Source organism: Coffea eugenioides, chromosome 8, assembly GCF_003713205.1.
Source record: "Coffea eugenioides isolate CCC68of chromosome 8, Ceug_1.0, whole genome shotgun sequence".
NCBI lineage: Eukaryota > Viridiplantae > Streptophyta > Magnoliopsida > Gentianales > Rubiaceae > Coffea > Coffea eugenioides.
Window position 1 is genome coordinate 4311117 of NC_040042.1, and position 106824 is coordinate 4417940.

General features: G+C 36.3%; 10 protein-coding genes and 1 pseudogene across 21 annotated transcripts; 6 read left to right on the plus strand and 5 right to left on the minus strand.

Annotated features, from left to right (window-relative positions):
* The first annotated feature begins 1985 nt into the window (after window positions 1-1985).
* LOC113779750 (protein TOO MANY MOUTHS-like) lies at window positions 1986-3734 on the plus strand. Its single transcript, XM_027325458.1, has one exon. It carries the CDS (start codon window positions 1996-1998, stop codon window positions 3520-3522), a length of 1527 nt encoding a protein of 508 aa, XP_027181259.1. The 5' UTR covers window positions 1986-1995; the 3' UTR covers window positions 3523-3734.
* Window positions 3735-9341: 5607 nt separating this feature from the next.
* LOC113781438 (transcription factor bHLH71) lies at window positions 9342-12185 on the minus strand. Of its 2 annotated transcripts, XM_027327377.1 has the most exons (4): window positions 11421-12185; window positions 10181-10633; window positions 10070-10103; window positions 9342-9593 (listed from the first exon to the last, which is right to left on the minus strand). In XM_027327377.1, exons 1-4 carry the CDS (start codon window positions 11844-11846, stop codon window positions 9559-9561), a joined length of 948 nt encoding a protein of 315 aa, XP_027183178.1. In that variant the 5' UTR covers window positions 11847-12185; the 3' UTR covers window positions 9342-9558. The 2 variants fall into 2 exon arrangements, with proteins under 2 accessions (XP_027183178.1, XP_027183177.1); XM_027327376.1 differs by lacking the exon at window positions 10070-10103 and having other exon boundaries at window positions 11421-12184.
* A 4395-nt stretch (window positions 12186-16580) lies between these two features.
* Window positions 16581-24944, minus strand: LOC113779975 (uncharacterized protein At4g17910). 2 transcript variants are annotated; one of them, XM_027325789.1, is made up of 16 exons: window positions 24830-24944; window positions 24660-24723; window positions 24505-24550; window positions 23776-23906; window positions 23168-23241; window positions 22920-22995; window positions 22717-22806; window positions 22541-22614; window positions 21961-22048; window positions 21419-21545; window positions 21215-21319; window positions 20116-20245; window positions 19963-20014; window positions 19772-19816; window positions 17845-17943; window positions 16581-17738 (listed from the first exon to the last, which is right to left on the minus strand). In XM_027325789.1, exons 1-16 carry the CDS (start codon window positions 24877-24879, stop codon window positions 17586-17588), a joined length of 1404 nt encoding a protein of 467 aa, XP_027181590.1. In that variant the 5' UTR covers window positions 24880-24944; the 3' UTR covers window positions 16581-17585. The 2 variants fall into 2 exon arrangements, with proteins under 2 accessions (XP_027181590.1, XP_027181591.1); XM_027325790.1 differs by lacking the exon at window positions 19772-19816.
* Window positions 24945-26510: 1566 nt separating this feature from the next.
* Window positions 26511-27404, minus strand: LOC113780016 (RING-H2 finger protein ATL29). The gene has a single exon (XM_027325837.1). It carries the CDS (start codon window positions 27402-27404, stop codon window positions 26511-26513), a length of 894 nt encoding a protein of 297 aa, XP_027181638.1.
* A 1938-nt stretch (window positions 27405-29342) lies between these two features.
* Window positions 29343-34818, minus strand: LOC113781231 (zinc finger CCCH domain-containing protein 12). Of its 2 annotated transcripts, XM_027327133.1 has the most exons (3): window positions 34627-34818; window positions 33301-34223; window positions 29343-29902 (listed from the first exon to the last, which is right to left on the minus strand). In XM_027327133.1, exons 2-3 carry the CDS (start codon window positions 34082-34084, stop codon window positions 29631-29633), a joined length of 1056 nt encoding a protein of 351 aa, XP_027182934.1. In that variant the 5' UTR covers window positions 34085-34223; window positions 34627-34818; the 3' UTR covers window positions 29343-29630. The 2 variants fall into 2 exon arrangements, with proteins under 2 accessions (XP_027182934.1, XP_027182933.1); XM_027327132.1 differs by lacking the exon at window positions 34627-34818 and having other exon boundaries at window positions 33301-34425.
* A 4829-nt stretch (window positions 34819-39647) lies between these two features.
* On the plus strand, window positions 39648-50921 carry LOC113780017 (annotated as a pseudogene).
* LOC113779797 (cinnamoyl-CoA reductase-like SNL6) lies at window positions 50569-54310 on the minus strand. The gene is made up of 5 exons (XM_027325520.1): window positions 54079-54310; window positions 53748-53905; window positions 51920-52114; window positions 51348-51679; window positions 50569-51081 (listed from the first exon to the last, which is right to left on the minus strand). The coding sequence occupies exons 1-5, from the start codon at window positions 54188-54190 to the stop codon at window positions 50973-50975; spliced, it is 906 nt and encodes a 301-aa protein (XP_027181321.1). The 5' UTR covers window positions 54191-54310; the 3' UTR covers window positions 50569-50972.
* A 7963-nt stretch (window positions 54311-62273) lies between these two features.
* On the plus strand, window positions 62274-73536 carry LOC113781215. 9 transcript variants are annotated; one of them, XR_003469560.1, is made up of 9 exons: window positions 63547-63770; window positions 63880-64046; window positions 66735-66846; window positions 67571-67888; window positions 67998-68136; window positions 69581-69666; window positions 69816-69959; window positions 72688-72859; window positions 73515-73536. XR_003469560.1 is itself a non-coding variant. In XM_027327098.1 (9 exons), the coding sequence occupies exons 5-8, from the start codon at window positions 67571-67573 to the stop codon at window positions 69942-69944; spliced, it is 672 nt and encodes a 223-aa protein (XP_027182899.1). In that variant the 5' UTR covers window positions 63547-63770; window positions 63880-64046; window positions 65883-65927; window positions 66730-66846; the 3' UTR covers window positions 69945-69959; window positions 70057-70594. The 9 variants fall into 9 exon arrangements, 8 of the variants coding, with proteins under 8 accessions (XP_027182902.1, XP_027182899.1, XP_027182898.1 ...); XM_027327098.1 differs by lacking the exons at window positions 72688-72859; window positions 73515-73536 and adding exons at window positions 65883-65927; window positions 70057-70594 and having other exon boundaries at window positions 66730-66846; XM_027327097.1 differs by lacking the exons at window positions 72688-72859; window positions 73515-73536 and adding exons at window positions 65883-65927; window positions 70057-70594.
* A 2132-nt stretch (window positions 73537-75668) lies between these two features.
* Window positions 75669-77145, plus strand: LOC113779564. The gene is made up of 2 exons (XM_027325173.1): window positions 75669-76295; window positions 76401-77145. The coding sequence occupies exons 1-2, from the start codon at window positions 75729-75731 to the stop codon at window positions 76692-76694; spliced, it is 861 nt and encodes a 286-aa protein (XP_027180974.1). The 5' UTR covers window positions 75669-75728; the 3' UTR covers window positions 76695-77145.
* A 4549-nt stretch (window positions 77146-81694) lies between these two features.
* On the plus strand, window positions 81695-82979 carry LOC113780018 (putative F-box protein At1g67623). The gene is made up of 3 exons (XM_027325838.1): window positions 81695-81819; window positions 81921-82083; window positions 82572-82979. Exons 1-3 carry the CDS (start codon window positions 81695-81697, stop codon window positions 82977-82979), a joined length of 696 nt encoding a protein of 231 aa, XP_027181639.1.
* An 11151-nt stretch (window positions 82980-94130) lies between these two features.
* Window positions 94131-104000, plus strand: LOC113779605 (ABC transporter B family member 10-like). The gene is made up of 12 exons (XM_027325249.1): window positions 94131-94612; window positions 95028-95082; window positions 95204-95379; window positions 97306-97506; window positions 97975-98234; window positions 99054-99594; window positions 100027-100406; window positions 100975-101414; window positions 101863-102104; window positions 102187-102434; window positions 102633-103045; window positions 103349-104000. The coding sequence occupies exons 1-12, from the start codon at window positions 94334-94336 to the stop codon at window positions 103897-103899; spliced, it is 3786 nt and encodes a 1261-aa protein (XP_027181050.1). The 5' UTR covers window positions 94131-94333; the 3' UTR covers window positions 103900-104000.
* The last annotated feature ends 2824 nt before the right edge of the window (window positions 104001-106824 follow it).

Sequence of the window (106824 nt, forward strand, 5' to 3'; positions counted from 1 at the left end):
AAACCAGTTAAATCGTCCGATTCAACCACTGAATCATTGACTCGAAACGGTTTTGTGAGAACCGATCGGTTCAATATCGAACCTTGATTAAGCCAACAATTTTAAATTTGGTTAACTAATCTTATTAATGATATTCCAAATTTAATATTTTACCAATTATTCATGCATAATTATCTCCAATTAATTAGACAATAATAATTATTGCCTTATTCTACTCATTTCTCTCTCTCCTCCATAATTGCATATTAACTCTTGTTTAACATTTATAACATTTAATTGACTATATTAGTTTTTTTCTCGAGATAACTCCGATGCCTATGTTAGACCATAGGGAGTTCAGGAGTTGAAGGCAAGTATATAAGTTGACAAGTGGATGATTTTTTTGGGGTGTTTGGAAGAGAGATATTTATACCCGCAAACCGTAGTATGAATCTCGAAAAATGAAAAATGATGTGATAGTAATAAGGGTATTGTAGCTCAAACCCTAAATGTGTAATATCTGTAAGATATCAGATTAGGTGTCAGATGCGAGTGTCAGCCACGTGTCAGCGAGAGACAGCTCAGCAAATCCAAGATTGTGTGAGGCTTCGATAGCTGCTTCAAGAGACGAAGAAGGTAACCAAGTGGTCCCACAATATTATTTCTAAACAATTCAACATTCTCCAAAAAAAGTTATATTTAAAAGGGAAGAAGGTATTGTTTCTAAAAGTTTTAACTGAACTTCTCAAGTTCACCACAGTAAATTAGAGGGAAGAGTTCCATTTAGTAACTTATGCATGGAGCCCAAAATTTGTTTTTTTTTTTTATAAAGGCTACCTTGTTTGGATTATGATTTTTCACAAAAAAAATTTTACATTTTCTATTAATACATCTCCTAATCACATTTTTATCTCCCATATATTCGTTTTTCTATAAAAAAAAATATCCAAAAGTAGCAATCGAAACAGGAATAGCAATCGTTAAATTCATGACAACCAATTTGAATTTCAATTTGAATTTCAAATTCTGCATATGTGTTATGCACCTTATTGAGATACTATATACACTGTAAGTAAATGTAAGATCAATTCAAAAAATAAGTACTTTATTTTTAAGATTTTTTTTTTTTTTTGCACATTGACGGTGCATAAAGTAACGGGTGTTGATGGCTTGAAGAATATCATATATGTAAAGAAATTAAAATTAAAATTTAATTTATAATTAAGTGATATACATTCAAACCTGTCGATGTATATCCTCACTATATACAAGATTTACCTTTGTCTTTATATCAATAGTTTAGCTCATAACATAAAAGGCAATAATTTTGAAGATAATGCCAGTTTCAGTGGTTTTGGTTCTGACTTCTTGTTTCCAATGCAGATTGATCATCTGGTTTTTCTACTGTACTATGCTCTAACAACATAATAAGGCTTAATTTTAAATCTCTGTTTCCACAACTAAACTTGTACAAACTGGTTGAGACATTCATCAACTGTGGTACATTTCACATCAGCAAAAAGCTTCCATCCTTAGACCGCAGAGCCAGTCATACTTGTCATTTTTCTTTTCCCTTTTTTTTTTCTGATCATCCGGTTAATATCTTTTTTACCAACTGAGTTGGGTTTGGGAACACAAATTTCTTCCATTATAGGAGATTTTTGTTTGGCATCTAGAGGTGGTGGATTCATCTGGACATTAGCTTTCTGAAATGGCCTAATTTGGTGCTAAGTCAATGAGCTCAAACTAGACGTTATAGTCTAGGTCCCCCTAAGATTCTTGTTGGATAAACTTTAAATTGTAGAAAGGAAAACCCCGTGAAGGCCATTAATGCCAAAAAATTTGCATTCATTCCACTATGTTTCATTCCCCGTGATCCCATAAATTAGCTTTCTTCAATAATCCACCAACCCATCTTTGATTCTGCCATCATATTCAGTATTCACCAACTTCATTTCGTGCACCATAAATATGATATCCCAGTGTTACAAAAAGCCCACATTTTCTCCCTAGCAAATGATCAATTCCTCCGGAAAATCTGTCCATCTATGCAACATGGATAAGTTTTCCTCGCTCATGGAAACTCATCTGCTGCTCATCTTAGTATGCATTCCTCTGGGCAGGTCCTTGACGGTGACCGTGCCCGATTCCAGCTCGCCATCAGCCCTAGTCGACGGCCCACAAACTGCATTCACCGTGAACAACAATGGTGCTCGGACAGATATCCGCGAACAAGAAGCAGTTTACGACATCATGCGAGCCACCGGGAATGATTGGGCCACCGATATACCGGACATTTGTCGCGGCCGGTGGCACGGGATCGAGTGCATGCCGGACAAAGACAATGTGTATCATGTAGTGTCCCTTTCCTTCGGTGCGTTGTCTGATGATACTGCATTTCCAACTTGTGACATAGCCAAATCCTTCATTTCACCTTCCATCACAAAACTCCCACACCTGAGGACTTTGTTCTTCTATCGCTGTCTTACTAACAATCCTCAGCCCATCCCATCATTTTTGGGCCGGTTGGGAAAAAGCCTACAGACTTTGGTCCTAAGGGAGAATGGCCTTGTTGGGCCCATCCCAAATGAGTTGGGAAATCTCACCCGTTTGAAAGTGCTTGATCTTCACAAGAATGAGTTAAACGGTTCGATACCCGGTTCACTTGGCCGGATCACCGGTCTAAGGTCGTTGGATTTGAGTGGAAACCAACTCAGCGGTCTGATTCCTGACCTAAGCTTCCCTCAATTGAATGTGCTAGACCTCAACCAAAATCATCTTGTCGGTTCAATTCCCACCACTCTCATGAATTGTCCTTCACTGATAAAATTGGACATGAGCCGTAATTGCCTATCCGGTCCAATCCCCGAGTCAATTAGCGGTCTAGAGAACCTAATTCTCGTAGACTTGAGCTACAATAGTATCGCCGGTCCACTTCCAGCGTCTCTGAAAGAATTGAATTTCCTTCAAGCTTTGATACTCAACGGCAACCCGACCATGTCCACCACAATCCCAAGCTCCATATTTGATGGTCTGAAGGACTTAATGGTTCTAATATTATCCGAAAACAATTTGCAGGGAATAATACCCGAGTCACTCGGCCGGTTGAGAAAGATTCGAGTTATCCATCTTGATGGGAATAAGTTGAATGGTTCAATTCCAGCGAGTTTTGGGGACCTGAATGACCTCAGTGAGCTAAGGCTAGACAATAATTTGTTAATGGGACCTGTCCCATTTAATAGAGACATGGTTTGGAGGATGAGAAGAAAATTGAGGCTCAACAATAACTCTGGTCTATGTTATGATACGAAAAGTGGGCTTGGAGATGATCTTGCTGCACAATCTGATTCGGTCATTGGAATTTGTGAGGCATCCAAATATGGAATGGTAACAAAAACCGTCCGACATATTTCTACTATTGATGGAACAGAGTTGGGGCTGTTAGGTACCAAATCAGCTGGTAGAGTTCAGAAGCCTGCAGTCGCTTGTTTCATGCTGCTACAACTTGCGAATTTTCTTCTGTTTGCTGTTTATGTAATGTGACACTTTGGAGGGGAAAGCTAGGGAGGTGTATAAAGTTAATACCAGCGTTATTAATCTAAATGGTAAGTATATATCTAAATGTTTCTAGAAAATAGGTTTCCACACATTGTAGATTCCAAATTTGATCCCGTAAATATATTGTGATCTTGCATGTAAGCAATTTTCCTCGAGGACTTATATTTGAACAGTGCGAACTGGGAATTTGAAGCCAACAACGCCCTAACGTTTCATATCAGTTTAACAGGAAAAAGAATTATTCTGGACATAGACTAATATTGCTAACTTTACTCTCTACAATATTTGTTTTACCACCGGATTATGGTCTCTTTCCTGATACCTTAGGACTGTTGAAAGGTTTTGCAACGACCCAGAGCCAAATTTTGGCGAAAAGGCAGCAAAAATGTATAATCCCACGAGTTCAATTAAGGGGGGAAGAGAGCTATAATTGCGGTGTTTATTTTTTCAGCATCTGTATTAATCAAAGTACTGTATATTTGCACTTTCAAGACACTCTAAGTAGTACTGTATATGTTTTCACTTTTATCCTTCCCACACCCTTCGTACCTCTAACTATCAGGTTTAAGATTTGAATTCTGAACCTGAGTTTGGAGAGAACCTTAAAAGTTACAAATCACTGGACCGACTCTAATAATTCTCTATGTATATTTCGTCATTCCAAAAGTTAAATATAATGTAAAACACGAGCTTAGCTATCTACTATAATAAACTATCTTCTGCAGGCCGTGTCAGGCGCTCATTCTAGAAGGCCTAAACGATGAACTGTTAATAATCGATTAGCACAAATCTGTAATTACCTTTTCCTTTCGCATGGAAGCTGCCATGAATTTTATGGTCATATCATTTACGCCTTACTCTTTTAGGGTGATTTCTTAAAAAGATGTAGCTCAAGAACAAAATCTTTCAAAGGGCTCCGGAGTTACATTGGGCCGGATTGGATCTCGTCACTCCCAGACCCGCTAGCCCACCATGGACAGGGTAAGCACTTTCAACCTAGGTTGGATGGTGTGTCGGGGTGAAAATGGTATGGACTCCGGATCTTGGATTGCTCCTGGATCTTGATGGGCAGACGGTTCTTAACCATCCAATGTTTCACACGGTGGCTCCATCCATCAAACAACTACTTTTTAGACTTTTCCCCCATTTGATTGAAGATTTTTTACTTTTATTAGTGTACAGTAGAGGTGTGATTCGGACGGATTTGAACGGGTTATAACTGGATATTGGGTATAATCAAATCAACTCATTTATACCTATTGGGTCAAAATGATTATACTCATTTAAGAAATGGGTATGGATATATCCAATTACGCATTTATGACTCACTTAAAATTCTACTTATTTTTTCAAATTTTTTTCACATGTTGTTTGAGAAAAAATAATGACATTTCATTGTTATTACATTGATAAGAAATTCAAATTTATGTGCTGAACACCCAATAAAAGTTGCTAATTTTTATATAACTTACTATTTCAGACGAAAAACTTACCAACGAATTTTTAGTCATTATCCTATATAGGTGGATGAGTCCAACAAATAATGAAAATGGTCACTAAAAATGTGATGACCTATAATATCGGGTAAAAATCGTCTCGTTACTCTGACGATCCTTACCGAAGCATTTTCCCCTAGCTGTCGTCTAGTTAACATCAAAATAGATCATTTAGCCAAATTTAGATTGAGATGAATTTGTTTATATACGTACATCAATTTGTATGAACTTTGTTGAAAATAACATCCAAATCATATTTCTTCATGTTATTAAATTAATTGTACTTTCCGTAAGGTTATTATATTTCAAGGGTTTTTGTTCTATTTTATCCCTCTCAAAATATTTGAACCACGAGGGTCAGTAAATCTGGTGAGTTTTGTTCGGCAAGTCCTGTTAAGGTATGCACCACATTTGTACCAAGTGCAAGTAGTTATTTTAATTACCACACAAAGTTAAAAAAACAAACCATTGCAACAACAACAAGAAGAACCTCATCTTGAATCGTGTGGAGGAGAAATGTTCACCTAGTCATCCACTTCGACTGGTTGTGCCAATAGGAACTTACTAACTAGTTACACAATGGATCATGCAGAGTTGCACAAACATGCGATGTGTAGGCTGTAGCCAGCTACATCCAAATGATACTTCATTAACTAAGAAACTTGTAGTTGTACTGCATGGTATATAATTAATGTAGTAATTTAATTAGTGGGATTTGATCAGTTTCTTCGTCCCTCTCTCTCCCTTTCCTTCTGCAATCCTTTGCATGCAAAGGGGTCCATCAACGTCTCTTTCTGCTTCCACAAGATGACATGAACCTTAATGAGGTTACAGAATAATCCCACACTAACCAACAAAACTGAAAGCTAGAGAATCAACGCATTTGCCACTCTCATCGATCCCATAAATTTCTCCGTACCATTTTGCTCTTGCCCTCCATTTTCATCTTTTGTTTTATTTTGAATGAGAGCCGCACCCGGCGCCACCACCGGATGCCGTAATATAACATGCATGGCCGGTGATTGAAACATGTCACAATTTACTTGAACAGAGACAGCGAAATATCACCATTGACAGAAACATGGACAGATGCTGATCTATTATGGTCACGAAAAATTGAATAGATTTACACGAATTAACTTAAGGTGTACAAACAATAGAGAGCTATATATATATGCTATTCTCTCTTCTTCTTCTTCTTTTTTTATAATAAAGAGGATTAACAGTAAAACTCTACCTACCTTCTGGTGATTTGAACCCAGAATTGGTTATCAACAAAGTTACACTATTGTAGTCACATATACTATATGCTATATGTTCATGTTACCTGTAGATCACTATGTAAATAGAATAGGTACATTTTTTGCGTAATTTATCAAAAGATTCTGAGAAAATGTGATGCACACGTAAAATGAAATAAGTGTACAATGGGCAGTATAGAGGTTTACTAGATTGTGCTTAGGCCGTCAAACAAGCTTCTAAGGCTGCATAAGCAAACGCATCCACAATGGCGGGCACAGCTCACAAACAAAAAGCAGACCGAAGAGAGAGAGAGAGATAGAGAAAGATGGTTACCGGCCGCAATGGCTAAGTCTAGTTCCGATGACTACAGAAATGGACCACACAAACTCACACTCACATATATAGTAGTATATATACCATCAGCGGCTGTAGATTTATCATCTTTTTGCTGTAATGATACAGGCTAGACACCTTTTAGGCTGGTGTCTCTTGGCCTTTGTTTGCAATAATTCACAGAAAATAGTTGCTGAGAAATTTTTTTGGTTGAAACTGAATTTGACCTATCATATGTATATATATGCATGATAGCTACTCCCTAGGCACACTGGCTAGATGGAATCATGTGTTTTTTGGTGAAAATCTTGGGCAAAAGCTGTTAGTTAACATGGACTTCACAATCCCTATACTTGGTAATTTTGCAGTGGAAATTCTCTCTTTTCCATATATATATATATATATGTGTGTAGGCGCGCGCATTTTAGGCTAAAGCTTTGTGTTACGAGTAGGGGTGTACTCGAGCCGAGTCGAGCTTGAGTATTGCCATACTCTTTGACTCAGCCTATAATATAATTATACTCGAGCTCGATCGAGTCGGAGAATCTCAACTCGAGCTTGACTCGAGGAAATCTATAAAAGCTCGAGATTCGACTCGATAAGGCTCGACTTTGAGTCAAGCTTATCGAGTTGAGTAAACTGATCAATCGAGTTTTTTGATTAATCTTGTAAATTCAGTATAAATTATACCCATAACGGTCATTTTATAATTATAATACATATATTATTTAAATTATATATATATTGTTTAAATTATACTACTCAACGAGTAGCTCGTCAAACCATGAACTGTAAAAATCCGGGTTCGAACTCGACTTGAATGTATACTCGAGTAACTCGAGACTCAGCTCGAACTCGGTCGCCAAGTCATTGACTGAGTTGCAAGCGAGCCGAGCTAGTTACGAGATAACATGGCGCTTCAGAAGTTCTTTTACTTGGATTCATGCACAATATAAGTATTTTTTTTTCCGATTTAGATCACAAGGGAAGGATGCATTGAGGATAAAATGTTACATTTAGACGCAATGATAAAAGGATGCAAATGATAGCTTAACCAATTATTCGAGTTCTAGAGATAAAATCTTGTTCAAATTACTTAAAAAGAAAAGATTTTTCTAAAATTAGTTGTTAAATCAAGACTTTATAAAATTTAGTACGTGTTACCTTTTTAGTCTCACTCAATCTTATAGTGATAAGTACAAAATCTAAGTCATAAAAGCACCAACCTACTCAAATTTGGCTTAATAATGTTCATCTTAAAGCCTCTGCATCTAACTAAGCCACAAACTTAAACATTCATTTCAAAATTATTTAAAATTAGAACTAAACTTCAACATAAATAGGATTTTTTCCCTAATGGTAGCAATATTAGCGCATCACTTTTGTTACTGACGCTCCACAATTTTTTACATGTTAAAAAATGGTCAAGAATGACCCTTTATGTCATTCTTATATGTCATCATTTGAGAACTGACTTATACATATTTTCTTAAAATTAAAGGAATTTGAAAAATATAATAATGTATGTATCACTAGGATTCCATTTGGTGTTGCAGTACTTTTGCCGAAAAGATGGCGGTCATTATTTGTTAGATTTAGGAGTAGAATTTTTTTATCTTTAAAGCACTTCTAACATAAATTCAAAATTAGTGCTTTTAGAATACATTTTATGTTTTTACAAATAAAAATAACTTTCAACCATTTTATCATAACTTTGAATTGAATAAAGAGATAAGTATATTTCAAACACTTAAAACTAAACATTGTGAAACACAAACTACACTCTTGTAAGTATGTATCCAAAATATAATTAAGCTAATGATACCTAATTAATCAAATGCTACAAACAAGTGAATCTAACGTCCCCCAAATAACAATAGCTGAATCTTGTTCCATGAATTCTTTTGGGTTGAAAAGTAAAAGAAAAACAAATTGTCTACAAATTCTTATCTCTCAAAGATTTTGAGGGTTATTATAAACATATTGTATCGTCTGGCATATGCAAAAAAATATCAACAAATTAAGAAGCCATGAATTAAAAATTACAAGTCTTTTGATGTATGATCAGATACATACAAGAAATAAATATTTCGATAAAATTTTCTTTTTAAAGTGAATTAGCATTGTGTAGTTGCAAATTTTTTACTGCAGTGGCATGTCAACTTCTCATTACAAAAGATGAAAGGCCTACGGACAGCCCTTTTTGCCTATTGTGAACTGAGCTACAGGCTGCAACAAGGACACCGAAAGTTTTTAGAAAGAATGGAACCTTTAAGTTTTGGTGATCGGTCAGGGAAACTTTTTATTTTTTTATTTTTTGCCACAACACAGAATGTAAATATTTAGCCAAATTAATTTCGCTGTTAAATCAAGACAAAGCAAAACAGCCTTAGCCTAATTCACTAAATAACTATTCTATGATGCCGTGGTCTTTTTTTTTTTTTTCATATCTATCTCATAGTCATAGTCTTGCCAAATGTGTATTTTGGTAAATCAGAACGAAAAAGAATACAACAAAATTATCTTAGTGGAGATAATAATCTGTATATCCTTTGGGATCTTGCTGAAATTTCTGTTTACTAGAACCCGGTTGAAAATCGAAAAGACCAAAATTAAAAAAAAAAAAAAAATTTGGTCATGGAAACCTAGAATGACAAAGGAAGAAAAAGAAATGAAAGAAGAAAAGAATTTAGTTCACTTATTGCAGTTGAGAAACCAAACCAAACCAAAAAAGAAAAAGAAAAGAAAACCCACTGTTGAATTGTACTAACGGTAGCCATAGCAAAATTATAAGCTTTGATACATACAAAGGCCATAGAAAACTATGCACTAAAATATTCATGATTCAGCTACAACTAAAAGATGTACCGATTCCCCTAGCTAGGCTTGACAACACAGTGCAGCTTCCTCCTCAATAATTCTAAGTATGTGATGAACTGCACCAGCTATGTCATCTGCTGAATTTAGTAAACAGCCTTCTTCCACCTGTAACATGACAAATCCCAAAATTTAGCCCCCCAAAAAACCCTCTCATTATTTTGCCTAAATTGTAAAAATACAAAAGTAAGTCACTCAGAAGTGTAAAAATTTGAGGATACCATTTCTTATGATCATCAATGACCCCTAACATATCCCTTCTAAATAGGCTAGAATAAGAGTAGGGGCAGGTGTAGAGTAGACAAATGTCAATCGACCCAAAAAAAAAAAAAAAAAAAGACCCCAGCCTAACATATACCGTTGGATAAAAGACCACTGGAATGCCCAATATACCCATTGCACTAAGTTTAACCTGTCTATTCTATAGAACCCAATGGTCCATGATTTCTTCGAATAGTAACTGCAGCATGTGTAAACTTTAAAGTGGCAGCTAGCATTCTCTAGTCATTTTCTGCAAGAAATGTTTGTCAATATCCATCAATGTAACATATCTGAAATAGATGCAATTTTATTTCAGGACTCACTCTTCTGAATTAGGTAAGGGTCGATAACGGTGTCCTGGACAGCAACACTAGCACGTTACCAACCATTGCCTCAAATGCATAAGAATAGACAAGTACTAGATGTTAAGGTACCTTAGCACTGATGGAGTATAGGACCAAAGGGTCCAAAGTTGTGATATTTAGGTGAAGGATGGTGAGGTACAGCGTCTGTAGGCCAGTAACCATTTTGGAGAGCGGTCTAACTCTTCTTCTTGAAAGGATTCTAACGTTTGCATGAGTTTCAATCAAAGTGACTTCAATATCTGCAATTGCTGCCTTGCTCTTGGATGTGTACTTGTTTGGCAATTGGGCTGAGCATGTGTATTGAGGGTAAGCGAAAAATTGAGCAAATGGGGTTGGAGCTGGAGGAAAACACTTGTTCCCGGTGGCCGTGGCAATGGCTGCGGCCATGGTGGTGGTGGTCTTGTCATTTGCTCCTCCATGTTGCTGTAATAGCAAGAACCTTTGTGCTTCAAGGGATTGCAAGTGATGCTCAAGCTCCTTCACAAATTCTATAGCACCACCAACTATAGAGGCCTGGTCACCCTGCAAAAACCAATCTTTTCTTATATTTAATCTCGTGATTATTAAAGTGAATAAATTGAATCTTTTAAAGTAGCATGAACAGCCATAAAAAAAAAAAAAAAAAAAAAGGTGGCATGCACAAAACAGTGAAAATTCTTATTTCGAGATTTGAAAGAAGCTTACATCCATCATTTTTATTGTGTACCATCTTAACTTTTACCTGGACAAGAAAAGTACATACAAGAATGGACAAAATTTTTTTTTTAAAAAAAAAAAAATCTAATGACAACCAAACGACCATAGCTGCCAGGATTGCCATTTTCAAATCATTGAAAATCAGCCACAAAATTTGGCTTCTTCAAGTATCAGAGACACCTGCTTAAGAACCTGTCTTATTCTACATTGCAAATACATGAATGTTGAACCCCGTGCTGGAACGGGAATCTTCACAGACACAAAAACAAGAACGAGAAAGAATATTTTGTTTTGTAGCAATCATGTTGGTAATGAGAACGGGCTAGTACTGAGAAGGTCAACAGAAAAAAGCATAACCTGTCAAGAAACAATAAATGCATGCCTCAATTAGAAATTGCAAATTAAAATTAAACCTCACCAATTAATTGACTACTATTCAAATGGCAAAAAAAAAAAAAAAAAACAGACTAAGGGAATCTCATCTCATCTTAAATTTGATTAATAAAATCAATTGCCTCGTCAAAAGAGATTCCAATTCCCAATTTATAAACCTTACAAACCCTAAAAAAAAAAATTATTTAGAGAAGAACGAAGAAGAAAAAAAAATTTATACCCTTTGAACATAGGAATCTGGCATGAGTGCACGCAAGACAGCAAGATGTTCATTCATTTGTTTACGACGGTTTCTTTCAACAGCAATGTGAGTCATCCTTTGGGTCTCAGCTTCCTCTTTATTCTTGCAAACTCTTTGCCTTCTCCTCCTCTTCTTCCTGCCTTGCACCGCCAAACTATTCTGCTGCCTTTGCGACTGCACGGGAGGCGGCGGAGGCGGCATGCAAGAACAATTTTCTAAACCCCCACCAGCTTCGGCACCGCCACAATTATCAGTTTTCAGCCCTCCATTGTCCAGCAAGAAGTTGGTAGAATTCTCATGACAAGAATTATTGCTGTCATTGCTACTGAAAGGGGTGGCGGAAATGGTATCATAGATGATGAAATTCAGGAGTTCATTGGAGGAAAGAGCTTCTAGAGCCATCATCCCTCTTCTGCACTCGACCCAACTGTTGCTTTTGTGGGCAGATGATGAAAAGATTACTCGAACCCTCGAGTCTCCCAATACTTCTCCTACTGTTAATACTACTATTTTGACTACTGGAGTTGTTGTTATTATTAAAAAGACATCATATCATTCCATTTTATAGCAAAAGCAAAAACCCTCTATTATGTTACTATGACTTATGACTTGTACTGTTGAGAGTTGAGAGAGAGATTCAGAGGAGACTTCCTTTTTCCTTTACACTAACTTTTTGGGATGCAGAGAAAAGCTCAAAAAGCACACACAAGACTTGAGCAGTAACCTCTCACGTGCATGTATGAGACTATTTGTAATGGATGAATCCTTCCTTGCTTTATCATTCTACTCTTTTTTTTTTTTCCTTTGGTTACTGTTTATTTACTTGGTTTTTGTTTTATAACTCTAGAAGGATAGATAGAAAAGTTAGGAGACAAACACAATTAGACACGTATACAATACGATCATACGCCACTTATAAAATTTAATCGCACAGATTGTTCACTGATACAGTTGTTACATCAATAGCAGAATTCAGAAATACACTTCAAACTTTTTTATTTGTCGAAAAAAAAAACAAATTACACAATAGTTGAGGAAAATGGTTTTTTGTTTTGGTTTCCAATTTTTTCATGGATGCTGTCAAAACATACTGCCAAGGTGTCTGCAAGTGAGGAGTGTGAGCGTGGGGGGACCCAAATCTATGTAGAAATATGCATAAAAACAAGAGAACAAGCTGTGCAAAAGCTACCCTTCACGTTCAACATTTTTTATTTCGGTTTGGGTTGGGATTTGCAAGAAACGACTGGTGCACCGCTCGCGCCACACTCAGACACTCTAGAAAATTGAGTATTATGTGATTCCGTCTGTGAAGAACTGGCTAATTGCAGTTCTAGTCCACTCTCCTTTTGTTTTGTGTTTCAGCCTAGTCCCATTTTTATTCGGTATTATTGGATTTAGTCCCCTATTTCTTTTTTATTTGTTTTAATTAATGAGTCCTAGTATGAGCACTTGAAAAGTGGTTAACCAAAGAGTGTTGATATTAGGTTGATATTAAATGAAACTCTACTAGAAAGAAATTCAGATTAACAATGAGATACTAGCATTTTACCTACATTTTGTGTATGGGCATAGTAGCTTTAACATGTAAGGTAAAGACTCAATATCACTAGCAACTTTTTTTTTTTTTTTTCTGACGGAGTGGGTATCCGGGTCAATTCTTACGGAGCCTGACTAATCCCACTCCGGTCCGGAGAGGAGGCCCCACTCCACTCGAGCACGGTGACAAGGGGACTTGAACCCTGGTTGCCCAGGTAAGTCCGCCATACCCTAAAGAGGGGGAGCGGGACCGCTCAAGCTAACCCTTGGAGGCCAATATCACTAGCAACTAGAGAGAAGGAAAAGTGGTACGATATATTACATTATTAAAGCATTGATCAGTCAAGAACAACATTTGCCCAAAAAAAATGGATTGACTCTGATGTCCGATCATTAAGAGCTTTTTGAAGTTAAAAAAAAAAGTTAAGTTGAAATCTTAACGGTTACAGCAGTAAAAACAATAATTTACATTTTTTTGATGTATAATAAAAATTCATAAGTACACACTTTAAACAAAGAATAATTGCATCGAGCACTATCACGAGTCAGTTATTCCAAGCAATTGCCACTTAATATATACTTGTTTGTTCCTCAAATATAAAGAGCTAGATTACCACTTGTGCCTCAACTTTAGCTAAAATTGTAGAGGATTAAATGTAAAAGACCAAATGCTCAGGGACTCAAGTGAGATTGAGTGCAAATATAATGATTAAAGATGTAATTTTCCGGATACTACAAAAAGTACTGCAAAGTATGTGTCTAAAAAAATGTTTGGGCAGATTACATTCACCACCGATCGATAGTCAACAAAGTAATGCTTAAACAATTCAACCTTATCATTGAGAGCCATTTCTATGCTTCATATATATTATCAGATTCAGATGGTGAATGTTATCTACTTTGAAGAAGAGGGGATTGCAACATAATGGATAACACACAAAGCCTATCACTCCATCAATATCCCTTTTGAAGGGAGGTGCCCCTCCACACCCATTTCCACCGTTTTGTTCTTTTGGGAGGTTCTTGGAAAGGGCTTTAGCTCTTGACTCGAAACGTGGACATCAACACAGGAAGGGCAATGTTACGTCCATTCTTTGACCTGTTACTAACAAACATGGGAAAGGAACAAGTGGAAGTACTGCAATAGAGAAAACTTCAACGATTATAGGGAAGTTAGATTTTTTTTTTTCTTTTTATCTTTTTGGTTGCCAATAATTTGTTGATAGAGGATATGAAAACAAAATTTAACCCACTGGGTAATAAAGTGAAGAAGATCATTAATGACATTAAGAACTACACCGGGCACACATTCGATTTTACCATCATTTCTGCCAAGAATCTTCCAGTCTGCACCATACAACAAACTTCCAAACTATGCATGATTACTGATTTGAAGTTTCGTGCTTGATGATTGATGTACAAGGAGAGGCATTTATGGTCGATTCTGTGCGCCTTATCTTCAATAACATCGCCTTAAAAAGAAATTCGTGAAGGCTTGTTTCAATTACAAAGAAACAAAAGTCATAATTTACGAGGATAAAATTAGCTACAAACAGATGATACGTGAAGTACTACTACTTCGTAGCGGATTCTAAAGGGTTAAATTCTTGCAAAAAGTTGAAGGGTCAAATTTTATAACTGAACGTGTTCTCTAGAGAGACGAGAAACATTGCCATTGTTTTGGTTCCCTCTAACAAGATGCTTTCGTCGACCTATGGAGATGTGCAGTCCTCAGTTTGGTCCCAAACATGCAAATTGACGAGCCTACATACGTATATATTTATTTGGTTGGAGAGAAATTTCAAACCCTACAAGAGCCAAAGGAAAAGATGGAATTTTGAAATCGAAACATAAACCTCGCGGTCACCTGACTAATGTGTCAATCAACGGAACTGGATCTTGAGATAACTGCGATTTATTTGCATGAATATCATGTGGGTTATGGTGCCAAGTACTTTGCTAGGGTAATACTAAAGCGACCAGCACACTATGCACATAGCATTAAACGAGAACAAGAATTGTCATAACAAGAAAAACTAGTTAACCATTAACCTGATGTCCAGATCCTAGAACGCAATCATAGGCTCTTAGCTATTGATACTGGCGGACTATTGTATCTACTCAATCATTTAAGAATGCTCAAGAAAATGTTGGGTTTTGGGTACCCAACCATCTGAACAAGCTTGGTTCAAGCTGCTGAGCTTTCTCTTTTACGTTTAATTTTCCTTTTCGGACCAATCACGAAGCATGACACACTGGAAGTCCGCTGTTTTGGTTGCCCAGTTTGGGTTGCATTTTCTGTAGAAAGAAGGACACTATAACTTTTTTTTTTTTTTTGGAGATATGATGTATATTAGGTAAAAAAATGATTGAGAATTATGTTGGAAAAAAATATTTCCAAAAAACTCCGTCAAAGATTCTTTTTTTCTTTCACAAAACATGCAATCCAATCTATTGTGGATGAAGAAAGTAAATGTCCATCCAAATGCAGCAATATTTTTCCCGAGTCTGGTTAAACCGTCATGTGTTTTATTAAGGATGATAGAATTTTCACCCATCAAAGCAACCCCAACAGGGTTCTCAAATCCAAATTCGAAAAGTAGGCCTTTGAATTTATCTATTTTAGTTGCCTTTTAACAGTTAGATCCCAATCTTTTTTTTTTCCAGCAACGATAAATTTTATATTGATGGACAAAAGATATACACTTATACGAGCAAAGGCTCAAGTGATTCTATACAAAAAAGTGTTAGCCACACTGAGAATTGATCCAAACCTCATCTTGAAATATGCCTAAGGCATAATCACTAATCACAAAAAGTGTTAGATCCCAATGTCAGTGGCGTTTACCTTTCACTTCTTATTTTAATCAATCCATATGTTTTCCTACAAACAATATGTAGATGTCATTTTACAAAATTTGAGAGATAAAAAATATTCCCGAAATTCTCATACAAGTTTCTTTAGGGATCATTTTGTTAAGCAAACTCAAAAAAACAGGTGGGATATGTACATTTTAATTAAAAGAGATCTACAATCAAAATCAGTTTATATGCATTTTGACAACGTGGTTTCTGCATCTTTCAAATGTTGATAACTTTGTAACCAACTGCACCTACCAACTGCTCCTAGACTAGTTGGCCACCAATGAAGTCTTAAGGTTCCACTTGAATGTAGGTTAAGAGATGCATTCTAAATTCAAGATTTTCTGAAAAATTTTCGCCCAGATTCCTCCCTCGATCCCTTTGAATCCCCTCTCTCCCTAATATAGAGTAGTAATAGGTATAAATCCAAGATTTACTAGAAAAATTTCACCAACAAATGCGTAAGCACGCGTCTAGACTGGTGGTGGTTCAATCTTTCTGGATTTTTCCTTGACCTCTTTGGATCCCCACACCCCCTAGTATAGAGTAGGAATAGATATATATTAGAATTTATCGTGTCCGGCAAAACAAAAAAAGAGTTGATAACTTCATAGTTCCAAATAAAATGGATCTAATGTATGCCCATAAACATTCACGCAAAGGATAAAAAAAGTAATTAGACAGCTCCAAGTCAGGACTAGATCTCCACATGCAAGAAAGATTTTTATAATTCCGGTGAAATCACATCATATTACCAAATTAAGTAGAATTCCAACCAGTGAATTGTACAAGAAACGAACACAAGAACATAAAGCAAATTTGCAGCAATCAACCCAAAAAGTTCTTAGTTACATCTCATCAGACCTGATCAAAAAGTTAATCAAAGCCGAAGTTGCCCAAATGGACTCAACCGGACAGAGCAAATAAACAATGTTGTCAGTATGAGAAGGGAAACAAAGCAGAAACACTGGGAACTGTAGCCTTATCTGGAGATGAGGGCTGATGAGTGATGAGAGAGAGAGAGAGGTTTGTGAGGACCACGGTCCAACCTGTCAGAGGCTCTGCAGGGGAATCCATGTGACGACCAGCCACCTCTTGGCTCTTGGAAAGTACATATTTACCAATCATCCACAAACATATATTCACATTGAAGTTAAAACTCTCTTTAAAATTTGCTTTTGACCCAAGAATGGAAGGGAAGGAATACATATTGGCCAATGCCTTTTTAGGCTTCAGCTCAGCCTTTAGTGTCCTTTTACTTTTTACTCTACTACTGTCTAGTAGTAGTACACTGTAGTACTGCTTAATGGCTTTGTGGGTACGGATAAAATGCAATCTAGCATAGTAGCCATGCACAAACAATAATGTTAGGAGAGAAAAGAACGTACAACCCTAACTCTATGAGTTGTACGTGTACACAAACTCCTTATAGGCAAATGATACTTGAGCTTATGCAATAGGCAATTCAACAAGCAGAGATGCATGTGAACTTCATTGTGTGGGCAACTTCGTTGATGGGTTGGACACAATTGTCTCAACCAGGTACTGAAACCCCCAACGATTTGAAGTCCATTCAAGTCAAAGGGAACTCCTTGAGAAGCAAATTTTTGTAGAACATAATTGTGACTGCCTCATGGATATGAAAGTTACATGGTAGAGATAAAATAAGCAAACTACAAGTTTAAAAGTTCAATTGTGGCCCAAAAAGCAGTTACGATTCAATTGGCAAAGCGGAAGCAAGGTCCGCTACCAAAATTTCAACTTGACGCCAAAGAAGTATGCACATCCAACGAAAGCACATAAAGTAAATTGATAAAGAAGCAGGATGGCAAGGGCAGTGGCTGGTGAAACAAAGAGCGTGTCAATGGACAAGTTCACTAACCCCGTCAGCACATTAGCCTGCACCATAAAGGCAAATTTCATTCCCTTGCGTCCAGTGGAACTGTAGAAACGCACCAGATATCTATTATCAAAAGAAAATTGAAATTAGGAAGCTTTTGCTCACCAGAAGAAAAGATGCCAATAGGTTTCGGTTAAATGCTTCTTCCAGAATGGAAATTCTATTTCCAGGTATATAATCAGAAAGTGTTAATATGGCTAGTACCTGAAAGTTTGTAACAAACATCATTAAAATATATCTTGTTCAAGGAGAGATGCAATAAGGAGCCTTTAAGATGCCAAACAAGATATAAAAATTTGAAAGCAGAAGTACAGCAACAGACATATCTGTACACGTGTGTATGGGCACACACACACACACACAAAACGTGGAAAATGTCTACAACAAACAAGTGATTCTAACCATTTCCAATTCCCTTCCGCTACCCCCACACTTCTTCCGTCCTACACTTCTAAGAACAAAAAATGCTCATGCAGTCCTCAAAAATAACAAAAATGTCTATCTAAAGAACGTTATGGCCAAATAAAAACAACCTGCAAGCTCCACAGAAATCAATAGCATGTCATTCTAACGTGATTCATTATAAGGAAAAATCGATTGTCCAGATTATGTAAGTATAGTGAATTCGGAGTTGAGGTGGTCCAAATCAAAGGATTCCAACATGTATACAAGAAAAAGAAGCTACTCCACATCGAGCAATTGCCCATCAATTGGCTTAATTAATCTAATGAGATTATCAAATAATGATGAAACAAAACCTAATTTGACTTGAAGGTCAATAACACAGTTTCCAGTTTGACAACCTCGACTTGTCATGACTCAACAGAAATATATATTCCAGGCCCTCATTTGCTCACTACAAGTATCCCTCCAGCTCGCCATACTGTAACTTACTACCTCAGCAAAATACTATTCAAATAGTCAACCAATATCTCCAAACCTAATTCAGTCACAGCATTGATTGCTCTTATATATCAAATAGCCATGAGAACACTACAATTAACTTATTTTAATATTTTATTACATGTTTAGCTGAAAGTACCTTGCCTATTAGTTTTGCTGCAGTACATATCCAATCTGAACACAATTTAATGTTGTTTATTACTAAGGGCAAATGGATATACATCCAATGTCTAGGTGATCCAACTCAAGCATCACATAATCAATGTTTGAGGTTGCAAGCATATCATGGCTTGACAGACCAAAATGGCAAGCGCAGAGCAGGAACACGGTATTGAAGGAAGTGGAGCCTCTTTGAAGGATCACAGGAAGCGATAGGTTTTTGAAAAGTTCAGGATGTCGGATTGACTAATAGCACAGGCAAACTTGAGGAGCTCAAATAAAAGAAAATGAGTACCTTCAACAATTATCTCAAAGCACCTTCCACACTCTCATGATTTTGCATATAGAACTTCTATGTTCCATTTGCAACTCATATATGAACCCTATTATCTCCAGAACAATCTCACATTTGCAAAGCAAGGGCATCTCACTCCTGTATCCTCACACAACACAATCATGATTTCCTCTCTCCATACAGTCTTCACCCTTTCCTTACCCTTGCCAACTCTTTACAACACCGAGGAATGCAACAGATGAAAGCATTACTTACCACTGGTAGGAACATTCACTCCAGGTTTGCTGTGGTTCTTCTCATAAATTTTCCTTTTACAGTTTAGAGTTTTACAGCATAATCCACGTAGAATTTATAAGTAATTAACAATGGTTAAGTCCCTAAGCCTTTTCCAGAGCCACTAACATATTCTGAAACTTTACATTTTATAACCTTGAGGCTACCTGTACGATCTTTTGTATCAAAGATAAAAACTATGCTGTGAATTACCATAAACTTATATTGACCAAAAACTTTGGGCACATGACAAATATCAGCAATTCAACTGGCTGAAACAGCAGACCCTATGGTTGATCATGCATATGACAGGCCAATAAAAATTGGTCATCTAAGTATTTAAACAAACTGGCTACTCATGACTCATCTATCGTTTGAAAAGATCATGAAAATGAAATTTACCTGTAGATTTAGAGCCAATACCAAAGTGACATATGCCAGGTTGCACTGCAGAAAATTCTCATCATTTTCTTAAAAATGAATGCACAAAGCAAGTTCCATTTTCAAAAATTACTGAATATAAATCAACTTAAATTGCTATTAGTTAAAGAGCTCTTAAAATCTTAGATAATAACAGCAGCAAGATGTCTTACCATTCTGCGAGATACTCTCTCCACATGCCAATCTAGATATAAAGTCAACAACCTACAATTTCAAGAGGGATAGAAACTGCCTAGTTATCGAAACAACCATAGCATGGGTTGATGGATTTTATGAGACAACTAGGTTCAGAAATCGAAGTATACCAGAAGAAAATACAAAGCACCCAAACTGTAATGCTTCCCCCCTTATCGGCACTTCTCATAACCTCGCCATGATTCCCAAATAAAAGAAGGCTGCCCAATTGTACACCAACAAGATATATGCCCCAATATCCTGACAAGCAAACCAATCAATTCAGTAAAATATGAATATGCATGAGTGCATGTTGCAAGTACTAGTGCTCATTAAAAAGTAATGATAATAGACTTCATATAGCCATTGAACTTGCTCTATGCAATTAAATGATTACTTCAAATCATGTTATATAATTTATTGTCATCTTGAATCAAACTATTCAGCAACAAAGCATTATTGGCTGCAGATAAAAAGATTGACATCAAAGTTTCCAGTTAATAATGTAGATAAATTCCCGTTGCTGCCTCAAGTGGCACAAAGTCATTGTTTAATTTATTTTAATCTGCATCAAATATTGCCACCTTCCTAATTTATCATCCACTCACTGTTTCAAAATTATCACATCAATTTACCTTTCATAGCTTGGTATCTTATCCATAAATGTACTTCAACAAGTGAATGTTACATGCAAACTATATTTATCAGTCCTCATTTAGTTGCAATAAATTCTGTAATTTGCCATTAGATGCAATGACATTCTTCACAATGCTGCTTAAGAACTTGCTGCCATGCATCAAATATTGATGATAACAGATTTGATTGTTATATTTAACAGATCAGGATCAACTACAAAATATGCATAGGAATGGTACTATATTTGCCTGGTAGAATGCATTATCCATTCAGTTTAGAACTGGGGATATAGAACATGTATAAACATGTCATTTCTTCCTCCATCATACTTTTTGCTACATATTCGAAGAGAAAACTCTGAATAAAAGCAATTTGAGAATGATTCTCCTCACTCCCAGTTTGTATTCCGATGATTTACAAATGTCAGTACTTTAGGTATTCCTTCTTTATTTCTTACAGTGATTGTGCAATCAAATGTAATAAACAGAAGTTAAGAAAAATGGCAAGCCCAATGGTCAAAAACAGAGATAATAAGGAATAACACACATAAAGATGGTAGAAAATATATACAGCATAAGTTTCACAGTTTCTCACCAATCATGCTGAATATCCCTTCCTTGTTTTGACTAATAATGTCTGCCCCTCTTTTATCAGAGAGCAAGTAATCGTTTAGCCCATGTGACAGAAAGAATTGATATCCTACAATAACATAATAATTCAGCTCAATGTCAACAAAAAAGCCAATAATCTTCTTGAGTAAAATGTAAAAGAACTGCAAGTGAGAAATATGAATCTTACCCACTAAAACAAAGAAACCCAGAAGCCCACAGTATCTTGAAGGAACATTTATCACCGATGTCAGGATTGACACACCAGCAAGCGTAAAAAAGAAATTCCAGTGCACTCCATATTCCCCGACATGAACCTGCAAGGAGAAAGATAAAAATGTTCTTCTACATCATCCATATTAGATATCAATCATGGATAGAAAACCTCAGAATACAAGGATAAAGTAGAGCTAATAATATGACAATGAGCAACTATAACTATCCCACTCAAAGTAAAAAGGGGATGTCAAATACAAGCTGACAATGAGCACTCTCTAACCCAGTTCCAGACCCCCCTATCCCAGTTGCCACAGCAATTAGACATTCAAAAATAACTACACAACCAAAACCAGCTAAAGGCCACAAAGTTGCATCAGAGCTCAGAAGCCACCAAAAATTTTCAATTCTTTGATTACTAATTTGCTGCTTTTGTGGGTAACATACCCTGAAATACAGTTAGACAAGCATTTAAATGTACCATAGAGGATAGATTTAAAGAACAAAGCATTCAACCTGATAATCAACGCCAGAGGTAAAAAACAGTCGGGCAAATCCAAGAAGAATTAGAGGACTACATGAGCGGATTGTACTTCTGAGTGTCCTGAAATCAAATATCAGCTCTAATTAACAGCACAAAACAAAAGGGAAAACATGGATTTTTTTCTCTGAAACAAAAAAAAAACAAAATTTCAACCGCATTTGAGCTGAAAGAAGCATGATTTTCAGTGTGTTGAAACAGTAATTACAAACATTTGACAGTAAGCTGTAAGTTGCACAAACACGACAGAACAACAACAGCAAATAGAGAACACAATCAATCATGGACTGAAATAAGCTTGCAGAATTCATGCATATGCACGATTCAATTCTGTTAAATACTAAGCATGCAAGGTATGACACTATCATACAGCCATTTCAAAAAAATAGCTAAAGTGAGCATATATTACTGGTCAATTTTGAAACCCTTGCCATGCAAAACCAAAGAACATAGTATTTCAAATGTATTGTAAGTAGATAGTCCAAAATCAATGGCTAGTCTCCGTCTAAAAGAAAATTAAGCATTTAGACAATGAAAGCACAAACAACCACTTACACTATTGAATTGCCTCGTGCCTGTTGTGAAACCAGGGAATTGACTAAAACAAATGAGCCCACCCCAAGATCCATCTAATAGACAGGAAAAAGAAAAGAAAAGAGGAATTTTAGTCAGGCACTTATCTTTAAAGATATCTATCAAAGAGAAGAGTGTAGGTAGCTCAAGAATCTTACCAAACCAGTGCCATAGGTCTCTGTTTTAGCATATTTTCTAGGAAATATTTTGAAGTCAACAGCCAAAATACACAAGCACGTGGCAAGCATCTGCAGCAATTACCCTTGTAGCCAAAATTGGAAATTTCAAGGAAAAATAATGCAACCTTAACAGACAAAAGGAAAAAACCACAATGTATTTAATCATAAGACAAGGTGCATACCATAGCAACCCGGTAAGATGAGATGTTTGCCCTAAAAGAAAAGACACCACTTTCCTGAAAAGAAGAAGATCTAAATCTGTATGGAGGATTAATACGTTTCTAATGTAATAATTTGCATAGACTAAATTATTCCAAATGAACTGTAAAGTACATGTATCCAGATATTTTGGTGTTATGCAGGTAAATAACGCATAACCAAATTCACAAACGTAGATAAAACACAAAAAATTCTATGGATATGCATTCACCTTCTAGCTGAAAAAGAGATAAGCAGCAACAAGATCAGCGAAGTTGCAATCAAATATATCCATTCAGACAAAACCTATAACAAACAGATGTCAGCAACAATTACAATAACTTTGTGTGCAAAAGCCATGGAAAGAAAGATAAAGGATCTACATATGCTGGAAAAGAAATTTGAAGTCCAGGCAATTAAGCTGCCTATTTAATACTAGTTGACAACCAACCATCCATCAGTCAACAACCTCATTGAGTAAACCATTTTCAAAAATATCTCAAGACAAAACCTTCACTCAAGTACCTGAGGACCTCAAACTTGTTGCAACTCTAAAAGAATTAACAAAGAATGAACCCATCTTTCCAAAGGATTGACATGTATAGTGTGGCATTTAAGGCCCCTACCCAAAATGCTGCCCCGCGAAAGCAGCACATAAGGACGTGTATTCCTTATGTGTATGTGGAGAAGAAAGTGAGGGTTTCAATACAGCTAGTTGTTCCTAATGAATCCCCTGGTTCCACATCCACCATTATTTGCAAATACATTACATTCAAACAAAACGGCTAAAAAATAAACTAGAATTAACATATTTCCATATAGCCAGGACAAAGCACTTACAGTAAGAAATAAAGTAAATGGGGCAAGGATGAAGAAGAAATCTACAACCATCACAGCAACAAAAGCCCTCAGGCTCTTATATCCAACAACTTCATCATTTTTCTTCATAGAGGCTTCTGTGGCATTATGACCTAAATAAACAAGAGATCCTGATCAATAAACAGATAGCATGCTAATAATAGCGCCCTGCATCCCTGAGATCATCAAGCAAAAGTTCCATTCTATATGCATAAAATTAAAATGCAACAAAACAAACACACAACACGAATGAGAAACTAAAATTAATAATTGCTATTCGACATAATGCATCCCGATCCCATAGCCAAATAACCCATTAAACATGCTTCTTTTAAAATTCATAATCAATCAAAGCAAAAATTTTATAAACTAAGGCCTCAAGAATTGTTCTTCCCTCCAAGTCATAAGATGCAATGCATATAGACTTCTCAAAGGATTTGGAAGCTGTAATCCACTTTAATTTTAAACACCCAACCAAATGGAACCTGCCAACCTTAGTTTCTTCTCCAACTACACTTAAAACATCATCTAAAGCAGAATGACAAATAAACTCTGCGCACCAGCACGTAATCCATTTTTGTTCAGACATACAGACAATTGCTGCAATAATTTCACTTCATGAAATCAAGGCAATGGAACTAACTGAACAAACTGCTGCAAAAGTTCGGATGTTATTTTTTTTACAAATTCAACAATGCGTATAATACTTACCAACCATGATATCACAGCCAAAGGTTCGTCTTAGAAGTACCAAACACTGAAATCACAAACGCAAAATTTTTTTTTTTAAAACAAAGGAAAGAGCAGAAATTTACAGCTTTGAAAAAGAAAAATTCAAAATGAAGAGAAGAATAGGGGTTTCTCACGGAGAATGTTGTAATAACAACGAAGAGCTCGAGCATAGACGAGCCAGTCAAATTGCTCACAAATCTGTCCACATTTTTTTTTTTCAATTAGTCTCAAATAATTGGTAATCATTTACAAATTTTTAACCCCAATTCAAAGAGAAAATATAGTGAAGGAGGGAGAAAACTACTGTTCTTTCAGCTGCTTGTTAGGGTTGAAGGATCTGAGATTGGAATCCATTTTTCTGACAATCGACGAATCAAATGCCGTAAGCTTTTTAATTAGGATTATTTGCAAATTACCCAATGAAACGATGTGTTGTTTGGAGAGAAGGTAGGAACCAAGTACTTGTCATTTGTCCCATTTCCAAGGCGTGGTTAGAGAATGACGCCTTTATATGCAATCTCATTTCGAAGCTACCTCGCCGAGCCCGGTCGCGTGGGCTCCTAGTCCTAGCCAAGCGGGGCACTCTCAGGACGCGGTGCACGGGAGGGTTTCCCGGGTTCGCCCTCTTAACTCCTCTGCTCCTGCCCCACTGTGGGCTTTTTTGCCCGTATTTATTGTTTGGATTGTGATTTTTCGCAGAAAATTTGTTACTTTTTTGTAAGTATATTTTTTAATTATTTTTTATGTTATATAGATTAAATTGTTATAGTATATCTTTTCTATAAAAATTTTGAAAAATAACAATCCGAACCCAAGTTTTTGGGCAAGTTTGTCTGCTATAAGTTTTTTAAAAACTCTAACTACAGTGATCTTAAAAAACTTTTCAAAGTTTTTAAACTAATATACACTTCAAAATATTCAAAAATTTACACTTTGAATATTTGGTTCTTACTTTGAATAACAGATTTAGAGGTTGTTTGAGTTACACTTTTGGAAGAGTTTTTGAAGAAAAATTAAACTTTTTAACATGTCATCTATGTGCAGTAAAAAAAAGTAAATGAAAAATGTGTAAAAAATAATATTCATAAAAAACGTAAAATTTTTCTCCGAATATTAGCTATCCTTCTTTAGTTACTTATTTTTTGGAATTCTTATTTCAAGCATTAATTATATGTTAACCTTATAATAGTTGGCACATACTTAAATTGAAGCACAAAGTGAAATGTTTGGTATTTTTGTTAGAAATAACCTATTCTTTAAATACAATAACACTTAAATTCTGAAAATATATAAGTACCCTCTGAACTTTGGGAATTCAAACTTCACCATATAGCCAATTTTGTACTATAAAAGTGTTCATGTGGATTGTTAAAGCGTTTAAGAAATACTAACCATGATACCTTTGGGGGCACATTCCAAGTTGTGGTAGAGTGTAACTATTCCCAAAACTCATGGGAGCAATGTGTGATTAACCCTTTAGTTTTTCTAAAATCAAGTAATTTGATAAAGAGTCCTTGTACTCTTTCTAAAATCAAGTAATGAAAAATTGTCAAGATTTTCTTCAGAGAAGAGATGAAGAATACCAATTTCTGTGGCTTGTCATACTTCTTTAAGATGTCATCCAAAAAACAAAATGCAGGTTCAAAGTTCAAACTCGTTACCAGTTATCAATATGACCGAAGATCATAAATAAAAATGTCTTCCGATGGAAAGAACATGAAGAATTATTGGACAACGCTGTCATATTTTGTTCTTCACTTATTCTCCCTATATAAATATTCAAGAAATTGCAATATTAGCTTTCAAGAATTTTTATAGAGCAGAATTTGCAATCAACGAAATATATCTATATATATATACTACTCTCTGTATGAATCTTTAAGCATCTCAATGATGGACGCGTATTCGATAAAACCAAAATTAAAAAAAAGAAGGGAGGGAGGAAAAGAGATTAGCTCAAGAGGAGGAGGACAAAAACAATTCAGTCAATCTTTGTTGATGTCTGCACCAGATAGCCCTGAAACTTCACCAAAACCACCATTTCTTGTGGTTTCTTGGCTTCTATATTCTCCAAAAACTGTGCAACTTCTGCTTGTATTATGTCCCTTAATAATTTTTTCTTGAACTTGCTCTGGCAATCTCAAAGTAAACCTATCCTGATCTTCTGATCCTTTAGTCCTAACTATTGAATGTCCTGTTGAATGTGATCTTGAAAATCTCTCCAGCTCAGTATTATTGTTCCGCCTTTCAACTAGAACGTGATCAGCAGCCGTAGCAGAAGTCCTCCTTTCGCCGCGATCGCTGCCTCCTCTTTCATCTTCAGTTTCATCCTTTACTGTGATGGAAACACTTTCAGGCAATGACTCATTTTCGTTTATGAGACGCATGGTATTCGTGAATGATATCGGGGACTTCTCGGGCGATTCATCGAGCCTTCTTCGACATACGGGACAAGTTTTGTGTTTCTCAAGCCATAGATCAATGCATTCTTGATGAAAAACGTGACAACATGTTGTCAAAAGTCGAAGAAGATCATCATCTCCAAACTCAACTAAACAGATGGCACATTCTAGCCCATATTTTTCCTTCCTATAATCTTTAACACTGGAATAGGTGAATGCAGGGAAAGATTGTATGATTTTGGGATCAATCCCAGGGTTGTCTTGTGGATGTGTTGGAACGATAGGCGTGGCTGCAGGACTATGACGAAGGTGCCAAGAGAGGATTAGATTCTGCATGAAACATCTACAAAAGTATAATGCGAAAAATCCCACAAAGAAAAACACAAGAAGAATGATTGTTATGACTATGGTAATTGGTGGAGTGCTGTATGATTCTGGTGTTGGAACTGATTGCCGGAGAGAGCCATCATTTGACATTGCCTGAAAAAAAAAAAGAACGAAAAAAGAGGGCAAGGCAAGTTGCAGAAAAGCTTAATGCTTTTTTTGGGGGGGGGGGGGGGTGTTGGCCGGATATTGACTATTCCGGCCTTGACGGCCTTTTTTTTTGCTCTGTACGGACGAAAGAAAACCCCAAGAAAATGAAGTGACTCAATCACCCGTAAGAGAGAAAGATCCAAGGAGATTAGTTTGATTACACTGTGAATTTGGTGCGGTAGATTTTTCATGTTTGGTGAGTTGCATGTTTGCTTGAGAAGGAGAGAATGAAGGAGGGGCATGCATTTGTTTCATTTGCAAAGAACATCACACATTTGAGTTTCAATATGGTTCAGCAACGTGGCAAGTTGGTTTTTCATCTTTGGTTAGAATCAGAGGAATTGAGCGAGTCGTCTGAGGATGGATGATGAGGAGTGTTGTCTTTGCTCTTAGCATTATTGTCTTGCAACCACCAATAGGGACATATCTTGAGTTTTTTGCCAAAATAACACTCTTACTAAAAAATATTCCCAATGTGATTCACTTTCAAATTTTATTACCATAATGATATTATTGTTCCCATCTAGTTATCCTGATTGCCACGTAGGATAACAAGAAAGGAAAGTTCTAATCCAATTTATAGTTTCCAACATTAACTAAAATTTTAATTTTTTTTATTATAGAGGCACAAGAAGATTGCATAACTTTTATAATTTCCTTATAATTATCTAAAATAAATTTTACCATTATTGACTTTACTATTATTGGTCTCCGAATTTTTTTAAATGTATCAAACCTATTGCATATATATTTTTTCAAAAAATAATTTTAAAAATACAAAAATTGCACCAAAAATTGCAACGAAAATTGTAATCAATTACAAAAATTTCAAGGTTATCATATTTGTTTATGTTATCCTTCCTACTCTTTGAAAAGACGAAAATAATCTTCATCTACCTTAAGATTATCGACTTGCGAAACATATTTTTTAGATGCTGTTAATATAAAGATTGGCTTCTTAGATTATGTTTGACAAGGGAAAGATAACGAAAGAAAAAAATGTGCGAAGCTTTATAGAGAAAATTGAAGAAAATATTAGATAAGAAAGAGAAATGGAGGACGTCTTTATCTCTATCCTGACACATATGCAGCCTAAGTAGCAAAAAATGATCACAAAGGTAATAAGTTTTAAAATTAAGTTACTTTGAGTATACATTCTAGAAGAAGAGTTATTTTGGCAATAAACTCGACATATCTTCACATTGCCAATTTACTTCTAGAAGAATTAAAGATATTTGCCATCAAGGGAGAGAGAATTTCTTAGGAAAGACAGCAATGTTGCATCAAAACTTCTTTCAAGGATACAAGGGTAAAATTGAACTCAACTTCTCCCTTCTGGCAAGAGTTGTTTACGCGGAAACTTGAGCGTTTAAAATCTAAGAATGGCAGCATAAAGTTGACTTCATTGATTGCTTTCACGAATGCGAGACAAGAATTGTAACGTGCTAAATCAAAATTAAGAGCTTCCCTTTGCACGTTGTGAATCAACCTTTTTTTTCGGACAACGATAATAATTGTATAATCTATTCTATTCTAGTCTACAGAGGAGGGGAACCTAAAGAGATTTGTGTTAGAGACTAACAGGTAAACAGATCTGACTAAATCAAAAGAGTGATTTGGCACCACCCTTGAATTTTTTTCATTGCAGGTAAAATTTGAACCCCCACCTATAGCTCAAAGAGGGATTTAGCCACTGAGCTTGCATGTTGTGAATCAACTAGGGATGGTATGTTGGAAGGCATGCTAAAGAGATGGTTTCCATACTTGATAAACTCAAAAATCACGGATTCTGATTGGTTCATGGTTCTAGCATTTTGCGCTTTCTTGGGCGGAGGGTGGGGAGAGGCAAGCAGTTTTTGATTTGTTATGGAGACAGCAAAGCAGAAAAGCAAAAGGAACACATTTGACAAACAAGAGTGCTTTCAACTAAAGTTACAGCTACTGCATGCTAGAATACATGCTCAACCAAAAAGCTTATAAGCTGACCAAAGGAACAAACCAAAACGCAGCTTATTCATAACTGAAGCCACAACACAAGAACTTTCAGGATAAAGCTTGGCTTGCGGTACCCTACAACCATCACACAATGGCTCAAGTTCAAGCTTCCAGCACAAACCTAACACTCAAGGTATATCCAGCCTCTCCAGGGCATTTGACAAAATCTACCAGCTACTCGAGATCATCAATCCAGTCGCCGTATATTTTACTGATTTTGTCTGGACCCTTCCACTTTAGATGGGGTTTCTGCCCAGTCTTCTGTATCACATTAGACAACTTTTGAGCTGGAACTCCAACATGATAACTATCTGAATGAGGTACAGGAGTTACAGATCCAACAACAGCATCAGCCACAACTTTTGAAGGCACTGCTACTTGCTTTGTGTCCGAGGGTGTTGTAGGCACTTCTGATTCTACAGGCCCCCCACCAAACTGATGCAGCTCTGTCAAAGGATATTAAAATTCAAGTTACGGTGTACAAAACAAATGTCATTTCTTCCCAGGTAGAAATCACCAAGTCATTTTACAAGGAGAGGGAGATGTGCAACCTGCATACCTAAAGGGACCAACTACATGTGGAAACTAAATAAGACACAGACATATATATATATATATATATATATATAAAAGTAGTGCAACCAGACAATGCAAGAAGGACAAAAAAAACCTTCTCTAACCACTATACATTCAACAGGAGATGTCATTTAACATATCACGTATTGATCAGGCTTGCGCCAGATACAAACTAAACAAGCTCAGTTCTTAGATAACGTTAAAACCAATAACAGCGGACGGGAAAACTATGAACAGGATGACATTTTGACCAAGTAATGACTATAGGAAATTTGAGTAATAGAAAGCAATCGCATGGTTTGCAATCATTTCAAGATCACAGCTGTCCGCATTCGCCCCTGACAATTTTCAATCAACAGCTTGAATGCTCAACCAACACTACCCCAGCACTTCATGAAAGGGTGGAGGGCCAAATTAGCATATAGAGCTCACAGAAATCCACGAAAAAAGTCATCTCTCTCAAGTTGCATTAATACCATCAAGACGCTTCATATAATGTTTGAAGTTTCTCAAATCTTGATGCCATAACAAATTCTTGTCCTTGTTCCACTCCTCTCCAAATAATGTAAAGCCAGCACCATGAGATGCAATAATTGTTCATTTGTTCTCAACTGGATCTTCCTTGCCTCCAATGCTAACTCAGTATCAGTTGCATATATAAATTAGCTCATTCGGTCTCTTACATCTTTTTCTTTACCTTAGGCTGTCATAACCTTTAAATTCAAACACTGTAGTTCAAAATGAGTGCATTTAAGCACAACATGCAAGCGCTCTGGTTATTCACATGCAATGCACCATAGATTACGTAAAGCGCACCAAAAGCAGCACTCAATCAAGAAGGATAAAAGCAAAAGTAAACAGAAACATACAAGGACATCTTGAAATTTTGAACACTTTGTGCTCTCTTAGTTTATCAAGCATTGAATACCACTTGCTTTCTTGATCCTCCTCCTTGCTCATAAAGTCCTACCATTTGCCCAGTCACAGATGATTTTTTGTCATTTATACTCAAAAGAAATCTACCAGATTTCTTTTGATGGGAAAACAACCATTGACCATAAGATCTCAATGGCATGCTGACAATAGAAATCTAGAAGAAAACAAACAAACTAAATTATATACAGGAAAGCTAGAGACCAAGCCTCAGAACTTGAGATTAAGACAATAGAATGCATAGATAATCTATAAGAAAAAGCACTGGTATCTATTGATGGGTAAACAACCATCGACCATAAGATCTCAATTTTATCAGATTCCTGCCCTTGAGGTTGCTTGTTTCTCTACCTAATCAAATGCGAGAACCAGGCAAGACCAAAATCCGTTCATTCTCCAAAAACAGCTTCATCTGCAATTACATTCCCAAAATACATATTAATTTGTTTCTTGTCTAGTGTGTTTTATTTCCTGTGGTATTTAGTGAAGTTCTAATTCTAAAATACTTTTTTCCTTTGCTTAAAGAATCTGTAAGTGCTAATTCTTGGAAGGAACCATTTAAACCAACATAAAACTAGGATGGGAAATATTTATTCTAAGCAGAAGTCATTTGGGGCCACTCTACCAGATCTTTGTAAAGCAAGCCTCTTCCATGAACCATGCCTTGGTACTGTAGAGTAAGGGTCTGAAGGCAATGCCTAAGACACGAGGTATCACACTTATACGGAAATACCAAGTCAGTTAACCTTGACATTACACCACTGTAATGTTTAAATTCTTACAAGAATAGACAGCAAAAACCAGTTCTACAATACCCTAAGGCAGCCAACAAGACAACCTGTTTGATGCTTTACACATCTCCAATGGAAAAGAAATGGATCATTTTTCACATATTAAGACTTTCCAAGCCTCCTTTTCTGTAGTCCAGGGAATAGCTGTTGGTTCCTTAGCGCCATCAATTCCAAATTCTTCATGGTGTTGAATTACAGAATCTTGCAATTCTCTTCCTGCTACGACTCCAGTATGCTAAATGCATGATGGCTCAGATGTCAGGATACATAAGATGCACGACATATACACTCTGAAGCACAAAATGCAGTCTTATGTTTTTCTCAGATGTGAAGTGCAATTGCATTTTATAAAGCAGACTTCCTACTTAAAGAAAGAAGCAAAAAAAGCAGAAAGCCCTTTGGTCAATAAAACATCACATTGGGTATCAGTAGTCATTTTCCACCTGCAACCACGTACCTCATGATTGCCAATTACATTTGTTAGTTCTCCAAAACAAGCCTTTATCAGCCTTCTGCTTCCCAAAACTGTGTGTTTTTACTTTTCTTTCTCATTGTTTGCTAGGACACAACCTTTCTTGTCTCTTTTTTAGTTCTCCATTTTCTTCATCGGGAACACCATCCGGACAGTCAGTTGAGACTGCTGGATGAACTTAACTCTTCACCAGCTGGCTGATCCTTTGATCCTTCATGAAATCTCATCCACTTTTAAAACCCGAGTAGCAAGGACCACAACCCACCTAACAAAAACCCATGTTCCCATCGTTCTCTCATTCTCGACACCAACATCGGTTGGGTAAACAAAAACCCAGTTAGCATCCATTGGAACTCTTTCCAAAGACAAAGTACCCATCTTATTTTGACCACAATTGTTATGTATCCGGCACCGACACCTGCATCATGTCATATTGTGCAATATGGGTGCCCCGTGGTCAATTGACAGTCCATGTAACATAAGATCCACCATCATAATTCCTTTCCCAATTCAACCAAAATAAATTTATTACTCTCTCCTGCATACTTCACCACTCCCAGACCCGAAACATCTCTTTCCTCCATTTCATGGTCAAAGAAATGAATGCTACCGTGCACATATATTGGACTACTAAATACTATCTGGAAAGTTTCCTATCAAAGGAAACTTGAAGTGCTGTAGACAGATTAACTGAAGTCAAGCATCAAACTTGGCTTGTTAAGTTTTCTAACCGCCCTCAATCTGTTACAAAATTAGTGAGCCAACACTTTTGCTTGAGTTTGACTACTTTAAAATAGTTAAAAGTTAGACCTTGAACTCCTAGTGGACAAATTGGTTTACTTAGTGCATCACACATGCACCGTTTTAGTTGACCCCGAAAGCGACACATTGCTTACCAATTATTGCTTCAGCATTTTATAAAAGCATTATTTAACACAAATCCAAAACCTATAGGGAATATATGGACATAAGAGAAGGACAAAGAATAACTGCATCACAACCATGAATAATTCATTACTGAGATTAACCCAAATTGGAAAACATAGATTACGGAAATGAATATAGACCATACCTTCGGCTCCATGAGCAAAATGACACTTGCTTCCAAAAGGACAATACCCAGTCAATTCCCACTTGTTGCAAATCCTTGTTTTCCAATTTGAAGGCTTCAAATTTGTCCCAGTTGGATTACCAGCATACCCACCCCCCATACCTGGACCCAAACTTATTGCCTCACTTTCTCGAGCTTTCGACTGCTCATCATGAAGAAATGTGCAATTATCACCATATGGACAGCCCTCTTCAGTATAAAACTTCTTGCAGTGTCGCCCTTTGTAAGACCTCTGAGACTCTGCACCACCTACAAGTGATGGTATCTGAAATTCTTCCCTCGGCTCCATTGATGCTGCCCTTTCTTCCTCATGGGCAGCCACAATTTCTTGCCAATTTGGAGGTGGTTTCCTAAGTTCTTCAATACTGTGTGCAAAGTTACAATTGGTCACGTACGGACAAGTCCCAGCTCGAAATTTGCAGCATAATTTAGTTTTATAGAACATCTTCCCTATAGCCTTTGATCGACTCGAAGCCGTCAAATCCTCCATTTGGGAACTTCTAGATTTTTTATTTGGGGGTTCACCTCCGGAAAATGATTGGGATTGCCGTCCATCATAATTAGAATTTGAGTTTATCTCAACTGATGTTTCCCGATTCCACACCCTATAATCATCTTCTGTCGCCCAAGCAGCCTGATCAACTGACCCTCGACCCCAGTTCCCAGCAACCCCATTTCCAGAACTTCCAGAGAGTACTTGCACAACATTTCCACTAGAAAATCCACTATCTCTATGGTAATCCATGAGAAATTAAATGCTACTAACAGCAATTTATTTCCCAAAAACAAGTTATTTAAACCCCAAAGTACAGCAACCTAACTTTAACAGCTCATCAAGGCAAAATCCTCAAAACCACCATCAACACTATACCTTTCACGGGGTACTTGAAACAAAACGATGGCAAATTATCAAAATACTATCAGCGCCCACGAAACTAATATGAAAAAGCTAGAGATTGAACAATATTTAGACCAGTAAAACTCCAAGAACTGATTTTATTTTGCGAATTACAAAAGGGTACAGGCTATTGATCAAAATGAGAGCTTTTTATTGCACTTTTTCTGAATTTCTGCCACAATTGTCACCCCTCCCCCCCCCCCCCCCCCCAAAAAAACCCACAACAGCCAAAATACTAACTACTATCCCCAAACAATTAAAAAACCCAGATACTAATGATAGGATTAAATAAAGAAGGCAAAATCAAAGGAAAAACTATCACACTACTCAGTAATTGAAGAACAAAGAATTAGTTCTTATGAAACAATAACTAAACTGATTTCTTTTACCTAATAAGCCTTGATTTATATGATAGTAGAAATCCTGACTTTACTGGTGACGGACTCAGTGGTGATGGAGAATGAGGTGGCTGCGGGAAGAGGAATTTGGGGTCTGAGCCAAAAGAACCGAAGAGGCAAACATTAAAATGTATCTGAGCTAACTGCTAAGAAGCAAGAAGGCCTCTTCTTTTCGTATCTGTTTGCTCGTTGTTGGGGATAATTACTTTTCTCTCTTTTTACGTAGACAGTTGCAATATAGAACCGAAAATTTACAAGCTAGCCCCTTTGAATTGTTATATTTTAATATTTATATGATGATCATGATCACTTCAACATTTTCTTTTTCCTCTGGCAAGATAAGAATAGAATTTAAGAAGCATGAGAAAAGAAATGAGGATTGAAAATTCACATCTAAATTTCGAATCCTCAAACTCAACTTATCCAATTTAATCAGCCAAATATTTGAATGAGAACACAAAAATATCTTCTAAAAATGCTTTTTTACATTGATAGTATAAGAAGTGTTTTTGAGCGAGTATATCAATGTTTATTAGCGATAGACACGAAACGGATACCCAGCTACAAGGCATTTAGCTAACTTACTAGGAAATCCACTTTCTTATCCTTACTTGCCTCACTTGGAGAAGGTCAGATCATCACTTATATATCCCCACTCCTCTTATAATTTTTTTTAAAAAAAATCAAGGAATGATTTATACCAATTTCGTCTTGTGTTTAATCTAAAAATGACACAAAATTTATCCAAAACAGTCTCATCATCAGAAACAAGCATACAAAATAATAATAATAATAAGGCATCCAAAACCAATAAAATTTGACACAAAGAAAATTCTCTTCCAAATAAATAAGGTCATGACCTTTGCAACTTAATTTTGTAAACAGAGCCTTCCATAATTGGGTTGTAATTGCATTGAGCAAATTGCAAATTGCAATATTCATAAATTTTAAAAATAAAAAAATGTGGGAGTGGCCTTGTTTGGATTGTGATTTTCTGTCGGAAAATTACGTCGTTTTCCGTAATCACATTTCCCTATTACCTTTTTCCCTCACATACATCAAATCGCTATAGTAATTTTTCCATGAAAAATCATGAAAAATGCAATCCAAACACAACGTACTCGTGGGTTGTCAAACCTGTTACTGTAATATGTTGGTATCCAACCCTCTTTTCTTTGATCGAAAAATATGAATTAGATATCCTAATTTTCAAAGTAAATCAGGATGATTTATCAGCAAATCAATTTTTTTTTTTTGCCCACCCCGATTGTTCATGACATGTAATTTTTACAACATCAAAATCTCTTTTATATGAACAAATTTTTCAATCTCAAAGTATGAAATATTTAGTTTAGTCATTATATAATTTGTAAGGGCAACTACTACACTTTTTGTAAGACAAGTGAATTGCATTAAAAAAAAAAGTAATATATTTATTGCATTTCACAGTTTTCAATCCAAATAGGTCGTGTACTTTCGTGTATTGTAGTTTAGGTCTAAATTAGCAAATTTACATGATAATGTAACTTGAACGTAACTATGTATTTAAAGAAGGCTTAATTACATTTATCTCCCACGAGGTTGGGCCAAATTATCAATAGAACCCTGAGGTTTGACCAAATAACAGTCTAACCCTTTGAATGAGCAAAGGTTCAACAAAAGCCCCCCCTAATGGCGTTAGTGATATTGTTGATGTCGGCACAAAACTTACGTGACAACTCAAAATTGCCCTCATACAACCAACATACGGTCATATGCATATTTTCGCTTAATACACCAACTCGAAAAGAAAAACGTATATTCTTGCTTCCATAATTGATTTTCTCATAAAAATATGTATAAAATATTCAACTACCAATGGTATTTTCTTTTAAAAAATTTTAAAATTGAAACTAGCACCATCAGATTAGTTAGAGTGAACGCAAATCAGCAAGAAATATTAGTAACAGCTAAAATCAGGAAAAGATATGAAAAAAAAACTGCTAATAACTGCAAATAATATGGAAAAGAAAATTGAGGAAAACATTTTGTTTCCAAGAAAAAAAGAAATGAAAAATAATAACCCGAAAATGATTCATTTAAACATTGACAAGGCACTGGGAGAAAAAAAGAGAACACGAAAATTGAAACGTACGTACAAAGAAACATAGACTAAAGAAAAGGCTAAATACCAAGAACAAAGTGAAGGATTTAATAATAATCTAACTAACAATATTAAGGATTTACGAATCCAAGATTTATGAACCAGGTTTTGAAGTTTTGGATCTTTTGCCTTAATTTGTGATTTTTTGATAGTTTCTTGTTGATTAATTAGTTTCTTTTTATTCCACGCATCATGAGGATAATTTTGTAGCAAGTTTTGTGGGTTTTTGGTTTCGATTTATGTGGCCACAGATTTATGCTCAGTTGGAGGCTCCATGGCCACTTTTTGCTAAATTTATGACTGGAATTGTAATCTACATGAAAAATCGATTTCGGAATCTTCCATCTCTATATATGCAGTAACTTCCAATTGGGAGTTCAGTTAGAAGAAAACCTCATTTCATCTTGGACACGTATATGATCCATCTCACACATGTATCATTGATCTTTCTGCTAAAAATGCACTTTCCTAAGAACAAACCCTCAGGGCCTCTATTGGATGTTTAATTTGAAGGTTGACTCTTTTTTTACTTGACTCTTTTTTTTTGGGGTAAATTTTGAGGTAATCACTTGTAATAAAGCACATTGCTCGTGTCTCTTTTAACACATTGATTTATCAAGAAAATCACTTTCATTGATATACTTAAAAAGGAACTTTTTCATTTAATCACACCTAAAAGAATTGATGTGAAATTTTTAAAATAATTTTCCGACTTGATGAATTTAGGGTGCATTTGATAAAACTAAAGTTTGAAATCTAAAATTTGAACCTATTAAAGCATTGAATTGTTATATATTGAAATGTTAATATTCGAGAGTATTTGTGATAAATGAATTGCTTATCACTGCCACTTATTGTTTTAAGGAACCGTTGTCCAAATAATTGAGAGCCGTCTAATTAACTAAGACGTTCTATTTTTCGTTATCAAATACATCTGAAGACATTAAGGTTTGAACTCATTAAATTTAAGTGTTATAATTGAATTATCGAACAGAACCTTAAAATGTATCACATGTGACAACCTTCATACGTCTATCCATGATCATGATATTTAAAATATTTAAAGCATTTGTAGTTTTTAGTTTTAAAAAAGAAGACAAAGGATAAACTTTTAACTTGGGAAATCAAAATACTTTGTTGCGACAAAAGTGCAAACAAAATCCCCAGGCTAGGCCTGCCTTTTGTCCTTACTCCCAAACCCTCGGGCGACCATGGACTGCTTAGCTCCCACAACTCTTTGAAACAGAGTTTAATTCTGAGCTACACGGGAGGGCTCAATATCATTCCGATGGCCCATTAAGGAGGCTTCCCCCAAACAATCTTTTTTTTTAGGGTCCTTTTGGCATTTGTTCTAGTGTTCAACGAGTAACCCCTTTGCTTTTTAACATGGAGTTTTTTTCTTTCTTATTCCATGATAATACTTTTGATTTTCCTTGCATAGCATTGGAGTTAATCTATTTTTTGACCGGAATTGTCAATGGGTTGGGTTAGTCTGAACTCGACTGTAGAAAATGCTGGATGAACCTAACCTTTATTGAGCTAGACTGAGTTTGGACTTAAATATAAGACTCAAATTAAATAGGAGTCGAGTTTGGTTCTCAGTAGACTCAAATTCGGTATACCTCCGATCCTTTAATTTGCACACACACGCACGCGTATAAAAATTCATATTTTGATATATATATATATATATATATGTATAAACACTAATACTTTATAATATATATATATAATACTAATACTTTATATTTATGAGTTATGTGTCAAAATATATTAATATATATATGAATCATTAAATATAAAAAATTATGTCAAAAGATTCAAAATAACAAATCTTTGCATGAGCAAAATGGGTTTTTTTTTTAAATGTATTGACTGTTGAACATGTTTTATTATTATTTTCCATATACTTTGAACTAATAGGATATATTATTAATGAAAAATTCTTGGTTTATATACTTTTTAATGAACTATTATTGATTCATGTATACTTTTTAATGTTATGGTCTTGTGGATGTTAAATTAGTCTTAAAGCCTAATATTTTATAGTAATTATATTAAGGAAATTAATGAGTAATAAGTAAATTTGGGCTAAACCCGAATTAGCCTTACATTCCGAATATTTTATGAATCAAATATAAGTTTCACATTTATCAATTTGAAACTCGCAACCCAAAGTCCGAAAATGATACTAACTATATGTGTCAATTCTGAATTTGTTAAAACCCGACTCAAATAGCCCGATTAATGGGCCTATTTCTAACATATAGCCTGACTTGATTTTATCTTTTGCCTTTCATCTTTAGATTTTTAGTTATTGTAGAGCTCACAAATTACAATTTAGTTCATAATTGTTTCGTCGTGTATTTAACACGTTAATTAGAAAGAAAAACTTTATTGATTCGAACAAATTGAAAACTATTTAGTACATGATTTGTATAGATTGAAACTTAAGAGAGCACTTTAGTATAGTGTCCGAACTTCGGGTCTAAAAGTGTAATTCCCCCTAAATCTTTTGCCTCAAGGAGTAAACTATATAAACCCTTTCGCAAGCCCATGCTTTCTGCTGATTTGCTTCCTCCCCTCCAACCGTCAAGACTTCTCACACAGTTCACACAGTGCTGCAATCTCTCTTCCCCTCAGCCGGCGGCAGCTCTCTCATCTGATTCCTGCGGCAGTGAAGCGGCTATTCATACTCTAAAGTTTCTTTCTTTTTTGTGGTATAAGTTTGTACTCTGAAGTTTCACCTGTTCGATAATAAAGTCCTAAAGGGGGGCTAGTTACATATTTCAACTGGTATATTGTGGAAAAATCTGTATAATGATGCAGCGGATATTTGAACATTTTATGATTACTTGAAGATTTCGATATGAGGAAAAAAGTTGATGAGCGGATTAGGAATTTGATTGAAAATGGAGTAAGGATGAGGCATCGGTCTATGTTCGTAATAATTGGTGATAAATCTCTCGTGACCAGGTCTGTTTTCTAGCACTAGTGCGAAATTCCATAGTTTTGGCTTGTTATACTTATTTTTCTGGTCTAATGTTTTAAATTGCTTGGATTTTTGTTGCAGATTGTTAATTTATACTAGCTGTTAAGTAAAGCTGTGATTAAATCTAGACCAACCGTTTTGTGGTGTTACAAGGACAAACTTGAGCTTAGCAGGTATTTTATTTTCTCTACGGATATTATCCAATGTTAGTTTGGATAACTTTAGGCTCAGAAGATGTTCATTGTGAACTCGATTTGCGCTCAAATTTAATTGCTTAGTCCAGTGTTAGACTTACCTGTCCTCTATCATCCACTTGTGCTTAGGAGCATCGCTTTGTCTACTATGGTAGGTTTGTAGTTATTGAACTGTGCATTGCATTCTAATACTAGATGATGACAAAACTTCTATTAAATGGCTGACTGTATGAACTTCTGGAAAGAGATGAGTGCTTATTTTGCTGCTTGTGGCTTGTTATTATCCAGCCACAAGAAAAAATGTGCGAAGCAAGTCAAGAAGCTAATGCAAAGAGGACTTCTTGATCCTGAGAAGGTAAATCCCTTTTCACTTTTCATCGAAAGTGGGGGGGTTTTATATTGCTTGTACAGAGACTCAGATAGGATCCTTGAGAATACATATGGAATGTGCATATTACAGGTGAGTTATTTAGTCATTTGTCTGTCTAGGGATTCATCAATATACCTCCATAATCTTCTGTGTATTATCTATTAGTAGTTTCTTCAAATTTTGCAATTCTGGAATCAGAATTTTGAAGCACTTACTCCAAACATCCTTGCAAGAAGCATAGAGACAGTTGAAGGAGGTGGTTTGGTTGTCTTGCTGCTTCATTCACTCTCTTCTCTTAGCTCTTTGTACACAATGGTTATGGTTTGTGCTGTCCTCTTTAATCTTTCCATTTTATATAACTAAGCATGTCAGCCATCTTGCAAAAGCTCCTAAGTAGATGCATGGGCCCATGGAAAATAGAAAATCGTGTATGATTGAAATCCACAGCTGTCCATTTGGTATTCTTTTGACTTATTCTTTTATTCATCACTGTAAGGGTGAGCCGTTGTAGTAACTGAAAGACACTAATTTTACGTATAGGAAATCTCAACTGCGTGTAGGTGTAAGGTCTATGCCCCAATGAACAGGTAGTATGGAATTATCCATTGGGTTTGCTCTTTTTTTTGGGTGCAAATGGGAGGAGGTATGGGCCAAAGTTAGTCAGGGAACATATTTATTCAAGGGAAGCAGATGTCTTTTACATGTTCCAGCTTTACACATACTCAGATTTGGATAAACTGGCACAGATTCGTTGATCATTAATTGGATCTAATAGTGTTCATAGAATGCATTATGCGTCACTATCTCCATTCACAATATTTGAATACATAAAACAGGTAACATGCTGTGGATTTAAGATTTGGGATTTTTGGGGAACAAGGAACATTGCCTTTAGAAGTAGCTTGAGGAACTAATATTCTACACCTCTAAGCCAGCTCACAAATAATCCTAGAAACTCAATATTAGGACAATTTGTTTCTGTTTCTTCCATCGCCTAACTACCTTTATGAATTTGAATAATATCTCCAACGTGAGGCAAAACTTTAATCTGTAAGACTTTATCTTCTATTCTCATTTTCGTAAGGGAGATTGTGGCAACCTTTTTCATATATGTAGGACATGGATGTAATTACTCATTCTGATGCCTTTACGTGAGATCGGAACTTAAGCTTGAACTTGAGATTGACAAGAACAAGAGTTGAGTGGTGGATTCTTTCGAAGGAATGGATTTAACAATTGCACATACTTCATGATGCGTGCATCACACATCTCCTTTGGAAAACATATGTTGCTTCCATCAAAATGCTTTTCCAGCAGTCACCTTAAAGAAGCAAGATTCTTTGAAGATAAAGGTGTCTGCTTGATGTTAGAGCTATGAGTAAATAAACCCAGTGAAAGTGTGAAAAATGGATCTATCATATGTTACTACCTAAAACTTTGCTGGATAGTCAAATGGCATCTAAGGTGTTCAAAAAGCTAGTGCTCAAGCTAGTGCTAAGGTGTTCACATATTCTTGCTGCAGTTAGGCAATTTCAGAAGTTGGAACCGAAAGAATCCATCAGATATGCTGCTGGAGATCCTACAGAGTCTTGGCTGAATAATTTACTTTGTTTAGATGCCACAAGTTCTGTGCCACCAATAAGCAGGTTTAGCATGTTCTGAACTAGATGAATAAATTTCTGTCTACGTGGTTTATGACTTCTCTCCTTGTTGCACTTTTAGGTTTTGCCATCCGAGTGAATGTAAGTTGTATTATGCCAACAGAGACACTTTGTTTTCCTTCCACAAGGAAAGTGAAGTATTCTTGCAGGTACTAGGAATTCTTTGGTAGCATTTCAGACAAGTTTGTTTAGTTTCTGCCTGACTGCTTAATGAACCTGTATTTACTTCATTTCGAGTTCCCGACTTGTAACTTATTTTTTTCTCTGTTCCTTATATATCTGTTGATACAGCAAATAATGTCTCTCTTTGTTGCATCTCACTACAAAAATTCTCCAAATGATTTGCAATGGATGGCTGATGCTCCTGCTCATCACCTGTTTGTCCTACTAGGTTTGGGCGCAAGCCTAAATATTCTTGATAATTCTTCTCTTCATAGCTCAGATGAATCATTTGCATTCTTGTACAGGTCCTGTTGATGAATCCAAGAACATTCTTCCTGACATTTTCCGTGTACTTCAGGTGAGTACACTTTCCTAATTTTCTTTACTTTGCTGATCTTTTGACTCGCAATTGGTACTTGAGCAGAAATAATTGATTACAAAATTTGAAATTTGGCATTTGACAAGTTGCAAAATTTGAACAAATATAACAGGGCTAAGGTTTTCCAAAGGAGATTGATGGCCTTGAATCAGTTGTTCTTGTGACTTGACATGATCTACAGTATTTCCTAATTCTCTGAAAATATTCAATCCACAAAGAAATGCAAAATAATTTTCTCGGATTTGGGTATGAAGCCCAAACCTACTGATTGCCACCAAAGCTTTTTGGTTTTGGCATCATCTTTTCTTCAAAATTAAAACTTGCATCCTTCAGTTAGTGTCTGTGGTCTAAAGATGTTAAATTTTCTGAGTGTACCTCTATGATCTTTGAATGGTGCTTAAGAGTTATAGAAGTAAACTTCTATATATTTCTTTATTTTTTTCTTTTAGGTTCGATTATGCATAAGTTTGAATAACTTGTGAGTGTTAGACTTTTTTCCAGAAGAAATATTAACAATCTTCATTTAAGTATCGTCTTAAATAAGTCAATGCATTACTTTAGTTGTAGTTGAATCTGAATAGATTGATTGTAGGATCTTTATAACTGGATTCAAGGGTTTCAATTGATGGACTTGATAGCTCAATTCGAGAGATTAGATTGATAACTTGATTTTAGGGACTAGATTGGTTCTAATCTTGTATATTTATTGACCTCTTGGTTTTCTGAAAAGTGTGAGAATAAACAAGATATGTTTCTGATTCATCCTACCATTTATTTAGTCTTTTGCCTTTTCCATCATATGGTTTTTCATTACAAATATTATACCTACCCGCTATACTGTTATTTTGCTGCGATTTTATTAATTTGGGCAGTTTGGTCTTTCTTGTAGTCTAAAGTTCATTCATCTTTTGTGTTATTGTTTTATATCTTTCAAGGGTAAAGTTTGAAGCCCTAGTTGAAGGAGTAGGTTTAGAATCTATCTACGAGACATATGTCTCTTCTTATTTAAAGAGAACCTCGCTCCTCACAAATCTCTTGCATGTGAAGCCTTCTGAGATTCTCATCCAACTTAGATTGATGCCTAAGATTTCTAGCTCTGGCCTCTGAATTTTTCTTGCTTTCTTTTTCTTTCTTCCGATTTCCTCTACTTATAGCCCTAGGCTGGGCAATGTAAGTCCTGAAGTTCCGAATATACGGCTGCCTCATGACATTCAGATACTGATTTGTAATTTCGTTTTTACGGGCATTATATTTATGCCTTCGAAACTTACTTTGAAGCAGGAAGCGGTATTTACAGCAAATATGTATCAATGCATATGTTAGGTAAACAGTACCCTTTGTGTGAGCATGAATCCAGTAAATGCATAGGATGTGTTTGTCTTTTTCTGTCTACAGAGATCTGCTCTCCATTTACAAGATAAATTGTTTAAGACATAAAATCTTAAAGAATGCTTGAAAGAATATATTCTATTTCCATGCAATAAGTAGCTGGACACATAAACCTTTATAAAGACCTATAGAACATTTTTCAGCTCAGTGCAAACATTTAAGCTGAAGGCTTCTCAATTGTTTGGCATTTAATGCTTTCGTTAATGATGTTCTCTTTTGGAACTTTGGCTTTTATTTTAAACTTGGCAGACCTCCATGAATTTTAAACTTGGCAGACTTCCTTGGAATCACAAGTTTATTTGAACCTATCTGAATGAACCATGAATTTTAATGTTGCTCCCACATTTCCAAATTATTTTTGTATTTTGGCTGTCACCTATGACAGTGTGTTTGTTCTTTTTGTTGGTGTTTCATTAAGCTCATTCTCATTGGATGTTCATTAATACAAGAGGTTTCACAAAGATAGAGTACCTAGGATGCTGATCAGCTTCTGAAGTTGTCACAGTCTTTCCTCTTGTATGTCCATATTGTTCCTCCCTTTTAACATTAACTAATGGTCTTGTATAGTTGTAGGATTATTAATTCTAACTACTTATGCTCCATATTTATTACTTTTGGTATAACAATATCTGGAATACTCTTCTTCATCCTGATCACCAGTCTGAGTATTCTTCTTTGGTTTCTGTTGACCTAACAAGTGGAATTTTTCATTGGATACCTAAAGTTCAGTGCTTTGTGTTTCATTCTTCAGCTTGAGCACCAGCAAGTAAATTTTGGTGGCAATCATTGGTTGTCCTTTCTTGCAGGTCTGGCTTGAAGGACAAATTTCTCGAGATTCAGCATTGCAATGCTTGCATAAAGGTTGTCTTCCTTCTGGTCATCAGATACCATGGAAGTTTTGTGAAGTGTTTGAAGATACAGGATTTCCTTCTCTATCAGGTGCTCGTGTTGTTAGAATAGCTGTCCATCCAAGTGCTTTGGCTGTACTACATAACCCTTGTGATTCTTCCCCTTTCTCTAGGTTCATTATTTTGTTTAAAGAGAACCTGTGCACTTGCTACTTTCCCACTATATGTTTATGGCTTCATTTTTTCATGTTGGACAGCATGGTTATGGCTCAGCTGCTTTGGATCAGTTAAAAAGGTTAGTTTTCGAAACTTTTGTTGTACTTCAAGGTGTTTAAAGAAATGAGACCGTACTGTCCAATGAGTAATTGCACAGTGGTTTGTGTGTAATGGAATATCTTTTTTATGCAGCATGGTAGTTCTATACTTTTATTTTTGTCAAGAATTCACTCCTTATGCTTTCTCTTTTTACCACCTTGACATATGCTCTTTGTGCAAAAGAATGCTTCAGTTTCAAACCACAAGTTGCATGTACCATGCTTAATTTGGTCCTGATGCTCTGAACAGTTTTGGCAAGTGATTACTTTGACACTAGTGGCACTTTAGGCTTTAGATTTCTTTCTGAAACTATCCTCATTCTAGTTTATTGCTATTTAGTTCTACGTGTATAGGCATAAAAATATGTTTTTCTTTAGCAAAATATGTACATCAAAGACGTTTCACCTGAAAATAGCTCTAATATTTGCGTTTTACACATGAAGAAAGTGGTTCAAAGACATAATCATTGTGATATATGAATACCAAATGAATTTGATAGCTTGACAAAAAGATTCTGAGAGGCTAGCAGTCAAATTGTCTCTTTTCTGCGGTTTCGTGCTTCCAAGATCATCCATTTGGTAGCACAAAACTACTTTTAATTTTGGTTTAGATGTATAAGTTGTTGGTTTTTGCTTCCTCTATATTTGTAATGGCAATACTTTGGAGTTCACCTTTTTATGAAAGTCTTACACAATATTAGAATGCGGTGCTAGGAGCACAAGTTGAAATCATATCAAATAGATTACTAAGAACTGAAAGCTTCATTGACTGATAAAAAATTTGTAATGCATGTGTTAATTAATGGTGATTTGTCATTTTGGATCAAGATGTATGACCCTTCCATTAACAATGTGTTGACAGCTGAGCTTGTTACTAGGCCTGTGTCATGTGATGCCTTAAAGTGGACTTGGAAGCAAAAGCTAAGTAAAATAAATGAACTCTAAACTTGTCTCATCCACTAGTAGTGTGTTATTTTAATCAATTATTGTTACTATTATTGCTCAAGTTCATTATCTTATGGGAGCCTGACATTAGATGGTTTTTTGAGCTATGAGTTAGACAATGGAAATTGGTAGTTTAGGAGTCCTATGATATGAATATTAGCATACTTCTTGCTTTCTTCGATTAAATGCAGATTGTTAGATCTAGCACCACTACAATTGATTTGCTCTAGTAGCTTTAAATTTTGTTTTGACAGAGAATTGTGAGTTTGTGAAGTCAGAATGAAAATCAAGATTTAGAGAATTTTATATTCTGATTTGGTGAAAATAAAAGAAAAGGCTGGTTATGTAACTTTTGTATGTTATTTGGAGTATCTGCTGAGATAAATATTTGCATGTCCACAGAAAATACATTACATTGCTAGGCCTTTTTTTTTTTTTAACGGCACTCGCATTAGACGCACAACTTCTGCATGTAGAATACTTATGCTAGTTTGCCATGCAGGTATTATGAAGGGCAGTTGTCTCATATCAGTGAAATAGATATTCAAACAAAAGAGGAGACAACACTACCAGAGAAGGTGACAGAAGCAGCTGAGAAGGTTTGGCACTTTGGCCTCTCATTTATCTTATTACGCTATGAACTGGTGAAGCTTATCTGACTCTACATGAAGCAAGAGCTCTGCTTTTGGTGTTACCTTTCTTGGTCCCTTTATACAATATAAAACACTCCCTTCTATTAGTTAGTTTCAAATTTAAAGTGATCACATTCCTTTTTTCCTTTCCCATGACGATCACCACAATAAATTGCTAGGTGAAGGAAAAAAATGGAGGAAGGACTTCTTAGAACAAACATATATCTTCAGACTGCATTTGCCAAAATCTCTAGTTAAGGATTTTGTTGGTGTCTGATCATGTTATTGAGCAGATTTCGTATCTCAATGTTTGGTTCTTACCTCCTCTCTGCTTCTTTGTTATCCCATGAACCATGCTAGAATGCTGAACAGGAGCCCTGTATGTTAGCTTGGCTTCTCCTTCAAGATGTCTGGAGGTCCTTGGGGTGGGTAAGGGGAATATCACCCTCTTCCTGTACCTTCCCAAGTTTCTCTTTGTAAACATTGCATAAGCAACTGTTACATGAGCACTTGCATTTGCAGGTTTCCTTGCTGGAAGAAAAGGTATCCCCTAGGGAGAACCTTCCTCCTCTCCTCATGCATCTGAAAGAACGATTGCCTGAAAAAGTTGACTATATTGGTGCTTCATTTGGGCTGAATGGTGATCTCTTTCGTTTCTGGAAGAAACATAAATTGTTCCTTTTTATATCTGTGACACTCCGGTAATAATCTTTTGACACTTCCTAATTAGTTTTATTTTGGTTGTCTCATCTAATCCAACTAAGATACTTTGTGGATCAGAATAATATGACTGGAGAGCACAGTTGCATGGTCCTTAAGCCTTTGGAAGCTAATGAAATGGAACGGAGTAGAGTGTGTTCTCCTGGTTTTCTGCATCCTTTTTACCAGCGTAAATACCCAACCAGAGCATCCTGCACATGATTTAACAAGCTTTTGTGTTAATTGACTATACAAAATGGTATATTATAACGTGCTGGATTGTGTTTTGCAGGTTTCAGGCAAAGGTTCATGCGGCGCCTACCTTTGTGCTTTCAAGAACTGCATTACAAGCTTGCTATGAGGTAGATATGACTAAATATTTAGTTTGACATGCACTTTGCTTAGTTGCTGACCTCCTGTCCTTGTGAATAGCATCTTGGACCCAAAAATCAACTACTTGGATCATGAACCTTTGATGTCCTCCAATCGTGAACGTTCCATGCTGATGAAATTAATTATATCAGCAGATGACTTGAAATTGTTAGAGGCATAAGCCAACAACTGCAAAGAATATACAAAGGTGATTGGCATTCTTTACTCTTTGATGTTTTTTACTTCTCCTGTTGTTATTTATAAGACGGTAAGGCTCCATTGTTTTTCTTACAGATTTTTTGAGATCCATGTATCTTGAAATATTCATGGCTGGTGAATTCTTCATTGGATTGTCTATTTCTTTCTCTCAAACTTTCTATTACCAAAATGGGGAAAGTTGAAAAAGAAAAACATCGAGGAGAAAAAGAAAAAAATTTTAAAAAAAGGAAACTTGTCACTCCCGCAGACAAAGCCATGCAATTTGATTTTATCAGATCTTGTCTAGAAAATGATGTTAAAGATTTTGTTCCACATGAAGGATTAAGCTGTTAAAAGAGAATGTCATCAGTTAACAAAGGGTGAAAGAAAATGTGACCGTAAAAGTTTCTGATCGAATCCTCCCTGATGACAACAAATAAGAGAGCTAGCTTGGTTCTTCCATGTCTACTAAGTTATATTGAAAGAGCCATATGTAATAACTACTACATTATTCAGATCTTGTTGTCCTGTGTTGCTTGTGTAGTAATTCCTGGCACATTAAGTATACTGCTCTGTGCTGATTGGTTTTGTAGATGGAAGATCCATAGATACATCAAAACATGCATCAGTTCGTGTTTAAGATAGAAGAAGAACATTTTAGTCCCTCTTATATAGCTTTTTCTCCTTATTTCATCTTCCCCTTTATAGCCTCTTGGATTCAAATGAAAGCATCAGAAAGTAGTTATACTGTCAAATGATCGTATCTGAATTCACTTATCAGTTTTCAGCTTGAACGAGGTGAATTGATCTATGTTCTACTTCTTGCATTTTACAGGTCGGGGATATGGTGCCACTACTTGCTCGATGCTATTTTGAGGAGCAGCTTCCAGTTACATTATCATACCTGCAAGCATCTATCCTGCTTTGTATGGGCTTGCAGCTCCATGACGTAACTTATATTGAGGTCAGGAAATATGAAACTGAAGCTCAATTGGAATTACTTTCTTCAAGTACTTTACATAAATTTGGTACAGCATTTTGGTTCTAGTTAATTGGTCTAGAAAAGGAGTCCAGTAAGATTTCTTTTAATTGACTGCATACATGTTTTAGCCATAGACCCAGGTTTTTTATGAATCTTTCTTTCGTAACAGGGTAAAATGAACATAGAAAGGCAGCAAGTATTGTCTTTGTTTCGCAAAGTTATGACAAGATTCTACAAGTACCTATATCATGTCCTCACTGAGGAGTTCCGGACAAGTTTTTCCAAACCAAAAGAGGTATATATTTGCTCTCCTCCTTAAGTTAGTTTACTTTGTGCTTCAAGAAACAGTTCTGCTTGATGTTTGTTTGTGTATTGTTGTCTTGCTACTGGTCAATGATTTATCTGAACTAAAAGCATGCTTGGGGACTTGTTTGAAACATCTCTGAGGTAGAATATTTGGTCACACAGGTAGTACATCTTACTCATTCAATGGTCAAATTAATGTTCATGTTATAGAGATTTAGTGTCAAATAGCTTCTTGTTGAGCCTTTATTAGTCAGTTTGTTATACAAGGATAAACTCTAGAAAAACAGGAGGGGGGTGGATACTGGACTTGGTGGCAGAAGCACGAGTTAACTAGGTATAGCAAAACAGAAGTGAAAGATTATAATGAACAATTAATTACACATGCTCTGACAGTTTTCTTTATGCTACAGTAGATGTTGTACATGGCTACTTGGAGTAGAGCAAAGAAAAGGAGGACAGAAGACATGTAACTCTGATCCATTCCTAAATCTCCACACTTGCAACACCCATGGCCTTTCATTTTTTTTTTTTTTTTGTGTGTTAATATACAAAGAAAAATAGCTTTATACTCATATATGCACCATAGTATTCTTCGACTTAAGTTGAATGAATATCTTTGTACTTGAACAATGGGAAAGGAAAAGCACATGCACAATCATGAGAAATAAAGGACCTTGAGTATTAGACTGTTTAGTCATTTTCTATTCACCACTAGCATATCTAATGTGTTGAGTGTGCCTTTGTATCCCACATCGAAACTTTTATAAAGAAGTATCTCCTTTTGGTGGTTATAAATGTAGTGGAGATAAATGAATTTAATTGTGCTAAGGGCACCAGTTCAAGAGAGTATTAGGGAGTCCACGCCCCAACTAAGAGAGGTTTTGGTTTGGCATCAAACCAAAAGAGCAAGTCATGGGCCTTTGGGCCTTTGGGCCCTCACCCTCTTGTGACCGTCCACTTCCCCATATCCCTACCAGCCCACATTGTAGAACTACAGTTTCTTTGCAGCTAATATTCAAGATGCACTTGTGTATTATCTTCTCATTGTTTACGAACTTGTTTCATGTATGTGGTAGTAAATGTGTAATAACCATTGGAGCATGCAGTTGAGATAGCATTATCTGATTAAATGGCAATATAAAGGTCCACATCAAACTTTTGGTTTTTGATCTATAAAGTAATATGGCCAAATGCTTAAACTTCAGTTTTTGGAGAGTCATAGTACTGATGGTATTCATGTGGAGATCCATTAATTTTGGAAGGTAGATTTTCTGGGAATCTGGGTGAGCTCTGCTTTGGTTATTTTTATTTCATTTAATCATCAAATATAGTACATTTTCATGAAGATGAGATGAAAAGGATGCCTTTTTCGGCCTACAATAACATTTTGGTACTATCATACTTGCTTCATCCATTAGTTTATCTACATACTATCTTTTGCTTTAATGTTTATGCAATCGCATAGATATGTATCTAAGCATGCACATGCTCAGACAAATATATGTAGATGCATACAACGTACTTCCATATGCACAGACATGTATATGTGCATACATGTACATCTTTTAGGCTATCCTTTATGGTATAGTATAATTGTAAATGTTGCCTCTGTATGATTTCAGTTTGTCATCTCCTCGTTTATATCTGTAGTTGCTTCAACTAACAGCTTATGCCCACATTCTGGACCCTGCCATATTTAAAGAACTCTCAACCAAATTTAAGGATTGCCAACTGCAGGATGTGTGCACATATCAGTCAACCAGCTGGGATCCACAGTCGAAATCAACCATTACTTTGTTCAGTTTCTTGTTGCTTATTCTCTGTTGAATCATCCTTTCGTTGACTTTGGCCTCATCATGACTGTACAATAACAAGAAAATAATTAATATTTCAATCCAAGAACCAAGAACATTGGTGAGATAAAAAAAACTTTTATTTAAGAGCCGGTTTAGATTGCTATTTGAGGAGTGTTTTTTTTTTTTTTTTTGTAAAAAAATATATTATAACGATTTGACATATAGGAAGTAAAAATGTGTTCACGAAAAGCGTAAAACTGTAATCAAAACGAGGCCAATAAAGAAAGACCGACGGATGAGGAACAAAACTAAGAAAAAAACAAAACTGACCTTTGAGACTCTGAAGCTGAAGCTGTCGATAATTTTGCTAGTTTAACAGCATCTTCTGTGTTTGTAATTACATGATTAAAGCATAAATATCGACCATACGTTGAGATGTCTTCAGAAACACAGATGTGAGCATCCACCAAGAAATCTAAATCCACAGTTGCTAACAGCCCATTTTCATACATCTCTGCCGCCCCTTTTAGATAAGGGTTTCTGATTGACAAATCAGGAGCCATCAATAATCCTGCATTGATAGACACCATGCTTACTCCTCTGTCCATTGCCAAGGCCCAAGCAGTTTTCTCTGCCAGCGTTTTCGACAGCGCATGCCATAGCTGTCACCATAGACACAAGATTAATTTTGATAGAATATGTCTATCGTCGTCATAGCTTAACCATTATGCATGATAATCATCAGATTTCTTAGCTGCAATTTTTTCTTCTTTTTTTTTTTTTGGCAGAAAATCTGATGTTACAAATATGCTGACATCTAATATATATTGCAATTGCATCTATATCACAAGAAGAGGAGGTTAGCCCAAAAGAAGTTGTAATCATTCCTTGCTATATCATACCTTGAATTTACGACAAAAGTTGATTTCACTCCAACTTTTCTCATCCAACTCTGCAGATGAATCTGATATCTGATGATCCCTCCAGATGACTGCTGTGGCTGAGGATGTAAAAACAACTTTTTCCATGGTGTCTGTCTGATCACATGCTTCCACTACATTGTGTGCTGCTCTAACCTCCACTTCAACCATATTTTCCTGTCATACATAGCAGTATTGTATTATTTTCAAAATCTTTTTTCTTTTGGGATTAGGATTTTAGCTAAAAATCTCATTCTAATTTCATAACTTGGTTAAAAAAAAGAGATTATAGATTCTTTTTTTCCCCTAGAAGTATGTCTGAATCACAAACTTCAAATCAAAACTTAGATTGGCAATTTGGATGACCTTTTGACTTTAAGCTTTTAGGCACTAAAACACGGTAGCAATATGTCTTCCATGGTATATTGTTCCGGGACAACATAAATAGCTTGACAGCATATCATTTTCTGGCAGGTTTTTATGGGACCATTTCCTTCAACACATAGCAACCAAGATGAATCAAGGCACAGATTCACCATTTAGAGGAACTTAAACTCTCAATTTCTGCATAAACCCATTCTTACTTGGGGGAAGTGTTTTTTTAATTAAAAATACAAGCAGTACTTCTTAAATTTTGAACTAGTTGTTAGTATACATCATTCTTTTTTTTTTAAGTCGTCATCAAGTTACATTGATTACAGGAATGCTTATGAAAAGGAAAACATTTAATTCAAGCCCTCAACTTTTTGGGGTTAAATTAATCAGGGGTATAATATAGTGTACAAAATCAGTTACTATTGCCCTGGTCCAATCCATTTAAGATATCATAAATCCAGATTTTTTTTTTTTTTGGTTCTAGGTCGAATATCACTATTCTTATGACTAATCAAATTTATATACCTCATAGTTCAGGTTCGTGATTGATAAGGATGTGAAAACCAATGCAATTGGCCAATACTAATTAAAATTGACAAGTAACTGTATATTAGGGGATTAGCTAGCTTTCATTAATTCTATTAACTTGCTTGAAGGATGTATACCAACTACCAAGGACTATTATTGAGGAGATTTTCATCTCCTTTTACACTTTTACCTGGACTCCAACTTTACATCCTTAATTTTTATTTTAATCATTTTGAAGCCTAAAATTTATAAGGGTTTGAGTGCTCATTAATTAACATATCTAAATCACACTCGACCTACCATGTAAATATATATGCCAATAATTATTGCTTTTTCTTGCATTTACGTACTTTGCCTAATTAACTTTACTAATCTAAAAGCTTAATATTCGAATTACGTCCTACCGAGTGCCTATTAGACACTCGAAATGCAGTTTATAAAACATCTCAAACACATAACTACAGGGTTATACTTTAGAGCACAACGTGCTTATTAAGATTCTCAAACTCATAGTAATTGTGAAAAACTGCCCTACACACTAATGATTTTCCAGTTAAAGTACGGGTAGTCCTTTAGAATAATCATCCATGTAACAAATTACACTAGGCCCCTAGGTTTGAGCTCTTAAACAATTGAAGCATTAATTTGTGCATGCAATATGTATGTACATGCCAATACATCAAATCGACATTGATATAAAGTTGTATATATCTGCACTTCAAATGGACATAAATAGTTTCCAAGACCCAACTTAACTGCACCCTTGAACCCCCCAAAAAAAAAAATCAGCATAAATATAAATGTAACAGACTTTACAAGAAAAGGAAAAAAAGTTTATCATTGGAGTTCTATTTCGGAATAGAAGAGAAGCCAGAAATCAGAAGGTGATGGAAAAGAATGCACATACATCATATATGGAATGATCCTGCGGAGGCTCGAACGTGTAAAACAAACAAGAACAACCCTTTAAAGCATCAACCACGCTATGATAGTCAAAAGGGTCCGAGTGAAACACCTTCAAATTCTTGTTGTCATTTGCTAATCCACTAAATGATGCCAAATCCCCTGATATATGAATCCAAAACAAACTTTTGTTATAATGAAGATACTGATGAAAATGACCATACATACTTCAATTTCATTACTTGAACATATCAATGCGAAAGTACACTTTTGACGAGTGATAAAATAAGATTCACGACACACGTGCAAAAATTGAGTTTAAAAAAAAAATGAACCTTCAGTTTGAACAGCAGCATGGACAGTGTATCCTCTTTTCAGCAGCCTGTCGACTAAGGTTGAACCTAAACGTCCAGAGGCATCCATGACACAAACAGTACGCGATGCCATTTCTGATTCCTCCTGCAATTTGTGCCCTCCTCCTGTGGCTTACTAGCTGGAGCGGCTTTCTATATATTAGAGGGATGGAGGAGTGTCGAGAGAACGAGAAAGCTATGGCATTTATTTGGAGGGTGGTGGGGCAACTGGGCAGTGCACAGTTGGCAAGTATTGGTTGGGAAACAGCCAGCCTCCAGCCTCCAGTCCAGTGTCTTTGAATGAGTAAATGAATGAAAGTGTGGTAAGTTGATGGATGGGGACATCCCAAGAGGAAGAAGAGTTGGTGGGAACGTGTATATGTTTTTTCCTTTTCTTTTTGGTTTAGCTTTGTTTATTTACAGTATCTACTCAACCAACAAGAAACACCAACTTCATGATCACTTCCGGAAGAAGCCATAATTGTTGTAGGGTACTCTCCAACCATCACAAAAGGATAGCCCATTGGAAGTCATGGACAGCCTTTCAGATTTAAAGTATGATCATCCGGTTACTTGATTGATATAAATTCAGCAAAAGTGACAACCAGATTAAGAAAGAAACTAGTGGACAAGTTGGATGCTTCAGTTGTCTTCTCTTGACGTATTGTTTTCCTTTGCCCTTGTCTGTTCCAGGTTAACAGGGCTGATTTGACCAAAAATTTGAATCGAATTGTTTATTTCAGTATAATCCAGTTAAAGAGTTAAGCTAGTCTTGCAGAGAATTTGTCATGATGGCTAAAAAAATTGTTCTTAATTAATTGTCTTGATTGCTTCTTTTCTTGAACAACTAATAATTTAGTGTAAGGGAGTCGACCGCGTGGTTGACTTGATTAGTTTCACTACTGATTAACATGAAAGGATGATTTGCTGTTCATCAATTTATAAATCTTAGTATATTAGTAATTGCAATGCTTAAAAATAAAAATACAGCAAATTAAATAATGGTAAATTTGGACAAAATAACTAAGGATGTGCTTGATAAGTGGTGTCAATTTTAATTATACCTATACATAATGTTTATTTCCATAACAAGAACATTGGTGAGATAGAAACTTTTAAGACCCTGTTCAGATTGCTATTTGAGGAGTTTTTTTTTTTGGTAGAAATATATTATACTGTAACGATTAAACATACGTTAAGTAAAAAATAATTAAAAAATATATTCATGAAAAACTTAAAATTTTTTACGTAGAAAACTGCAATCAAAACAAGGCCAATAAAGAAAGATGATGGATGAGGAACAAAAATAAGAAAAAACAAAACTGACCTTTGAGACTCCTAAGCTGAAGGTGTCAAGAATTTTGCTAGTTTAACAGCATCTTCCGTGCCTGCAATTACATGATTTAAAAGCATAAATGTCGACCGGCCATCCGTTTGTTGAGATGTCTTCATAAACACAAATGTGAGCATCCCATCCATTTTCATACATCTCCGCCGCTCCTTTTAGATAAGGATTTCTGATTGACAAATCAGGAACCATCCCAATAATTATTCTGAATTGCCAAGCCCGGCCCGAGCAGTTTTCTCCCTCTGCTTGTTTTTTCAACAGCTCAGGCCATAGCTGTCACCATAGACACAAGATTGATTTTGATCGAATGTATCTGAGGATGCTCACCTCGGCCATCCCGAGTGGCCGAGGTGAACTCACCTCGTCCCTCATCAGAGCTCATCCGTGTCCCGGGCATCATCCCTGAGCTCGACCTCGGCCGTTTCCCTAGCCTACTGTGTAGCCGACCTCGGCACCCCCACCTCAGCTGCACGCTGATGATGTCAAACCATCTGACATCACCCAGGACCAGTGCTTTATCTGAAAAGCACTGGAGGCACTTAATGGCACCTGCACAATACTCCCCGTCATCATGCCCAGGCAGTTACAGTGTCAGAGTCAGACCTCCTGACACGGGACAGAGCCGTAATGACCAGAGGGTGGGTCCCACCAGCATAAGCCCTCCGCTTTGTCCTCTACTCTCCCTCTATAAATACCCCAGACACACTCCCAACAAGTAAGCATACACTGTTCATTTGCTCATACTCTAGCATATTTCTCGTTCTCATACTAACTTGATCGTCGGAGTGATCCCAGGGGAGAAGCCCCGCCATTCACTTCAGACAAGGAGGTCGACTTCGGACACACGAATTCACCTCACCTCATCTCAGAGAGGACTGATTCAGGTCGGCTCAGCTACCAACCAAAAATCACCTCTTCAATTGGCGCCGTCTGTGGGAACGAGAATACTGCTAAAATGAGATCCACGCGCTCCAGAAGCGGAAGAGTTCCCTCAACTGGGGCTGGGCAGACATCCGGAGCCCAGCAAGACCGTATCTCTGAGGAACATGGGTCCCAAAGGACCCAGCCCAACAATGAGGAGGCCATCGCCAAGATGGCCGAGTTTGTCACGGACAACCCCAACATCTTTGAGGAACTAGGAAGGTACCTCAAGAGGCAGGGAAAAGAAAAAGCCGAGTCTTCCAAGAGGAGACCGACGAAGTCCCCTGAAGTGCCCTCAGGCGAGGACTCCGAAGATAGGCGTCTATCTCGGAGCACCTCCAGGCGAGCCTCATCCAAGGCAACCTCCAAGATTGCCTCCATCTCCCGAGCGTTTTCTCGGGGACTACTGGGAAAACGAGCCGAGGACCCACCTCGGCGTCCCGGAGGCCTAGCTTCTGAGTACATGAGGGCTCCGCCCTTTACTGATGACATCAATGGGGAGATGGTTCCCCCGAACTTCAAGCTCCCAAACTTGCACACCTACGATGGCCGAGGTGACCCCGAGGATCACCTCCGCGCCTTCATCTCCGCTTTCCGACTCTACTGCGTCCCCGACGCTGTGATCTGCCGAGCTTTCCCCATCTTCCTACATGGGACTGCCCGGAAGTGGTTCTGGAGTCTGGAACCAGGGAGCATTTCCTCCCTGGACGAGCTGATAGACCGGTTCATCCACCGCTTTGTATCATTTCGACCAATCACCAAGACTTCAGCTTACCTCTTGAACCTGCAACAGGGTCAGGGCGAGTCCCTTCGCTCGTATACTCAAAGGTTCAACGAGGAGAATGTGCAGATACCTGACCAGAACGAGCAGGTAACTATCGCGGCCTTTACCAACGGATTGGTGGCGGGAATCTTCAACACTGAAATCCATCGGGAGTACCCCCGTACACTTCGGGAACTCTGGGATAGAGTGGACCAGGGAATCCGAAGTGAGGATGTGAACCGCATGAAGCGAGAAGCCCAAGCATCTCGCACGGGGCCAGATCCCCGGAGGAGAGACACCGGCCGAGGTGAACCCGGCCCAAGTGGCACTTCAATCCAACTCCGGGACCGCCGGAGTATTTTCGATCGAATAGTGAAAGGAAGATCGTCCACCTCGAACGTTGAGATGACACCGCTCAATTCCAGCCTGGAGACTTGGTTCTGAGGAAAAATTCAGTCAGCCGAGCTGAGCCGCAGGGGAAATTATGCCCGAAATGGGAAGGCCCTTACCGAGTTGTGGAATCTGACCCTAAAGGGTATTGTAAGCTGAGTTACCGAGATGGCTCATTAGTGCCGAGGTCTTGGCACGGGTAGTGAGGATGGTCATTTTGGCCCGGACAGTCCTAGGCCTTACTCAGTGGCACCTCCCGCAGGGCCACCTCGGCCTTACTCAGGGCACCTCCCGAAGGGCCACCTCGACCTTCCTCAGCTGCACCTCCCGAAGGGCCACCTCGGCCTTACTCAGCGGCACTTCCCGAAGGGCCACCTCGGGCTTACTCAGCGGCACCTCCCGAAGGGCCACCTCGGCCTTACTCAGTGGCACCTCCCGAAGGGCCACCTCGGCCTTACTCAACTGGCCAGAATCAGTGGCACCTCCCGCAGGGCCACTTAGGCCTTACTCAGGGCACTTCCCGAAGGGCCACCTCGGCTTACTCAGCGGCACCTCCCGAAGGGCCACCTCGGCCTTACTCAGCGGCACTTCCCGAAGGGCCACCTCGGGCTTACTCAGCGGCACCTCCCGAAGGGCCACCTCGACCTTACTCAGCGGCACCTCCCGAAGGGCCACCTCGGCCTTAATCAGTGGCACCTCCCGCAGGGCCACTTAGGCCTTACTCAGCGGCACCTCCCGCAGGGCCACCTCGGCCTTACTCAGTGGCACCTCCCGCAGGGCCACCTCGGCCTTACTCAGCGGCACCTCCCGCAGGGCCACCTCGGCCTTACTCAGTGGCACCTCCCGCAGGGCCACTTAGGCCTTAATCAGCGGCACCTCCCGCAGGGCCACCTCGGCCTTACTCAGTGGCACCTCCCGAAGGGCCACCTCGGCCCATTATAAATCAAGGTGGTATCTGCCCGTTTTACCACCTCGGCCTTACTCAGTGGCACCTCCCGCAGGGCCACTTAGGCCTTAATCAGCGGCACCTCCCGCAGGGCCACCTCGGCCTTACTCAGTGGCACCTCCCGAAGGGCCACCTCGGCCCATTATAAATCAAGGTGGTATCTGCCCGTTTTACCACCTCGGCCTTACTCAGTGGCACCTCCCGAAGAGCCACCTCGGCCCATTATAAATCAAGGTGGTATCTGCCCGTTTTACTACCTCGGCTAACGACCTGAAAACAATATGGTTATTACGCAGTTAAAAAATAAGGGGGACAAGCAAGGGAAGAAGTCAAAACAAGAAATTGAAATACTGAGAACAGAAGGAATAGATTTCATTCAACAGAAAAGAGCGTTACAAAAAAAATACAAGGCCGAGGTCCGAATGCTGCTAAGCACTTTCCACCTCGACCACCCCCTCGAAGCATATGAGCCTAGACCCCCGTCTCGGCTCCATTCCCGGTCTTGGCTCCCTCCTGGGCAGCCTCCTCTTCGGCCTCTTTTCCGCCGGGGTGTTCATCTCCAGGCTCTTTTCCGATGTCCCCTCCGACTTCGTCCCCCCCGGCTTCGTCTCCCTCAGCTTCCTTTACTTCCACGTCCTCGAACACGTCGTCGAGTTCGGACAGCCACTTGTTGAACTCGACCTGGACTTCGGCCAAGTTCCTTCCTGCCTGAATGCCTTCGGCCATCCGATCACATAACTCCTTGGAGTCTTCATTGTAGCTGGCATGATTTTTCAAAGACTCCAAGGCTTCGGAGGAGAGGTGAGTTGCGGCCTCGTCAATGGCCGATGTGAAGCCAAACATGAAGTTAGGCGTAAGCAGTTGGCCGAGGTCCTTGATGAAGGCATCGGACCTCCGAAACGCGTCCACAGCCGAGGCTCCAGCACCCTCGAGAGCTTGTGCGTGGGACTTCTTCACTTCGTCCCCCCTCTTCTGCTCTTCCTCGAGGGCTGATCTAAGACTATTCATCGTAGCCTCGGCCTCCTCACCCTTAGCTTCAGCCTCTTGAAGTTGCCTCTGAAGCTCCGACTTCTCGGATTCGGACACCGCCAGTTGTTTCTCCAACTTGGAGATCTGAGTCTGCAGCTTGCCGGTGTCCTGCTCCTCGACTAGAGCACAGTATCTGTGAGCCATCTCGGCCGCAAAAGCTGAGTTGGAAGCCGTGGTCACCATCAGACTTTGAACCAGCTCGGCCGGGCTCAGTTTCTTCATGAACTCCAAATCCCTTGGCAGAGTGGAGTGCATTACTAGCTCTTGAGCGACCCGAGGATTTTGGCACCTGTCGTTGACCGAAATCTTCCAGTTCGGACACCAATGATTGCCGGAGTGCGTCTTCTCCTCCCCGGGAAACACTGGGGGGCTATGGAAACGATTCCATAGCGAGGTCCCCGAGACTGGATTGACCGGGGCCTTCAACTGCTTGCCTCGGCCCTGAGGAGGTGGGAGTGCCGTGACGACTCCGAGAGGCACTCCCCCCGGCACGGACGAGGTGGACCCAGTAGCCGCGGTGGCCGAGCTGCTCTGGCCGACCTTGGTGGGAGTGCGTGTAGCCGCCGGGGGCTTGGCAGCCTGTCCTTGTGTTTTCTATCTCGGCAACAGACGTAAATTTGGCAAGTCCCAGGCAGAGGAAGAAAATGATGGGCCATGCGGTGAGAAAGACCCCCTATTTATAGGAGTCTAAGGGGAACCCGAAGAGGCAGCCAGAATACGGAAAGGCGGCAACTCTTCGAATTCAAGATACTGAGTACCTGCCCTTCTGTCTCTCTCTCTTCATTAATGCCCCGTCCTTTCGGCTGACACCCACTGCACGAAACGTCCCACTACTTCACGATGCGACGGTTACCAGTGACCACGTCCTATCAACTGACTCGCCCACGTGTCAAGTCCCCGCATCTTCCGGAGCAGTTTCGGAACCTCGACTCTTCATGACTTCAGCACTAGGAAGCCTCGGCACCTCCCTTGCTCGGAGCATCCGAGGCTTGGGGGGCTTATTGAGGATGCTCACCTCGGCCATCCCGAGTGGCCGAGGTGAACTCACCTCGTCCCTCATCAGAGCTCATCCGTGTCCCGGGCATCATCCCTGAGCTCGACCTCGGCCGTTTCCCTAGCCTACTGTGTAGCCGACCTCGGCACCCCCACCTCAGCTGCACGCTGATGATGTCAAACCATCTGACATCACCCAGGACCAGTGCTTTATCTGAAAAGCACTGGAGGCACTTAATGGCACCTGCACAATACTCCCCGTCATCATGCCCAGGCAGTTACAGTGTCAGAGTCAGACCTCCTGACACGGGACAGAGCCGTAATGACCAGAGGGTGGGTCCCACCAGCATAAGCCCTCCGCTTTGTCCTCTACTCTCCCTCTATAAATACCCCAGACACACTCCCAACAAGTAAGCATACACTGTTCATTCGCTCATACTCTAGCATATTTCTCGTTCTCATACTAACTTGATCGTCGGAGTGATCCCAGGGGAGAAGCCCCGCCATTCACTTCGGACAAGGAGGTTGACTTCGGACCCAGGAGTTCACCTCACCTCATCTCAGAGAGAACTGATTCAGGTCGGTTTAGCTACCAACCAAAAATCGCCTCTTCAGTATCTGTTGTCATACCCAGGCATTATGTATGATAATCATCAGATGCCTTAGCTGCAGTTTTTATTTTTTATTTTCTTTTTTAGGTTACAAACTGAAAATCTGATGCTACAAATATGCTATGCTGACGTCTAATATAGGTTGCATCTATGTATGGCTAGATAGATGAGGATAGCACAAAAGAATTTACGACAGAAGTTAATTTCACTCCAATCAATTTTTCTCATCCAACTCTTCTGATGAATCTATATGATACCTGATGATCCCTCCAGATGAGGGCGGTGGTGAGGATATAAAAACAACTTTTTCCATGGCGTCTGTCTGAGAACATGCTTCCACTACATTGTGGGCTGCTCTAACCTCCGTACGTATCACTTCAACCATATTTTCCTATCATACATAGCGGTAGTGTTATTTTCAAAATCTTCTTCTTTTTTTTTTTATTTTTTTCCTTATTTGGGATTAGGATTTTAGCTAAAAATCTTGTTCTAATTTCATAACTCACTACAACAAAAAGGGGTTTTGGCAGCAGTTCTCATGCGGCACAAGGAAAAAGTGTTGTGAAAAAAAATGAAGACATATTTGAGAATTTGTGAAATGATTTTGGATAGGAAATTTCGTCATTTTAGTCCATAAACTTTTACGCTAAAATCAATTTCATCCTTTATGATTTTTTTTAGTCAATTTAGTCTTCGGACTATTTTGAAGTCTCCAATGTAGGACTTTTGCATTGGCCACGCCACATTTTACGTGTGTTCCGTACGATCGGTGATGGGTATATTTGTCCTTTTAAATCAGATTCTTCAATTTAGACGGACTTTGACCATAGTTCTTCTTCTCCGATAAATTTCACCGAAAATTTCATCTGAATTTATTGAAAACTTGCACAAACTCTCTCTCTCACACTCAAATCAAGAAACAAAATCCATGAGAAAAAAAATAGAAAACCAAGAACCAAAAGGAAAATTGAAACAAAATTTGAAGGAGAAATCTCTCTCATAGACAATTTTAGGTCTACTCACCGGCAAACTCATTTTGTTTGGTTCTGATTCTTCGATCCTCCATTCATGGTTGTTAGCAAAGACACCACCAATTGTCACTACCGACCCACTTTCATCCGTCAACAATTAAAACTATAAAAACTCATGACTAGTCATCATTCACATTTTTCACCTTGAGTTTCACATGAACTCATAAGAATCTCTCCAAAATCCTTGCGGAATCTTAGTTGTAGAGTTGTATACTCTATTTTCTTTCCAAGAAAAGAAGAAAAGAACCAAAAAATAGAAAACCAACAAAAACATTGAGGGAATCCGAGGAGCAAGGGGAGCTCGCTGCCGCCGTCACCATTGCCGGAGTTGCTATCTTCTTGCTAGAACCACCACAACTTACAAATCATCATGAAGAAAGCACTGTGAGGTTTCCATAATCCTTTTTTTGTTTTAATCTCTAGGTTGAGATGATTTTCTTATGGCTGTTGAAATTGCTATCTTCTTCCCGTATGCTTTGTTTTGTAGATGAAAGAAATTAGACAATGATACTTGCTGCAATTTCGTTGTTTCTTTTTCACCTTTTCTGCCTGAATGAGGCTTGACAAGATATTTTTCGACTCAGCCATAGTCAAATTTTATTCGAAATATTCAATTTTTGTGATGACCTTAATCCGTTTGACAAAATGCCCAAACGAAATGAGTTTGTGAGTAGACCTGAGAGTATGTTTGAGAGCCATTTCTCCTTTGAATTTTGCTTCACTTTCCTTATGGTTCTTGTTTTTTTTTTTTCTTGTGAATTTTGTTTCATGATTTGAGTGTGTGTGTGTGTGAGAGAGAGTTTGTGCGAATTTCTGGTGAATGGGATGAGATTTCTATCGGAGAAAAAGAACTATGGTCAAAGATCCATCTAAATTGAAGAATCTGATTTAAAAGAACAGATATACCCATCACCGATTATACAGAATACGTAAAATGTGGTTGTGGTCTCGCCCTGCAAAAGTCCCACATTGGAGACTTCAAAATAGTCAGAGGACTAAATTGGCTAAAAAAAATTATAAAGGATGAAATTGATTTTAATGTAAAAATTTAGGGGCAAAAATGGCGAAATTTCCTTTTAGATATGAAAGTCATTAAATATTTGTTCAAAACTTTTTTAAGAATAAAATAGGTATTTTTCAAAAATTTCGCAAGCTTTCTCAAACTTTCTCTCCATTTCCATCCAATTTGGAAGGAAAATTTTTGCCTACTATTTATCTTTCTTAATCCTCCTATTTTCTTTCTTTTTTTTCTTATTAAAAATTCACAAATAAAAGAAAAGTAAACTTTCTCCTCTTTCCCTTTCTTTTCTCCAAATCCTCGACTCCCAAACGAAGCCTTAAACAAGAAATGACGGCATAGCATTTTGCTACATTAAATGTCTAATAGCGAGGGGAAAAGAGAAAAAAAATCACACACACAAAAAGAAAAAAGAAAAAAAAATTCTAAAGCATATCGGTTTTCGTTCTCTGCTCAGTTTCCTTCCCCCTGATCTCAAATCCTCGCTCTTTCTCCCGCTAAAATCTATTCCACTGTTCCGATCAATTAATTTCTTGTCTGCTCTCTCCATTTCTTATTCTTATAGTTGTACTCAATTTCTCTCCCACTTTTCAAGTCTCCATTGGGCTTGAGAAAGAAAAATTGGTGAGGTTTATAGCTTTACACCAATCCAATCCTTCGTTGTTTGCTCTGTTACGATCAATTTTAGCAACATTTATGAGAAATTTACTGTTAATTTCTGTTCATTTTTTAGGTCGATGTTCATGAAGTGAAGGAATTGGAAATTCACTGAGCAAGATTTGTTGAGATCTCAAAGTAATTGTATTCGACAGCGAAGTAAAACCTAACTCTGGTATTGAGAGAAGTCGTTAGAGAATCTTCTTCGATTTTTGGTTAGACATCTTCCATTCGATGCAAGAGGTAATTAAGCTCAGATTTTCTCTCTTTTTTTGTCCATAATTTGATATTTATGCTTTTTTTTTTGGGATTCGATGGAGAACGACTATATGATTTTTAAATGTGGATTTTAATGGTTTTTTTCCAATTATTTGAGACTTAATGTGATTTAAGGTGAAATTCTAGAGTTTCAGTTTGAAAATTTGGATTGCATTGCACTTTAATGCACATCTCTATGATTTTGGATACGGTTCTATAGCATGATGCGTGGGTAAAGTAAATTGTTACATTATGATATTTTCTTAACCATGTAGTAATAATTGGTTATGATATTTGCTTGACCATGTAATAATAACTGGCTATGTAATATGTGGGAAAAGATCATTGTTGGCATAAATATTGACTTGGCCAAAGAGTGTGTCAATTTAAGCACGAATTCTGGTTTACACATATTTTTGGAGCATATTGGCTTGTCAGATCTGCTTGCCTATTGTCGTTTATCTTTGGTTAATGACTTTTCTTCTGTAATTCTGGCTGATAGTATTAGGAACCTTATTGTATAATGTATACATCACATGTATGTAATATAAGGTTCCACCCAATTTTCAGACAATGCTGGAGATACATATTTCTAAGTGCCCTGCCATGTTTCATGTGTTCTGTTCTGTTAAAGTTTCCTTTTCTTTTCTTCTTTATGCATGTGAAGCAAGCTGGAGTTTATCTTCTAGAAAGCCTTTTGTTGATTGTCCATCATTAGTTGAAGAGGTTTAACTTTTCTCAAGGTAAAACTGAACTGATGATATTAACTCTGAAAACCATGTTGGATGGAGCTTAAAGGGATGGGAGATAAAATAGTCTAACCATCAAATCTATGCTAATATATGAAATTTAGAGCGTCTCAGTAGATGATTTGTCAACTGGTGCATCAGCATCTTTGAGAATCTCTTCATGATTGTGAGGAAGCTTCAGTTCTATGGCAGTCTTCCTAATTGCCCCAGACTTAGTGTTGTTGATCTGTGGAGTGCATGTAGGGTTTACCTTTCTGTGTTCTTCAGTAGGCTGTAATACCTCATATTGTGACCACCCTGACCCCATTTCGTTCTAAAGGAGGTCTTTGTGGAGCCTTGTTTATGCTGCAGGTAGCAACATTTATATTCTGCAAGCATGATTGCTTTGTTAAAGGTTGATATATTCCCTTTTAGTGGACCTAGAATCTGAAGCTAGTAAACACATATTCTTGATGGCTACAAGTTGAATGCTGGGCTTCATAAATGTTGGCTTTTTATCAATATTTTAGTAGAAGATTATTCTGCTATCAGCTATCAATAATGTCTTCTGATAACTATCAGCTATAATCAATGCCTATTTAGATTACCCACTTTTTGTAAAGTTATTCATAGCCATTGAAAGTTTCATAAATGGTAGTAGTATTCTGCTTGCATTACTCAGCAGAGGATGAGTGCCTGCTGCCTATGCTGTTTTGCTATCTTTAAGATGGAAATTTGCAAAAAGAAAAGGCCAAATGACTTAAATAAAACAAAGAAAATGATCAACATCTCAGAAAAAAAGAAGTATAAAAAGAAAGGGTAAAGAAGGATAAGGAGAGAAGGATAAGGCATGTACTAGTTACAATGGAAATGAAATTGATCTTTAAAACTAGAAGCAGCAAGTCAGGATGTAGTATAATTTTTCCAAACTTTCTTAATGTAGTGTAATTTTTCAGCAAATGTCAAACTTGTTGAATTTTAACCAAATCTAAGTCTTGACCAATGTAGAAGCTGGCTTCAACTCATTGTTAACTACTACAAGAAGAATCAGAACAATTGCCACATTTATTAATTTCCTAGTTACATGATGTAGATTACGTTGCTGCTGTCTCAATTGAGTGCTACTGCTGCCTATCAGGTAACTTCTAATGTGATTTCTGAGCTGAGCATTAAAGTGCTCTGACATCAGTTAAAATAAAGCAGCTTCTAATGCTTGTAACTTGTTTCTGTCCACAGCTAATTTTGGATTTAAGCTATTCTGATTGCAGTATATATTTTGAATTGCCGTGAACCTTTTTGCATAATAGATGTAATTTGAAGATGTCAACGATCAAGTTCCTTGAACCTGTATAATTAGGAGCAAGAAAATTAGTTTGAGTTTAAAGTAAACTGCAAGATGGTGTTCTATTTCTTTTTTCTTTATTTTTCATTTCTATGGGTTGAAATTAACTTGAAAAGATTATTCTTAATGCACCCTAATTTTTCAGTGATCTTTTGGATTCGTATGAGCTAATTAAATCTTTTAATACTTTTGTTGTTCTTTGCTTTTAGTCTCATCAGACTTTAGACTAGTGAAGGTATTTTGATACATATGTGTAATCATGTTACATACCATTTACTACTTTTTATATGTTTCATACCAAAACTGTTGCCCTTTGCTATTGATATGGTTCTCCAAAATATCACCCTTTACTGTTATGTAATGCCTTGCATGTCAGTTTATTATTACGTTTATCTTGGTTTAGAATAATAAGATGATATATTTTCTTTGATACCTTGCTTTCCACTTGTACCTTAATCTGGTATTTCAAGGTTTTAAATTAAGCTCTCTTTTTTCTTGGTCTATCATTTTGTTTTTCTTAATTTTGCGTTTAAAAACCGTGTTCATGGCTATTTTCTGTTTAAATGCTTAACCACTAAGTTTCTTTGGTTTTTCATAGTGCAGAAATTGTAGAGGGCTTCTCTGAACTCTTTGAATTCAAATTCATGTGTTGAACAGAACTTGTTGGCATATTGTATTTGACGATTTCTCTGAGCTATTCTGATTCTAGTTCAAGGTAATTTTCTCTGCAAATTTCATAGATGTCCAACTCCTCCATTCCAGAAATTGATTTGTCTCTTACATACTCATTTATAAATCTATGGGTCTGCATGTTTTAGTTGTGTCCACCCAATAAAAGCATCATTTTCTGTTAAAATGGATCTGAGGCACCTCACAGACTTTGATTTACATGTTAGAGCCTAATTTAGTTGCTAAGATTTACAAGTGAAGTAGCTGACTTCCTAAATAGAAAGGTATATTATCTTTGCTTTACCTTATGTATGGTCTAGGTAACTAGTGTGCGATAATTATCTTCAATAACGTATGGGATAAAACTATGTAGTACAAAAAGTTGCTCCTAAACTGCATGATTAAAGACTCCTAAACTAGATTGTTTTAGAAAAATTTTCATCAAAAGCAAATAAGTAAAAAATTTGGTAATTAAGAACTTGTAAATAATTTGGTCAATCCACGAAACTATTTACGTTGCATATGCCAAATTTAGTCTGAAATTGGGCTGTCTGACCCAATTATACCTGATTGAAAAAAATTATAATAACACACGGGGGCGGATTATTCAATTACACATTAATGCACGGAAAGGTCTGTTGGAATTAAATTAACCCAAACAATTTTAACATAACTTTTTTTTATTTCAAGGCGTTGTACACGGTACCACACTTTGAGTTATTCTATGGTTAGAATGAAGAATTAACAGAACCAATTGTTTGAAAATTCAGATGGACTTGAACATGAACGGAAATGACAATTCCAATTCCACCGCTGCCGCTGCTGCGGCAACTGATGGAAGTGGCAACATCGGTTTGGTCATATCCACTACCGAGACAATCCGATCATTCTTAATGACAGCATCTACAGACCCTAATCTCCCTCAAGACCTGAGAGACCTGGCTTCCTCCCTTTCCCCTCACTCCTCCCTTTCCTACAAATCTCTCAAGTCCATTTGGATCAGATCCGACCCAAAAACTCGGCCCAGCCTCTTCCATTTGTTCTCTGGTTCAAATTTCATTTTCACCAGCCCAAAGCCTAGAGAAAAGGTGCAATTACTTTGGGCATTGAATTAATTAATTAATTATTGTATTGAATTGAATTTTGCTTGTTTACTCTGAGTTGATGGATTATTTTATTTTTGAATTGTGGGTGAAGAGTGAGGAATTGAAAGCGAGGCTAAGGAAGCTGGCTGAGGTGGCGGAGAAGAAAGAATATGAGGAATTGGTGAAGGATATTACGCCGAAGAAGGGCGTGGAGGAACCTTTTTCTTCTTACAAGGATCAATTAGGACTTGGTCAGTTCTTTTTCTCAATCCTTTTTTTTAAAAATATAGTTGATTTAATCTCGTTTGATTTTTTTTGGTAAATTTGATGATGATTTTTTTGGGTATATTATTGAATTGTAGAACTATTTGTTCAACTCGTCAAATTGTTAGCATGATAACTTTTATTTTTTTCAATTTAGGGCCTTCTGATCAATATGCTGAAATTACACAATGCAGCAAAAAAAAAAAAAAAAGATTGTGTGTGGTGGTGTATATTCCGAAATCTCGTCAACTTTAGAAAGAATTTAAAGAAAGAATGTAAAGCCATGGCTAGGTGGAGGGTCGAAGGTTTTCTACATAAGTAGAGAAGTTGACCTTAGAACAAATGTTGAATGCTACTAAAGTTCGAAAATGTATTCCCAAGTTATTATTGCATTTTGCAGTACATATATTGTAAAAGACAATATATATGATGTCTACTAGTTCCAATGATGCTAAAGTGCAGTTGATATGCACCTGTAGTCAAAAGTCTGCGATGTAAATTCATAGAACTATGAACCGACAGAAATTTTACAGTGTTATGCTTGTGTGATCTACAAAAGTCTGCCTCAGTGTATTAAAATTTGGACTCAGTACCAATTTTCAGTTTTGATCCCTTCACATGAACTTTAAGGATCAACCTTGTAGGTAATATTAAGTTGTCTGCAGGTTGCCTTTTTGTAAGACTGGTGCCAAGTTTTCCATTGGTATCTTTGGCGTCGATTGTTTGAGAATGAGATAAGGGCGAATGAGCATAATTTTGATTATGAAGTGAGCGCAGTCATGCTTCATCTGGCAAGAAATCTTCTATTGTTGAAGTGAGGACCTTTGTGTTAAGTTGATGCTTCATCTAGCATGACAGCTTTAATTGTTATTTTAAAACAGCAGGAAGGTCAAACACTGGAAGCAACATAGAAAAAGGCGCTTCAACCTTCTTTAAAGTTTCAGATTTACTTTTGCATAGTCTCATGAAAGTAACTGTAGACAACTTTTCCATATGGACCTCGAGGAGTTAATTGTCCTTGTATAATTGGTAAGATATTTGTTTTAGATTCTTGAGGATTCCTTGATGCTTCAACAAAAGTTACCAGCACAATTGAAGTTATTTTGGGCCTCCAATCCTACTGCTGCACTGATTGGCAAGTTTTTAGTCACGAGAGAGAGAGAGAGAGAGAGGGGAACAACTTGAGATTTAATTCATGTATATTATTATAGCTCTGTTAAATTTTTTGTGAAATCTGCTGGCTGCCAGTTTCAATTGGTTTTTGGTGCTCTTCTGATTGATCTGTGTAGCATAGAATTTGCTTCAAGGCAATTTCCTCTTAATAATATCTGAGGTGTCTCAAATCTTTATTTTATCTTAACTTTACCTTGATATGCTTATTATTTTTAAAACCTCTTCATGTTAAAAATGAATATTTATTGTTTGTTGCAGGTTTGCATGTTGCAGTTACTATGTTTACTGGCTATTTGGTTGGATATGCTGCATTCAGAGCCCTGTTTAGCCGCAATGTTGGAATGGTAGCTCCCTGGATTCTTCTGCAAATATTCTGTAGAATCATACTTAGGCTGCTTGGTTAATAAATTGCTGTGTCCAAAGATTCACCTTCTGCTATCTCCCTTTGGTCTTTAATTGCCTATAATGAACACTTCTTTTATTTCTATTGTAGAGCGCTGCAGGAGGCATCCTTGGATTGGTTGGTGGCATGCTTGTGGAAACACTACTTTTTATAATCCGATCTACCAATCAGGACCGACGACCCTCTCCTTTTGTGTCCAGGATAAAAAAGGATCAGTAACTTCTCCACAGCAAGGTTTTGCTCTTCCTATTCAATTTTCATTTTGTTGTTTCTTATATTTTTGGTGTTAATTGCATAAAATGAAAGTTTTTTCGCATGTAATACTGGTCAGGTGGTCGTGAAAATTATGTGACATTGACGAAGAGGCTTGTCTTTGTTCAATGATATTCTTACTGTGTTCAAGGTAGACAATCATCAAGGTTCTGGTTCTGTTCCTTTTCGGTCTAAATTCTCTAATTGTGTCCTCCCCGGTATGATGTTAAGTAGACCTAGGTGTATGGCTAGGACTAGGAAAGAGGACAACATCTCAAAGTCTAGTTGTTATGGTCATTGACAGCCATGCAAGAAACATTAAAAAGCAACAGGATTAAAGCAAACAATCCGGAAGCTAGAGTGAAGCTTTGCCTTTAATAGGTTGTTATTCATTTGAGCCATTTAGTGTATAGAAGATTTTGATTATCTTTTGAGAGAAATAGGTGCAGTGTGCAAGTACTAGCTGTTAAAATCCCTTCTCAGCACGAACCTTGTGGTCTGCTCTATGTTGTTGTTACACTCTTTTGACAGTAGAGAAGATGATCCCTCTAATAAGGGTATCATTCTTATCATAAATGTTATGTGTAATCATGAGATTGCAGCTTGTTTCATCACCATACCAATTTTCATATACTCCTGCATGGTTAGTTGCTTGTCTACTTTTCCAAGTACATATCAATTTCGGATCATTAACATCCGAGGTTGCAGCTTTTTTATTCATCATACCAATTTTCATAAACCCCTGCATGGTTAGTCAGTTGTTCTGCTTTCTTAAGTACGTAACACCCTAAGGAGGTCCATGCCAGTCCTTACTGAGTTTGAGATTGAAGGCATCAAATGTTGCTGCAGATTGTCCTTGCCAAGTTTGAGATTGGATTCGAAAAAGGATTTAGCACCCTTTTTTTTTTTTTTTGGATAAGCATTCAAGACCTTTTACTTATAATCCTTCTTACCTTACCGTTCAGTACAATCCTCCGTTGAAAAAAGTGAAAACTATTATATGCTCGAGTTCTGTCAGTTCTATCTTCAATGTCTCAATTGAAGATGAAAAGGAAACAAAGCACAACAATTGTTGGAATCAACTGGGAGTAAATGGAGGTAGTAACATAACATTTATTACGTTTAAGGTTATTAGGCTTGATTTCACCCCTTGGAAATAGGCATAGGAGTTTAGAAGAAACCCAAAAATTGAAAATCGAAAGTTTCCTTCCTAAATAAAAAATGTGCCGCTGCATGTAAAGGATTTTGTACCATTAAATTTTCAGAAACTTCTTTAGAGAGTTAAATTAATTTTTGACGCAGATGTTGCCGTCGATAAGTTTTCCGCAGAATGCAAAGCGGTACAGTTAAAGATTTTGTAGCTGTTGAGAAATGTTTGGTCTCCTTAATTGGAATCATTTGTCTTTTCTGAGTGAACAATTCTAGACTAATAAATGTGGTCTTATCTTGATTCCTCTGAGTGAGTGCTGCAAGTCTTGTCTACTCCGAGAGTGAATAAAAAGACAGAAATGCAAATAGCGTAATCTGGTGGTAAATTCGCATATACGACTAAACTGGAAAAAGATGATTAATAATTCGCACTTGGCATGATAATTATGCTCCTGAAGACTTTGTTTGGTTGATGGAACATTTTTTAAGGATATTTTTTCTTTGTAAGAATATCGAAGGATGACTAAAGTTGAGACTCGAGAAACTGAATTTAAATTCTCTTTCCTCCTCCTAACTTCTTAAATCTCATTTTGTTTTCCAACTAGAATTCTTTTTAAAATAAATGATTTCCAGGGAAAAATAAATGGAGAAGAACAATACAAAACATATTCTTTTCAATTTTTTTTTTTTTTTTTTAAAAGAACGGCTTGGAATTGATTTCACTAGAGCAGTTGTTTTAGTTGTGTTGAATGGGTACTCGTTAGGATGAATTTTATGTAGTATTAATTTTTGAGAAAAGTAAAATTACATCGAAAAGGTGTCTAAATACAATAAGAGACAGCAAACATGAATCTATGCATTCACAAAATCACCGAGTAAGTATAAAATAGGGCAACTGCATTGGAAACCCTTCACGGTATAAGATGAAGAAACGGTTGCTCTCAACAACAGAAGAAACTAGAATAGAAAAATCATAGTAGTGCGTGCTGCCTTGTGTAAATTAGGGAGCAGCTTAATTGGTTACTTGGCAAACAACAAAACAATTTTTTTTTAGTCCGCCTACCTACAAATAGCGATTTTAAATCATGACATATCTAAATTATAGATACAAATATGAAAATCTTTAAAATAAAAAAAACGTGAATTATCCATTAAGTTGTTTTTATCGTTTAAATTGTACATCGTTTTTTTTTTCTTTAAACGTAGCGGCATATCTAGTCTAGTCTAATCTACTTCTACTGAGGGGAATCTACTTTAAAGAGTGATACAACTGAGTCGGGGGAACCTGATGGGGTCTGAAGCACCATTAGATCAAACGGGTACATCACGTATTCGTATGAATTTAAAACAAATCTTATATTAAGGCATATTGATGGAAGACAAGATTTGAAAACTCTTGACATCTCATTCTACAATTAATGTGGTCGCTAACTCTTCTAAAAAGAGTTGGTTTAAATCGTACATCACTTAGTCTAGAAATTTTTTGGTTTTTTTTTTTTTTTTGGTAATCAAGGAAACTTGATTCCACTTCAGATCACATGGCTGATGGTCAAACCAATAGGTAAATTTCTTCTTGGCATTCACGTGGGAGGCCGGTCCCCAAAACCACCCCAATCAAAAGGAAGGAAGCTCCGAGACTCAAGCCAAGAAAGGACTGGGGCAAAGCATGGGCAAAGGATATATGAATAGAGAACCCAAAAGAGAATATGGGGAAGAAAGGGATGGATCGCAATGTAAGAATCTTTGTTTATCTCTACTGTTTTTCGAAAGCGATTCCCCGTTTCATTTTCATCGTTCAATTACCAGAAAACAAGAGCACAATCTAAGTGCCTAATGAATGTGCTAAACCCTGCCTACCCAACTGGGACGGAATTGCTTACAATTTCTGAATGTATTTGGATACGTATTTCTTTTAAATATTATTTTACTTGGATCATAAATGCTTTTTTAATAAACTTTTTATACTTTTATTTATTTCTATTTCATACATATCATATTACAAAGAGTACTGTAATAATTATTTGAAATAATATTTGAAATAATTTTCTATTTTCTTTGACAGACAATAATTTTCTATTCAAATGCACTCACGTCTAGGTACTAACTAAGGTATCTTGGCTAAGAATCCAAATTAATTAATTTGCTACCGTGATTTTTGTTTCCTTTCAATGCAATGAAAGAAAAATAATAAAGGGGGATGGGTTAGTTGATTCGAAGGAAGACGGAGCGTGAGAGGTCTTAGTTCGAATTCCCTCGTTTATACTAATAATAATAATAACAATAATAAAGAAGTAGTACACAGATTCTCAAATACCATATCCTAAAACGGTAGAATCATACCACTTGCTACTAGAGTCTGCTGTGTGATTTAACCTGCTTTGGTTTCAGGGACATGGTTTTCCAGTCGCAGAATTCTCATTTGCGATGCAAAACATGATCAGTGGGGACAACATTTTCATCATTAGCATTCAAAATCGTGCAGTTTACATGATTGGGAATTAAAATTATTTGCTCTCTTTGCTCTGCTGATTTTTGTTCCCCTAATTATGGTAGATAGAAAAGTGCAAATCAAGCTATCAAGATAGAATTCCACCATCAAAATTTTCCTCTTTTTTTTTATTTTTATTTTTCCATTATGTTTAGTGGGGTTAACAGGTTGAGAGTGGATGAGCTTTACCATTTATCAACTGGACTGAACTTCAAACCACTCTTGAGTGAGTTTTACTAGTCTCAAAGAAATATATTAGCCAGCCGAAAACGTTCTCAAAGAAAAAACAAAATTCAATCAAAATAGACAAATTTATTTGGCACTAAGCAAAAATGGGTCCAAAAGCTCCAAAAATGGCATCCTTTTTCTATGTTATCTTGTTATCCAACTTCCCTTCCTCACCAGATAAAAGATAGATTACACTGGGCCAGTGTCCCTCATGAACGTGTCACTTTATTCTTTTGTCCGCTTACCCGCTTTTGTCTTCTTTGTCCGTTGTCCTTTACCTGGGGCGTTTTCTCGGCCGCAATCTCAATTTTTGCAAAGCTCAAGCTCGAGGTCTGAAAAACGGTATTCTCTTTTAGGCGAAAATTGGAAAGGTATTAGTGGTTTGGTTGCCAGCACTCGTTAAGATAGTTTACCTGTAAATTTGTTGATAAGAGTCAAACCAAATTGAGAAAGAAGTATCTCAATACAGATGATAATAGACATGAATATGTACATTTATGTGATAAGTTAAATGTAAATTAAGTATTTTATTGAGATGTCTCGAATATTTGTTAAAAAAACCCGTGACTCAGTTAAGTTAGGTGTGTGAGAGAGCAAAGTATTTTCGGGAACTTCTCGTTGAGTGGAAGTAGGTTCAGTTGATATGATTTTGATCTTCAAGAAAACAAACAAGTCCTAGGTGCTAATTAAACTCAATTGGACTTTGGCTAAATTATAACGACATATTAATTTATTGATGTCATTTGCAAAGCATCTCTAGTAGTAGTGGTCAAAGACTACAAGAATGAACAATTCATTCGTTCTTTTTTCTTTAATTTCTTTCTTTCATATTATACAAACTAATATTACACAAGAAAAGAAGGGGAAAAAAAACCATGGAGTTCAAAATTTTGTATAGGGCGAAAAATAGTTGAAGAAGTAAATGGAATGATCGACTCATTTTGGTGAATTGCAGCATTTACATTTCGCTAATCCAATTCTAGTTGTGTTTTAGAAAACTCTTAGGAGCTTGAAAGATGATATTCTAGTGCAAATAAACAACATCTCTTGAAATTAATAATTCCCCATCAAATACATGAAACAACATGACTTCATTTGGTTGCCTCTTCAATCACTTGTACCAACCAAAACAAAGGCCAATTTAATCACCCATACCAAATACCAGATTGAAGATCACATAATTTATCCCAAAAAAAAAAAGGGATTTTCTTAACATGTGTTTCAAAGGTATTCATTAACACATCTAATATTTATATAACCTATAATATATATATATATACGTTCTAATAATTATTATCCTCTATTACATTTATATACTTTTCCTATTTAATCTTACTTATCATCTCTTGTATATATTTACTTTTTGTAATTAATCATATATTTTTAAAAATATAACACTTGAAATGTAACTTAACAAATATCTTGTAGAACTGTTTAATATAATACATATCGCTTCTGCACATACTCTCACAATTTAATAATATTATCATTATTAAAAAAAAAAAACTACTATTACAAGAAGGTGGTACGGTAAGTGGGGTCCGCATCGTCGGCAAAAAGTAACGGGACAGCGCAAATGTCGTGACACGTGGACTAAGCTTCCAGTCCACTGTAGACTTCCGAAAAGCTCACTCTCCACTCCAGTCTTCATCGCCGAACCCTCCGCCGGCTAAGCCCTTCACGTGAGAAGCTACACGTGTCATCAACTTACTGCGTGATCGAAAAGTCAACACAGTAGTACAATCCAACGGTCCTCATTCATCACCAAAACCCCCCACTATATAAAGCAGTTCGATAGAAGATAAAAGATCTCCAGTATGCTTCTCCTGATCAGTTTCAGAGAAAATAAGTCAAACAAAAAATTTCTACTTCTTGTTCTTCCAAATATGAAAGCTATGATAATCCGAACCGGGTCGGGTTCGTTCCCCGCCAGGAATTGGACCCCTCCGAGTCCAAGCTCGCCGAGAATTTCAGTTTCGATGCCGGCTCGGGAATCCGACAAGAAAAGCGGTGGTTCTTCGCCGAGCATTTCACTGCACACGGACCTGAGTAGCCGGAACATTCGGCGGGCGTCATCGGAGCGGGACATGATGCGATCCGCAATGGAGGGAGTGAAGAGCACTAGCAGGAGCGAGCTCGGATCGCGAGCTCTCGTGGCGAGGATACCTGAGGAAGAAGACGAGAGCACTGGATCGTTGACTGTGGTGGAGAGTCCGAGAGCGAGAGGCAGCAACGCAGGAGGTTGGCCGCAGCGCGCGATGCCGTTGGAGGAGGTAGAGTTTCCAGGCGGCGGTATTGGGAAGAACTGGAATACTGGCGGCGGAGGTAGAGATGAGTTCGGAACTGGCGGGAACGCTGATCTGAGCAAGATCGGTGCCTATTACGAAGAAATGATCAAGTCAAACCCTTCCAATCCTCTTCTTCTGAGAAATTACGGCAAATATTTGCATGAGGTATACTACTCCATACCACTCTATTTACATCTAATTGAACTCTGGAATTTCTCAATTATTGTTCAATTAATCAAATATTTGATTAGTTTGTATTTTTGTGTACAGGTGAAGGGAGATTTGGGCAGAGCAGAAGAGTATTACGGGAGGGCAATATTGGCAAGTCCTGGAGATGGAGAAGTGCTGTCCTTGTATGGAAACTTGATTTGGGAAAACGAAAGAGATGAGAGCAGGGCAAAATGTTACTTTGATCAAGCGGTTCAAGCCGCGCCTGATGATTGTATGGTGTTGGGATCATATGCACATTTCATGTGGGAAGCAGAGGATGAAGATGATGATGATGATAACGACGGCGATATAGTGGCGGCTCCGGCAGCTGCCGCCGTGGTTGAATCGTTTTAAGTTCTTAACAGAGCCATCAGTAAGATACCGCTCTGGAAGAGCCAGAATTCTAACCTTGTGTCCGGACTTGAGACCATTGAGATACCGCTCTGGAAGAGTTAGAATTCTAACCTTTGCGTCCGGACCCCTGAGACCTGAGACCTGAGTCTGCTGCTATGTTTATTATGATTAGTGTTTAATTATATGTCTAAGGTAACGGTGAAAGGAGGCTATGATGCACTAATAAACGAGCTTATGCTAACTTTAACGAGGGAAAATCATCCTGTCTTGAGGGACTGTAAAATATTTGGATTCCTGAGAAACTGATGTAAAATATTTGGGTTCTTGAGGGAATGTAAAAGCTAAGCTCGTCCATGTGAATTATCTGAATTTGGGTTCGGAGTACCTTGTTTGGCCTGTAATTCAACGAGCATTATATGTGAAAATATCATCATTACCCAATTTTGTTTTCTTTGATGGGGCAATTGAGCAATTTTATTAAGCAAATAATTGAAGCATCAACCAAGAGAATATGCTGAGCAGAGTCTGGTGCATCAAGTATTCACTCTTGCTTCTTGATAGATCAGAGCAGCAGGAAGTCGAACCAGTGGAACTCTAGGGTAAATAGCATTCCCGTATATTGATTTAGGAATGGCTTGGGACGGTTGTCAGATACAAAAAGTTCCAAATGACTTGTAGCTCGGATTTAGCTAGTAGTGCAAAAATTGGAAACATACGGTTCAAATCACTGCATAACTCTTAACGTAACCGACACATTTATAATTTTACGTGAACAGTACTTGAATAAATATAATATGATTGTTATAAAGTTGTACGTATAATTAGCAATGAATTATAACTTGTTAGAAAAATGTTACCAAATGATTGTATTGACGATTGTTTGCACCCGTCTCTCTAATTTAGAAAACGACTAGTTATGACAATCGTATTATCACACTAGTTTATGTCAACTTGTCAGAAAAATGTTACCAAATGATTGTACTGACGATTGTTTGCACCCATTTCCCTAATTTAGAAAATGACTAGTTATGACGATCGTATTATCACACCGGTTTATGTCAAGTATGACAAGACAATCATGTTATCATGGTAGTTTATGCCCCCCTCTCCATTTTGATTATGACAATCATGTTGTCACGCTAGTTTATGAAACACTAGAAGCTACTAATTTAGTGGCTTAGGAGTCAAGTTAATCAGCAACTAATGTTCTAAAATTGGGCGTATTAGTTGATCATTAAGCAAGTAAAGAGATAAACATTATAAATCTGTTCTTTCTACAGTAGGGAATTAGGGATGTTTTAGAGTGCTTATTTCACGTTAGTGGAGCAAAGAAAGAACTAGGAACTCTAGGGTAATTAACATCACCATCCACGGATATGCTTTGGGAGTTAAACTAACTAATTTAATCTAAGAACTTCCCTAAGAATATGCCTAGAATAAGGATTAAGTGATCACTTTCCATAACGGCAAGGTGTATCGTTCATGGCAAGGTATATATATTTGTATTTTTTTTCTTAATTCAGTTCCTATTAGCCGAAATTGACCAAAATTACTTCAATAACCAAAATTAGCAAGAATTTCGTTACCGAAGCTCCACCGAGTAATTGGGCTTCGTAGTTTAGACTCACCTGTGTAAATCTGCTTGAGCTTCGTAAACATTTCGGATTGCATTTACTTGATCGATAGCGTTGATGCGATAAATGATGATCTTCTTAGCCTATTGAACATTCTGGGCCGGATTGGGCCGGCTAATAGATTAGGAAGGACCCAATAAACCTTGAAACAAATGGACAGAAGATTAATATATTAAGTAGTGCTTTTGGCACACCCTAAGTGTGTGCTTATTTCAAAATATATAATTAATTTTTTATTATCAACTATTATATGAAGAATCATGTTAGACCATTTATGTGCTTTTCTTAAAAATGTATAGATATTCCTTTTTTTTTTTAGGAAGTTGTGTTATTTAAAATGATGGTAGAGAAAAAGAGGGGATGTGAGTAGATGTACTTAAGATCATGGTAGAGAAAAAGAGAAAACATGATTAGTTTGAAAACTAATTTAAAGGGCATTTTTGTTATAACATTAAGTAACATGAATTGTTTACACCAAAAGAAGGCTCTCCCATTATATATAATATAGATATTATGGAGTACTTTTTGATACAGTGACAGTGTATATTCTTTTATTAGCAGTTTTGAATGCATTATAGATAATCTTAATTTAGATTTGAATATCAAAATTTTCACATATAACATGCATCTATTTTTAGTAATGTATACACCAAAAATCCTAATATTATTACTCTACTTACATGGACCGCATCCTTAAGGCTATGGAAAAGATTAAAAAGTAGAGAGTTTTACAACCCTAGGTATGTAATTAATGTTATAGACAGAATTTTTAATAATTGCAAACCAGTGAATTTTATAGGCTCATATGCATGATGCTCTTAACAGGTTGGTCCTAAGTATGAACATTAGACTCAAATAGGTTTATGTTAGATATTGAAAAGAAATTATTGGTCTTATGAGATGTTTTGGATTAGGAAGATAATTAATGTTTATTTCAATGGGACTTTAGCTGGTTATAAATTATGCCGAACAATGATAGATTAAGTAGTACGATGTTGGGAGAAGAGTTAGGTTGGGTGATAAGGTTTGAGAGATTGTAAGTAAGAGGTTCTAGATTAAAAACCTGTAATACAATGCTAAATTGAAAGTTTAAGAGGTATAAACAACTAGGTGAAAGTTCAGGGAGTAAATTGCAATAAACCCTAATCTAAACATCCCTTTTTTTTCTTCAAATAGAAGGGCTTAAATTTAAAACCTCCTATTTACAATCCAAATGTGAGTTCCATGACGAGACTAGGAGTTAGATGTGAGTTCCATAGTTTTGATGTTATCATTGTATTAACATGGCTGCAGTTATTTAAGACGAGACTTCACAATGAATTATATGGGTGCAAGATGTGGTGAAGAAGCAATAGAATTGGATGGATTCTGATTAGCCTTTTCTATTATTCGAAAGTCATTTCCTGTTGTGATGAAATAATTTTACATTATATGTGAATTCCATTTTGAGTAGCATTATAGCTTGTTACTACAGTGAACATGAGAGTGTTAGTAGCAATTAATGTTGTCACTAATTAGTTGAACTGGTTGTATAACATAGATATTTTACATTGAGATTTGCCTATTTGTTGATTTTACTGTGAGATCAATGGAGTGAGGTGAATTGCATGTAATTTTCGACATTATTTAAAAAAAAAAAAAACTAGTTTTCAACATTATGTTCAGTTTGTAATCTCAACCATTTATGAAATAGATCCTTCTTTTGATAATAAAAACGATTATCTTAACTATACTTTGCGTAACCTTTCCTAAATGAGGTTCTTGCACTTGTTGCTGTTTCTTAATTCACTCATCTTATTTGCGTTGTGTGGCGTTAATCAAAGAATTTACTTTTTAGATTATCTTTTCTTGGAAAAAATATTGACTATTATCGAGCAATGTTCGTGCTCCCTAATATATCTCAGAGGATACAAGCCATTGTACTGCACATGATTATGTTAAGAAAATTTGCGACGATAATTGGCAGCAGGCCAAGAAATACTCTATTATAAAAGTTTTCCCTATCAAATCAGGTGAGATTTTTTCTTTTTTTTTTGGCAGAATAAGGTGAGATTTCAATATCATGGATCTGAGATTACGACAAATGCTACAAAATTTATAACTAGAACTATAAATTTCATTGGCAAGATTGAAGGTATATCAATTTTTTGGTTTATATTGCACACTTAGATACAAGATATTAATGTTACAAATTTGGAATTTAAAATTATCAAATGTTCAATAATTCAACTGAAATATTTCTCAAATACTAGGTCTCATAATTAGTTGCACTGGCCAATCAAGGTCTGGTTTGTAATTGCGTGGGTCAACGTCTAATTTTTATACTCTTAAAATGTTAATGTGGATGTTATCTGAATAGCATTAGCAGAATTAATGACAAAAATTTAGTATCTTCAATAATACAACATGATTGCCCCTTGAGGTTGGTACGGATGGTTTCGGGGTAGCCTAGTTAGGTCCCGAGGTTGTATGCTCGAATCACCTCTCGACCGCTTGTGTATCCTTGGGGGCAGGGTGCACAGGCGCAGAGAGATTAGTGTAGCAAAAGTTGGAATACTTCATGTATTGAAAAAAAAAAATAATACAACATGATTATTTCTGCATGATTTCATGGATACACAAATTAATCTACGTCAGTATTTTCCTGTACATGAGAACAGTTTATGTATTTATCCCAAATTGCAATATTTTTTAAAAAAATTTTGGCAACAAAAAAAAAAATTCCAAAGTGAAATTAATTAACATTAGCCAAGTACCACTAAGATATAGAGGTTTCTGTAGAAGGTCCTACAAGTATACAAATTGGGAATATCCACAACACAATGAATAATGGAGATTAATCCCAGAACCAAAATCCATAAACTTCCCAGGTGTCAAAAACTGTCAATGCAACATATTATGTTCCAAAAGTACAGCCCATGCAACATCTTTTGGTACTTCGGTGCAACAAACCCTTCTCCCATCACCGTTAATTTTTGTCCCACTCCACCGCCTCATCAAATTCCCCCCTTTTTTTTTTTATTTGTAGAAGATTCCTCAATTAATCCGGATAGGTAAAACAGAAAAATTTCATATCCTATTTGACAATGTTAATCCTAATCTGTTTTGGAAATCAATTGCAAAACTCATGAAGCTTACTTTCTTGATACGACATTATATAACTTGTACCATATTTTGAAACTTGAAGCCATGCAAGCCCCCCAGAAACCAGAGTGTTAATATATCTACAAACATGCGAAATTAAGGATATTACACCTGATCAATCCCAAACGTTATTTGATTAGAAAAATAGTGGTTGCTAAAATTTGACTTCACTCTTGGGGCTTACCGGGATTGTCTGCAGCCAAGAAAAGGAGGCAACTGGACATGGCCAACGCAGAAAATTTGCAGACAATGGCCTCCATCTCCTCCCTTCCGAGAGAGCTGGTATCCGAAGTTCTTGCACTTGTCGCAGCTTCTTCATCCACTGATCTTTTCCGGGCAAAACTATGGTACATTCATCTATTAATGATACAAACATGAGCAAATTTTTTTTTTTTTTTTACATGTGATTTTCTTTTGAGATTCATCGATCATGATTCTTATCTTGTAGTTGTAAGGTGCTTTCCGAAGTTTCGGAAGAAAACTATATTTACCAACGTGTGTCCCTCGACAACTTTGCAATCGTTCCATGGCGTAAAAATCATAAAGTTTCCATGTTCTTGAAGAAGTGTAGACGAAGCAAAAATCCTGAAGCCTTGTATCGAAAAGGAGTGGTAAGCATCGTGGTTTTTGTTAATTTTGAATATTCTGCTCTTTCAATTCAACCTAGAATGAACAATTTAGTCTTTGACATTATAATTCTAGATCAACATTAGGACAACTTGGGTTTCTTTGGAACGTAAGAAGCAAGAAACAAAAGAGATCATGGATTGATTGCCTTCAAAGAAGTGAAATTGTTTATGCAGCAGAAGTCTAGTAATGTCTTACCAAAGGAAAAAAAATAAAAAAATAAAAAAACTGGTTATGTCACATAAATTAGTCTTCTAACTATACACGAACACAATCAGTGCCCTTTTGTTCGTAAAAATCCATAATCCTATGTCTTGACTAGTAACTTTGGAAAATCAGCTTGTGTCCTGATGATTTTTTTTTTAACCTTATGTGCTAATGATGTTCCGTATGAAATTATTCATTTTCATTGTCTTATAAATATTTGAATCAGTTTTAGGTAACATTGTACTTTCAACCTTGAACTCCTTAGGTTGATTATTTTAGAGGTAAGAATCTGGAATCGGCATTGGAATGCCTAAACGAAGCTGCGAAATCAGGCCATGACGAAGCTGCCTATGCCTTGGGAATAATTTTCCTCTTTGGTGGGAACGAATTAAAGCGGAAAGGTATGACTCTGCTTAGCGCCATGAAGAAATCAAGAATTCAGAAACGGAGAGTGAAAGATTGCCGTGACAATTTGCGAAGGATTCTGAAGATGATTTGGGTAAAAAATTCTTTGGTTCTGAGCCAAAGGCCCGTTTGTTGTGCCATGCAACATAAGAGAAAAAGAGGTTGGCTTGTGGATGACATTGATGAAGAGGAGAGTACATGTGAAGGCTGCGCTTGTGACGAAGAAATTGCACCAATTTGTGATGCCTTACCTCAATTTCTTGTCTAAATTTCAATGTTTGCAAATCGATTTTATGCACAAATTTGTAACCAACTACATTATACTATCTTTAGGAACTGAATTAACAGCTACTTTTTACTCTTTTGATATAAATGATTGACAATCTAATTAGCTACTTTTGCCCCTTGATCAAGGTTGTTGTGGAGTTAAAGTTAGTTTCACGATTTTCTAAAAATCCGGTGATTCACCAAAAGGTGAGGAGTCTGATATTGCATTGGTTTTTGATGCCTCTGGAGGACATTGGACGGTTGTCTGCAAGGCTTGTTAAGGTCTATATTTAGCAATCTGCATATATACGTAAAACTACTTAACGTTGGTACTTCATACATATTCAAAATCAACAAAAGACCAAAATAGTTAAAAGTGTATGAAATTGAAGAATAAAAGATGATATTTACAAGCTAAAGAGGGAAAATCGTAAGCAGTGATCGACATGAATGGTTACTCTAGTGAAGTTAGAAGTATATTAAATACAGAAGTAATGGTGTTAGATAAATTTTAAAAAAAAATTATCTATGGAAAGGAAAATCTGAGCAAGCTAGCTAACAACTCTAATTAGCATAGTAGTAGAGTCATTCAGTGACCATAATTAGCTACAAGATTGAAAGTGTATTCCCTTCTTCGTGTTAAGAGAAGGAAAAAGCTTCGTAGAGACTTTAATCTTATTTCATGAGTTTAATTATCTCATTCTATTACAGATGTATTTTTGGGTTTAAACCAGATTGTGAGAACTTAGTTACATCAATAATTCAAAGTGCAGAAGGATATCTATCATGTGCAGAGTGATTTCGTTTTAGCCTCTTTGATGATGCTGCAATACAGATTTGAGCACCATATAAAAAATTGCCCCTCTTCCCTCCCTAAGAATGCAAAGAATGAAATACATGTTTCTCACTGTTGGATCTTTTCCACTTGTATCATTTGGATATTCAACAGAAACCAAAATTGACATGAATAACAGTGTTTGGATAGCCAATTATTTCAAATAATATTTCGCTTGCATCATAAATATATTTCCCAACCCATATTTTTATATTTTTAACCATCTTTTTATCTCACATACATCACATCACAAAAAGCGTTACAGTAATTATTCCAAATAATATTTCAAATAGTACTCTATCCAGAGTCTCTCTTGAAGATGAACAATGTTCATGTGCAATATTAATTAAACTGCCGCACTATAGTAAAATTTAGTGAGAAGTTTACATATAGCAAAGTATGTAAATACGAGAGGGACTAATCTACGTCTCATTATTTTCAATTCACACATTATACAACTTTTAGTAATAATTGTGTCAGTTATTGATACTGGTAGTATACTCATCATGGCTTTAATATGATTCTATAAAGGGTTAATCACATTTTATCCCCCTAAAGAATACCCAATTTCTCAGTTTGCCCCCTAACCTTTAATTTTGCTTACTTAACCCCCTTTAGGACAAAATTGCCCTTGCATTATTTTGACTTTTTATTTACCTTGTTTTCCTTTCTTTTATTTTTTTCTCTTTCTTCTTTATTTAATTCTTCTTCTTTCCCACAAAAATCTTCACCTTAATGATTGAAATTAAAAAAGAGGAATTGCAGAGATCTATCTTCTCTTTAAATGATTAAAAGAATATTCAAATTACTTTCCTAAAATGCAATTTTTTTAGCCTTTCAATTCTTTTAATTTTGGGTTTTCCTCTTTCCTTTCTAGTTTCTCATTTTATTCCCAAGAAAATATCTTAAGATGAAATTGTGACTTGATTAATAATCATCAATTGAAATTTGTGACATGTGGCATCACACAAAAAATCAAAATTAGTTTTTGATGCTTTTTAAACCTTCACCTAGAAATATGCAATTACAAACTCAAAACAAAAATTTTCGTTGAAATGGAATTTCTATTGGGAAGGATGAAAGAGAGAAGAAAGAGAAAAAGAAATAAAAGAAAGGAAAACAATTTCATCTTATGATATTTTCTTGAGAATAAAATGAGAAACTAGAAAGGAAAGAGGAAAACCCAAAATTAAAAGAATTGAAAGACTAAAAATATTATATTTTAGGAAAGTGATTTGAATATTTTTTTAATCATTTAAGGAGAAGATAGATATCTGCAATTCCTCTTTTTTAATTTCAATCATTAAGGTGAAGATTTTTGTGGGAGAGAGAAAGAATTAAATAAAGAAGAAAGAAAAAAAGAAATAAAAGAAAGGAAAATAAGGTAAATGAAAAGTCAAAATAATGCAAGGGCAATTTTGTCCTAAAGGGGGTTAAGTGAGCAAAATCAAAGGTTAGGGGGTAAACTGAGAAATGGGGTATTATTTAAGGGGATAAAATGTGATTAACCCTTCTATAAATGATCAGGACTCAGTTATTTTTCTTCAAATATCCATACCTTGATTTCCTTCTTTCTTGATGAAACATAATATATAGGAATTATATGTATGGCAAGACAAGGGGTCATGTTTAACGAAGTCTAGTGTTACACATGATTCTTAGACTAAAAAATGAACACAAGGAGGAGAAGCTTTAACCAAGTGAATTACCCCTTTACTTGGGCTATATCTTGCATCTCAAATCCGTGATGCATTTGAATTTTCTGTATAGAGAGTATGAAACCCATTGAAGAATTAAGACACAGAAAGAAAGTGATCACATTAATTTTTAACATCGTTGTGCTCATGCATACATTGCTAAGTTGTACGGTTACAAGAAAATTATAATTGAAAATTTCATTCACTGATAGAATATGTAGATTACAAATTTGTTCATGAGTTGAAAACACGTATATTGGCATCAAAATTAAATTCTGGAAAGATCTAGACATTGACACTAAAAAGTATTTCTAGTGTCCTTTTTGAAACAAATAAATGTTCTTTCCGAATTAAATATAGACTAATAGTTAACAACACAAACTAAAAAATTGAAATAATTTTAAGGACCCTACACTTTCCCTTTTTACCTTCCTCCTCTTTCATCAATTGAAAATAATGCTCCCATGATTGAGCACTATGGGATACATCCCAAACTATACTCTTGAACAAATGATTAATTTGCAGTAAAACTAGTGTGGTCCTGGTTTATATCCCAACTCATATTATGAGCGATCCAAATTATGGTATTAATCGCCATGAAAGATTTAGATGGTCCAAAATCTATGCACTAAGAAAGGGCTAAGACTAAGATGGTCCAAAATGAAGGTCCGGAAAGACGAGCTCGGCGTTTGTCCTCCGTAAGATTTGATTGCAGATTAGACAATTATGTCCTAGGTGTTTTACCGTAGACAAAGTTAGATGATTATGCCTTTAATTTCTAATTTGCAGCTACTCTTCTGGTCGAAGAAAGTGTTAGCAATTTTTCATATCAACAGTTTTTCTTGAATTGCACTACTAGCCATATATTTTTTTTGAAGTTCTCTGGTTTAATTACAGAAATACCTCAGCTATTAGGTTTCGAGCCCTTATTTACTGAACCGCTCTTTTTTCATCTCTTAAACTAATGTGAGACATAATTCTTTATTCGTGAACCTAACAAATCTCTTCCTTCGTGAGTAACCCCTCACATTAAATCCAAGTTTACAAGCTCTTCTCCAATTTCACTTTAATACTCAACACAAACTCACCCTAACATCTAAAGTCACCCCTTCTTTCAATTATGAACTCACTTTTTTCAACATCCAAACTACATTTCGGATTCTCGCCAACACTTGGCTCCTTGACCTAATATCTATTGGACCCCGTGCCAAACCCATGGCACACTTGATTCAACAGGAGCCAAACTCCTTGGTACTTTAGTCCACCACTAAAAAGAGAATTTTCATTGGTCCAACTCTGAAAAAAATCCACTTACCCATAAGTAGCCAGTTTTGTAACCAGAAGTTCTAATACCACTTGTTCCGAGAAGAATCCACTTACTCATGAGTAACTCAGTTTCATAACAATGGTAAAAATTACATGACATATTTAGATACAATAGATTTGAAGAACAACAAATATTACAGATCTGAAAAATTAATAAAAAATTTCATAATGAATTTCCAAACATATTCAAATACTAAATAGAACACTATGAATATTTCCAACCATCAGCGCTACTAATTAATTGCTTCGTACTCAAATGCAATGATGAGAAATGAGCTATGAGGAAATAGATATAAAGAATCCCAAATATGACAACCAATTTTGGAAAAAAAGAAAAGAAAGAAGGAACTCATATCTAACCAAAGAAATAGAAAAAAGGAAAAAAAATCTCATTAACAATATTTAGGAGAGAAGAAAACTCTCTCTTAAGTAATCTTAGGAGAGACACCTTTATTATTATTATTATTATTATTATGTAAGCGTGAGATCTAAAACTCAAGATTTTCTACTCACAATTTCTCCCATCTTTGATCTTATCACCCAACCAATCCTCCCTCAGAGAAACCTTACAACATAGTTGTATAAACAAAATTGTCAAAAAGTATATCATCATACTCTAATTCTCATGAGTATTTTGATAAGTTTGACCTTTGACAATTAAATGCTACAGTTTATGCCGAACAACCTCTTCTTAGAAGATAATGATCTTCAGAGCAAGTCCAGCATAAATAAATGTGGTGATTTTCTGCAACTACTTTTGCATACTTAAAGTTAGGATAACACGTGTTACGAACCCAACACCAACTATAGAAATATTAAATTAACCAAGCTATACATGTTGCTGCATAATTTTCCTTAGAAAGAAAAAAAAAAGAAAAGAAGAAAGTTTCTTTTTTTGCCATCTTTTCTTTTTTTTTTTTCCATTACTAATATGTCCACCTAATTCCTCGAATTTCCTCAATTGAAGTGTGTAATTAAACATTATTATTTGGACATTAGATCACTTCTACTGTTTTCTAAGATTTCTTACACTGATCTTTGACTCCTATTTTTAGTAAGCAAGTATAGATGCATCGAACATGATGTTTGCATTTGTCATTTCTTTTTTGCAACATTAATCCCAAAGTTTTTTAATGTCTATATTTACCTGTAAAATTAATTGCAGGAACAAAAAAAAAATTAAAGAAGTACTGGTTAGACAAATAATAGCTCACTCCAGAATTTTAGTGACTTTTGAAGAACGTGAATAATCACCATTTTGATAAATTTAGAGCCCTTTGTCTAATTAAAATTTTTTTTATGGGTGGATAAATGATAAATATTTTTAAAAAAGCATAAATATACATACAGGATCCTTCGTCAACATTATTGCTAAGCATTAATGGATCCGAAAACTAAAATGTGGTAAAATTAAACTTGCGTGACTGAGTCTGGCACCACCGTCACGGCTGCCTCATCTCAGCCGTGACCGCAGCGGTGCTGATGTACATAACTTCCAACAAGTACTTTGAATTTAATGTGTCTATCTATTCATAATTTCTTATATCTATGCGTGTAACTCAAAGTTATATATTGATTTTTTTTAATATTCTAAAGCAACAAAATATGTACATCAAAATATTAAAAAATGGATTTACTATCAAAATTTTACAATTACCTTCGCAAAAAAAAAATCCTTGAATTAAAAAGATTACCTCTTGGGGTGTACCGAAGTGCCCGTATTGTTTCGTTTAAAGAACCATTCCCTCAATTTTATCTCTCAATATGGTATTAATTCAAATTTAAAATAATTGAAATTATTATAATATAACGGTGCAAATTACTTATTTCACTATTTAACGATAGATTTAACTTGAGAGAATGATACTCTAAAAGGATTGTAAAATCTCCTATATTTTTATATTTTTAAATACATTAAAACACTTCCTTTAGATTGGACTGTTTTCACAAATAAATTATTCAACTATAATATTACAGTAAAATACTCCAAAAACAATCCCAAAAGCACCTAATGTATACATACATTCTCAAATACAATTAGAAAATTAAAAATAAAATATTTGCTACCACTATCTCCTGCCACACAATACCACCATCACGCACTACCATCAACCACCACTATCACCACTTCCCTCCTCCTCTCTCTTTCTCCTCCTTGATAAGTGACTAATTTATATAATAATTGAATGACATTTTATGTTATTTTTAGTCACTTTGGTTATATTATTGGAAGAAAATGAATCATTTTGACTATAATTGGTAAAAAATGTTCTTAAGTGATTGAATGAGGTTTTTCTCACTTTTTACTTGTATTTTGTGCATTTTGACAGTTTTGACACATTTTCGTATTTCAGCTATAACTTGAGGTATAGTAATCGGATTGAGATGATTCTTGAACCAATTTGAAGATAAGAGATATACCTACAACTTTGGTGAAGACGTCAAAATCCAGTTCTAAGGTTTTCCAGGTCAAAAAGCTAAATTACAGTAGCCAATTTCTATTGGTCGAAGCTAAAACAGGGCATTGAGCAGTCAAAGGTATTTCAGTCATTTCTCAGCCTACACAAATCCAAATGAGTTGATTCTTGATGCATTGGAAAGCTAACTCAAAGAGCTACAAGGTTTATGTTTTGGTCAAGAGTTAATTCACCTTCGATCATCAAGAAACGTTCAATTGAAGTTGAGGCAAAATCGGAGCAGTAGTGAAGTTTGAACAGAAATTGCACAAAAAGGTCACTGTAGCAATCCGGCTGGAACTTGGCCGGATTTATGGCTGGATTTCTGATCGGATTGTGGTCAGGAAAGGCTGCTCTTTACACGGACAACTTGATTTCACCTCCAATAAGTCACATGTAATGCTAGACATGTGACAAACACTTTGCAGCTGTAAAAGGGAGGTGCAAGCCTCATTCCTTGACCACCTTTTACCTTTATATAGTCAAAAACTTGCAAGATTCAAGGACAAACATACGAGAGAAAGCTTGGAGAGTGCAAAAATGTAGTTCTTCCATTGTCTTAGTGTAGGTTAGTTTTGTATAGAGTAGTATAGGTCATCCACTCTTGCATATTAGCTAGATTAGGATGAAGATTGGGATGAAGAAGGAGGAGTTAAACCTCATGTGACATGGGTTATCTCTTCGCCAACTCTTTATCTTTTATACTTGATTCTAAGTTTAGTTAATATACAAGTTCTGGATTTTATGTTTATTATGTGTTTCTAAAGTTTATGTCTTGGGTTTGGTTGGACTTTCTATGATTGTTAGTGTTTATTATTTGGCTATTTGATTGCTATTATTTGAGCAAGTTATTTAGTACTTTAGCTCTTTCAATCATAATTAATCTGGTACCATTGATTGTGATTATCTAAGGTGTTGTTTCTGCAATGAAAATTGAGATTTAACACTGGTTCAAGAAGTGCTAAACATAGGGAGTACACTCACGACGGTAGAGGTGCACTTATGTGGTTTTAGTGATTCATTTCATGTAATTTCATTGAAGACATGAACTTGTAGCTAATTTCATAACCACGAGAATAGGTATGGATTAATTATAAGTATAGTTGATTCACTACGAAAGTAGATTTTATATGCATAAGGAAATTATACCGTAACTAACCTAGTTAGTAGTACTCAATGATCCAAATATAGCACTTGCATGAGTAGTTAGGGATACCATAACTTAAGGAGCTTTCATTTGTTATTTTACATAAGTTCAGTAGGGTTTCATTTCTTATAATTCATTGATAGTCTAAATAATAGAGACGCTTTAGTAACACCGGTAATTGTTCAATCTTTCTCGTGGGATCGACCCGATACATGTCCTAAACTACTAATTTGACCTGTATACTTGCAGTCAAACGGATATAAATCAGATTTTAACTTGTACGTATAGCAAAAGCCCGTCACTTCTCCTTTCTCTTTTCTCCTTCTTTCTCTTTCTCTTCTTCCCTCCCCTCCTTCCTCCTTCCTCCTTCCTCCTCCTTTCTCCGGTTCCCCTCTATTTCCTTCCCCCTAGACGCTTCCCCTTCCGATGAAGAGAAGCTTCGACTGTGACCAAGAGGGAGGAGGGAAGAGGAGTAGGAGGATGGTGACGGTGGTCGGTGCTGACAATGGGTGATTTTTTTTTTTTAGATTTTAAAAAAATAGCAATTCACTAAATTACTACAATAACAATTTTTTTCATACAAGTCACTGCAGTAAAATTTATGAAAAAGAGCCCCAAAAGCACTTCATCCATACGGAATGTGTGTATAAAATAAATGAAATAATTTTCTGACTTTTATGTTGGCCACAAGGTGCTGAAGAGACGAAGTCAAATTAAGGAGTGGAACCACGAACCGAATGTCTTCTTGTTTTCCGTATTTTAAGTGGAGTACGCCAAGAAGTACAGAGTACACACAATTTACTAGAAAAGAAAACATAGCAGTAACTGGTAACAACAAATTAAATTTTTTTTGCAATCAAAATTCTATAGATATTTTGACTTTTAAGAGTTGCACTGCATTTAAGTAACACTTTAGGCAGCACGATTAACTGTGGAAGACGGAATAATTTTAGAATTATAGTGTGAAGCACAGCACAAATCTCAATAAGTGATAAAATTTGTTGTAGTACTTTTACATGTTACATTGATCATTTTAGTGTATACATCTATTGCAGGAGTGCATATATATATATATTGAAATAATTGTAAGTAGCTAGTGCTAACGCCCCTGAACGGGGAAGGAGAATCAATGAGATCAAACAACTAACGCTCAAGCAGTAAGCATAGCAATTTGCTATATGTCAACCATTAGATATGATATTTTCTTTTCTGTGGTTCGAATGAATTATATGATTAAAATCCTTAAATATCAATATTTGCCATCCTAATCAAAAGCTTCTAAGTATAATTGATTATAGGTCCCCAACTGTACAACGTGACATTTGAATAATTTTGTCCCCAGTTTTTGAATTTTAGCTCCATCGATCAAATTTGCAAATACCAATGGGAGTTTTAACTTACTGTGAAGTGTGGACCTAAAATATGATGTTTGACAATATCTTGAGAGAACATATTTATGATGCTTGACAATATCTTGAAAGATCATATTTGTGGCCCTCTGCTTTTCAGGGCAATGCACTGAGTCAGGTACTTACTAGTACTTAGTTGCATGTGTACATGGAGGTCGATTTTGCAATTTTACCTAAAGAAGAAAGGCAAACTAATCCTCTCATTCGTATTGGCGTTGTTCTCGGTTGTTTTAGATTTTATAAAATTTAATTATAAAAATTGATTATAGAAAATAATCAGAATCAGTAAAAGTTACTTTTCAAATGATTATAGATTTTAATTTTTTTTGTCATTAAAAAAATCTATAATTAGAATACAAAAACAATTGAAAACATCACAAAATTTAATTATCTAAAATCAAAATCTATAATCAGTTTAACTGAGAACGAGCTAATTGTCCTTAGAAGTGTCAAAATGGATGGTTTGGATGGGTCATAATTGAACAATTGGTATAATTGGGTCAACCCATTTATATCCATTTAAATAAATGGGCACCCATTATCAGTCACTTAAAATTCTACTTTTTTTTTTTGAATTTCTTTGCATATTGTTTGACAAGAAATAACGGTATATAATTGTTGTTCGATTAATAAGAAATTCAAATTTATTTGCTCAACACTCACTAAAAGTTGACTTTAAATATATAATTATTTTTAAATGGGTATAAATTGGTGAGTTGAGCCAACTTACTATCTATTAATTAAATAGATTAAATTGGGTACCCATTTAGACCCATTCAAAAATAATGGGTGGGTTTGGACGGATTATTGGTGGGCGGATTTGAGTCAACATGATTAAATTGTGATTGACAACTCTAATTGTCTCATGAACTAAGACAAGCTAATCTTGTCTTTCATCCTCATTAAGACATATTAGTATGGGCAAATAAGTTGCCACATTCCTAAACATTGGCCAATATACCCGTATTGAAAAAAGAAGAAGAAGAAGATTTATATGGATAGATCCAAAGATGCCAAAGATTTGTTAGGATGGCCACAACTTTCTGCTGTCATTTGCAATGAGAAAACTAAGGGAAGTTGGACGTCCAATAATTATCCAAAAAACAAGACATCCAATGTAGAGATCGGATGGTCGATGGATAAAATTAGGAAAAAGAAGAAGAAACCACCGAGCATTAAATGATGTAGACCTCACCCTTCGGCATTTAGGGCAACACAACCAACTTCACGTCATTTTCATCAGCTTATGTCTGCATCCAACAAATGTATGTCCAACCCTCGACTTCTCAACTGCATTCTACAATATTCATCACTCCGCAACCTCTAATTGTTGGCATTTTCAAATCTTTATCTCATGATTTCCGATATCTCGGCTTCATTTCGTCTGCTTGCTTGCTGCATTATTATACATGTGAAAAAGACCAAGACGTTGTCTGGCTTGACTTACTCGTTTTTAGTAGTATTTAGAAGCAAAATGGCAATCCCCAGCTTCTCCAAAAACAAACGCAATTACAATAATGACTAAGGGCATGTGTTTATCTCCAAAAAAATGTGTTGTCACATAAAATAAATAAGTACATGCTGTCTAATTTAAGATTATGCCACGAAAATGCTCGACCATATATATAAAGATCTGCTGAGTGTTACTCTTGATGAAAATTATAGAGAGTAATTCACTCGAGTCGAAAAATTCAACCGACTTATTGTTATTTTGTTTTTTATAGTCCGTGAAAAATTATTTGAGTAGAATTAATAGCTGTGAGAAATTCATTTACGGCTTTGTTTGGAAAAAGAATTTGACAAAGGATTTGAAATGCGCCCAATCATTATAGTTGTTTGAATTGTTTAAGAAGCATTTAAAATTATAATTTACTAATAATTTAAATACATTTTAAACATTAGAATAATTACTAGTAATATATAAATCCAAATGCTTCTAAATAAATAAGCAACCAAAGAAATTTGAAAAGATTTCAAATCGTTACTCAAATCCCTCAATTCAAATGCAGTCCTGAATAATTTTTGGATTTGGTCTCAAATTAAGAGGCGATCATCAGTTGCAAGCCAGCATTAATCACTATGAGGTAACCAAGAGTCAAATTCTCCCAACACTCGTCCCCAAAATCTCAAGAGAAGCGGCTGACAATTCTTTCCTGCTGCCAGTGTCTGGTTGTTGAATCACCATAATATCACTAGTAGTATTATATTTCTGTGTCATCAGCTTCGCAGTATATTTACCTCCTCTCTCTCTCTTCCCTCCTTAAAAACCCATCAACTTTGTTGGTTCGTCTTCTCTAAAGGACTCTTCCTCAGCATTGAGGCCAGGCCATGAGTTTTACCCCTCGAAACCTCACTTTTAACTACCCTTTTTCACAGACAAAGAAAACTCTTCTTTGGCTTCCCACGTCTTGCTTTTCACACATATAAAGTCCAAAACTTGACACATACAGCCCTTTTCTTGAAATTTGTTTTTGTGAGCCAAAAAATGAGTAATGAGCAGCAAGGTTCATTTTCCGGCAATGAGGATTCCAAAGAAGAGATGAAGAACGAGGAACAAGAAAGGAAGAAACCCCGGAAAATTCCGCTGATCAAACTGTTTAAGTTTGCCGATGCTTACGACTATTTTTTGATGTTCGTGGGAGCAATTGGTGCTTGTGTACATGGGGCTTCGGTGCCCGTTTTCTTTATTTTCTTTGGAAAAATGATAGATATCATTGGTTTGGCTTATCTTTTTCCTGCTGAAGCATCTCATAAAGTTGGCAAGGTATGAAAGGTTCACAAAATTTCTACTTGCACACTTGGAATTAAAGTTGGCATTTTCCAAAAAACAAAAAAAAAAAAATCTTTTTTTTTGGACAAGTTTTTTTAATTTCCTATCCAAGAATAGTGGTTCCCGAAACCCCAGTTGCAGTTTTTACTATATTTTGGGAGTAAATTTATGTTAGACGGTTTTGAGCGCCATTTTTGCTTAATGTAATTCTGGTATACCTGCATCTCCTTATTAATTCAAAGCCAGAACTTTTTGGAGCCCTCTTTTTTTATTTATTTATGGAAATAACAATTAAAAAACAAATTACAACCATGTGAAGAAGGGAATTGACATGATTTTTTAAACTTTTTTTTAATGTATGTTTTCTCGTAAATTTATTAATTAAGATTGGTTTCAACTTGTTCTGCAGTATTCCTTGGATTTTGTATACCTTAGTGTGGTTATACTATTTTCATCATGGACAGGTACATTTTTATTTACCACTAGTACTTTTACTGCAATAGGCTTGATAAATTTTGCCTTGGAAATTATACAGTTTAAAAAAAGATGCTAAAAACCTAAAATCATTTCTCTTTTGATATTCAGAGGTGGCTTGTTGGATGCATACTGGAGAAAGACAAGCAGCAAAAATGAGAATGGCATATTTAAGGGCTATGCTGAATCAAGACATTAGTCTTTTTGACACTGAAGCTTCAACTGGTGAAGTTATTTCAGCAATTACTAGTGACATTATTGTTGTTCAAGATGCTATTTCTGAGAAGGTGAGAATTAAATTTTTTTTTTCTTCTCAATCAAATTAAATACCAATTCAATAAAGTTTGCCACTGCTCACCACATTTATTTTTAAAGGAAATGTCAATGCTGCCCTGCACTGTAATTGTATTTTCTGATATATTCTGAAAAGGGATGTTTAATTTTATATTATTTTTATGCTACCAGCTGGTCAACTAAAATGGTGGCTGGCATGAAAGAGAATTCATGAGAGAAAATTTATTGCAACTGTTTTGACATTTATTTGGTTCTAAACACAAGTTTGATTAGCCTTTTTAATTTATGTTGATTCCCTTTTTGAGGTTTGGCATTGGTTTTTTTTTTTTTTTTTTTTAACACAATTGGAAGGGATTCAAGCCAAATGTCTTTGTTATGCAGATTCATTTTTTTTTCCAAATCAAAATAGAAGGCTTTTTTTTTATAAAAAAAAAAAAAACTTTCCTTTGTTGCCATTGGACTCATCACCCTTCTATTTGGAGTTTGTACATTTTAATTTAGGCAATTTGAAACCGTTCCATTAGGATCCTCCATGTTCCTCAATTCTTGAATATGCTTCAAGTGTAACCTAAAATGATTAAGAGATCTAATTACCAATTAGTACGAGTTATGGCATTCAACTTTTCATTTCGGGTTAATTATGTTTACTGTCCCTAAAATTTGTGATAATTACAAATATCTCTCTCTAAGTTTTAGAAAAATTTTAATTACATCATTCTATTGTAAAAATTTTCAATTATCATGCCTTATCCTCTAAACAGTGATCGCACAAGTATTGATGATAAACAAAATATAAACTATACTTAATGTTTGTTTTGTTTCTTTAGTATATATTTTAACCCCCTCTTCTAAGGCACAATGCCAAATTTGGTTTCAAAGAAAAAAGGATGAATTTGCTAAATTTATACCACATATTCAAACAGTTATTCGAAGAAATCGGATTGAGTAATTTTATTTTTTTTTTAAAAAATTAAAGATCAAATAAGTTGACATTTCATTTCAAATCAATTTGAGGCCAGGTAAAAAGATCACCCTGGCCCATGGTTCTTAAGTTGGGCCGTTAAGTACACTGAGCTATGAGGGCCCACAATCAATGTCCCTGAATAAATTAATGGTGTTCTTCCAATTTCATTATTCTATTGGGTTGGGCAGCTGAAGTTTAAGTACATGTCAAGGAATGCACATGGTCATCATCAATTCCATTCCCAAAAGAATTTATGAGAAAAAAATGGGTAGCCCAAAGAATGGGGTAGTTTAGCCTTTAACATGAAACCCACAGTGGTCCAACTGTGTGCACTTCTTTAGGAAGTGTGTACAATTCATTGAATAAAATTTACTCCTATTATGCCATTATCCAAAAATAGTTGCAGTATTTGTGTTTGTTTTCTACTTTTTGATATGGGCTTTAATTGTGGATGTAGTGGTTCGATTTTGAATATATCGCCTTTAATTTGTTTAAAAAACTGAGTCTATACGATCTTTTTTTTAAGAGAAAAATAAAGTTGAAGTAGAAAATTTACAAGAAAATAAAGTTGAAGTGACAAATTTTAATTAATTTTAAATCTATACATTTACGAGAAAATAAAGTTCGATTTGAAGTCCATACATTTTTTTAATTAGTTTTAATTTTTAAAAAAATTTAACACCTGAACTACTTTTCTTTTTAATGAGTGGCCACTCATTAGACCCTTACACTAAAAACCATTATTTGTCATTTTTGCTTTCCTCTTGCATTAAAAGAAAACCCGCATGAATTAGATAAAAATAGGCTAAAAATACTTTTTTTTGAATCATTTTTGCTCCTGCATTAATGATTAACCCATCATTAGCTTGCCTGAAATTGAAAGATTACTTGTACCTGAACTTTGAAACCCTAACGGCTACTTTTGGCGGGTTTGTTCAAATGGATGGTGTTGCAGGTAGGAAACTTCATGCATTATATAAGCCGTTTCTTCGCGGGATTTGCAATTGGGTTCATCAGGGTATGGCAGATCAGTCTTGTGACGCTCTCCATTGTTCCATTGATTGCTCTTGCTGGCGGTGTCTATGCCTATGTGGCAACTGGGCTTATTGCCAGGGTGCGCAAATCCTACGTTAAAGCTGGTGAAATCGCCGAGGAGGTCGTTTTTTTCTCCTAACCTATAGCTATTCCTGTGCATGAATTTACTTTTTGATACTAAAATTAGGACCCAAATGAGCTTTAAAGCAAATACTGGAAGTTTCTGGTGGAAATCGGAGAAGATGATAAGATCCCATTTCAGGTAGAGAAAAAAAAAACTGTTAGTGGAGTTGAAAGAAAAGTCAGGATCAAACATTTCATATGATATTGAAATATATAAGACCGATCACGTACTGCAAGTGGTTACCAAAGTTTTAATGGCTTAGTGCTATTGGTATTGGGATACCACTCAGTCTACCTGATGGTTAGCCTAAATTGTCGAGAATGATCAGTAGATGTTTAACAAAATTCCTGAATAATAATGGATTGATGACGTTTTTTTATTTGCTTTTATCTTTGGTTGGAAAATTGTACCTTACCTCCTATAAGGAAGTGGTGACTGATTGATCTGTTGTATCTATGGTTGCAGGTGATTGCAAATGTGAGGACTGTTCAAGCGTTTGCAGGAGAAGATAAAGCAGTGAAATCTTATAGAGGAGCACTGTTGAACACTTACACTTATGGACGGAAAGCTGGACTAGCCAAGGGCTTGGGACTGGGCACTTTGCACTGTGTGCTTTTCCTGTCATGGTCGTTGTTAGTTTGGTTCACTAGCATTGTAGTTCACAAGAATATTGCTAATGGAGGAGACTCTTTCACCACTATGCTCAATGTGGTTATTGCTGGCCTGTAAGTTCTCTCTCTCTCTCTCTGTGAATAAATAAATTGAAGCCACACAATTAAGTATAATATAATTCTTTAAATGACATGATGCTGTGGGTACTTTTGTCTTAGTCTCCAACGTAGACAGATAATAAGGCATTGGAGCGCATAAAATTGATCACATACCACATTGGGTGAAGGCTGGGATCTTTTCATTCTTTATTTGTTTTTCCTCTCTTACACTTCATGATAAGTCAAAAATATTTTTATCATAATAAAAAAATAACTTGTAGTGTATACTAGTAGAAATTCCTTCTTTCTAATTTTCTTGCCAAATGTCTATATGAGACTTTAGCACAGTTTACTGTTGATTTAACTTGTAAAGTAAAGACACTGCTAACTTGCCAAAGAATTTGAATTCTTGTGGTGCTACCCTGTTCTGGTAACAGAAAGAATGCATATGAATTTCCTTTTTCTGGACCTCCATAAGTTTTCATTATTCTGTTGCATTATCAGTGTACTAAAATCAAGTTGCTCCGATGCTTGAAGAGTTATAGAATCCATTTCTGGTTCTCATATCAAGTGTTGCAGAGGCATGAAATCATAATCTGCTAAGAGAGATTTCTTTTAACTTCTTGGTGGCTTATGACAGTTTTTAATATTTTATTGCTACTCTAGACAACTATGCTGTAGAAAATTTAATGTAATGGTAATTGTCTTGTCTGGTATAGTTTATCTAACCTAAATGTCTTGCTGCAATTTGCTTAAATAGTTCTGGTAATCCTACATTACTGGATGGTAACCAGCATAAGAAAGTACCATTATTTAGCTTTTGGTTCAACTCAGGTCACTGGGGCAAGCAGCACCAGATATTACAGCATTTATCCGGGCTAAGTCAGCTGCATATCCCATTTTTGAGATGATTGAAAGAAACACTGTCACCAATACCAGCTCCAAGAATGGAAGGAAACTGGACAAAGTAGATGGACACATCCAATTCAAGGATGTGTCTTTTAGTTATCCATCTCGTCCAGATGTTCTGATCTTTGACAAGCTCTGTCTCGATATTCCTTCTGGAAAGATTGTAGCACTTGTTGGAGGCAGTGGATCAGGGAAGAGCACAGTTGTATCATTAATTGAACGCTTCTATGATCCCCTCTCTGGACAAATACTATTAGATGGATCTGATATCAAGGATCTAGATCTGAAGTGGCTTAGGAAGCAAATTGGGTTGGTAAATCAAGAGCCTGCCCTCTTTGCTACAACAATCAGGGAAAACATTCTCTATGGCAAAGGTGATGCTACCCTTGAGGAAATAACGCGTGCTGTAAAACTTTCAGAGGCAATGACCTTCATCAATAACCTTCCTGATAGACTTGAAACTCAGGTACTACAGTTGAATTGTTTTGGAAGCTAATGTTGCATACAAAAACACAAATTTCTGTAATACAAGACATGTTTAGATGCATCTTCTACTGGTCAAAGAGCTAATTTATGTAGTGGATGCCTTTTAACAGGCTTTCCATGAACAGAACTATTGACTATCTTTACGATAGCAGGACATAACTGAGCCCAAAAGATGACTAGTGAAGTTTTTAGGCCCTTATGATTTGTCTTGCATTCTTTCCGTGGCAGAAGGCATAGTTTTTGTCTTCTAACAGGCACTTCAAATATGACAATCTCCTCAAGAGAAATTGCATGTGTAAGTAAAGAAAGATAGTTTGAAAGAAGATTCATAAATCATGAAAGCTCCACGTATGAAGCACAACCATATATTGGTTGCCGTTTTCAGAAGCAGTAACTTCATACTTGCTAACAGGTAGGTGAGAGAGGAGTACAATTATCTGGTGGGCAGAAACAAAGGATTGCAATTTCACGTGCAATAGTGAAGAACCCTTCAGTACTTTTATTGGATGAAGCTACTAGCGCACTTGATGCCGAATCAGAGAAGAGTGTGCAGGAGGCTCTTGACCGTGTGATGGTCGGACGAACAACTGTGGTAGTGGCTCATCGTCTTTCTACCATAAGAAATGCTGATATTATAGCTGTTGTTCAAAATAGCAGAATAGTAGAAACTGGAAGCCATGAAGAGCTTATTTCAAAACCAAATGGGGCATATGCATCTCTTGTTCAACTCCAGGAAGCATCTTCCTTGCTTCGCCTACCTTCACATGGAGCTCACCTGGGGCGACCTCTGAGGTAACAGTATTTCATGCTATGCTGTTTCTGGTTCTCCAAGTAAATTTTTAACCATTAGCCTAGCTGTGGTGCGGATTTTCCTCTTATCGTTACATGCATTTCTATTTACCAAGTGTTAAGTAAATTAGTTGGATCATGCTATTATCTTGTCCTGGTAGTTAAGAATAGTTGTTTTTGTGTTACTTCTTCAGACAGTTTCAATGAAATGAGTCTCTGTTTTAATTAATTAACTCTTTATAAATCAAATGCCCCAAATAGGATATGAACCTTGAACTAGTCGCCCTACCACTTTGCTACTGAGCTTCTACAACACCATCACATGTTTTTGTTGCATGCAAATGCTTTGCTATCACTCTTCCTAGACCAAAAACTAAGATATATATATATGTTTGAGTTCTTTTGCTTGGCAAATTGGCTTCCTGGAATTTCCTTTGGTTTAGAACTACTCAACTATAGATTGAGTTTCTTCATTTGATCAATGCCTTTGATATTCCTGATAGATAACACATCATGCTGATCTCTGTACTGACCTTGTCTCTGTAATCTTTTCTTTATTTTTTTATTACAGCATTAGGTACTCACGTGAAGGTAGCATTAGGTATTCACGCGAATTATCCCGCACAACAACAAGAAGTCTTGGGGCAAGTTTTCGTTCTGATAAATCTATAAGCTGCATCGGTGCTGATGTACCAGATATTGTTGAATCACGTCATATTTCTTCAGGAAGACTATATTCCATGGTTAAACCTGACTGGATTTATGGATTTGTTGGCACTGTTTGTGCATTTATTTGCGGGGCTCAGATGCCTCTTTTTGCCCTTGGAGTAACTCAGGCTCTTGTATCTTACTATATGGATTGGGACACAACACGCCATGAAGTTAAGAAGATTGCTTTCCTCTTCTGTGGCGGTGCTGTAATAACTGTCATTTTTCATTCCATTACACATCTTTGTTTTGGAATCATGGGAGAGCGTTTGACTCTAAGAGTGCGAGAAAAAATGTTCTCTGGTAAGCATGAGACTCTGTATATTATCAGATGCAATTTTTTCTTCTTCTATTTATATTATGCTTTATCAGACTTGGATAATTTCATTAATGTTTAACTTAAATGTTCCATTTGACAGTTTATTGTTCAAGAAACATTTTTCTTAAAAAAAAAAGGGAAAACCAACTAGCTTCTAATGAAAGGATGACAAAGATAATGGTGATGCCATGACTCTGAATTTTGTGTTATTGCAAATCTGATTTGGTCCATAATGGGATAGTGTTAACTAGAATTCTTTTCAAAATTTCATTTTGGATATTGAAAGTGGTTGCTTCTGTTGTAATGACCAATTTGAGAAAAAATTCACCTTTTAGTGAATCAGTATAGGACATAGCAGCTATAACACGTTCACTCCTTGTGTTTTTCCTTTAGAGAGGAGAGAGATTGAGTCATTTGTCTGTCTGCTTACAGCTATTTTGAGAAATGAGATTGGATGGTTTGATGACATGGACAATACAAGTTCTATGCTAGCTTCACGGTTGGAGAGTGATGCAACTTTGCTACGAACTGTGGTGGTTGATCGCTCCACAATTCTCTTACAGAATGTAGGTTTGGCTGTCACGGCATTCATCATTGCTTTCATCTTGAACTGGAGGCTTACTCTTGTCGTCATGGCAACATATCCATTGATTGTTAGCGGCCACATCAGCGAGGTTGATGCTCCTTCCTCATTTTAGTACTAGTTATAGAAAATCCTATTATATCATTTCACGGGTTACTTTTCCTTTATTCCAGAAACTATTTATGAAAGGCTATGGTGGTGATTTGAACAAAGCCTACCTCAAAGCCAACATGCTTGCAGGCGAGGCAGTTAGCAACATCCGAACTGTTGCAGCATTCTGCTCTGAGGAGAAGGTGATTGATCTTTATGGTCATGAGTTGGTTGAACCTTCAAGGCGTTCATTTAGGCGTGGTCAGATTGCTGGGATTCTTTATGGAGTCTCTCAGTTTTTCATCTTTTCCTCCTATGCCCTTGCTTTATGGTATGTTGCTTGGTTAAATTTGCTAAAAGCTTCTCGGAATTTGATAAAAACAATCCTTCAACCAATAATAGATGCTAATATAGGAGATATAAGTATCTTTTAAATTTATACTTTTTGGGCACTAAATAAGAATGCTTTTGTTGTAAAATATACATTCTTAACACTTAGGGGTGCTTAGTCTTTCCAAATAATGTGCAGGTATGGTTCTGAATTGATGGGCAAGGGACTTGCAAGCTTTAAATCAGTAATGAAGTCATTTATGGTTTTGATTGTCACGGCCTTGGCCATGGGTGAGATTCTTGCTATGGCACCAGACCTACTTAAGGGAAATCAAATGGTGGCATCAGTAATTGAAGTTCTGGATCGGAGGACTGAGATTTTAGGTGATGTTGGAGAAGATGTAACAAAGATAGAGGGTATGATTGAGCTAAAGAATATCGATTTTAGTTATCCTTCAAGGCCAGATGTGTTAATTTTCAAGGATTTCAATCTGAGAGTATCCCCAGGCAGAAGTATGGCCTTAGTTGGGCAAAGTGGTTCTGGTAAAAGCTCTGTTCTTGCGCTCACACTGCGATTTTATGATCCTACATCTGGAAAAGTGATGATTGATGGTGAGTTCATTTTATGAAAAGTTTTATAACAGTCATTCTGGAAATATATGACTTCTAGTCCAACATGATATCCCAGTGGAAAAATATAAAGCTTAATGCTATACTGAGAAACAAGCTGTGGTTTTGCATTTTGAAGCCTAGAAAAGAACAGATGTTTTGTTCCAAAAAGTTTCTTTTTATTTCTTTATTAATTGCACAAGATCATACCATCTTATCTAGGAGAACTCAAAAATTTTTTGAATCAAAACAAGTCGAGAAGCAGCTATTCACATTTTGGGTTGCCATTCTCAATGAACTTTTCAGGCAAAGATGTCAAGAAAATAAGATTAAAGTCTCTCAGAAAGCACATTGGCCTGGTCCAACAAGAACCTGCTCTCTTTGCTACATCTATATATGAAAACATTGTATATGGTAAAGAGGGAGCCCCAGAAAGTGAAGTGATTGAAGCAGCAAAATTTGCCAATGCACATAGCTTTATCAGCGCACTTCCTGAAGGCTACTCAACCAAGGTTGGAGAGAGAGGGGTTCAGCTATCTGGAGGCCAGAAGCAAAGAGTGGCAATTGCTCGAGCTGTTCTGAAAAACCCTTCAATCCTTCTGTTGGATGAAGCCACCAGTGCCCTCGATGTCGAGTCAGAGAGGGTGGTACAAGCAGCTTTAGACAGGTTGATGAAGAATAGGACCACAGTAATGGTTGCTCATCGACTATCGACAATCAAGAATGCAGATCAAATCTCTGTTATACAAGATGGGAAAATAATAGAGCAAGGGACTCATTCTTCCCTCCTAGAGAACAAGGATGGACCATATTACAAGTTAATTAACTTACAGCGACACCAGCAGCAACAGCAATAGGAACTGATCATTACATGGTTTAGTTTCAAAGTTTTATGACCATTTTGATACTTTTCCTTTGCATCATATACTGTGACGGTATTGTATTTGATTATTTCTGTAAAAAAAAATGTAACCACCATTCACATAGTGGAAATGCATTCCCGCATAAAGTTGTGATCTGCATCCAATTTCTCTCTCTTTTTTAATTGTTTCCTTGTGGCAAGTATTCTTTCCATTTTTTTACAGGAATTTGATAAGAAAAGCAGCAAAAAGAGAGAGAAAAAAAAGAGATATATTTGACTGCATTCTTCAATATAATGCTGTCTCTAGAACAAATCCAGAATATTTGTCGCATGCAAAGAGCAATTGAACATAAATTTCCATAATAAACAAAAAAATTCCTTGATCTCATATTATTGACAATAACTCAAATTCAAATGCCAAGCGATTAGAAGATTACTCCAAAGGTTCCTTAAAACCGTGTGTGCGTCTGTCGATGTTGATGATAGACAGACTATCCATCTTGCTTTCGACGTCTTCCTAATAGCTGGTACTAGATATCAGTTTCAGTTGACAAGAGGAAATTCACGGAAAACTGCCAAGTCATTAAAAAAAAAATTTTGAAAAAAAAAAGAATGAAAGAGAGAAACAAGAAGAAGAAGCAAAGATTCAAGTCCTTGAACTTCTTCAAACCATTCAAATGTGTCCACAACCAATTTTAATTAGGATAATTTTATCAAACAGTATCTTTGTAACATCATTTTGAGAATTCGAAAAGGAGAGAATAAATATTTTAGATTTGAATCCCGAGGTGAAAGTTGTTAAAAGAACAAGCAGAAGACTGAACACATAAGATTTTATAGGCTAGTGTTACATGTATAACCTGCAGTATAGAATTTTTGCCTCGGTATAACGTTCCTTTGCTAGATATTATAAGATCAGTTAAATTGCACAGAAATAACTGTGGCTTAAGCTTTGATTTGTCTCCAAGAACTTTGTTATAGTAGATTGTAATCTTTATGTTTTATCTATCCATCCACAGAACTTTAAAATCTGTCATTCTGATCCAATTTCATTGCTAAAACCTCGATCAATCTTTTTCGAAAAAATTCACAACACTTGCATTACTTCTGCAGAAATACAAGGTCACCCCAAATCAAATTAATTGTTAGAATATGTAATCATGTTTACTAAAAGGAGCTGGTACAAATCACCTCTGAACTAATGTGGAATTACATTAACTCTATCTTCCATGTGCAAAATACAAAGATCTTTCTACTATTTGAAAGGGTAAAGAAATTACTAGTGGTTTACACATGCCATTTCACCGTCTTTCAATTTAAGTACATAGCATATTTCATAAGGGATCGGGGTTCTAAAGAAAAAAATTGTTTACATCAACATTTTGATAGGAAGATCATAATTAAAATATCATGAATTCGGCACTCCAAGAAAAGTTGTTTGACATCATGTAATTACTAGAAAATTTCTTCGTTATTCAAAATGTTTTCCCAATCTCAGATACTTTGAAACCCGACCCTGATTTCCTAATCAATTCGCACAACAAACAAATTAGAGAACACAAATCTTGAACTTGAATTGTAAAGGACTCATATGCAAATTTTGAGAGGAAATTTATCAAATTGCAAATTTTGTAATGGCACGTTCCTTGGCACAAGCTTTAACTTCCACCTGATTCGGAAAATCCCATGTATTTTTCCTTTTTGTCAACATAGAAATCTTAAAAATTCTTTTGGTTGGATTCAAGCAAAATGACAAAGAAAAGATGGACAAAAGTGCCTTTTACTGTTCAGTCGCAGCCGCTACGGGCTAGACCAGCCCATCATCTATCGGAGATTTCAGCCAAGAGAAAGCAACGATAAACATATGTGGTCGTATGGTTTTCAGCTTTGAGAGGTCAACAGCCACTGCATTATTCTTCGCTTGTTCCACTAAGAATTTTACCACAAGTTATTGTATTCATTTTCTTAGTATTATAAAAGATTAGTTATTTTAAGGCAATGATGTAAGAAAAGGTAAATTTTTAGTTGCAACATGTTCCTTTTCTCAACTACCAAAATCTGAATATTAGGGAAAATGAATCTAACCAAGAAACAAGAATGATATCGACTGGTTCTTGATCGTTCCCTGAAATGTCACATTCATACCAATTTCTTGTTTTTTTAACAGTCATATCAATTGTCCAAAAATCTGAATTGGAGTCTCTAATATTTTATGGAACATATATATATAACCACTAGCCCAGCCATCTATTTAATCTTAACAAGTCCTTTTTCTCTCAACCCTCAAAATCCTGAGTCCACCTCTTTTTGCCTTCAAATAAACATAGAATTTTTGCAGAAGACCATGCCATATGCCTCGTCTCCTCAAAATGAAATCAGGACATAGCTTTGACCATGCAAGAATAAGCCTCCTGCATGCATGGTCTTAATAATTAAATCTGATTACTCAAATGTTGACATTCGCTTAAATGTAACATAGATAGACCAATTCGCTGGATCTTTGAACTTTCTTTTTCAAAGGGTTTCCCTTTTCAGTCTTACTTTCCTAAATAATCAGAGCAGATTACAAGGAAATTGTTCTTCACATTCAATAGATGCATGTATCTATGTCACACATTTGATTTTTGTGCTTTAACTTGCAGGCTTTCGGTACCAAATTTGGCTGCCAGTTTGTGTAAATGGAGTAATGGACAAGCTTGCCTTAGACCTTACCATCAGATCGACTATTCTCTTGTTGACCGTGAAACATTATTAAATATCTCACTATCAACGTTGTTTGAAAACAAATACAACATTATTTTGTTTTTATCTACATAAGCAGCCAATGTTTAAGTTTGAAACATTTTAGCACATTTTCAATGCATTGCGTGGGAGTAATACAGACAGACTGATGAATGAAGCTTAGCGATCTATTGTGGTA

Excerpts from the sequence above, each read along its gene's own strand:
- LOC113781438 (XM_027327376.1), bottom strand. The coding sequence starts at position 11,846 with ATGATGGCTCTAGAAGCTCTTTCCTCCAATGAACTCCTGAATTTCATC. Across the intron at positions 10,634-11,420 it reads CAGATTCCTATGTTCAAAGG|GGTGACCAGGCCTCTATAGT; the intron begins GTATAAATTTTT and ends TGGTTTTTGCAG. Across the intron at positions 9,594-10,180 it reads TATACTCCATCAGTGCTAAG|GTGGAAGAAGGCTGTTTACT; the intron begins GTACCTTAACAT and ends GTCATGTTACAG.
- LOC113779564 (XM_027325173.1), top strand. The coding sequence starts at position 75,729 with ATGAAAGCTATGATAATCCGAACCGGGTCGGGTTCGTTCCCCGCCAGG. Across the intron at positions 76,296-76,400 it reads ACGGCAAATATTTGCATGAG|GTGAAGGGAGATTTGGGCAG; the intron begins GTATACTACTCC and ends TTTTGTGTACAG.
- LOC113780018 (XM_027325838.1), top strand. The coding sequence starts at position 81,695 with ATGGCCAACGCAGAAAATTTGCAGACAATGGCCTCCATCTCCTCCCTT. Across the intron at positions 81,820-81,920 it reads CTTTTCCGGGCAAAACTATG|TTGTAAGGTGCTTTCCGAAG; the intron begins GTACATTCATCT and ends CTTATCTTGTAG. Across the intron at positions 82,084-82,571 it reads CCTTGTATCGAAAAGGAGTG|GTTGATTATTTTAGAGGTAA; the intron begins GTAAGCATCGTG and ends TGAACTCCTTAG.
- LOC113779750 (XM_027325458.1), top strand. The coding sequence starts at position 1,996 with ATGATCAATTCCTCCGGAAAATCTGTCCATCTATGCAACATGGATAAG.
- LOC113779605 (XM_027325249.1), top strand. The coding sequence starts at position 94,334 with ATGAGTAATGAGCAGCAAGGTTCATTTTCCGGCAATGAGGATTCCAAA. Across the intron at positions 95,083-95,203 it reads ACTATTTTCATCATGGACAG|AGGTGGCTTGTTGGATGCAT; the intron begins GTACATTTTTAT and ends TTTGATATTCAG. Across the intron at positions 102,105-102,186 it reads TTAGCGGCCACATCAGCGAG|AAACTATTTATGAAAGGCTA; the intron begins GTTGATGCTCCT and ends CCTTTATTCCAG.
- LOC113781215 (XM_027327101.1), top strand. The coding sequence starts at position 67,571 with ATGGACTTGAACATGAACGGAAATGACAATTCCAATTCCACCGCTGCC. Across the intron at positions 67,889-67,997 it reads GCCCAAAGCCTAGAGAAAAG|AGTGAGGAATTGAAAGCGAG; the intron begins GTGCAATTACTT and ends TTGTGGGTGAAG. Across the intron at positions 68,137-69,580 it reads CAAGGATCAATTAGGACTTG|GTTTGCATGTTGCAGTTACT; the intron begins GTCAGTTCTTTT and ends TGTTTGTTGCAG.
- LOC113780016 (XM_027325837.1), bottom strand. The coding sequence starts at position 27,404 with ATGTCAAATGATGGCTCTCTCCGGCAATCAGTTCCAACACCAGAATCA.
- LOC113781231 (XM_027327133.1), bottom strand. The coding sequence starts at position 34,084 with ATGGATTACCATAGAGATAGTGGATTTTCTAGTGGAAATGTTGTGCAA. Across the intron at positions 29,903-33,300 it reads TTTTGCTCATGGAGCCGAAG|AGCTGCATCAGTTTGGTGGG; the intron begins GTATGGTCTATA and ends ATCCTTTGACAG.
- LOC113779797 (XM_027325520.1), bottom strand. The coding sequence starts at position 54,190 with ATGGCATCGCGTACTGTTTGTGTCATGGATGCCTCTGGACGTTTAGGT. Across the intron at positions 51,680-51,919 it reads ACTTTTGTCGTAAATTCAAG|CTATGGCATGCGCTGTCGAA; the intron begins GTATGATATAGC and ends CTATGGTGACAG. Across the intron at positions 51,082-51,347 it reads TCAGCTTCAGAGTCTCAAAG|TCATGATGAGGCCAAAGTCA; the intron begins GTCAGTTTTGTT and ends GTTATTGTACAG.
- LOC113779975 (XM_027325789.1), bottom strand. The coding sequence starts at position 24,879 with ATGGATTCCAATCTCAGATCCTTCAACCCTAACAAGCAGCTGAAAGAA. Across the intron at positions 23,242-23,775 it reads CATTTACTTTATTTCTTACT|GTTTTGTCTGAATGGATATA; the intron begins GTAAGTGCTTTG and ends TGTTTGTTATAG. Across the intron at positions 19,817-19,962 it reads AGAGAGTATCTCGCAGAATG|TGCAACCTGGCATATGTCAC; the intron begins GTAAGACATCTT and ends AATTTTCTGCAG.